Raw genomic sequence first — 119,562 nt, forward strand, 5'->3', positions numbered from 1 at the left:
CACCGTCATTAGTTAATGTTACGTTGAAAGGCATCAAACTAAATGAAAGTTCATTGTTACTGTCACGTAACATGAATATTAAAAATGTGGAGTTGGGGTCTATACAAATGTCTGCAGAAAGTTTACAGAACTTTATTACTGTACTGAAAAATCTGCAGTCGGTTAGAGTAAAGATGGACGGCATGACAGTAGAAGAACATAAACTGTTAAGAGAACATATTCGGGGACGAACTTCATCTTTTCATGTGATATCAGACAACTTCTTAAACAGCGAATACGGCAACGAGTACTACGACCATGACTACGAGTACTTCGACTACGACTACAACGACGACGACGACTACAGGGGGGCTATTGTGTTCCAAACAAAAAGATGACAGCTCTTGTTCAGTTGGCTAATGGGAGGCCCTTGGTTCTACTTAAATGTTGAAAGTTTGTGCCAAATAGTTTTGTTCACATGGCTGACAACATGATGTGGTTCTACTTAGATGTCAGCTCTTGCTCAGTTGGCTAAGTGGAGGCCCGTGGTTCTACTCAAATGTCAATTTGTGCCAAATTGTTTAATTCACTCGGCTGACAACATAATGTGGTCCTACTCAGATGTCAGTCTGTGCAAAATAGTTTAATTCACATGGCTGATAACATGTGGTTCTTGTGTAATTTCTGCTATTACTGAAAACAAATCTTGATAGAGTTCTAAAGAGATTAAGTATGAAAGCAATTTATGATAAATAATAATGTTTTGTTCTAGAACACTTTATTACATGATTTATATTGACAATATGTTCAATATAATGACTTTTCACCTGGTTCCTGACTTTATTGAAACAAGTTACCATGAAGAAAATTATTTTAAAACAGTGCATGACTAGTACCTTGTAAAGCCTTCTAGTTTCTGACTGAAATTTCTGGGTAAGGAAAGGAAAACAAATTTTGAAAATTTGGCGCGATTACAAAATGTGTACATTATACCTGTTGCTTTGTTTTTTCAAGAAAAATGGTCGTCTCAAAGGAACGTTCTACCAAGGTCGCTGTCAAATATTTAAGTGTGTGTGTGCGTGTGTGTGATGGTGCGTGTGTGTGTGTGTGTGTGTGTGTTTTAGAACTTTTGTTTTGTGAATTACACGCACACGTTTAGAAAACACAAATCAAATGAGACTTAAGTGTTAGAATCAGCTTTTATAATTAAATATTTTTTATTGAAATTGCTTTTATTTAATTAGATTATACTCGTATAATCGTTTTGTTGAAGAATTCAAAAATGATAATATATATCAGTCTTCAGTTTATTGTTAATTCTTGCAAAACAAACATGTATTATTTTTTACATAGACGATAAGCTTAGAAGGGTGAATAATGATTTGATTCTGTCAAAATGATGATAGTTTCACAATTTGTTGTATAATTTTGTATGATACATGATCATTTATTTTAGTTATAAAGATTTTTACAGGTTACATGACCTAGATAACGGCTCACATGCTGTATAGCAATTATCTTCTCGGCATTTTCCAACAAACTTCTGTTAAAGACCTTGGACACAATGATATTAGAATACACAGAACAGGAACTTATAATTAGGTAAATTTATAGACATGAAAGTAGGCAGTACATTATCTATGTACTTATTATTATGGATGTCGAAACCGAAAATACAAAATGTCTACCTCTGATTTGTTTATATTTGTACATCAGAGGGTATTTTAAATTGAATTGTATGATTGTCAGACAGTGTTTCAATCATAATGTTCTTATTTAGATGTAATAAGTTTAATTACATTTTATTATACAATTTCAAACATTATTCACTCTGTTTTTGTATAATAAAAATATCTAACACCACTAGTTCAACTACTTTCAGTCTGTTTTGAGTTTAAGGGTATATAATAATAAATACATAAAAACATGTAATATCCAAGGTGTGCCTTGCTACATAGCAAATGTTTTTTACACGACCATATAACCTGTCAAAATTTTTATAAGGAATCTTAATATAAAAAGAAGAAGAAAAAATGTACATAATATAAGTGTGCATCAATATTATGCTTAGCCATGTTGATCTTGTCAGATTTGATGTTGTTGTTGTTGTTTTTTTTTTTTTTTTTTTTTTTTTTGTTTTTTTTTTTTTTTTTTGGGGGGGGGGGGTTGTTCTTTATTTAAGTATATACAGATGTTTATAGTTTTCATGTGTTTCATACCATTTTGGTGTTCAAGTGACTGTATATCTTATTGTCAAACTTAGTATGTTTATATGCATATGTTCTGGGAACTGAAAACAGAAAATGACATGTATATAACATACCTATGTATATGTAGTAAAGACATTTACATACATTCAGTTAACACAGTAATGATACATCCAGAATGGGATATTGTTACTATGACATCGAAATCGGTGTCATTTTATAATTAATGTTTTTATATATTTATTTATGTTATAAAGTATGTGTTTGAATTGATGCACAGTTTAATATCTTATATGCTACTGTTGTTGTATATAGTTTTAATTTTCTTATTTCTAGTTGAGATAGTACAAAACAGAACGCTTTTTATTGCGATGCTTATTATTTGTTACAAAAATAACGCTAAATTAACAATGTATATACTATCTATGTAAGACGTAATATAACAGCTGTAACACTTGGTCATTAACGCTTACTTATGCTTTATTTACTGACACGTTTTGTGTTTAAAATATTTTACATAAATAAAACAATTGTATTCTAACAGCAATGTAATATCTTTGTATACATACTTATTCTTATTTCTATCATTGCTTAGATAGACATTTCAAGCAAACTAAGTTATAAAGATGTTATGTTTGTAGCAGATGCCAAGTGTTTCAATAAATTTTGACCATTTAGCCCTTGTTGTTTAATTTACCTTAAATGTCAATGCTAAGAGCTTAGATATTTTGTGTGGTATTATCTCATTAATTTCTATTCATTGTTCTGAATAACATTGGGTTTCATTTGAGCGATGTACTATTGTTACTTTTTCTTTTTTGTATACATGTATATTCCTTTCCAATCAGGAATTTGTATAATTTTGTTTCGTATGTAGAAAGTTATAAGAGATATTAAATTTAAACTTAATGCATGTATATATTAATAAATGACTCATAATTGTGAAGTTCTATGCCATGAACCATAACTCTGTACATTTAAGATTTATTGCACATTTAACATTTGTAATTTTTATGGCCTGAGCAAAACTTAAAAGTAGATAAACATTAATATTTCCTTGAGGAACAGTGCAGTGTTGAAGATCCTTTAGACTCATTACTTTCTAAATCATATGTTTGGAGTTATTGCCCTTCATATTTTGTCCATATTTTAGTCAGGAGATTATTTTCTTAAAGCAATGAAGATAAGAATCTTATTAAGTAAAACGAAGTGTATAAGGAAGTGTTTTTGCTTATGGAAAAATAACGGTGTGTTCGTTAAAATAAAATTTGTCAAACTAGCAAAGGTCTGACAGATTGACCACTTGACAACGTCGCCACCCTATTTTATTATTGGCCATTGTAATGCTGTTCATATCTTATTTTTTTGACCGGACATAACTCATACACAATTGGAGATATTGACATGAACCGTCTTATGTAGATATATCTTATTGAGGATAATGCAGTATACAACATGCATAACTGAGATGCATAATTTTTATTTATTTCCCTTTGTAATAGTCCATACAAGTAAAGTTGTGAAGAGCATACTATTGAGTGGATCTGATCATTGATGTATGTAAATAAAACTTCAAAATATCCTTCTGACATAATACAAAGTAAACCAGTTTCTCTGCTACTTCAAATGTATTTGAAGTAGCAGAGAAACTGGTTTACTTTGTAAAGATATTTGAAGTATTGATGTTGTCATAAAAAATGTTATTATTAAAGGATAACATGTATGCTGCGTTAATTTAAGAAACGTTGTTTTATGTTTTCAAAAGTTGATAAAATGATGGTTAATGATCAATTTGATAATTGCAACATCATCTATTTCTTGTAATTTCATGAGCATATAAAAATATTATGTACATTTATAAAAACTAAAGTTATTTTTGTTTTTGAATTGAAAATAAATAAGAGAAATATAAACATCTTGTGTTCTTCTTTATTTTATATTGACATCTACCTTACATTGACCTCAACAGGGTCATGATCAATAGGTCTAAGATAGAAAATTTTCTATTTATCTGCAGCATTCCTTAGAGCTTTTAAGAAGGTGGTTGCTAGGACCATCTTTCTTTGTCCCTTACATTTTTTCTTTAACTCTTACCACACTGAATATGGCTTTGTCAAATTTTCAATCTGGACAAAACCATTAATCTTTGTTTAGGAAAATCTTTAAACAAAATTTCTGTACTGACTGAATAGCCAACAATATTCCATGAGCAGATGGCCCATATATCCTGGCTAAGCTCGTTTTAATTTGGTCGCACGGGTAAATTCAATTGCAACCAACAAGCTAAGGGTAAAAAAGACAGTATTAAATGGTAAAAACAACAAAGCCGGGTAATTTTTACAATTTTAATCAAGAGATAGAAGAAGCAAGATGGTAACAATAAGTTTATAAAGAAATGACAACAGACACAATTTACAAATATTAGGTGCAAGGGTGTCACCTTTATATCATGATCACTTTGTGAATAAAACTGATATTACTTCAGTGTCAATAAAACAGATATAATACCATCCAGTATGTGGATAACATTTGGTATTACGCTATTAAGTGAGTGGATAACACTAATATTGTACACATCTAAAGCTAAGCTTACAGAACTAACTGCTCCACCTTATTAAAAAATTAATATAACTTAATTCTGATTAAATTAAAATCATTTCAAATGTCTTCCCATACATTCAATCACAATTTCCTGAATTTATAGCAAACGTGAACTTATGAGAAAGTTCAACATAATTTAAGGGTCAATGTCATATTTAAATATTTCAAAATGAGGCTATTGTTTAGATATTGACCATGACCCCTTTTCAAAAAGCTCTTGTTTGTCTTTGTCCTGTTTACTGTTTTATAAACCTAAAATGCATGATCCCTTATCTGTCTAATTCTAGGTATAAGATTAATTGATTACAATAGTAATTTTTTCACAAAAGAGGACGTGACAATGTTTGTGGCTAAATCTATTGATATTCAAATTAAAGGTCAGAGTAGGAATCTATCAATCCTGTTTTGCAATCAAACAAAAAATACGCAAAAAACAATTGTTCTCCTGATCAATACAGTATAGCAATTGGTTTATAAACATAGTCAAAGGTGTACTTTACTTGATAACTAGAAGGGTTTTTGTCACAAAAACATATGTCTCCCAAAACTATGTTTAGTCACTATTGCAAAGTTACATTGAAATCCCACCAGTAGTTTGACCTGTGAAGGCCGGACAAGATTTTCCTACTTTCAGGGAGACATAATTATGCTTAGTTGTGAAGGGAGGGGGATAACTGTAGACAAAATTTTGACTACAAAGCTTTGTTCTTATCCAACTCAAATTTACTAAAGAAATAACTAGTATCAGACCTACGATAATGTACATTTCTAGATGAGAAATTAATTTTTCATGAAGAGCTTGAAAAATTATTTTACCAGTTAGGTAATGTATTTGCAAGTACTGTAAAATAATCATCATTTCAGGGGCACTATGTTTTGAAGTTTCTATATCAGTAAATTCACGAATTTAAGATCCAATAGTTTTTCATTTCATCATGGGCTGTAACATTATTTTTGCATAAAATTATTTGCATTTTAAACTATCATCAAATTTTAAAATTAACGAAAATGACCTTTTTTGACAAAAAAAGTACAGAATTGTATGCCCACAAAATTACTTGAATTTGATCGCATGTTACTATGAGTTTTGTCTTACTGGATATACTGGACACATGCTTATCAATAAGAAAAGCAATAATTTACAAATCTTCAATAATAATAATCTAGTTGAATTAATATGTACAATTAAGCATTCATAATTATATACAATGTATATACAATAATGGAATATCTAAATCCAATATTCTACGTAAAATAATTAAATTGTATATTCCACGTAATGAATCTAAATTTTATAGTCCTCTTCAAATATTTAAATTCTATATTCCACTCATAAGATACTGTTACAACAGCATTTAGCTTTGCAAGCAGGCCGTTCGAACTCGCTATAAATAATAAGATAAAACATATAACAATAATATATTGATTTAAAGCAACTGATCTAAAACTGAATGATTTATTAGAAAATTTTGTAGTGATTTCAAATTGCCATACCAGATGTCATGTCAGGCATAAAATGAAATTGTCTGATCACTGAAGTATTAATAAAGGTTTATGACCTATGAAAGAATGACCCTGAAAGCTCCATGTGCAATATCTTGATTGTAAGGTAAGACTAGAATAATTCACTAAACACAGAAATGTATATATACACAAATTCATTTTCTACGTCAACCCTTATATTTCTTCTCTCTGTAGAAACATGTTAGACAAAGTTTACACAAAGTTTATAAAACATTTTCACAGCTATTTGATTGGTCAGAAACCTGCATAGATTGTATACTGACCAACGAACATCCTGACATTTGAGACTGAGCTCAGAAAACAAGTTTTAAGGCTTCGAAGCCAGGTCCCATGTTCATAAAGGATTGATAGATTGAGCATCAAGATCAAAATTTATATTTCAAAACTTCTTTAAAAAATTTACTTATATTCATGTATTTTCTAAAATTTAAATATGTTCTTTTTAGAAAGGACATTAAATTAACAAAAGTTTTAAGTCCATAAATACACAAAGTTACATCTTGAACAGTACTTATTTGTCTTACTGTATGTACAGAGTATAGAAAAATGGAACATACTTTAATGCATGTGTAAAAAAATTTGACAGACACGTGTTAACAGTGTAAACTACTCAATGATTTTTTTTTGGTTCGGTTTAAAGTCGCAACAACACATAAAAGGTCATATGGCGACTTTCCAGCTTTACTCGTGGAGGAAGACCTTAGGTGCCCCTCTCTATATCATTTCAGGCACAAACAGGCACCTGAATAGAATCACCAACATTCCATATGCTAGCTGGATAGATTCCTAGCATGCATTATCTGAAGATGCGGCTCAAACCTATAGCAGTGAGAGGTAAGTGGTTTTAAGTCAATAATCTGAATTTATGACTTGTGTAAATATTTAACTGACATGTGAATTAAAGATCCTGTATGTTTTGTGATTGATATTGTTACTGTGTGTACCACACTTGCAAAAAAATATATATGTATATAATTATGCAAATAAAGCAATTTTCAAACATCGAAGAATATGTTAAATGTTTACTGCAAATATTTGTGCATATTATATTTAATCAATAAATTATATTTACATTCAGTTCTTATTGGAAAATTTGACTTTGATTTTATAGACAATTAATTTCTAATTACCTCCCTTAATTAACATGAAATGTTAAATTCGGTAATATCTTTATAAATAATGCTTATTGGAACTTAAAAAATTGACAAATCTTAATTTGAGCATCATATTTATGAAATAAAACCATGAAAAAAAAAATGTGTTACAGGATCTTTAATAGCTATACATCAAATAGAAAAAGAGTAGAAGAGAAAAACATACAAAATTTTGACAATAAATTGAAAATTTTCTAAATTTACAATATATTAAATTAGAATATTTATAGTGTCATAAGACTAAATAATTTTGTTACATTCAACAATATCACCACTCTTATGCAGTTTAAAATTGTACAAGAAAAATGTGAATGCATTTGTTAATGCATCATGATGCCCCCTCCCCAGGGAATAGTGGGGAGTTATATATTTGGATTTTTAATCTATTGGAAGGTTAATCCCATAAAGGGACATTCATTAGTAAAATGCCCACTTAATGCCCACAATACTACCAGTTGGACATATCTCTCGCTGTTTTGGTACCAAAATTAAAACTCTAACATTAACTAAGCAGTGCTGTGACAGATGGAAGGTAAAACATGGCTCGTTTCCATCCCTTTGGTATTCAATCCCAGAGTAGCAAGGTGCTGATATTACAATAAATTGGTGCATTACCTTTAAACATTAGAACACATTTTACATCTTTCAGACTTACATAAAGTTACCTATACATTATCTGTAAGTCAAATAGCAAACTTAAAAAATAACAATGTTTTTAAGGATCGTAAAAAGGTGATATCTGGATGCATATAAACTTTCAGTATAATCTATTTTCAAGACAGGAGTGATCAATACAATAAAAGACTGGTCATTTGGATATAAGTATAACTTTATGTTTGAGCACACAATTTCTTACATTAATAACAAAATGATATTATTCTTGTCCCTTTGAAAGTTAATAAAGTTCTTTTCATTCATGTCCATTCTTTTTCACCATACTTCATTTTACTATTCATAAAACAATTTTGGAAATAAATGCACATATCATATCACATATTGGTCATAAATTTTGGTGATTTAATATTTTTACATCAGTTTCATAGTATAGTAAATATTGTCTATATGTACATCATAATACTGCTCTATAAACATAATAAATAAATTTCTTGTTATTTTTGTCCTTTCTGCTCCACCATACTTTATAATACCACAGTACGATAATTTAGAAATATATACACATATCCCTCATTGTTTATTACAAGGAAAATTTATGTCTATGATATAAGTGACTGGAAAATTTATGTCAATCACACAGAGGTGACTGGAAAATTTATGTCAACAACACATAAATGACTGGAAAGTTTCTGTCAATCTCATATAATATGACTGGAAAATGTATGTCAATCACACATAAAAGACCGGAAAATTTATGTCAGTCAAACACGTGATGGTGACAGTTTATGTCAATCATACTCGTGACTGCTTTCTCGTAGTTTTGGTCCTGTACTTTCGTCGCGGTTACCTTGATTCACCTTCTTTAATGTGTCCAAAGATGCCGATTTTCCGATTATTCTGAAAGTTACCAAACAAATCAAGATAATTACATGTTTTTGTTTTGTTTTGGGTTTTACGTCACATCGACACAGTATAGGTCATATCACGACGTTCCAGCTTTACTGGTGGAGGAAGACCTCAGGTGCCCTTCCGTGCATTATTTCAGGCACGAACGGGCACCTGAGTAGAACCACCGACGTTCCGTAAGCTAGCTGGATAGCTTCCTCACATGAAAGAATCCAAAGTCCCTGTCGGGATTCGAACCCACAGCGGTGAAGGGCAAGTGGTTTGAATAATTACATGTATAGTCATCATCATGTCCAGTTATCATTAAGTTAAGATGCATTATCATGGATAATTCCAGGGTTTGTATTTCAATCTCAAATCAATATCTAAGCTATTTATATACAACACTAAGTACATGTATCTTAGATGGATTTGTCCATCTTTTTATCTGTCTGTAGTGAACAATAACATGAACTATAAACTTAAGTATCTATTTAAGCAATGTACGCATCACATCCAGTAAGTCAAAAATAGAATACAATTGAGCTATCACTGAAGGTGATTGATAACCCAACCAGCAACTTTGACTTTTTGAAAAATAATGGGTCTGAAAAAAAACTTTAACTATAGTAAATGAAGTATCAACTGTGTACAAAGAATTATATTTCAATTAATTGCAATCCAAAACAGGATCTTCATAAAAAAACTTGCTATAAATCAAGTTTAATTACAATATCTCATTCCTTACTCTAGTTACTGTCAAGAAACCATTTTTCTATTTCTAGTAACAGTGACCTTGACCCCAGGGGGTCCAAATGCAATACTAACTTGACTCTTCATATAAGTTTAATATACACCAAGTTTGATTACAATATCTCATTCCTAACTCTAGTTATTGTCTGGAAACCATTTTTCTATTTTTAGTAACAGTGACCTTGACCTTGGCCACAGGGGTCATAATTGCAATACAAACCAAGGTCTCTACATAAGGATGCTATATACCAAATTTGATTACAATAACTCATTCCAAACTCTAGTTATCGTCTAGAAACCAGGATGTGAACCGACTTACGGACAAACTGACCAACCAACAATCTGACCCCTATGTACCCCCCTAAACTTTGTTTGTGGGGATATAATTAGTATAAAATACTTGATATTTACACTTCATCCATCTCCATTTCCTCGTCTTCCTCCGTCGGGACCCGCAGGTACGGATTGTCAGCCGCAGGTTTAAACTTGTAACCCGTTATTATGAAAAACATGATTGTTGCCAGCTCCCGGAATAATTCGTTCAACCATTCATATTGGAATGGCACGGTCATCTATAATGAGATATAAAACAATTTTGATTATAAAAAAATGAAACCCTCTTGAATCAGAGCTACTGATAAGCAAGTCTATGAATAATTTGACTTTAACAGTTCAAGTTTATTACTTTATTATCTATTGTTTTTTATCATTTTAAGTACTAAAGTTGATCTATGCAAGAATTTAATATTTTAACACCTTTTTGACCTTAGTAGAACTCTCTTTTAGAATGGCTCTAATCTTTGCTCAAACATATCAAAACTTTTTATCAGTTACAGTCAAACCTGAGTTAAAGACCATCTCTGAATAAACAAAGTAACCCTCAAATAAGGACCACTTGTCTAAAAGGACCATTTTGATCTCCTTTAAGTGTTGCCTTGGTGGTGGTTTTGGTAGTTTATACTCCGGATTACGACAGTAAGGCACATTGAATTCACCAGAGCACAGTTCAACCACCACATTGATCCTGGGCAGACTGTCAAGAAGTTTACCAGTACTAGTTGCCTTCAGTTTCGCAAGGAAATGAAACTTCTGTACATGCCAGTCAAATGACTGTAAAAAGCTTTTCAAGATCAATCACAACGAAAGTGACCTGCGCTGACTGAGAATCGAACCTGGGTCGCCTGATTCACAGTCCAACGCTCTACCTATTGAGCCAACTGGACAGACATGTTGCCTTTGTTCACAGGCTTGACTAAATATCATTCTTACACTTGATACACATAAAACTTACACATAAAATCATAATAAAATTATACAAGTGCAAAGAAAACACCTACCTTTAATAAATACACAATAATTCTTGTGAAATATATATAACACACAATCTGAAATACACAAATTTCAATATCAATAGTAAAGTGTGCCTTTAGCATATAATTACATTTCAGGCTTCTTTTTTTGTGTTGTTGTTCTTGTTGTTTTTCTATTTTATTATTTGATTTTTCTTAAGTTACTACATCAAACTACCTATCAAATAGGGGTCATCTGCTGGTCATAACCAATCACCATACCAAGTTTGAAGTTCCTAGGCCTAAGGGTTCTTTTGTTATTGATCAGAAAACGTTTTTACCCAAGAGGTCCATGTGACCTTTACCTTTGACCCCTTGACCCCAAAATCAATAGGGGTCATCTACTGATCATGACCAATCACCATACCAAGTTTGAAGTTCCTAGGCCTTAAAGTTCTTTAGTAATTGATTGGAAACTGTTTTTGCTTACAAGGTCAATGTGACCTTGACCTTTGACCCCTTGACCCCAAAATCGATAGGGCTCATCTACTGATCATGACAAATCACCCTACCAAGTTTGAAGTTCCTAGGCCTTAAAGTTCTTTAGTTATTGATTGGAAACTGTTTTTGCTTACAAGGTCAATGTGACCTTGACCTTTGACCCCTTGACATCAAAATCAATAGGGGTCATCCACTGATCATGACCAATCACCATACCAAGTTTGAAGTTCCTAGGCCTTAAGGTTCTTTAGTTATTGATCGGAAACCGTTTTTGCTTACAAGGTCAATGTGACCTTGACCTTTGACCCCTTGACCCAAAAATCAATAGGGGTCATCTACTGGTCATGACCAATCACCGTACCAAGTTTGAAGTTCCTAGGCCTAAGGGTTCTTTATTTATCACTCGGAAACCATTTGGTCTACGGACCGACGGACCGACAAGTGCAAAGCAATATACCCCCTTTTCTTTGAAATTGGGGCAAAACAAAGGGAAATAAATGCAAGAAAACTCAAGATATTTATTTTGTGTAATAAAATGTACATGTAAAATAGATGTTAAAAATTCTTAACATTTAAACTAAACTCATTAATTTAGACAAGTAGAACACACTTGGAAAAATATAAACATTACTTACCATTATATAAAACTGTCTAAATAATTTCAATTTGGTGAGACTAAATTCTTCTTTGCCATCGGCTCTTGATGCCTCTTGCAAATGCCTAATTGACCTATAAATAGAAATCATTTATATATTTATAACTGTTATTCAGATACAAAACTTTCATTTATCATTTCAATCCATCATTTTTACAATCACTCTTTAAAGCCCTAACGTAACATGTTATTTTAAGTCTGTTAGTGCACTGTAGATAGTATATGCTCACAGGAAAGCAGTTGCATAGTGGTAAGAGTGTCTCACTTGCATACAAATTATCAAAGATTCGAGCCCTGAATGAATTATAGTCCTGCTTCCACAAAGGAAACTAGCACTGGTATAACTTTACGCTGTAGTCTACATGAACACGATTGCCTTAAATTTTGACTCAACAGTGTAGATATTAAACTGCTCTAGGGACTTTTGAGCCTTTCATACGCTGAAGCTATCCAGTTTGCTAGAAAAAATTTGATTATTGTACTGATGTGACTGATTATAAATAATGTTCTTAAGGACATCTAAGATCTTCCCTTATATGTAAAGCATGAAAACTGCCAAATTATTACCAAGGTGCAAGTTAAAAATATTAGCTGAAAACCCGGAATTTAGTATTATTTCAATTGGTTTTATACTGAAAAAGACAGCTTTCAAGAGTGGAGAAAAAAGTGAATTTCAGGAAAAAACCTGAAAACTTGCCCCAAAAGGATCTTGTCAGTAATGTGTAACATATTTCTCCTCCCCCTTTCAACAAACATATATCCCTAGTATTTCTGTACCTACCAGACAACTGGAAACAGTATAGCTCCACAACATAACAAATCTAGTATATCTGTACCTACCAGACAACTGGAAACAGTATAGCTCGACAACATAACAAATCTAGTATATCTGTACCTACCAGACAACTGGAAATAGTATAGCTCGACAACATAACAAATCTAGTATATCTGTACCTACCAGACAACTGGAAACAGTATAGCTCCACAACATAACAAATCTAGTATATCTGTACCTACCAGACAACTGGAAACAGTATAGCTCCACAACATAACAAATCTAGTATATCTGTACCTACCAGACAACTGGAAACAGTATAGCTCCACAACATAACAAATCTAGTATATCTGTACCTACCAGACAACTGGAAACAGTATAGCTCCACAACATAACAAATCTAGTATATCTGTACCTACCAGACAACTGGAAACAGTATAGCTCCACAACATAACAAATCTAGTATTTCTGTACCTACCAGACAACTGGAAATAGTATAGCTCCACAACATAACAAATCTAGTATATCTGTACCTACCAGACAACTGGAAACAGTATAGCTCCACAACATAACAAATCTAGTATTTCTGTACCTACCAGACAACTGGAAACAGTATAGCTCCACAACATAACAAATCTAGTATTTCTGTACCTACCAGACAACTGGAAATTGTATAGCTCCACAACATAACAAATCTAGTATTTCTGTACCTACCAGACAACTGGAAACAGTATAGCTCCACAACATAACAAATCTAGTATATCTGTACCTACCAGACAACTGGAAACAGTATAGCTCCACAACATAACAAATGTAGTATTTCTGTACCTACCAGACAACTGGAAACAGTATAGCTCCACAACATAACAAATGTAGTATTTCTGTACCTACCAGACAACTGGAAACAGTATAGCTCCACAACATAACAAATGTAGTATTTCTGTACGTACCAGACAACTGGAAACAGTATAGAGCTCCACAACATAACAAATTCTAGTATATCTGTACCTACCAGACAACTGGAAACAGTATAGCTCCACAACATAACAAATCTAGTATTTCTGTACGTACCAGACAACTGGAAACAGTATAGCTCCACAACATAACAAATCTAGTATATCTGTACCTACCAGACAACTGGAAACAGTATAGCTCAACACATAACAAATCTAGTATATCTGTACCTACCAGACAACTGGAAATAGTATAGCTCCACAACATAACAAATCTAGTATTTCTGTACCTGCCAGACAACTGGAAACAGTATAGCTCCACAACATAACAAATCTAGTATTTCTGTACCTGCCAGACAACTGGAAACAGTATAGCTCCACAACATAACAAATCTAGTATTTTCTGTACCTGCCAGACAACTGGAAAACAGTATAGCTCCACAAACATACAAACAATCTAGTATATCTGTACCTGCCAGACAACTGGAAACTTAGTATATGCTACACAACATGGAAACAGCTCCACACATAACAAAATCTAGTATTGCTGTACCTGCCAGACAACTGGAAACAGTATAGCTCCACAACATAACAAATCTAGTATATGGCTGTACCTACCAGACAACTGGAAAACAGTATAGCTCCACAACAATAACAAATCTAGTATTTCTGTACCTACCAGACAACTGGAAACAGTATAGCTCCACAAACATAACAAATCTAGTATATCTGTAACTACCAGACAACTGGAAACAGTATAGCTCCACAAACATAACAAAATCTAGTATTTCTGTACCTGCCAGACAACTGGAAACAGTAATAGCTTCAACAACCATACACAATCTAGTTATATCTGTACCTACGGCATACAACTGGAAACAGTATAGCTCCACAACATAACAAATCTAGTATTTCTGTACCTACCAGACAACTGGAAACAGTATAGCTGCCACAACATAACAAACTACTAGTATATTTGTACCCCCCCCCCCTGCGCAGGACAACTGAAACAGTATAGCTCCACAAATAAACAAATCTAGTATTTCTGTACCTGCCAGACAACTGGCTCCACAACAATAACAAAACAGTAATAGAAACAGTATAGCTCCACAACATAAACAAATCTAGTATTATCTGTACCTGCCAGACAACTGGAAACAGTATAGCTCCACAACATAACAAATCTAGTATTGCTGCTCACCTGCCAGACAACTGGAAACAGTATAGCTCCACAACATAACAAATCTAGTATATCTGTTACCTACCAGACAACTGGAAACAGTATAGCTCCCACAAAACATAACAAATCTAAGTATTTCTGTACCTAACCAGACAACTGGAAACAGTATAGCCTCCACAACATAACAAATCTAGTATATCTGTACCTACCAGACAACTGGAAACAGTATTAGCTCCACAACATAACAAAATCTAGTATTTCTGTACGTACCAGACAACTGGAAACAGTATATAGCTCCACAACCATAACAAAATCTAGTATATCTGTACCTACCAGAACAACTGGAAACAGTATAGCTCCACAACATAACAAATCTAGTATATCTGTACCTACCAGACAACTGGAAATAGTATAGCTCCCACAACATAACAAATTCTAGTATATCTTGTACCTACCAGACAACTGGAAACAGTATAGCCTCCACAACATAAAAACTAGTATTTCTTACCTGCCAGACAACTGAAACAGTTTAGCTCCACAACATAACAAATCTAGTATTTCTGTTACCTGCCAGACAACTGGAAAAAGTAGTATAGCTCCACAACATAACAAATCTAGTATTGATCTGTAACACCAGACAACTGGAAACAGTATAGCTCCACAACATAAACAAATCTAGTATTGCTGTACCTGCCAGACAACTGGAAACAGTATAGCTCCACAACATAACAAATCTAGTATTGCTGTACCTACCAGACAACTGGAAACAGTATAGCTCCACAACATAACAATCTAGTATTATCTGTAGCGCTACCTTAGACAAACTGGAAACAGTAAGCTCCACAACATAACAAATCTAGTATTTTGTACCTACCAGGGACAAATGAAACTGTCACCAATACAAGTTTAGTACAATCTGCTCCAACAACAGTATTAGCGCTTCAAATAAAAAATCTATAGTATAAAAATCTCCTTTTCCATGTTGGTATAACTGTGAAAAATTCCCCTTTTTCCCCCTTTCCTTCACAATAATTTCCCGGTTATTTTTCTAAAATTTTGAATAAAAAAATTTTTTCAATAAATCAAGGGAAAAAAAGCCATTTAAATAAAAAAATTAATAAAATTTATATACCCTTTCCCTTTCTAAAAGGGATAAAGAGGTAAGAAACATTTTTAAAAAAAATTTACCTTTTTAGGGGGAAAAAACAATAAGGAAAAGTTCTTTTTCTTATCTGACAGTACAAAATTTTTTAAAGAATGCCCAAACCCGGGACCAAAAAGAAAAGATTTTTAAAAAAACAAAGGGTCCCCTGGGCCCCGAAAAAAAAATAAATTAACCAATCAAAGATTTTTTAAAAAAACAAGTCTCCTCAAATTCTTTTAAAAAAATTCAAAAACCAAAATGGAAATTTAGGGGTAATAGCCCCAACTAGGGATGGTACTGATTTTACTTCTGGGAAAAATTTTTATTTTAATTCCAAACCAGCAAGTTTTTTAACCTGTGAAAGCCCCAAAAAGATATTTCTTTTTTAATAGCTTTTGTCCGCCATTTTTGTGCAGCAAAGCGGAAACTTATGGCCCAAATTTGGGACAAAACTAGGGATGGACTTGATCCCCTCGTTAAGGTTTTCACTGGGAATCCCCCCCAAAAATTTTGAGGATGAAGGGAAAACAAAATTAATGGATTAAAACGGATTGACCAAAAAAAAGGAGGACGGGGAAAAACTAACCCAAACAAACCCTTTTGGGGGAAAAAAAAGTAAACTCAGAAAATTTTTGGGCCTGTAAACCCCAAAATTATAAAAAACACAAAAGGAAAAAAAAGTTTAAAAAATTTCATTTTCAAACCCACATCGGTTTTTGGGGAAAACCCAAATTTTTCCAAAAAAAATTTAAAACAGAGTGCCCGCAAAACCCTTTATACGGAAATTTAGTGCAATTGCTCCCCTAAATTTTTTGAATTTTTTTAAATAAAAACAAACACAGAGTAAAAAGCCCCATTTTGGTTTTCTTTAAAAAGAGATTTTTGAGCTGGCCCCCATTTTTTCAAACCCACCAAAATTTTAGACTTTAGGCAACATAGACTTTTCAGTTTTAACCAAAAGTAACCTTTAAAAGATGAACAATAAATACAAAATTTCCCGGGTAGGCAATGTGAAGCAGTTAAATTGGGCCCCCCCAAATCTTCAAAGAAAAAACCGCCTTTTGGGAAAAAAATTTGGTTTGTTTAAACTGGAAAAAAAAACAACCACCAATTTTCGTAAAAATTTTTTTAAAATTCAATTTTGGTTTAAAAAAAAATCTGTCATAAGTTTGGGGTTTCAGATTAAAATACCCCCTCCCAAGGGGATCCCCCTAACAAACTTGGGTGTTTCCCCGGAAATTAAAAATGGGTTTTATCAATAAACTCTTTACTAAATTAAAACGTATAATTTAAACCCAAAGGGGGAAATGCGTCTTTTCCCAAGCAAAATTAATTTTCCCCCCTTTAAAAGACGTCAGTTTAAAAACAGTTTTTATTAAATTTTAAAAACGCTAAAAAAACATTGTTTAAAAGGCCCCCCGCGACTCAATACTGGAACCCCCATTCCAGAGAAAAATTTCCCCACGGGAAAAAGCCAGGGTGCTTTTGCAGAAAAAATGTTTTTTCATTTATGATTATTGAAAAGAAAATTTTTTTACCCAAAACTAAAAAAGGGTTTTGGTCATATTTTTAAAATAATCAGAAAAACCCGTTTTAAATGTTTGTTTTTTTTTTTTGTTGGGGTTTTTCCCGGTACCAAACCCGTTTAAAGGGTTTTTTACTTTGGGAGAATTCGTCCACCATTTAGTAAGAACACCAACCTTCCCTAAGCAACCCGGATAATTTCATAACATAAAAAAATCCAATCCCTTGTGGGATTAAAACTCAAAACAGTGATGGGGCAAGTGTTTTAAGTCAATTACCACTTAGCTACTTATTGGTTGAGGAAGACCAATGGTGCGTGTCTGTCCATTATTTCATAAACAAACACAGTTATCATACAAACATGTCAATTTTGTATTTGTTTTTTTTTTTATAATTTAGAAGGCAACATTGTAAATAAGGTGTTAAAATCTGTATATGTCTTAATATGTACCTTCTGTAAACAAAGTTATTATTATTGTTATCATTATTAATATTATTATTATTATATATAATAATGTTATCATCCTTTTTATTATTATTATCATTATCATCATCATCATCATTATTATTATCATCATCATTATAATTATTATTGTCATGATGACTATTATTATCATCATCATCATCATCATTATAATTATTATCATGATGATCATTATTATCATCATCATCATTATAATTATTATCATGATGATCATTATTCCCATCATCATCATTATAATTATTATCATGATGATCATTATTATCATCATTATAATTATTATCATGATGATCATTATTATTATCATCATCATTATTATTATTATCATCACCATCATCTCCTTATTATCATCATCATTATAATTATTATCATGATGATCATTATTATTATCATCATCATCATTATTATTATCATTATCATCATCATTATTATCATCATCATCATTATTATCATTATCATCATCATTATTATCATTATCATCATCATTATTATCATCATCAACATTATAATTATTATCATGATGATCATTATTATTATCATCATCATTATTACAGGCCTAGACATTAACTTTTGAATCAGGTTGTCCTGTCGGGCAAGTAGTTTTTAAAACTACTTGCCCGTGACCTAAGACTTACTTGTCCTGACCTAAAAATGGTAAAAATGTATAAATCAGAAAAACAAACAAGCTCATAAATATTTTTTGTATTTAGTAGTTTTTCTAAAACATCGGTTCATCTGTTTATTCAATGTGAATATACTACGGTCATGTACATTTGTTGATATAGGAAACGGAAGGAAAAATATGAGCATGCGCCGCGGTAAGGAAATTCCCCGTTCAATCATCAAGTCAACAGCCGTAAACGAGTCTTCGTTTACTAAGTTCATAATGTTGTTATATTAGATTAAACAATAAATCATTTTTAATGCAAAAACTTTATTTAACAATTATATTTAAAGATCAATATGATTATCTACATATTTTCAATGATATCTTTACATGCAAACATCAAAATTTAAACAACAGCATAACCCGGGAATTACCTTGTACAAAATTAGATATAGTCTATTATTAGAACAGAGAATTACCTTACCGCGGCGCATGCTAATATTTTTGCTTCCGTTTCCGATATCAACAAATGTACATGACCGTAGTATATTCACATTATTGATAATAATTCATGGTGTATTTTTGTTTTAAAGATGTTTATAAATGAAAAGATGTTATTTCTATTCATTTTGTACATGCATTTTGTCAATGATGCTTTTTATTTTCACTTGCCCTGTCGGACAAGTGCTTTTCAAAATAACTTGCCCGGACCAAACTTTTAGTTGTCCCGGGCAGTCGGACAACCGTTAATGTCGAGCCCTGTATTATTATTATTATCATCATCATTATAATTATTATCATGATGATCATTATTATCATCATCATCATTTTTATTACCATTGTCATTATTATCATTATTATTATCATCATCATCATCATCATTATCATCATAATCATTATTATCATTATTATGTATAAAGTATGATACTCACAGCATGGAACAAGCATGATAAACTCTTCACAAACACCACGACCAACATCAGATAGTGCATCTTATAAACGGTATCATCAGATTTACACAACACTGTGTTCCACACTATTGCCATGACAACATAGAATAAACTGAGAGCAAAGTAAAGTGTCGGTAACGGCATCACACTGGCAGACAGATAGTTACCGTTCTCGTTCACCTCTACAATGTCAATCTGAAATTATAGAAACAGTATCATAAATAGAGGATATTGAATAAGTGTAGGTTAAATACTAAATTTATTGAACGAGTTGAATAACATAATATTACGTGAGCCTCTGGCGAGCATTATATTATTTTATTCAACTAGTTCAATAAATTAAGTATTGAATCTACACAAATGCAATATTCTATTTATCACATATTCAAAATTAGAACCATTTACAGATAAAAAGAGTAATCTTTCATTGACTCTTAACGTAACGCTAACAATGCACGCTTTAACGCTATGTTTATATATAGCGCAAATGACGTCACGTCAAAGCGCCACAGTTTATGGGATAAAGTATCTAATGTCAATCTGAATGTATAGAAACATGATGCTACAGAGTCCTAAATTTAATCTATAATTAAAGATAGAAACATGATATGAGAGTCAATAAATGGTTAAATACCACCAAGTGCACATGGAATATTCAACTATACTCAAGTTGAAGTGAAATTTCATGAATTTGGAAAATTTGACCTTGAATATCACTCATTTATAGTATCAATGTAATTTTTGTAAATTTGTTTACTGTTTATTGGGTTCTATTTTAGAGTTTTTCACAAAGACTTATATGAACATTCATTCCCAAACAAAAATCTATCCATAAAGGATCATGAAATTATTATTTCAAATCTATGAATTTCTGGAGCATATACGAGCCGTGTCACGTTTGCGACCAGCATGGATCCATCCAGCCTGCGCATCTGCGCAATCTGATCAGGACCCATGCTGTTCGCTATCAGAGTTTCTCCACTTGTAAAGGGGTTGGTAAAACGAACAGCATGGATCCTGATAAGACTGCGCGGATGTGCAGGCTGGTCTGGATCCATGCTGGTCGCAAACACACTATGTTGGTTTTGTCGTGACACGGCTCAAATATTTATAGTACTTACTGAATAAGAGACTGTATTTTCACTGTTTTTGGTCTCACAGTTGTGAAAGTTCAGGGTGTACATGCCTTCCTGTGCTTCGTCTGTCACAGCCAGCAGAAACTGTAGTAGGTATAGGAAAATACTAGAAATGTGTCTTAACGCCATGAATGCCCCCGCATGCAGCCAAAATGTCAAATGTTATAATATTTATTTCCAGTTTGTTTGCACAAACCAGTTTTTCATTCTAAGTTCAAAGCCCTGAAACTATTCTATATTTAACATAAATCATTTTTATACAAACTATTCAGTGTTAACCTTTTGCATATTGCATATTTGTAGCCGAGATAATGATTAGGAATTGTGAATTTTTAAATCTTTTCCAAGTTCAAGGGGGATAACAGTGTTTCTGCCAGAGCGCGTTTTTGGCGCTATATTTTCCGCCATGACGCAATGAAATTTAGTTAGTGCGTATTTTGTGACGCAAGAATTTCACCGTCGCTGATTTCAACACGAGTCAGATATACAGACTATAAACCGTCAATTCAGTATAAAAATGTACGGAATGTTTACCGTGGGCTCCACTATAATTTTAATGAGAAATGAAATTTACCGGGTCCGTGGTCCGGCATTTAGCCAATTTCAACTAGTTAATAAACGCTTGCATTTATACGATACTGCATATATTGAAAGCGCCCAGACAAAATTATTTATTTTGTTGTCGTCATATTCCGCGAACGAATTAACTGTCTGCTGGAAAATGCGGCCTGCTCCAAAATAGCGGAGATTGACCAATTTCTTTACGAAAAATACACAAATTATTGTTGTCCATGACCAACAAGAAGTATCATATAAAAAAATGTTGACAATGACCCTTATTCCCCGAAAGAAAAACAATCCATTATAAATGGTGTAATTTTGTTGATGATATAATATTATACAAGTGAATAAATTGACAAAAAAAATTAAAATAACTATTTAAACACAAAAACAAGTATTTAACAATATTTTTATTCACATATAGTTGGACTACATGATGGTACATAAATGTTCTCTGGCAAGAAGTAAAGTGCCTTAGAAAATAAAACTTATAAAGTGTTACCTGTTGTTTTTTACATTTTTGTTAAATTTATTGGCATGACCCTTATGAATTTGAAATGACCCCTAAAATATCATACAGGGGGTCATAAAAGACCCTCAGAAAATCAGAGCTGGCAGAAACACTGGAATAACTGTCAAAAAACATCTGACCATGACCAAATTAGAACTTTACTTGTATTTTCTAGTAAAATACCAGCACATGCAATGTCAACCAGACATACATTCCTATAAAAGTTAGAGCAGAAACAGTTCAAGAAGGATAACTCTGTCAAAATCACCAGACGAAAACCAAATTCAAACTCGCCTTGTATGTTCTGGTTAAATACTTGCACATGCAATTTTAACCTTATACTTCAACAAAAGTAAGATTGCGGAAACTGAAAATTTCAAGTTTTTTCCAACATTCAAGAGAGATAAACTTTGTCCAACATCATCGATCCATGACCAAATTCAAACTTATTCCTGAGATATATCTATTTATGTCAAATTTGAGTTGCATGTGCACAACTGTTTGGAAGATAATGAACGGAAACTAAAAAAAAAAATTTTCAAAGTTCAAGATGAATAACTCTTGTCAGAAATCATCAAACCATGACCAAATTTGAACTTGACCTGCGTATTACTATGATATATCCATATGTTAAATATGAGTTGATTACTATGACAACTGTCAGGAAGATAATGAACAGAAACTGAAAATTTCCTTTTTTCAAAGTTAAAGGGGCATATAATTATATCTCTGACAAAAATCATTGAACCATGACCAAATTCAAACTTGGCCTGCGCATTCCTGACATATCGATATATGAAATTTGAGTTGAATGTGTACAACTGTTGGGGAGATTATGAACGGAAACTAAAAATTTCTTTTTTTTCAAACTTCAAGAGGAATAACTCCGAAATCAACAAAACATGACGAAATTTGAACTTGACCAGTGTATTACTATGATATATCCATATCTTAAATATGAGTTGAACATGTACAACTGTTGGGGAGAAAATGGACAAACACTGAAAATTTCCTTTATCTCAAAGTAAGGGGGCATATCTCTGACAAAAAAATCATTGAACCATAACCAAAATACGAACTTGACCTGTGCATTTTCCTATGACATATCCATTATGTCAAATTTGCGTTGAATGTGTGCAACCATTACCAAGATAATGAACGGAAACTGATGATGATGGAATGACAGAACAGAGTAATACTATATGCCCCAGCCATTTTATGGTGGGGGGGCATAAAACATGTAAATTTTACATGGTTTTGTTTATTTTGTTTGGTTTTACAGTGTACCAACACAATTTTAGTCATATGTTGTCGAAACAGGGAAGATGATTTTACCTATCCTCAGATGTTACAAATTTATAGCATCAACAGGGGTCAAAACCACCTCACCTGCTGTAGCTAAGAGATGCATAGACTCCAGTTATTCAAACCCATTTAGTCTTCTTTGATGATCATGCTGGGATAAACAGTGGCTGCAATTCTTATGCCTCAACAATTTAAAGGCAACACCTCAGCCACAATGGTTTAAATAAATTTTAGAAAAGTGACTGCTGGACGGATGAACAAAGCAGCGAATATAATTATAGTCTCTCGCCAGGGAGCTTTAGCCAGTGCAGACCATGATCAGACAGATGCGCCAGCTAGTTTTGGTCTGCACTGGCTGCATGGGTAGATTCAGTTTGTGTCACCAGCAAGGGTAAGGTTAAAATTCCTAATTAATAACTTATGATTTTTTTTTTTTAATTGGGAACTTTTTAAAGTTGTCTGTTAGATAGCAGAAGGTTTTAGTATTCACTGTAAAGATATGGAGACTTACATAGAATGAATAGATTTCTTTATTCTGTCCCATTGGTAACTCATTGATGATTGGTGAAGGTACGGACGCTGGCTTCTTTGTCTTTGCTGGCACTGGTGTGGTCACCTTGGCAACAGTAGTGCTGTCTGATGCAGCAGTGGTTGTGTTATCTGTAAGAAGATAAAAATAATCTTATAGGATGCCAGATTAGAGAAGACATGTCAGGGGGACAGAGGCACACAATCAATTAACCCCTAACATGCTATATAATGCTTGAATAAGACTTGTCCAGCTCATCTGTGATATTTTGCTAGAAAATGTTATAATCTTTAAGTTTTCCAATGTTACATTTAATGATGTCACATTGTGTTTTGTCATTTTTTATCCAAGCTGCATTTTTTTAATATTTGCAGATATTTATTAAGAAATAATTCTAAGCTCTTTGCATTATAATTTTACACAAGAGATATGTTAACGTTTGTCTGCTTAAAATAACTACTTGGACAAAAATTCTAAGGTAAAAAGGGGCATAACTCCAAAAGTGGATTTCAAAATTATGCCCCCTTTGTCTAACACATGCACACTGACAATATTGTTTGAAAAATTAATGGGCACATTAAGGCCTTTGCATGACAACAACATCCACCACAATGACGCCACAGCGATCATTATGAATCATACCACATAAGCTTACAAGAAGACTTAATTAATTAAATTTGCTTTAATATAATGAATATGTATCATAATAAATAGTCTGTAAATAAATTACTATAATAATGCCCTTGTACAAAAAGAATTAAACAGAAAACAAATGTTGGTACAGATATTCACCATATAATTACTATAATAACTGACCCATTTTTATGAGTAATTCTTCTGTGCAAGAAATACATATACCATTTTTTTTTTGGAAGAAAACAAACAAACAAACAACAACAATTCAATATTCATAAATAATTAAATATAGTTAAAACTAGAATGTGTCTATTATTAGTCTATAGGACAGAGACGCGTCCATTTTCCACTGGTTTATCAGTCTACGGATGCAGAGTAAGACGGACGGACAAAGACAGTTTTGCATGCCCCCTGTCCCCCCCCACCCCCTAAAAGGGGACATAAACATACCTTTAACGTCTAACTGGTTTGCTTTTGGTACAGGTTCAGGATTCAGGACTTCCCTCCTTTCTCTCGCACCAGAAGTTCGGCCATTAAAGAGGTAGGTATCGCTTAGAGCAGAAGGTATGGATTTCTGCGCCTCTCTACGAGCCATATTGTGTGTTTTCCAGAAGGCTTCGATAGTCTGATTACTAATAATGATGTTCTGTAACTCCTTACCTCTCCTTTCAATCAACAACCTTCATTGCAGAATGAAAAAAAAAATCTTTATTTATTCAATATATTAATTTCATGCAGCATTAGATATGAATGAAATAAATATAACAATCATATTTGAGAAATAGAGTGTTAAGTTTTCTTAAAATCTCTATAATGCTGAACTATCATTTATTAACTGATAAGATATAGAGCTTGGCATGTTTAGATAAGGTTTCTAGGCAGCGTTTATTAGTAAAAAATCTTGACAAATGAGTAATAGAGTTATACACAACACAGAGGTTACTGAATTAGTGATGGTTCAATAATGAATATATTAAATGACTTGAAAAACAATTATATTGTGCTAGCCTCTGGCAAGAATATTATTCTATTGTTAAATAACTTTTGTAATAAAGCTTCAAAAATATAATATTCTATTTAAAGCATACAAAAAAAAAAAGAAATGTTTACAGTAAAACAATCTTTTTTTTTCACTGAGGCAGTCAGTGTATAGTACCATTTAAGCATGTCTTTACAATATGTTTGTTTAACACAAATAAGGCCACATTAAAATATGCATAGCGATGCAATACAATTTTTTCAGAGTCGCAAAAGGGGCATGGCTATATGAAACCCCACTACACTTATAATGATACTGTTAACAATGCATCTGAATGAAACTTTGATGCAACTACAAAGCTTTTGGCTAAACAATACAAAACAAGTGGTGTCCGTTAGACAGCAAGCTTGACTCTTCTTTGCTTTGACAGTAAGAAAAGGGGCATAACTCAATTAAAAAGGTAACTGGAGTAATGGGACCTGTGCCCATTATGCGAGTTTATCACAGAGAACAAGTGTGTGAAGTTTCAACCCATTCCCTTCAGAAGTTTTGCAGATACCAACTTGCGTGCCAAAAAAATTTAACCAACGTTTGACATCGACACCAAAGTGAGTGCAATCACTCTCCTTGACTTAATCTTTGAATAGTCAAGCTAATAAAAAAAACACATACTTATTGGTTTGAAAGTCCATTCTGAAGAAGATGATAGGCTGGTCATCATTGGTTCTCAAAATACAATCATCTTTATAGTCTTCCTGTAATATTAATAACATTCAACATAACCGGATCGACAAAACTTAATATTATGTATCAGCCATTTAACAATAATACTTATTACAAAAAAATGCCCAGTTTTGACTTTCCAGTTTTCGTACATAATAATTGTATAAATAGTGCCTGCTTTTAAATCAAACTGAGTGTGCAATATTTTCAATTTTGTTATTATGGGTGTTCTTTAAGAATACAATTTTTTTCTATTTTATCAAGGAAAAGTTCAGTGTTAGTTCAAACTTCACTAAAATGTCATGCTCAAATCTACTTTATAATACTGCATATTTGTAACACTGCTTTTCAGTGGATAATCATAATATAAACTATATACACCTCTATTCTTAATTTAATCTTTATATGTAATTGCATTTTTTTACTCAAATGTTTGCTTTATCATATATTCCTTATAAAAATTCTTGACAAATTATCTGGTTTTATATAAACAACCATATTTATAAGGTCATATAATCTGTAAAACATCTTTATACATACATGTATTAGGCCATATACATGCTTATTAGGCCATATAACATAGAGAAAAAAAAGTAAGACAATTTTTTCACAAGATTTCAAATTGTCAATGGGAACACTACAACTTCAATGGAGTAATTTGTTTAATCCTATCTAGCCTAGATTTTAACTCTTTAGTGTGCCTTTAGTTCTTTAATTAAACAAAACAAATCATTAAATTATAGAAATATTATTTCATCTTTACTTGCAATGATTTTTCTTCCTATTTGAGTCTGATTTTACAAGTCTGCTTTAAATCCTATTTTACAAGTGACCAAGTGTTAAATTTTAGCACTAATAACGTTAAAATAAGTTTACCATATATCCGCTAGAACCTGTGTTACTGCTTACATCTATTGTAAAACCAAACTGTAAAAGATAAAATAATAATGCCTTGATTAAGTCACAACATAAATACTTTATAAATCATTTTTTTCTGTTGGATTTATATTTGAAAGACTGAATTCTGCTTAAACATTAAAGCTGTATCCCTCTAGCACCAGTCTTCATTAAAGCTGCATGCCGGCAAGATAAGCAAACATTAAAGCTGCATGTCTGCAAGATGAGCAAACATTAAAGCTGCATGTCTGCAAGATGAGCAAACATTAAAGCTGCATGTCAGCAAGATGAGCAAACATTAAAGCTGCATGTCGGCAAGATGAGCAAACATTAAAGCTGCATGCCAGCAAGATAAGCAAACATTAAAGCTGCATGCCAGCAAGATGAGCAAACATTAAAGCTGCATATCGGCAAGAAAAGCAAACATTAAAGCTGCATGTCCGCAAGAAAAGCAAACATTAAAGCTGCATGCCGGCAAGATAAGCAAACATTAAAGCTGCATGTCGGCAAGATAAGCAAACATTAAAGCTGCATGTCTGCAAGATAAGCAAACATTAAAGCTGCATGTCGGCAAGATGAGCAAACATTAAAGCTGCATGTTGGCAAGATGAGCAAACATTAAAGCTGCATGTCGGCAAGATGAGCAAACATTAAAGCTGCATGCCGGCAAGATGAGCAAACATTAAAGCTGCATGTCGGCAAGATGAGCAAACATTAAAGCTGCATGCTGGCAAGGTGAGCAAACATTAAAGCTGCATGCCGGCAAGATAAGCAAACATTAAAGCTGCATGTCGGCAAGATGAGTAAACATTAAAGCTGCATGCCAGCAAGGTGAGCAAACATTAAAGCTGCATGCCGGCAAGATGAGCAAACATTAAAGCTGCATGTCGGCAAGATGAGCAAACATTAAAGCTGCATGTCGGCAAGGTGAGCAAACATTAAAGCTGCATATCGGCAAGAAAAGCAAACATTAAAGCTGCATGCCGGCAAGGTGAGCAAACATTAAAGCTGCATGTCGGCAAGATGAGCAAACATTAAAGCTGCATGCCGGCAAGGTGAGCAAACATTAAAGCTGCATGCCGGCAAGATGAGCAAACATTAAAGCTGCATGTCGGCAAGATGAGCAAACATTAAAGCTGCATGTCGGCAAGATGAGCAAACATTAAAGCTGCATGTCGGCAAGATGAGCAAACATTAAAGCTGCATATCAGCAAGAAAAGCAAACATTAAAGCTGCATGCCGCAAGGTGAGCAAAACATTAAAGCTGCATGCCGGCAAGGTGAGCAAACATTAAAGCTGCATGCCGGCAAGATGAGCAAACATTAAAGCTGCATGCCGGCAAGATGAGCAAACATTAAAGCTGCATGTCGGCAAGATAAGCAAACATTAAAGCTGCATGCCGGCAAGATGAGCAAACATTAAAGCTGCATGCCGGCAAGGTGAGCAAACATTAAAGCTGCATGTCGCCAAGATGAGCAAAAGTAAAGCTGCATGTCGGCAAGATGAGCAAACATTAAAGCTGTATGCAGGCAAGATGAGAGAACATTACAGCTGCATGTCGGCAAGGTGAGCAAACATTAAACTTGCATGTCGACAAGATGAGCAAACATTAAACTTGCATGTCGGCAAGATGAGCAAACATTAAACTTGCATGTCGGCAAGATGAGCAAACATTAAAGCTGCATGTCGGCAAGATGAGCAAACATTAAAGCTGCATGTGGGCAAGATGGCAAACATTAAAGCTGCATGTCAGCAAGCTGAGCAAACATTAAAGCTGCATGCGGGCAAGATGAGAAAAAATATTACTAAAAAATTAATCATAAAAAAATGTACTATTTTTTTTAAAAAAGTAAAATGATTCAAGTGTTATTTTACATGTTATGTGCGATTAATGACAAATTTTGCAGTATATATTAGTATAATTACCATATTTCTACTTCGTGACTAGGGCGTCTGTGGCCGAGTGTTTAAGGTAGTGACTCGTTGGCTTCAAACCACTTGCCCCCTCACCGCTGTGGGTTCGAATCCGCACAGGGACTTTGCTACCCAGCTAGCTTACGGATAATTTGTGGTTCTTCTCAGGTGCCCATTCGTGCCTGAAATAATGCACGGAAGGGCACCTGAGGTCTTCCACCAGTAAAGCTGGAATGTTGCCAAAAAACCTATACTGTGTTGGTGTGACATAAAACCCAATCAAACAAACAAACTTTGTGACCAAAGTAACTTTCAGTGTAAGAAATTAGGATTTGAATCGACTAGGCTGGTCGGACTACCAGATTGGAATATTCAATAGCCCAAAAGACATTTCACTAGCACGATTCATTTGTTCAAAACAGTTGTTTATATTGCCTCTGAAAATACAGTAGCCTGGTCGGGCTTATTACTGTGAAAAGATGGTAGCCCGAGGAGAAATTTAGTAGTCAGGGGCTATCGGACTACTGCTAATTTCGAACACTGAAAGTAGTTCATGCTAAATGTGCATATTTTGACCTCTTCTTGGTAATTTAAATGGATTGTAAGTGCCATTTGCAAACTGCCAATATGTAAATCTATTTCTTAAAATGTTCCCTTCACAACATTTTACTGCTAAGAACATTTTTAAAATTTTCATGAAAAAAAGCATTTTATAATCTTACGGCATGATACTTTAAAAAACGAATTATGAGAAATTATATTTAACGATCATACTGTTCTGTTGTTAACCCTCGCAGCGGCTTGTGGGAAGACAAAGTTTGTAACATTGACAGTAAGTGTCCCATGTTTCAAGAATCCAAAACTGCTTAGTGTATACTGCCTTCTGTCATCAGTCTATATGAAATATAAAAAAAAAGTCAAATTAAAACAAACATATAAGACAAATAATAAATAGGGAGAAGTAAATATTACAATGAGTACCAACTTACAGCTGTAAACATATATTTTTCTTTGCATTACAGTGACTTTTTTACTTTTATTCTGAAACATCACATGTCTAGATAGTGACCTGATACATAGAAATATCTTATCGAGTAAATCACTGCTGTATTATTTATGAAAGCAGAAAATTGTCACAAAAAAGGCACAAACCCTTCAGAACTGTTGTATGAGATACTAGCTTACACACAAGAAACTTAACCAATAAGTTCTAAGTTAAAAAGGGGCTTAATTACGCAAAAAACCAAATCAGAGTTATGGTACTTGTACTAATCATGTTAGATAATCAAAGAGAAGAAGCATCTGAAGTTTCAATCTATTCCCTTCAGTAGTTTTGGAGATATACGCAAAAACTTAACCAATAATTTCTATTATACGCAAAAACGTTACCAATACTTTCTAAGTCAAAAAAGGGGCATTAATATGCAAAAAGGGAAATCAGAGTTATGGGACTTGAGCTAATATTGTTAGATAAATATAGAGAAGAAGCCTGTGAGGTTTCAATCAACTCCCTTCTTTAGTTATGGAGATACCAGCTTACACGCAAAAACTTAACCAAGAATTTTTTAAGTCAACCAAGGGGCATAAATACACAAAAAAGCAAATAAGAGTTATGGGACTTATGAGTTATGACTATTCTCAGTGGTTGACTGTAAAGAAATTGACATTACACTGTAAAAAGGTAACTCTGACAGAGTTATGCCCAAGTTAGATAATCACAGAGAACAAGTGTGTGAAATTTCAATCCATTCCCTTCAGTAATTTTAGGGTACCAGCTCAAACATAAAAACTTAACCACAGGGATGCCAACAAATGGATGACTGCATTAGTTTAAGTATTCTGCAAATAGTCAACCTAAAACCAATCCGGTTAGTCCTATAATTAATAATAAATATGTCAGACGTCGCTTTGAGATATATTTGCTTCTGGGCAAAGCAACGTCATATCGAAATTGCTCAAAAACCCATAGCATGTTCCACCAGAAAATCGGGCGGAACGAAAAACAATTAAGACAGCGTGTATTTACATTAGTTTTGACCTATTTATGAACAAAACTAAAAAATAAATACCTTTTGTCAAAATAATGAAACTGTCACATCCGAAAAATCATGATTAAATCCTCTCATGTATTTAAATTCCTTTTACAGCCAATAAACAAATGGCGCCCACACAGTGTGCGAAATCTGATTGGCTAATTCAAATGCAAGCGTTTAACTGAGTCAGAACATTCTAACAGAATATTTTTTTAACGAAATAATTGCCCATGCACCGTCAGTGTGTTCGAACATATTTTTCTGTTCAAAAATTTGGAATCAATCTGTAAAGCACCTTGCTTAACCAGTATGGCTGATTGACAAAAATAGATTGTTTATATTTTATTTTAAATTGATAAGTACATTGTTTGAGAGTTTTTTTGTATGATTAAGTATGAAATTGAAAGAAAAGAAGATAAGCTTTTGAATAAAGCTTGAAAGGCAAGATAACATCTACATCTACATCATACTGCTTAACAATCAATTCTGATTATATATGACTAGCAGGCAATAGACATTTTTTAAATTTTTTTATGATGCTATGCGTTTTTGAGCAATGACTATTAGACGTCAGGCTTGACCGACATAAACTATAACAAGCCTGTAACGTCTTATATATTGGACTAGCAATCCAGTCAACTCGTCCCGTGGCCAACTTGTCACTTGGTCAACTTGTCACCTTTTTGATCAACTAGTCCCCTACTTTTGGTCATCTTGTCCTCAAAGTCTCAACTCGTCCCTCATACTTCTGATCAACTCGTCATGTTATAAATCAATGTCTATAAATAGTTCTTTTCTGCTTGTTATTTTATAGGAAAAATAAACAAAATATCTGCTTACGTCATCAAGAGGGCTTGTTAAATTTCAGAAAAATTATTTGTTAGGCCTAGATTTCAAGGTTCAAAAATAATTTTGCCTTTTTGGCTTTTGACCGATAATTTTGGGCGATAATTTTGACCAAACCCATTTTGTCGCTGACGCGTAACATTTCTTCATTTTACAATAACAAAAAAAAATCGTGAGTCTTCAACAAATGTGTTAATACCTTTATATCAAGATGGTGTTTTCGTCCTTGAACAAGACACAAACAAAGTAAAAAGATCAAATTTTTTCCCGATAACGAAATTTTCGTCGATTTGGCAGCCATGTTTGCTAAATAAATCCCAAAGTTATAAGAACACTATTGATTGGTTTAGCTGAAATCACTGCCTGTCAAGTAACCAATCAAAACGAAGGTTTTAGTTTGAGTTATTTCGGATACTCACGGTGTTTATCCATGCAAACGTCTAGCTAGCAGACAAAATCAAAAAGGCGAAAAATATAGACAGACAGACATTTACTCATCAATGTAACTTGTGTCCGTTTATAGTTTATTTTGGTGCATTTTAAGAAGATCCATATTTTAAAATCCTAACTCTAGAAGTGATCAGTGATTTTGATATAGAAACTTAAATATTCAAGTTTTAGGCCAAAATAAAAAATACCCACATAGCCAGTCTTCAATCACAACCACTTTTCAATCATCCCTAGAAATTCTTTACTTTTGACCTTATTTGTCATGTAACCAAACTGTAAGCACATCTTGTGTTTACCTTGACTATATTTATCACTGCAACAATGTCACTAATGGCACAGGAACTTGAAATTCTATCAAATAACCAATATTAATTATAATATCCAAATATACCCCCTATATACTATAAAAATAGGGGTATATTTTGCATATTATCGTTAATAGTGATAGAATTTCAAGTTCCTGTGCTTATGGTGATAAAAACAAAATACCAGTAATTTATAATTAGTTCAAAATATGTAAAATAAACATTTTCAACTAATCCTTAATTTACCCAGTTACAAATCGCATTAATTTTCTAAAAAATATTTGTGATACAGACTCAGTTTTTTGTCAGTCTGCAGAAATGGATATTAAGTTGGACAACTGTTTCACTTTCATTAGTCATAATGTATACTGCACTTCAAAAGCTATATAATCAGGTCTAGGATTTCATGATATTTATGGACTGTCCGTTAATTTATAGACAGTCTAGAAATTTAAAGATTTTTCAATCCATAAATTTACAGATATTCAATTGAAATTTGCTGTTTTTAGTTTTACAATAAAATCCGCAACTTTAGACAAGTTGTTTTATTGATTGTTTATATAAATTTACAGAGGTAATGGGGTGAGTTTCATCTTTGAATGATGATTTTGAAATTTTTGTAAAAAATGAAAATTGAAAGTCATCTAACTGTTCTGAATCTTAACATACTGCTACATTTAATCATATAATACCTAACCTTATTCATTTTAACCTGCGGTTTTAAATTTTAATGCAGCCTCTACTATTTTCTTACTAAATGTCTGTAAATTTACAGATAAGAAAATCTGTAAAATTATGGATCGTCCAAAAATTTACAGACTGTCCGTAAATATCATGAAATCCTAGACCTGATAGTGAAATGTTCATATTTTACCGCATAATTCTTAATTAAGGTAATACGTCAGTAAAGTAACAGTCACTTAACCAAGGAAAAACATTCTCTCCATGCTGTCACTTATACTCACTAAGATCAAAATATTTTCACAAGAACATGCTTTTTCTGTTATGCAAATTGAGATGTACATGCATCCATATACCCCAATTGTGAGAGCTTTACTACTGCAAATAGGTATCAAGATTGAAATTTTATGAAAAATAGCATTATAAATAGGTTAAAATTGTTAATTATCATTAATCTGAAGTTGAGTTTGTAAAAATTTCTTAAAGATTCATAACTGGTTATATTTTAACATTGTATGACATTTTTTATGAGGGACAGTATATATTTTGCTAACTGATTGAAAAGTGGCAGTGAAATTTTGAAGAACAGGAAAATGGATCAGTAATGGTTTGTCTTCGATACTTAATAATAATTCAGGTAAAATTTTAAAAAGTTTTGCATTTATTAGCTGAAATGATGATATTTACAGAAATGTAAGAGAAATTTCTTTTTTATAATTTCACTATCAGTAATTGTAGAAAAATCTGTTAGCTGATCGGAAAATGGCAGTACGGGGATATGTCTTGTTCAGGGAACATATTTTTTTATTTGGCCTTATAAGAAATATTTGGCAAAGAGTCAACTCGGCCCTATACCAACTCGGCACACTTTTGATATTGTGCTATTGATTGTAGTATCGGTTGGTCTTGCAGACAAGTATATCGGAATATTGGGTAAAATCATACAGCTGAGGACAGATTTTTAAGTCTACCAGTAGCCTAATTATTATCTTATATCTATATATTATCTATCTTCTGTTAATATCACACCCCTCGTGGGGATGTAGACAGGACTCTTAAATTGAGCTATCGTGCGACTTTGACAGAATGAAATGAAATCTAGTCCGGGCTACTGCAGTGCTAACATCCAAGCAGGGTCTTAGGCCCTTTGTGAAATTAGAAAATTCCTGTTTAAGTTTTTGCTTGCAAAACCATTCAAGAATTGGAAAACCTAGCTAAACGCTGTTCTCCGGTACTATCTGTACATAGTTCTGTGGACTTCACCAAATGGAGTGTAATATCGAACTCTATGATTTTGGCTTTTTTGAATTAAAAAAAATAATTTTTTTTACTTAGAAATTTTTTGGTTTAAGTTGTATGACGTACAATATTAAATCTTCAAAACTTCTGATCTATATAGTATATTCACTTTTTTTTGCATTATAAGTAAAGGTAATTTTCCAAGACCTCATATGCAGGGCTTTTTTTCACAGGTAAGGGAGTAGCCCTGCCCTGAATTTGGGGGTAAAATTACACGGTATATTTGCAAATGGGGAAGAAAAAACTTGATGTAAATAAACTGCATGATTTTAAATAATTTTTCTTATGGGAAACAGCCCTATAATGGCCCCTGCTATAGAAGGAAAAAAGCCCTGATATGGTAACTATGGCTTGAATTTGGAATGAAATATGTCTTTTTTGTGGATTAAATTAAAATTGTGTTAAAATTGTCAAAATCCAAGAGTCATATATATGTGAAATATTAAAAGTAAAATCTTCCTCTTTGTTTATTCCTTCATTATATAGTATAGGCTCTTGTTTTACTATCAAGCATTGACAATAGTCGAGCACCCAGTCTTGCAAGCAGTTCTTCAGTCTTGTTTTATATCAATGAATTTACATGTTTCAGGTGACCTTGTTTTAGTGGAATGAGTTCTAGTAAATCAGTATCGAAGATGAAGAGGTACATTGAGGAGGACAGGCCACGTAGATTGAGGACATATGTAAAGAAACATCACATACAGTTGTGTGACGTAACTTTGAACAAGGGAAGAAATCTCCTACATTACTGCTGTAAATATGGATCTGGTGCAACAATGAAGTGAGCATTTTTTTTTCATTTTTTAAGTACTCATCTAAATGAATTTCTAGGTGAAGAAAATGAAATCTTTGACAAAAAGTTGTTGAAGGTTGTTTTTTAGCTCAGTTATTTGTAGAAAAGGATCAAGAGTTATTGTACTCACCTAGTGTCAGTGTTGCCTGCATTATGGTATCTCTAAAACTACTGAAGGGAATTAATTGGGGTTTTTTCTGTGATTAATTAACATGATTGGTGCAGGTTGCATAACTCTTAGTAACCATTTTAAAGAGTTATGTCCCTTCACTATTTTAAGTACTGAGAGTCTTGTTGAAAGCTCATGTTATATTTACATACTTGAAGAACTCAGAAAATTCCTGGTTAAAGTTTTTCCTTAATATGGTTATATTCTAGGTGGTTCATTTTATAAATTAAACAAATGAGTTTTGTTTGATACCTAATTAGCCTAGAATTTGTCTTGAAAATGAAATATTTTAAAAAATTGTTGAACACTTTCCTTTAAAATTAAAACATTGAATTGTGCAAATCTAATAATTATGGTTGTTTTTTCTAAGACACCTGTATGAAAGCTGCTTCAAAGTACAAGTGTGTATATCAAAAATCTATAAGGGATTTATTATATACTTTTCAATAAAATATTGATGAAATAAAATGCATATTTTCATTTTCTTTATCTTCACTGTAAAAATTTATTTTTCACTGCAGTGAAACATATTTTCCCTATTTTCACTGGTGTCTTGTTGAACTATTTTCTTTTTCATTCAGCCTATACACAAAGGGGAAGTCTTTGAATTTATAATGCCAAATAAGAAAAAAATGTGTATAATAAACAGAAAATTCAAGTTATTTTCTATAAATACAGGATTTATTTTTTTCTATAAATACAGGATTTATTTTCATCTAGTGGTATGAAATTTATAATCTTTCACTCGTGGCTACCGCCACTCATGAAATATTTATTTTAATCTCACTTGTTGAAATTAAAATCTATGATTTATTATAGAAAAAACTTGAATATTCTATATATATTTTTCAGGTACCTGATATCCGAGGGTGTGTATTGTATAGTACAGGATAGCAGCATGAACACACCTCTCCACCTGGCACTTGACCGAGCTCTACGTCTCGAAGAGGAAGGAGAATCGGCACTTACTACGCAATGTAAGTACATGAAGAATTATCATTTATACATGTTGCTGGCAGGAGATACATGAGAATATAGACTTAATGAGAGAAATATGAGGGGTGGTGCTAATTGTTTTTGATGACATGTTAATAAGAAAATTCAGAAATTTAAAAATGTTTTCAAAGAAGCTTTTTGGAAACAGGCGCCTGTGAAGTAAAAAAAGGTTATGTCAGGCAATAAATAGCTTTGCAAATGCTGCTCAATAAAAAGTAATTCATGATGCTAATTGTTTTTGATGACAAGTTAATAAGAAAATCCAGTAAATTAAAAATGTTTTCAAAGACGCTTTTGCAAAACATGCGCCAATGGAGTAATAAAAGGTTATGTCAGGCCATAAATAGCTTTGCAAACACTGCTCAATAAAAAGTAATTCATAAAGTCATCATCATTGCATTGTAATTCTTCTATTTTTTGATGTATTGACATTTGGATTGAGGAATATGCTATAAAATAACAAAACACAATAATAAATTTTATGCAAACACGTAGGTAACTGTCTATGATGTATGAAAACATTGTTATTTATGCACGCTTCAATTCTACACAGTAGATAAAGCCTGTTGAATTTGAGAAATTTATTTGCATTATTATAAACTGTATAAGCCAGTCAACTGCGTGATACATAGACTCCAAAGAAAGGTACAGTGATCTGAAGTAACAAGTGTTTGTAATAGCAAGAAATGGTACACAAAATTTTTAAAACCCTTTCATGACCATTTTTGCCAGTAAATTTTTTTACCCGTAAATGCTAAATTTTGTGTAATGTATTGCCCTTTTTAACTTGGAAATCAATTGTTTAATTTTAATTAGAAAAATATAAATGTTTATTTTTTTTTTAATATAACCGAAACCAACATTTTAATGGGTTTTTTTTTCCCCTTTTTTATGAAGGCCATTCTTTGATTGTGACCAGGGGAGAGAACTAGAACATTACTTTTTCTTAAGTCTAAATAGATTACTTGCCACTGGTTAATTTTGCACACACAAAAAGACTTGGTGATATATTCATTTCCAGGATGATAGATCAAAATAACACCATGTGACCTCACATAAGGCTATAAAGTAAAAAAGTTTTACGCAAGTTAAGTAAAAGAAAATAAAGGAGGCAACAGTAATTTAAGAGTCTGGTTTGTCAATCATCGCAGAGTAAGAAGTACCAGCAAATAGTGTTTTTGCAAGAATGAATGGTCTGACAGATGAGTGAAATTTATTTCAGGTTATACAGAGATGATACTTCCATTGATTGAACGATTCCCTGGTTCCCTGGACATGAGGAATAAAGCTGGAGAAACTTGTAGAAGTCTGCTTCACACATTAGTACAGAAGAGGGAATCAGCTAAAGGAAATGAGGTGCATACAGCTTTTACACATTCAGAATTTTTTGTTGTCCGAGTATATGGTTTCCCTCCCATTTATCACATATCACTTTGTTCTAGTATACAGTTTTGCCTTCATTGTCTTATCATTTTTTGGGGATGTTTGAAATATTTATATATTATATGGACTATTACATAAGGCCTTGAGTATTATTTCGGCATGATTTGGTCAATGTCACTGACATTTTTAAATAAATTTTCCTACTTTTCCTCATTAATGCATTGTTACATTCTTCGTATTGTCAAATTTCATGAATTTTTCCCATTGTAAAAAAAATCCTGCTTCATTTTTTGTATGTTTTATAGACCAGGTGAGACAAGTTTTCTATTTTTATATACAAAGAAGATATTTTTGTGTCGCCTTGAAAAAGGCGACATATAGGGGTTACTTTTGTCGGCAGTGTAGTTGTCGTCGTCGTTGTCGATGTCGGCGTCCCCTTAATCTTGTCCAGAGCATAAGTCAGTCATTATAAGTCCGATTGACTTCAAACTTGGTATGCATGCTTCTTATAATGACCCGAAGTGCAGTGCACAAGAACCGCAACTCTGCACCTCTTATTTATTGAGTTATTGCCCTTTGTTAATTTTCATACTTTATATTTGTCCAGGCCATTTCTCCTAAATTATAAAAGCTATGGACTTGAAACTTCATAGGATGATAGATCTCATTAAAAAGAAGTGCAGTGCACAAGAACTGGTACTCTGCATTTCTTATTTTTTGAGTTATTGCCCTTTGTTAATTTTCATACTTTATTTTTGTCCAGGCCATTTCTCCTAAAGTATAAAATCTATGGACATGAAACTTCATAGGATAATAGATCTCATTAAGAAGAAGTGCAGTGCTCAAGAACTGGTACTCTGCATTTCTTATTTTTTGAGTTATTGCCCTTTGTTAATTTTCATACTTTATTTTTGTCCAGGCCATTTCTCATAAATTATAAAAGCTTTAGACTTGAAACTTCATAGGATGATAGATCTTATTGATAAGAAGTGCAGTGCACAGAAACTGATACTCTGCATTTCTTATTTTGTAAATTATTGCCCTTTGTTGATTTTCAATTTTCATTTTTGTCCTGGCCATTTCTCCTAAACTATATTGTTCACAAGGCGACACATCCGACTCACGGAGTTCTAGTTTATATTTAAATACATACAGAGGAGATAAGTTTTGTATGTTTTAAAAAAAGAGGAGAACAGTGTTGTATGTTTATCTAATAAAAGGAGACAAGTCATGTATGTTTATCTAGTAAAGGGAGACAAGTTTTGAATGTTTAATGTACAGGTAGACAAAAGTTTTGTTGTGTTTTATGTTCAGGTAGATAAGTTTTGAATGTTTGAAAGACAGAGGAGACAAGTTATGTATTGTTCATATACAGGGGAAATATTTTTTATATTTAAAAATTACAGGGGAGTTTTTTTGTTTTTTCAAAAGGGGTTTTCGTTTCTTGGGGCCGTGTTTAAATTTTACTTTAAAGACAAAATTTGAGTTTAAAATAAAATTTCTTTTAATTAAAAGGAAGCTTTTTGTTGGTTTTCAGGGAAAATTGGGGCAAAGAAATTAACCATGAGGGGGAACTTGCGATGTGCCAGGGAAGAAAAAACAACTTTAACATTAGGTTTTTCTTTTAAAAAACCATAGCACCTTTCAGATTTATAATATTTAAATACATCTTACTGACTCATGTCTACCAATGCCCTTTTTCAAATAAAAGCCCTGGGTTTCAAAAGTAAAGTTGCCGGCCTCCTGGGGTTTATAGATGTCCAACCCCAAAGAAAAAAAACAAAAAACTTTTTTTTCAGAAAAAGAATAAACATGATATTTAGATGAAGAACCCAATATCAACGGAATTTAAAGTTTTCATCCAAATAAAAGCCGCCTGAAGGTCAAAAAATGTTTAACCGCCGCCCGAGGGAGAAGGAGGTAAATCTAACTTTTATTTTCCCATGTGGCATATAATCAAACCCATTAAAAAATCTTCTTTTAAAAAACTTTTTAAAATTAAGTTAAGAATACTAAAATTTTCTTTGGTTGTTAAATTTTGTTATAAAAGGGGGAAATTTGGCCCGCCCCCCTGGTCATTATTTTCCTTTTTATGCATTATTTAAAATTAAAAATTTTTTTGAATCAAAAGAGCTAGGCTAAGAAATTTAGATCAAAGGTTTAATTAGGTTTGTTACCCAAGTTTGGGTTCAAAAAAAGCCCTGGGGCAATTGCGCCCGGGTTTTGGCGCAAAGAGCCATAGGTTTTAGCAAACTCAGGAAAACTTTTAAAAAAACCAATTAGCCAGAAAATGAAGATTTTAAGGTAGAGCAAATTTTATGAGGTCACAAAGGTTGGTTCAAAAAAGAAATGGCCGGTTCAAAATTGGGAGGGAGATCCCTTTGGTTTTTTATTGTGGTGTATAAGGCAAGAAAATTTAAATCATTTTTTTGAAAAAACCCTAGTAGAGTATTAGAATATTTTTGGATGAAACATCATTCTAAATTAGGTTGGCTTTTAAAGTTGTTAAATAAAAAGGGCCCTGAGATAAAAAATGGCCCGGCCCCGGGGTTTTGTTTTTACTATTGTGTATGTAAAAACTTTAAAAAAATCTTTTTTAAAAGCCCCATGGTAGAGTTAATGTTTACATTTTAAATCCTTTGGGTGTCCCCTTGTTATAAAATTGTTTATTTTTTACCAGTGCTGGTCATATAATTCAACCTATCAAAAAATCTTCAAATCAATTCGTGGTATTGTAGAATTTATTTATTTTATTACAGTTATAGTTAATACTAAAATATTTGCATTTGTTGTGTAGATTATGATGTATAAAGGTATAATTGTAAGCCCTTGCCAGTCTGTCTGATCAGGCTCTATGCTATTGACAACTTTTAAATTTTCATCCCTATAATTAATAATGGATACTTCCAAAATTGGAAGCTAGTCGAGTCCATTTAGAGAATTCAGTAGGTCAAAGGTTAATCTGGACGTCTTTCGTTTTACAGATTTTATGAGTTACGAAACAGAAAATGAAACTTACAATGACTGGGCAGATAGAATACGGGAGGAATTTTATGCGCGCAAACGAGCCCAAAGTCAGCAATATCAAAGGACCGAGACTGGCAGGAAAAACTCTAAACGTAAACATTCCGACAGTGGTCAGCCAGAAGATGAGGAGTTGAAAAACGCTAGAGCCAAAATGAGAAAGAAATATGAGGAGAATCGACAAAAGGATAAAGAGATGGATGTTTTGAAGAAGAGAATGAAATATGAGCAACGTTACAGGAAATTGCTGGATTGTGATTCTATACACATGTTAGGATTTGATGATATTCCATGGCCGTGTACTAAAGGTCAGGAAAATGATATGACAGTTTTGTTCGAGGGAATGGATAGAACAGAAGTAGGATATAAGAAGTATTTACGTGATCAGCAAATCAGATGGCATCCGGATAAGTTCATGCAAAGATTTGGGCAGTATTTAGACAGTGCTGATAAAGATAGAATTGTACAACGGGTTACAGTTTTATCTCAGAATTTGAACAAATTGGTTACTTAATAAAATAGTCACAGCATTTGTTTTACTTATCTGTGATAACTTTTGATACCATATTCTGTTAACGTTTTTGTTTAAGTATAGACAGATATTCTACTTATTTAACGACTATGGTTTATGTATATTTAGATTTTAATGTCATCAGTTAAAGATCAAACTGTGGCTGGTATGTTGTCCCTTCTGTCTGTCTTCCAACTCACAGATTTTTATAGCACCGTTACTTACCACCTATAGTGAAGCCAAAACATGTTTATTCTATTTATGTATTTACAAAGTGACTGTGTGGCAATTATCAATATTTTCTAATTTCAAATTTTAACATAGTATACCTTTTTAAAATTCGACACATAAAAGTATTGTTCATATACATTTGTAATTCAAAGTTCTAAATAGATGACTTTAAATTAAAAAACTATTAAATCTTTGGGAAACTCGTCAAACAAATATGAAAGAAAACCATCAGTATTGTGTTTGAAGTTAAAATATCTCATAAAATTGTGAATGAATTAAATGTATCATTATCCTAATTTAAAAAATATTGTTGTTAAAAATTTCAAAATTCAAGGCCCAAGTTGCAAAAACACAAAGGTAATTTATTCTTGTTTAGATTGATAAACATCCTTGGTGTTGTATTAAATGTCAGGTTGTAAATTCATACAATAGCTTGTTTAATTTTGTATCTACAAATGGATTTTAGAAAATGATTAGGTTATTCTTATAATAATTAATATTAACAAACATTAATTAAAGCTGCATGCTTTCAAGAAAATCAACTTTAAGAAAAAAATGCACTAAGATTTTTAAGAAAAGTGAAAATATTAACAATTCAAGTAATGATTTACATGTTATATGCAATGAATGATTGATTTTTCAGTATAAATCACCTTCTTTTTTAATTTTCTATTTTACCAAAAAGTTTAAAGGCTAAAGGTGTGTTCTTATTTCACTATCAAGTACTGAAAATGGTCAAGCATGTCTACAGTGAAAAGGATTACCTTTAAATCCAAGTTTTCAAAATCTCCAATAGGGCTGGATATTTCCAGATGTATTTGCAGGTCTCTGTCACAAAATTTAGAAAATATTCATAGGAACAGGTATACGGTTAACAAAAGAGCAAAATACTGAGTGTTTTTTAAATGTTTATTTTCATGATAAATTTTTCACAGAAAAAAGATAAACATGTACATAAGATACATATAAAAGGAGATATGAGCAAATTTCAATTTTAAACACAGTTTAAATACAGCTCAACTCTTCATTCATGCTAAATTTTTTATTTTTTGATGACAATTTAGAAAATTGTTTGATAAGTAGAAGAAATATTTGTATAATGTGTCTAAATAAGATGATTGAAGTTTTACGTTGCTTCAACACATGCCATCAGTGCAGACCAAGGTCCGTCGGTACATTATGTGACATCTTATTATGGGCTGCACTGTTCCCAGTATTCAGTCTGTACTGATTTTTTTAGATTTTCCCTGAAAATAACTAATGCTTTTGTCAAGACTGAAAGATGAATGAAAGTCCTTTTTTAAGATATAAAGCATAGTATGGGTAAATGAAAAAATAAATTAAATTTTTGACTATTGACATACACATTAGCTTGTCTATGCTTGTTTGTGCTATAGATATAAATTTAAGTTGGTATGTATTTACTGCGATGTAAATAGGTGTGGTCTGGCTAGAACTTGTTACTGTTAACTGGTCAATATTAACATTTTGATGGTGTAATCCCTTATAATAACAATACTCAGAAAGTCAAGTCCATTATTTAGCAAATAACGTTGTAAGGGGTGTAACAAAAGAAACAACAAAAATGAATTGGCTAGGCATTAACAAATCTGTCTAAAAATACCTCTTGTTTGCAAAATAGATATTCCTTAAAACAGGAATATTTTAAAGGTTGATTTGGTGTAGTAACTGTTATATGACATATTCTTGTATTATCTAATATGACAATCTAATGACAATCTATATGTAATATTGCATGTACTACATTTTATACATGTATCCCCCCCAAAAAAACACACCTAAGAAAAAATTTTGAGATGCATTCCCTTAGGCATTGATAGATAGTAAACTTTGAATTATTATGGGTGTGAGGTTTGGGGCAGAGAGACATACTGTTATCCAAGTATATTAATGTTTTGTATGAAAGAAACCTGAATAGATTTTGAACTTTAGAGAATAAATTTAGGATAAAAAGGGCATTATAAAGTAATAGTATTGATTGATAAAAAACACACCTAAATAATGGGTGTGAGGGAAGGGGATAGCAGAATGATGTTTGATACTGATGAAATAACAAACTGTCATATTTTGAAACAGATGGAGTGAATGCTATTTAAGAAATTGCATAGGTTTAGTTATTTTAGGATACAGGGCAATTACAAGTTAAATCAGGATATTAATGTTTTGTAGAAAAAAACCCTGAAAAATTTTTAAATTTTCAGAGAATAAATTTAGCAAAAAAAAGGGCATTATAAAGTAATTTTTGGTTGAAAAAAAACCCCGAAAAATTGGGGGAGGGGGAAGGGATGCAGAAATATTTTTGATACTGTTTAAATATTCAACGCATAGGTTTTAAAAATTTAGTTATTTTAGGATACAGGGCATTACAAGTTAAACAGCTAGGGAATAATGCTGTCATTGTATGACAAGATATGATTTACTTCATTATGTTTATGTTGATGTTTGACTGACATGTGATTAACATTCATAAAGTGTTTATAAAGTGTTTATACAGAAGTGTAGAGAAAATCTTAATGAGAGCACCTGCCAGTGTTGAGGATAGTTAAAATGTAAAATAAAATGCTGAATATATAGAGGATATTTGTTTGTTTTTGCATGTAAGATTGAAATATAATTTCACTGAGTGAACACCAGATGCAATATTTTCACAAGTGGCGTAGCCACGAGTGAAAATATAATAGCTGGTGTTCACGAATGAAATATATTTCAATCTTATATGTAAAACAAATAAATTTTCTTTTTATTTTATGCTTTTTCAGTGATTTTAAGTAATTTTTTACTGATTTTGCCGTGTAATGTCGCGCATTCACATTTGTGACGTCATTATATCATGACGTCACATCATCAGTTTTGAAATCTAGTTCCGTTGAATTTCTCTAATTTTGTTAAATTTCTAACATGATCTATGATGACATTGAATTTCTTTTCCTAAAGAGGAAAAATTTACGTATGACGGCATTTATTTCTGCCTGTTATTCCATTTAGTTATGATTTTCTGTTCATCCGCATTCAGATATAGTCCGGCTACAGTGAAAATTATATTTTATAAATTTCACTAGTGGTTTATCAGAATATAATCATCTGATATATTACAATAAAACACTGGAAAGCATGAAATAAATAGTTTTAACTTATATAAACGTTATATGTAATTTGTCTAGATTATTTAGTTTTATTTTAGACTTTAAAAAAATGTGAATTAGCCTATCTAAAAATATTTGAGATATATGGTTATGTATGTTTAAGTTATTTAAAAAAATAGTTTATACAGAAAGGTTTTGTTTTAAAATTTTAATCAGTAGGCCTTTTTTATCAAAATTTATTATTTACTAGAGCCTATTATTTTACATTGTATTCAAAAAGCAGTTATTTGGTAAGGTTGTTTTTACTGTGGGAAGTTATCCTGCTTGCTTATTAAAGGTTAGTTGCACTCCTTAGGTGTCCTATCAATATCAGGTGACCCCACTTAATACCATGTGTCCCAGCTTAATATTAGGTGATCCACTTAATATCAGGTACCCCACTTAATATTACATACCCCACTTAATATCTAAATCAATCAATCATACCCAACTCTCAACCTCACTTAACTCCCACAAATACAGTAACATTAATGAATCAGATTCATATCCATTCAAAGAAAGTTTATAGCTTTTTGCCTGGATCACAGTTTTTTGTGTATTCTTGGACATAATATATATTATGTTCCATGTGTAACAATTGTAATTCATGAATGAAGTCATTTCTAAAAATCATAAAAAATATGCAATTCACTATTATAACATAGCTTAACATAATGTATACTGGAAAAACAATTTTACGGACACTGTCATGTGTATTGATACATGCACATGTATATAAATTTATAATACTTCCTTTTGTAAGATCGCTGTTCATTGGGTAACTGTAATTTTCATATAAACTATAAATATGCACAGTTGTAAAAATATTTTTTATAGTAATTTTATGTTGTCTTCAAAAAAGGGAAGTGTGCTGTATTATAAATTAGTTATAAAGAATCTTGATAGGTTATATGACAAAATAAACGGTTGTTTGTAATATAACCTGAGCCGCTATGTACAACCATTTGTTTATATTATGAGCCATATAACATGCCAAAATCATTATGACCAATAAAAGTTATATACATTTACTAAATCTTGACTGTAAGGCGCTTGAAATGTTGATATAAATATAGATACTATATTTTGGGCATTTAGGTACGTTTCTTGAAACAGAAATTGACATAATCTGGGAATGGCTCCCCACGCATTTGCTATGCAATCGCCACACATCTTGGCAACTTGATTAGAAAAATAATGAAGAAGTCGGGGCCTCTAATGTCAGTAAGTTATGATTCCGTACATGTTCTTCGGAAACTAACTTTTGGTAACCTATTGAGTCATAGACGCTTGCACAGTTTTCATCAATTGTCTGCACGTGATCGGACATGATCGTATCCCGCCAACCGTACGCGGCTTTTGTCGAATTTGCCCGAAGACTTCCGAACTGCCTGTAACTTTTGTGACCGCCCATTGTCAACTTAGCTATATACCGCATGACGTACTGATAACGAGGCATTTTTGTAAAATCGTGCAGTTTTTCTGCAAGAATTAAAGGATTTTCTGCTAATTTTTCATAGATTAATATTTTTGCACGATCAGGATATGTGTTATGCAGAAATATTGTGGAATTAATATCATCTGCTACTCGGTGACAAAAATGTTCGGACAAATTCCCTATCCGATCCCATGAAATGTTCCGAATTTTTATTTGAGACGAAAGGGACCCCCGTGGATCTCGAATAAGATGGATGGTTTGTAAACGCGGATTATAAATCCATTACAGATTCCATTCCCGCATTTCAAAATTTATAGTCTTTGCAAATTTGATAGACTTAAAATCCCAAATTTTTGGCTTTTTTGGTTACAAGTAATTTTTCTAAAGGGGAAATCCGACCATTTTCCCCCTTGGGATGCCCCTTCCATTTCGTTGCGGGGGAATTGTTTTTTTGTCTGATAGGGAAAAGATGCATGTTTTTTTTATTTAGAATCGTTTGTTATATATGAAAGCTGAATAAATGTTAATTCTATGAAATTGGGGGAAAACCCAAAGGGAGAGATGAAATTTATGACAAAAAAAAATCCATTACAGATTTTATTCGGTTTGAAGCCACTAAAGAATACCCGCGATTAATTTTTAAAAATTGATAAAATGCCCAAAAGAGAAAATTTAAAAAAAAAATAATTTTTTTTGGCGTAAATCCTACCTCATAGTTCCCCTTAAAGGGAAGTTTTCGGAAAAGGGTTTTACTGCCCGCACAACCAGTAAAGGGGTGGTTCGAAAAACCCAATTGCTCCGGAAATGCTGCATTATGTCTGCTGTTAATGTAGACCCACTGCGCATGTACGAAACTATAGCAATAATGTGAGCACGTGACGCTGTAGGCGTGTCTTGCGCATGCTCTGTGTCATTGCTTATTTTAAGCAATGCTGAACGCACGTGCTCGGCAGAAGTTTGGTTAAAGATGCTGATGAATTTTATACTTCGTCCCACAGTATCTGACATAGAAAAAAAAGAATATAAATTAATTGAGAAGATAAGGAAAATCAAAAACTAATACATGTAATATATAAAAACAAATAATATACAAGACGACATTCGTTGTTTGTTTTTTTATGTTTGTTTTTTTTTTTTTTTTTTTTTTTTTTTTTTTTTTTTTTTTTTTTTTTGTGACCAACACTTTGGTAAAACCACATCCTGCGGGGACAGATAAGATTATAAAATGCCCTTAACCAATTAAATGCCATACCAATTCCGCCGCATGGACACGCCATAAAAAGGAACAGACATTTTTAAATATATATATATATTTTTGCTTAAAAATCAAAAACAGAATTTGAAATAAATTAATGGGCTGATCATTTAAATTTGCTATCTTAATACAGTATGTTACAATGTACTTTCATAATTGATTTGAAATGTTCAGCAAATTTAATATTAGTCCACGCAACTTTCGTTCTGTATTAAATGACTTCATATTTGGCAAGCCACTTGTTTTAAGTCAAAGAGCACCATTTTAAACAGTATAATATAAGTATGATAATTATTTTAATTACATTTCCGTGTTGGGACATGGTTCGGTCACACGACAACACTTTTCGCTGACAGGTTTTCTAATTTAATTTAAAACACTTAGCATTTTTGTGGGGCAAATGGACATATTTTATACAAGCGTGATGAATTAATTATAGATCATGTTTACATGTTTGATGAACACAAACCACTATGACTCCGTTTCGTTATTGCTTCGAGAAAATATTGCTATATTTTCGCCCGTGTTTTGTGTCAAATATAATTGTATGAGCGTTGATAGGACCTAGATTAAAAGAATGTTACACTAACGCTGTACTTCAAATCACTTGCTTCTCACCGCTCTGGCTAGACACCCGTCATGGACTTTGGATTTTTTTTATGTGAAGAAGCTTTCTAGCTAGTTTACAGAAGGTACTGGTTCTACTCGCTTGCGCCAGAAATAATGTATGAAGGGACACCAGAGGTCTTCTGTACAGTTTTGGTGTGATTTAAAATGAAAAAAAAATAGGCACGACTACCTCATTGAAAGAAGTACTGTCAAATAAGCACTTTAAATATTAATTAGATGCGCAAACTTCACAAATTTCACCAATCGCAACTTTTCGGCCCTTTCCGCCAGTCTTCGGATAAGGACCTCGAATATACAGAACAAAAATGACACGTACGTGACTTCAAAATAGAGGCTACTAAAACTACCTCACATAACACTATTTTAGTCGAATAATGCATTTCGTGACCACAAAAAGCTTTATTTCGGTTTTTATGGACAGGGAATGATACCACATTTAGCTATTGACTGAATGAATAGTCATTGTACATGTAATAATTATATGAAAAGCCGATGTAATTAAGTACCTGCATAATCTGTAGAGGAGCTTGTATTGGCGACAAAACTGTAATATAGATGTAGATGTGTGTTAGTAGACTGGGGTTGTATCCGAATGTCGATGTAGAGCAGAAGGAGCAATAATATGCTAAAACAACAAGTGAAACTAAATGTCACCTTTCGAGCCTTCATGCCACACTTATCTGAAATAAAGGAGAAAAAAAACAATGTTCAAGTCTGAATGAATACTTCAGGCCAACGTAGACATTTCGCCATTGCATGCCACACTTATCTGAAAGTGATAATAATAAAAACAAGAGCCGGTTGGACCGGGTGATGCTCCCCGACTAGGTTTTGGACACAGAAAAGTATATATTCTGTAGTTTCAGAGTTATGTCCTAGACAAAGTTCAAAGTGTGATAATTCCAAACTTAGGCAAGGCAAAAATACTGTTCTTTGCACTGCATTTCTACTCAATGAGATCTATCGACCGACTTGCGCGCAACACGTCGTCTCAATATGGTGATCATTTCTGTGAAATACTTGTAAAATCCGACTTCAAATAACGAAGTTATGGGCCGGACACGAATTCGGGACGTACGTACGGACGAACGGACAACCCGGCGACTTTATGCTCCCCCGAAATTTTTCACCGTTGTTTGGAAATATTGGTTGATAAAAATGTGACAGTTTGCCAATTCATGTAACAATTAAAGTTAATGTCACATTTCAAACAATCATGTTACAATTATCTGAAATATAAGATAGAAGAAAAACCATGTATGAAAAACTGAATGACGGTTCATGTCACCTTAATGAAAATATATGTAGACGATACGTGACATTTCACCCATTCATGTCACAAATATCTGAAATACATATGACAACATACGAGACCTACGACATTGCATGTCACAGTTATTTGAAATACGTGTAAAACGATAAAAATACTTATAAATGTAATCTTCCAAGCTTTCACACGCAATAAGTAAAAGTAAAAAGGTTCAAGATTCTAGTAGTATTTGACATATCATGCGCGATTAATGACTGATTTTTCAGTATTAATAATTATATTTTTACTGCGTTAATAACGCAAGTTTCTACTACGTTACTAACGCAGAAAAGGCTATTTATGCATATTTTGACTATGTTTTGGTAATTAACGTGGTTTGTAAATTGCTTCCTTTTGGTTAATCACAATATTGCACATTCAAATACATTTGCAAAATTGTTCAGGAAAATTAGCATGAATCTAGAGGCGTGCTGCTTTAAAGTAACAAAGGGCTGTATCAATTGTCTCGGATGATTACCTCGGCACGAGACAGATTATAACGTCATTTTAATTGTGTTCGACAATAGTGATAAATCTGTTTTTCCTAAAATTGAAGATAAAAATCCCCAACATCTTTTTGATGTTCAATGATTTTATATTATTCTTAACGTTTTAAATCAATTGCGGTTGAACGTGTTTACCTAATTATAATTCATCAATAAGTAACGTTACGTCTTTCATGCGCGTGATTTATTACGTTAATTAAAAAGAAAACAACGGTGGTAAATGCAAATGTAGAGTTGCTTTTTTTTAAATTTAAATATAAAAGTTCAGATTTTGAACTGAAAATATCGAATAATTCTGAATATCATTTTGTCGGAAATCCTCGTCTCCAAGCGTTATATAATTTCTTGATTATTTTTTTTAATTCATAGGTTTATAGCGTGTTTCCGTCGTTCAAGCGTTTCTTTTCTCCTCCACATTTTTAAACAGTCTCACAACGATTGATTTACTCGTGTAGATTAGTCCTAAAGCAATCATTTGGAGACTTCAAAAAAATCTTTGTTTAATACCAGTATGAAATTGATCTGCTTTTTTTCAAGATTCTTTTATTTTTATATTAAAAATAATATCGGTCACCGTTGGCTGATACTGGTTACTTAAAATAAAATTTAAATCGATAAACCGGACATTTTAATAATCGAAGTGCACCGGACAGTTTATTTAATCGGATTGCACTGAACAGTTTGTTAAATCAAAGTGCACCGGGCAGTTTGTTAAATCGAAATGCACCGGGCAGTTTGTTCAATCGAATTAAGTGCATCAGACAATTTGTTAAATCGAATTAAGTACACCGGACAATTTGTTAAATCGAAGTACAACGGACAATTTGTTAAATCGAATTACAACAGACAGTTTGATAAATCGAAGTACACCGGACAATTTGTTAAATCGAAGTACAACGGACAGTTTGTTAAATCGAAGTACACCGGACAATTTGTTAAATTGAAGTTCACTGGACAATTTGTTAAATCGAAGTACACCGGACAATTTGTTAAATCGAAGTACAACGGACAGTTTGTTAAATCGAAGAACACCGGACAGTTTGTTAAATCGAAGTGCACTGGGCATTAAGTATTTCTATAACTTATTCAAAGGGATGTCTCTTATATGTAGAATATTGAAATTTTGTTTACATCTTAAAAGAAATCATGCTTAATTTCCTCTTTTCATTCTGTTTTCTTATCAAATTCATGTACATATAATAGAACTAAAGTACTTTTTGCTAAGACTATATCTACAGAAATTATCATAGCAATGAAAGAATAACATATTTTACAGTTTATAAAGCAGCATGCCTTCAGATTCAATGCTAGTTTTCATGAAAATTTATAAATGTATTATTTAAGAGTAAAGTACTTTCAACTGAACAAGGAAAGTTATTTACACATTTTTCAAATGGCACTTTCAGTCCACGTAAATTATCAAATTAATGTCAAAATATACAAAAAGCCTTACTGCGAATTATTACGTAGTAGGAATATGTAGATATATACTGTAAAAATCATTCGAGCATTGCAACCAACATGTAAATACTTGAATTGTAAATATTTTTACTTTTCGTACATTTTTCTTAAGGTTGATTTTCTCAGGCTCATCTGGAGGCATGCAGCTTTAAGATTTGAGTAATAAACATCGCCTGTTGGACTATATCATTCAAATAAATTACAATAAGATTAGTTGACATGTATGTATAAATGCCTCATCATCACCCTGATATGTGTCAACTGTCCAGATATAAATTTGTCCCTTGTTTGTCCTATAACAGGTTTATGAACAATATACGTCAACATTTCAAATACAGACGACATAAATGCCTAAAACGAGAATTACGTCATCCAGGAATGTCTCAAAATAGGTATGCATGCGTTAACTGGCTGCATTGTTATTATATATGATTGCAATAAATAAAAGCCGTTTTACAAAAACAGCACAACATTAAACACTATTTCTTCTTCTTCAAAAAAATAATAATAAAAATAAAATAAATAAATATTTTAAAAAAGAATCAGTGAAATTTAAACATATCAAGTACTCAAAATGACAGTGCATTTATGTTCGTATAAAAAAGAATACGAGATTGATATGCTTTCTTGTTTTGTCATTATGATGAATATCTGAAATTTTGACACCGGTAGCATAGTTTACATTTGTAGATAATTAATAAAATATATACTTTGATTCTATTATCCAGTCGCTAAATATATGCATTGGTCATTTTGTATCAATGTCCGTCCGCATAAAAGTACACATTATAAGGTAGTGTGGCACAGTAAGTTTTCCTTGTAAAATATATATATATAAATTCCTAAATAAAACCGCAAGACTTACACATGTATGGCCATATCGTATTGATGCACTTAAATATGTCGGAATTTATCATATATTTTACAGATTTGCTTTTGATCGTCCGTCCGTCCATCAGGAATGGATTGTCTCGCGTTTTACTAAAAAAAAAACATTACTTCTAGAGCTATGAAACCTTCTTCATACAGTTGTCAGCATGTGTTGATGAGAACTTGCGCAGCTAAGTTTTTCTGACGTACAGTATCACAGTTTTGTTTCACATTTATTGAAAATTAGCGGAGTAGTTGCCCCCGATTTAGCAAAAATGTAGCACTTTTGTCACGTTCAGCTCGTAGAGAATAACAACTTTGTTTATACGCTGACAATACAGCGAAATGTTGATGCTAGGGGCCAGGACGCGTGTCTAATTCTGTTCCGTTCGTAAAAAAAAAAGAATGCTGATTTGAAAGGAAAATAAAGAGTTTTTAGGGGAATATATTTTATTATTAACAATAAAAGAAAGGAAAAACTGGATCAAGTATAGTTAACGCACATATCTTGTAAAGAAATAATATATATAAAAACTTAACATGCTATTTTAATAAATTGAATTTTTAAACCCATGGTAATAAACAATGGAGCAATTCTGAGTTATGAATTTTGATTCTGATCGTGAGCCATCAAACTCTGTGAGCATGGCCTGGGCCTGGTCAGAATGCATATGGACGTGCAGACACTGATGGTCAAGTACAGGGCTAAATCAGCAGGTTACGTAATAATGCATATGGGTAGCCTATATTTCTACCGTAAATTTACCATACACGTATTTTCTTAAGTAAGTTTTTTTTCTTTATTTAATCATCACTTAATACAAGCATAAAATTAAATTTATGATAATCAAATTATACAGTGAGTAAGACACTTAGACCCATTGACTTCTCGAACCCTTAGAATATGAAGATAACTTGATCCATTGACTCTTACACCACATTTTACATGATTTTTCGACCCCTAGTGGATAATTATGCATACCATATCATGATAGAGAAAATATGAAATAAACTATGTGCTGCAAACAGCAAAGATAATTATATATATAAAAATACCTGTACTCAAACATTTATCCTTCGGTATATCCATTTTTTTTTCAACAATATCAATCAAATTGACAAGACATATATTTTTTCATAATTGAAATAGATCTTCGCCATAAACAATGGATATGCCCAACATGTTATGTATTATGATGAAAGGCTATGTTTAAATGATTTGTTTTCTTGTTCGACCATCCACTTCACTTTCCGACGATGGTTATATTTACAAAATGTCAGTTTTGTTTCAGTTATTTAAATGAAAAATATTTCCCAATTTTTTGGAGATCTGCATCATTAAGTCGTTCTTTACCGAAGTACGACGGAAAACACCGAACAGTTGTCATTGATGAATACGCCGAACTCGGCTCTGTCAGATTGCACGGGATGTGTCACGTGCCATAAACCGTCCCAACGCTTTTAACCCTTTTTTAGCCTCGTAGCTTTTTTAGTCATAGCCATTCGCCATTATTCATAATCTTAACCGAAATTTGACCAAAAGCTTTTAACCTTTTTTTAGCCTCGTAGCTTGTTTAGTCACTTTGTTTGGCTGTTAAAGTGGTCTTCAAAAACTTAAGTTTTGTATATTAGCAAGTTAACAAAAGACAGACAGTAAGCTTATTCTAATACGAAACATTAAGACAAAAATAATGCTATGTTGCTATTTTAAACATCGACCGTGCCGTGTTTCTTTAATCAGTGTCATTGAATGCTCATAAAAGAGAGTGGAAATGTCACACAAGGGTTTGTCACAAATACTGGGATCCAAGGACGCCGGCATGTATATTTTTGCGAACACTTATTAAAACAATGAGGACTTCTTCCTGCGTTTCTTTTTTTTGTGACACAAAAATATATCAACTCTACATGTACATATTTATTTATTTATTTTGTTTATTTTATTTTTTATTTTTATTTTGCCAAAGTAAGATAATTGATTTTTTTTCAAATCTACGAAAAACACAATCTTTGAATCTGCTTATTCGTATAATGTCAACTCGAAAAAATAATTAAATATAGTTTCCGCTTTTTGACATACAACAAAAAAAAAGTCGCCATGCATACTGAATTCCGTTTTTCGGTTTTTGAATTTTAATAGTTTTGTTTTTCGGTCTTTCGTAAAAGCATGCATTTTAAAGCTTTTTTTAGTGACGGATAATAAAATTTGGCCACGTTTACTTATTTATATGTCATTCGTGTATGTAAGTACTAATTTTCACCTGTTTGTTTTTGTATGTTTGTTTTTGTAATGAATGCTATACATGTCACGGCGACATTTTCCCGACTTTATATAGCAACTTTCGGTCCTTTCCGAATTTTTACTTTTACAGTAAAAATTTGGTCAAGTTCAAGTTCAAATAGCCATTATTCATAATCTTAACCGAAATTTGACAAAAAGTTAAAGTAGCGACCGAAACAGCAACAGGACAATTATGGAGGGCGTTTGGTGCCAAAATTCCAGTCATGTAAAGTGTTCCTTTTGAAAACTACTTTTGAAAATGTGAACGTGCATGCCTAGCATCTTTGACTGTATCCATATACTGCAAATAATATGCCTCTTAATCCAATCTTATAATCGAAGGTTCCAGCTTTTAAATAAATTTAAATCAATTGTGATGTTTGTTATACTTAAATAATAATGTATACTAGTAACACATTCCACAAATGAGACCAGCCCGCTGTTCACACCTTGATATGACTAGGAATCCCTAAAGTGGTCGTAAAAGAGGGATTTAACTGTACACAGAGACTGCCAAATGAATGAACTTGCCCGAAATCTTAGTGCTCAAAAAGAGTTAATATGAACTTTTGTATGAATGAATCGGGAATATAATCAATTAAGGTACTGTTGTGAAAGGTTGTTTTTCATTTTGGCATAATATGCTTGTAAACATAAAAATTTACGGCGAGAAAATGACAGGCTAATTATACCAAATGACGGATAACCTTTAAACTTGTACATACACTAGATATCACGAAAACACGTAGCGAACATCTTTAAACACCTAGCGAACATTTTTAAAACCAATTTTCAGAGTTGTCGTTCTTATCTTATTTAAACACGAAAATTCAAGGAGAGTTGTCGTTTGTATCTCACTTTAAAACAAAATTTAATAGTGATGAGTTGTCGTACTTGTATTTCAAGCGGAGTTATTTTTTGCACCTCATTTCAATATAAAAGTGGATTTGTGGTTCGTACCTCACTTAAACATAAAAATTCAAGTAGATTTGTCGTTCGTACCTCACTTAAACATAAAAATTCAAGCAGAATTATCGTTCGTACCTCACTTAAACATAAAAATTCGAGTTTATTTGTCGTTCGTACCACACTTAAACATAAAAATTCAAGTAGATTTATCGTTCGTACCTCACTAAAACATAAAAATTCAAGTAGATTTATCGTTTGTACCTCACTTAAACATAAAAATTCAGGTAGATTTATCGTGCGTACCTCATTTAAACATAACAATTCAAGTATTTTGTCGTTCGTACCTCACTTAAACATAAAAATTCAAGAAGGTTTGTCGTTTGTACCTTACTTAAACATAAAGATTCAAATAGATCTGTCGTTCGCACCTCACTTAAATATAGTTCAAGTAAATTTGTCGTTCGTACCTCACTTAAACATGAAGATTCAAGTAGATTTGACAATACCACCTCACTTAAACATAAAAATTCAGTAGATTTGTCGTTCGTTCCTCACTTAAACATGAAGATTCAAGTAGATGTAAAGTTCGTACGTCACTTAAACATGAAGATTCAAGTAGATTTATCATTCGTACGTCACCTAATTATGAAAATTCAAGTAGATTTGTCGTTCGTACCTCACTTAAACATGAAGATTCAAGTAGATTTATCGTTCGTACGTCACTTAAACATGAAAATTCAAGTAGATTTGTCGTTCGTACGTCACTTAAACATGAAGATTCAAGTAGATTTATCGTTCGTACGTCACTTGAACATAAAATTTCAAGTAGTTTTGTCGTTCGTACGTCACTTAAACATAAAATTTCAAGTAGATTTGTCGTTCGCACCTCACTTTAGCATAAAAATTCAAGTAGATTTGTCGTTCGTACCTCACTTAAACATGAAGATTCAAGTAGATGTGTCGTTCGCACCTCACTTAAACATAAAAATTCAAGTAGATCTATCGTTCGCACGTCACTTAAACATAAAAACTTAAGAAGAATTATCGTTCGTACGTCACTTAAACATAAAAATGCAGGTAGATTTATCGTTCGTACGTCACTTAAACATAAAAATTCAAGTAGATTTATCGCTCGTACGTCACTTAAACATAAACATTCATGTAGATTTATCGTTCGTACCTCATTTCAAATTGCATGGGCATCAAAAAGCAATATCTATGCATACGCATACTGTTTCTTTATACTTTTTCATAGAAATACTACGAAAACAATTTGTGCACATTTTCTCCCATTTTCTTGAAAAATACTACAACAGTTGTTATAAAATCCTTAGTCTTCTTTCCCAACCAGTTATTTTTATTTTTATTTATTATTCTTTTTTATTTCCTGTCCGTCCGTAGACTGACGAAACAGAGGAATGTTGGGGAATAAGTGTCCTATGGTCACATTAAATTTCTATTTAAAAGTTAAAATCTAATTATTCTTTTCTCTAGAAACGTGCACTTTAAATATTAATACATGTATAGAAATAAAAAAGAATCAAGAAAAGGTTAAACGTGATCAGGATGTAAAGCAACATATTCAGGATACAAAGTGATACATTTAAAGTAAAGTAACCATTTTTTTTACGTTGCAAGAAAAAAAAAACAAGACTAAATTTGGGACAAGACAGCGATTGGTGAATAAGAAAAGTCTTTTATGGTCTAATCAGTATTGTAAACAATGCGAATACAGCATTTTACAGCTATGGCCAGTATGGGGCTTTAAATAAGGTATTTTATAGCATCATTATGCTTATATAATCAGCTGTATATATTTACATAAGTTGACATATTAAGCGTCTCTTGCACCTGATATGACACACTAAACTAGAATAAAGCATGCATGTGCACCAATTTCTCACCACAAAATTACAACAACAACAACAGCAATTAGAGCTAATATTACATTTAGAGAATCGACTTCCGTTTTTGAACGAAAATAAGTATTTTTTTTAAAAATAATATAAGTAAATATAAAAAATAATGTAAGTAAATAACCTGTTTAAAACTCCCGCTATAAACTATATATAGTTGTATAAAATCCAAGTTAACAAATCACTGTCTGTATAGGAGCACGTACAATCCAATTAATCCACCAAGTAAACAATCGAATATTCTATAAAAACAGGATCGTTACTTCAAAACAGTAATAATGCTTGTAGAGTAAATAAAAATCCACTCTTAACGTGTATGCTAACGTTATAAAGTAAGACGTTAAATAACGACGTTATTGTACGTATACACAGTGTATCCGTCAACAAACTGTCAAATAACGCTCTACAATACACGACGGTGAATAATAATACGTCTGTACAACGTTATGCATAGACAATGTCCATCAGTATCCCAAAATTGGACAACTGCCCACAAACTGTTTCAAAAAGTCGTGAGGCAAAAAGCTGACTTTACGAGAATGCGGTAAGGAAAAAGATTCGGCTTAACGAGAAAGTGGTAATGAAATTTAACTGACTTAACAAAATTCAGATGTGGTAAAGACTCTAGTATCGCTTGTAGGATATACGTCTTGAGTCATCCGTAATTTAATGTTGTAAATTAATTCTAAATTAATCATTCCTATTTTAATTTAATTTTCAATCGATTTATTAGCAGGCATACTGTATGTGGTAGGGAAAATGCTGACTTCTCAAGAATACGTTAGGATAATTGCTGACTAGTGGGAAAAACTGAAAGAACGCGAATTAATATATTTAGTGGCTCAACGAAAAAATGATTGACGTTGACGACGTAAGAAAAAGGAAACTCAACAAGAATGTGGTAAGAACAAGAGCAGACTAAACAGAAAATATGCAGGAATAAAATAGACTCAATGAAAACGTAAAGGAAAACAAGAGGGCCATTGTGGCCCTTATATCGCATACCTGATTATTAAGGATCTAAATGTATTGAATGAAAACCAGATATGCCATAAACTTAAACCGATATAATAATATTAATATCTGCACCGGAAATAGTTCAAATGTTAATAAGCCTTAAGTTTTTTCATATATGCCTATTTATGTGCCGTGACCTATTTTTTGACCTCAGATGACCCATATTCAAACTTAAACTAGAACTCACTTACCAATTTTCAGGATAATTACAACCCTGTCACAACTCCATAAATTCAAATATTACAAATTTATAATATAAAAGACTGTCCATCCCCATTCTTTGTTTAAAATATTATTGAAATCATAAAATTTACAGCAGCGGTGTATATGAATTATATAAAATTCGTAATTATCCAATGAAAATTGATGTTACAATCGACTAGTGTCATAAATCATCCTTGACACATACTACTGATTAATTAATATTTAATTGATATAAATAGACAAAAAATATGGAGGAAAAAATGTCCCACATGTTGAACATGAAACAACTAAGTGTTAAGCGGAAAAAAACTTGCCTACGGTACTTGTAAATAGGGACATATTCAACCACATTAAATGTGATACATTATTGTCAAAATTTCTCAGATTTTCTGTTTTATATGGATGTATGTAAATTATTATCATAAACTATCTCAATTTGACTTTTATTTGAAAAGTATCATAAAATCTTCATTGACTTTTACCAATAGTGGTAATGTTTTAGGACCATTTGATTTTTTTATGGTATGAAATTTTCTCATAAATTTTGAAAGTTACTCATGTATTTGAATACATTTGTGTACCATAAAAATTTACCAATCTTTTAATAAAAAAGACGTTCATTTCAAGACTAGTCAATTAATTATACCACTTAGTTTGTAAAAATGTACTTACTGTGCTTAGAATAAGATTTTTTTTGTTATTTAAAGGGACTTTCATACGTAACTGAGGTTTTATGAAATAACAGGACTGATATTTTTACCCCAAGAGCTGTGCTCCATTTGGTGTTATTTTTGCTTATAGCTCAAACAAGGTTTGCGTGAGAAAAAAAAAATGATTATACATTCTGAGCGTATTCATTTTATTTTATTTATTTATTTATTTATTTATTTATTCTTTTTCCATATTTTTTCTGTTTTAAGTGCCAATTAAGGAGTCTCTATGTTTGATTTCGAATTTCATGTTCTTATACTTTTAGGCCTTGGTGAGGAGTTTCTTTTAAAGGTATTGCAACATCAAAGAACAAATAGCCAGAGACTGGAACGACAGGTAGGCGTGACTAAATGCTGTTGCAATAGTTCTGTCATACAAAGGTGACATGACCTAATAGTACCTTATACCTAATATTGTCTCACACTGTTGGCCTTCAATTGTCTTATAATGCTGGCCTAATTTTGTTCTGATACTGTTGCCCTAATCTTGTTTTACATTGTTAACCTACTCTTGTAATATACTGTTGGCCTATTCTTTTCTTATATTGTTGGCCTAATCTTGTATTTACTGTAGGCCTACTTTTGTATTTTACTGTTGACCTAATATTGTATTATACTGTTGCCCTAATCTTATCTTATACTGTTGACCTAACCATGTCTTATACTGTTTGCCTACTATTGTATTATACTGTTTGCCTACTCTTGTATTTTACTGTTTGCCTTATCTTGTATTATACTGTTGACCTAATCTTGTCTTATACTGTTGGCCTAATCTTGTATTATACTGTTGACCTAATCTTGTCTTATACGGTTGGCATAATCTTGTATTATACTGTTGACCTAATCTTGTATTATACTGTTGGCCTAATCTTGTATTATACTGTTGGCCTAATCTTGTATTATACTGTTGGCCTAATCTTGTATTATACTGTTGGCCTAATCTTGTATTATACTGTTGGCCTAATCTTGTCTTATACTGTTGACCTAATCTTGTCTTATACTGTTGGCCTAATCTTGTCTTATACTGTTGGCCTAATCTTGTATCATACTGTTGGCCTAATCTTGCATTAAACTGTTGGCAAAGCTTGTCTTATACTGTCTTTTACATAACTGAAGGTTCAAATTCACTAGTACATAAGCACAAGAATTTAACCTGAAACCCAATGACCCAAAATTCCATCCAAAGTTAGAGGACTATCTAAGGTTTCCAAGTACCAAATACGAAGGACATGGGTCATCCATCAGGGAGTCTTATGAGTACAACTGTCAATCTTCTAAACAGTTGCATAATTATCTTCCTTGCATGAAAGTAATTCAAAATTCCTGATAAGATTTAAACCAACAGATGTGAGGGGCAAGTGAATCGAGGTCTGTTATCTCACCACTCGGTCCCCTACCATATACATGCATATTTTTGAGAAAACAAAACTACAAACACATATTTCAATTTGATCAAAATTCATTCATGGAAAATAAATAAATACAAAGATGTTTCATAACAACATCACACATGTCTACATCAATACATGTATACAATAACAAAAAAAGAAAAAAGAATTGTATAAGACATTTGAGTAATATGGTATTTTTTCTATTATGATTGTACAAAAAGAAATGTGGAAAAAATATAGAAAAAGTATAATAAGTGATAGGAAAAGTATAAAAGTATCACAAAAAATCACTGCATAAAATAATAACAAGAATTGTCTGTAGGACAGCATTTCCAACTAATCTCAGTACTTTATAGTTGAGAAAGAATGAGTCTCAAGGACAAAGAACTTTTTCTGAGCTCAATCTTGAATTTCAAGATTTTCATTGGTCAGTGTACATTCTGTGCTGACCAATCAAATACAATGTATCTAAGATCTGCCAGTTTCTGACCAATCAAATATCTGTATCAAATGCTCACATTTGTTTTGATTTTTTTTAAATTCTCCCCCCACCCCCCTCACACCAAAATGTCATATTTTTAACTTATTTTAGCCAAAATTTACATCAACTGCTAAGTTCATTATAACATTACCCTGTGCTCCAAACAAAAGAAAGATACTAGCGTTAGTTTGTCAGAAAAACGTCAACAATTAGAAAACATTTATAACAAAAACTAAAAAACTTACAGTGAAATAATCTAAATCAACTATGATGCATATATAATATACAAATTACAACAATAGTAAAAGGTGAAAGTAAATGTTCTATTATGCTTAACATGTATACAAATATGTGTATATATAATCAGCAGATAAATAGTTCCTGTATATAATATGTATGAACACAAAGGAAAAATAGTTCCTATATATAATGTATATTACAAAAATTACAAATACTGTAATGATTTATTGCTTTCATGATTTTTTTCTTCAAAATCTGTTAAATTATGTGCCATTCTTCATACAACAACCCAAATCCTACTAAGTTTTTATGATGCAAACTTGCCCTCCTTTGAATTTGGAACAGTTCATTTGAAGATTTTGGGATTATAATAACAAAATATAAGAACAGTTCATTCAAAAATCATCTGGGAGTATGCATCAATCATCGGAAACAAAAGATATAAAAATTATGAAAATATTTGATATATAACTTAATATAGGAATAAAAATGTTATATATCATAATAGCTTAAAAATGAAGACTGGGGATATTTTTCATGTACAGTGAAACACATACCCAGCAACCCTATGTAAAAAATGTCCTTTTTTACTCCCAAAGAACTGATATCAATATAACCTCTCCAAAGCAATACCTCTCAGGCAACAACCAAAATATTTGACTGCTGAAGGGGTGTTGCTTTGCACAGGTTGTACTCTAACAGGTTGTTGAGTTACTTCTATCTAATCATATCAATAACATCGGGAATATGTGTTCAATTCTAGTCAATTGTATTGCCGGATTTGATTGTGTAACATTATATTACCACAAGTCCACAGTCTGGTGAGCGTTGGAAACATGTAAACATAAATGTATGAATGAAATACACAGGAGTTGTTTATCGCTTTTTTGTTTATATATTGTTCACTTTTTTGTTCATATATTGTTCTTTTTTTTGTTTATATACTGTTCACTTTTTCTTTATAATTACATGTATATTGTTTGCTTTCTTTATTTATGTATTGTTCGCTTTTTTTGTTTATGAGTTGTTCACATACAAGCATCTTGAGGAATGAATATTGGGAATTTCAGAAAAATTGATCCACATTTCATCCAGGATTAAATGCCTTTTTGTCAGAAAGCTTGTATGTATAATATTGAAATGTTTTATTCTTCACAGTACAACAGTATATCCACTGGCATTTTCTCCTGTATTATTATCAGCCAAATATCAATTTAATCTCATAGCATTTTTTTCTCATTTGAAATAAATTATCACACATCTTTACAGCCAATCAGAACTGTCCGTTTACCAAATCAACCAATCAAATGACAGATTTAGGAGACTGTGCACGCCCACCATCCTTGGTCCTCCTCCTCATGGGGAAGTAATTCCGGATCGGGTTCCTCGAACTCACATGGGAAATACAATCTGGAATACAGGAAAAAGAGTAAAAGGGTTATTTTGTATTGACCCTCGTTTATGCCATAAACAATTACTCTCAAGCTAAATATTCTGGTCTGTACCAGCAGCCAGTGAAAAATGCTTCTAAGCAAGTTAAAGGCCCACTATGCCTCAGAAATGCTTTAACTTTGATATATACGGTATATGTATATCAAGTCCCTTTGACCTTTAGCATGCTGTCAACAGATTTTACCCATGCAACCATACTGTCTGATCATGGTCTGCACTGTTTGCTATTTATTCGCTGTACATACCATAGTTTGAGATTTTCTTAAATAGGATAAATGATTATGTCCATAGGTACTGAAAGATGGAAAAGTCTGTTTAAGATATTTAGCATTTGTAAGAGTTCATTACTATTTCTTTAGGCAGGAAAAACTCATTACAATAATTTAGTAGGGTCGGCACTCGTGGACTGTGGTTAAAGTCAACATACATGTACAAATGTACATCATTTCTGTTTGATGTTCTTGTCTTCAAAAGTTTTTATATGTACAGTATGGTATACATGATTATTCTCATTTTCAATTTTTTTCTTCTAAATTTGTCGAAATTTTTGACTACTGTAAAATATTATTTTTTTTTCAATATACATTGTAATTATATTTCATCATTCAAAACTATTAAGAACAAAAACGTCGTGCCCACTACAAGGTAGATTATGATTTATAAATGTCAGAAGTAATTACGTTAACAGCGGAGACATTTGAATTATGACTGCACATAAATGGTAAAAATTGCTAATGATGATAAATGCATGCATAAAATTGTTGTTATGAATTATAAAAATCTATTACTATGGAAACAGAATTAAATAAAATGCATGACATTATGTAACACTTCATATTTACAATTAATGAAATGAGATTTTTTCCCAAAAAAATGGTGTGGTTTTTTTTTGTGATGAGGTATTTACAAAAATAACGGTGAATCTTACAACATCTTATTGTTTCTACAGGGTTATGATTCAAAATACGATGATGAGTAGCCCATAATACACAAGACTGTATGGCACAGCATTTTCCAAATCACTAAGCATGAGAGTTTATTGTCAAACGCAACATCTTCAAATTATTTTAACTTAACATCAGTAGCAATAAAGTCAAAAACAGACTTTTTTTTTCTTGTTTGGATTTGACATCACAATAATAAAGTATAGGTCATATGGTGACTTTCCATCTTTACTGGTGGAGGAAGACCTTAGGTGCACCACTGGGCATTATTTCTGGCAGGAAAAGGCACCCGAGTAGAAACACTGACTTTCTGTAACCTAGTTGGACAACTTCCTCACACGAAAGAATCCAAGTTTTTGTCAAACATACTAATTTAACTTCATAGATTTAAAGCTTCCAGTTTTGGATCATTCCATTACATTATTTTTTGGGATATCATGATAAAAGATAATTGAGCCGTGTCATGACAAAACCAACATAGTGGGTTTGCGACCAGAATGGATCCAGACCAGCCTGCACATCTGCGCAGTCTGATCAGGATCCATGCTGTTCGCTATCAGTTTCTTTACTTGTAATAGGGTCTGTAAGCGAACAGCATGGATCCTGATCAGACTGCGCAGGCTGGTCTGGATCCATGCTGGTCGCAAACCCACTATGTTGGTTTTGTCGTGACACGGCTCATATAAAGTTAGTCAGTCAACAGTATGAGCCTGGTCAGACTGCATAGATATGCAGACTTGATTTTGCAATAAAACTCACTAACTTCATATTTATAACTTTTTTTTTTTTTTAGTACAAATTCATTTTCATCCTGTTAAAACCTCCATTTATTTACCTAGCTGTATTTAAGACAATGATTTAGCTTTCTCTTTAGAAATTAATTATAAAAAAACTATTTACATTTTAATGTATTTTATTAGCGTACCATCAATTTAAATTCATCATAATTTTCATATTAAAGGGACGAAAAAAAATTTATGAAGTCCCAAGTTGTTTGAATTTAATTGTATAAACCCTATTAATCTTAATTATTAAAAACTGTTTTTTTTTCTTTCTTTCTGTTCTTTTTATGTCTTTTTTCCCCATATTTTTTATAATTTTTTTGAGTCATAAATTTTTTTTTTCATAAAATTTATTTTTGTCAATACTTATGATGTTTGGATGATGTTTAAGGGTTTAGGGTTGTAGAAGGGGAACGGGGGTATAGTGTAAGTCATGGCCACGTGACGTTCACCTGTGATTGTGACCTGTTACAAAATTTGATTGTGACTTGTAACAAAACTTGATTGTTACTTTTAACAAAACCTGATTGTGGCCTCTAACAAAAGTTGATTGTGACCTGTAACAAAACCTGATTGTGACCTTCATGAAACCTGACTTTTACCAGTCACAAAACTTTACTGTGACCTCTACAATTGATTGTTACCTGTAACAAAACTTGATTGTGACATTAACAAAACTTGATTGTGACATGTCGCAAAACATGATTGTGACCTGTAACAAAACCCAATTGTGACTTGTAACAAAACCCAATTGTGACTTGTAACAAAATCTGATTGTGACCTGTAACAAAACTTAATTGTCACCTGTAACAAAACCTGATTGTGAACTTCATGAAACCTGACTTTGACCAGTCACAAGACTTTATTGTGACCTGCAACAATTGATGGTGACCTGTAACTTAAACTTGATTGTGATATGTCATGAAACTTGATTGTGACTTGTTGCAAAATCCCAGTAACTACAAAATTAATGGACTTTTTAAAATTCAAAGCAAGGCAAATCTTTCACACAAATTTCGCAGGATAATGATTAATAAATCATTAAATTCAGTGAAAAATTTAAACAGCTTTTTCCTTTCCTCATCATAAAGTCATTGTCTAATTGATTAAAAAGCCACATTACAAGCATATTCAATTAGCCATCGTACATTTACAATAACATAGGACATCAGTTATCAATTTTCATACTGGTTTTCAGATAACAAAAGAAATTTATCAATTACTAGCCCCATTAAATACATTATTTTCGGATGACGCACATGAAAACCCCCCATGATTGATCCCCTATTAAAGCAGAACGCCTACATAAAAATGTTTAAATAATTAGATTGTTTATTATATTTTTAAATCTATTGCAAAACTAATAAGAAATGAATAAAGAAATGTTTTAAAGTGATATTAATTAATTACTAAAGTAAATAAAAGACTGAAAAGATAAATTGTATTAAAGCTGCATGCCGCCAGATGAGCCAAAATATTTCAAGAAAATTAATCCTGAGAAAAATGTTCTAAGATTTTGAGTAAGTAAAATCATTAAAGATTTAAGTAACAATTATTATGATATATGTAATTAATGACTGATTTTGCAATATTTTATCATATGATCCTCCTATGTGTGTCTAAGGCAGTAAGGGTTATTTTAGCAAATTTTGATCTTTTTTGGTTACTTACGTGGATTGTAAGTGCCGTATCCATGTGTTAATCATTTTCTTTATTTACTTCACAATATTTCACTTTACTTCACAATATTTCTCACCTTACTTCACAATATAATAGTTTTTTTAATTATCTTCAAAATTTTCATGGAAATTAGCCTAAATCTGGATACAACCATCCATGACACTTCTACAGGTTTTTTTATAAATGCAAAATACAACTAAAACTATAATTCAGACCATTGAGATATGGAAATATGTTGGGCAGACTGAAACAAGGTTGGATAAGACAGAGATTTTGCATATTCTGATACACAGAAGATAATTTCTTCTTACATTGCCTTGCTTATCTTTGAGTCAAGACAAAACCATTAATCAACCTTAGGAAAATTTTCTAAATAAATACTGACTGACTTAATAGCAAACAGTGCAGACCATGATCTGAGTGCACAGATGTGCTGTCCAATCATGGTCTGCACTGGTCGAATGGGTAGAAGGTAAATTACCTCATTTGCATACCTGACAATGTTTTATGTTTTTCTATGTTTGTTTGTTTGTTTTTGTTTGTTTTTTTTTTTTTTTGGGGGGGGGGGGGGGGGAGTTTACGTCACATCGACACAGAATAAAAATGAGTATAGGTCATATCACGACGTTTCAGCTTTACTGGTGGAGGGGTCGGTCTATTTACCCCAAGACACCACAGGACTACCCCAAGACTACCCAAAGACACCCCAAGACTACCTGAAGACACCCAAAGACACCCAAAGATACCCAAAAACTAAAAAAGACTACCCCAAGACTATCCCAAGACACCTAAAGACTACCGCAAGACATCCCAAGAATCTTCTTAATGGAAATTAACTTATAAATTGGAAAAGTTTTTTAAATATACGACCCTGTAGGAGATAATCTCAGGGGAGTAACTAGGTACAACCGATATCAAGGGAGATAATTCTTCGCATAGTTACCTCCCATGAACAATGTAAAATAAGATCGTTATTTCATATCAGTTAAACAAAGTGTCTTGGGGTAGTCTTTGGGTAGTCTTTTGGTGTCTTGGGGTAGTCTTGGGGTGTCTTGGGGTAAATAGACTGACCGCTGATGGAGGAAGACCTCAGGTGCCCTTATGTGCATTATTTCAGGCACGAACAGGCACTTGAGTAGAACCACCGACATTCTGTAAGATAGCTGGATAGCTTCCTCACATGAAAGAATCCAAAGTCCCTGTCGGGATTCGAACCCACAGCGGTGAGGGGCAAGTAGTTTGAAGTCAACGACCTAAACCACTCAGCCACGGATGCCCCTTTTTCTATATGTAAAACATTTTCTAAATTTTCTATAAAATTAGCATTAGATGTCCTGCTTAAAATGATAGAAGAGCATAACTTGCTGTATAAAGCTGTGCTATTACAGCCATAAGCAATTTTGATCAAAAACTCTTTAGATAACAAGGGGCATTATTAAAATAATACAGCATTCAGAATAATGCCCCTTGCCTTATAACGCTACCTTGTCATGATAAGCAAGTATTCAAAATTTAGTTTTTGAATAACTGCCTACATGAAATTTTTTGCACAATTACAACAACAGAGATGCAACGATCATAGTTTGACTTCTTTGTAACAGACAAGCTTATAATGGGGGAACTAAGTGGCTGGCCTATACATATAGTTATCTGGTCTAGATCAATATTCTTTACTACATCTTTCGAATTATACAAACAAGTTTGCATAAGAGACTGACGTAAATTGTTTTTACCTGACGGTGGTGATGAAATATTTGCCGGAGGTTGCTACAAGCGAGATAGAGGCGTCGTTTTCTCTAACGCCGGTACCGTAACTATCCGGAGAAAACTGGTAGTTCACTGTCTCCACTCCAAATATCGGTGTTTCTAAAAATAGAATAAAAACAAGGAAACGTGAATGATAATTTATAGATGAATACATTTCTAAAATTTAATGAAAATAAATGGGCAAATAAGCAATTTGGAAGAACATTCATTAATTTTCAATGATAACATCTTTCATAGAAAATAGAGAAAAATTTATGAATAAATATAATAATAAATAATTAAAGCTGCATGCCTCCAGATGAGCCAAAATATTTCAAGAAAATCAACTTTGAAGGAAGTGTTCTAAGATTCTAAGAAAAGTAAAAAGATTCAAGTAATTATAATTATACATTTTATGTACTATTATTGATTGATTTTGCGGTATTTATCACCCTATTTCTACTGTGTGACTTATGCAGTAAGGACTATTTTTTCATATTTTGACCTGATTTTGGTAATTTATATGTATTGTAAGTGCCCCTTGCAGTGTGTAAATTACTTTCTTTGTTCACTTTACAATAATTTACTTTTAAATACATTTTCATACTTTTCATGAAAATGGAGGCATGCTGCTTTAATAATTCTAAGGCTACATTTTCTGTGAAAGAAAAAAAACAACATGTTTCTGGTGAACCTGTATACATGTATATGAAAATAAAAACATTTATCAGAGTTGATTTAAGTGCCAAGCCTCCTTTTTAGGCAAATAAGCTTTTTTGTGTGACCTGATAAAAACTTTATTTGGAGATAGTACTTACAACAGGTGTAATTATATTCTGTTAAACTTACTTGTTAATTGAAGCCAGGTGATGACTCTCTGCATAGTCTTTGAGAAAGTTTCACAGTTTTTGCCCCATTGTCCATGCCGTGATGGGATAAACAGTCTCGTTGTCAGGTTCAGTGCAGAATAGGTACACTCTGTACTTTTAGAATCCTATAAATAGAACATAAAATATCAATTATACCCATGCATATTCAATATCACAACTAATATGAAACATAAGTTTTGAAAAATATTTCAATTTTCGAGTGCATTGTCATAAAATTACTGCAGGTTCAATGGGCCTCCACTATGAATAACAAAGCATCATTCTGAACATTATTGAAAATGTATTAACTATATTTAGTGGAGAAGAAATTTACTTGATGATATCATCATCATACTCGTTCATGATGTCATGAATACCAGGTTCACCTTTTTAGGACCGTGCACAATGTTACAATTTCTAACATTCTATTATATTTCAATTAAATTTAATATAAAGTAGCCATCCTCATAATTTAAACTTCCTCAGTGGATCTGAACCTAAGAAATACTTTTTCTATAACCTACCTGTATAAAGAAAAGTCGCAAAACACGTGCAAACTGTGTGTCTTGTCCGGCCGCCTCACCGTGACCAGATATATCATGATGTACCTTCGCCTCTCCTTTGTTTGTTCGGTCACTAAATATTTCAACAGTCTGCATGTTGACCACTCTTATACCCTGATAAACAAAAATAAGAAAATATTTGGTCATCAATTTTGTCCACCACCAGTGACGGAACTGAAAATATTTTTGCAGGATACATTTTTATACCATTTGATGCAAGTCTCTATAGATCATTTGCTCAACTTTTTTTTTTATAAAAGAAATGTATTGGATTATCAATTTTGTCTAGTGTCTAAAATCCATGATGGGACCAGATATGTTTTTGGACATTTTTATACCATTTGATGTAAATCTGTAAGTTTGTTGTGTGAAAAATTTCAGGTCATTTGCACATCCTGCTTTTTCCAATAAATCCTTTTTATTGTGAAAAAATAACCAAAGATGAAAAGTGTTGAATTGTTTTTCATTCAAATCAAACTAAGAAGCTCATAAATATAGATTTTCAATTTAACTCTGAATATTTTTTTTATTATTATTATCAGTCTTTTTCAAGTTTTTTTAACTGTTTTAAGTGCCCTAGTTGACCAGGCTCTATACTGTTGATAGCTCAATTTTCATATTTTGTTATTGAAATCCCTTAAAATTCAAATGGACAGTTCCAAAACCAACACTGATACTAAAAAAATGGAAAATCCATTACACACATTAAAATCATTTTAAGGGTTAACAAAGTGACAACAACAACAACTAAATTGTAGACAGACTTCGTAACAAACACTTACCTTCTGTGTTTTAAGCCAGTTTTTGGCTCTCTGTACCACCTGTGTGAACGGACAGAACCTGATTTTACTGACTAGCTCCCAATTGTTGATACATACTGGAATCTCATCGTGGTATCCTAGTAGGAAAAAATAAACACAAATTATTACACAAAATATATAAAGATTTAAATTATTACACAAAATCTTTTTTTCACAGTCTTAACCCGACTTGGAAATATTCCGTTTTTTTGTTTATTTTTGATGGGTTTCATGTGACAATACAATGACATTGTAAAGATTATTTTGCGACAGCTTTACTTCAGTGGCACCAGTATAGACCCACTTAACTTCTGTGTGCTTACTGGATAGAATGAAGGAATCCAAAGTTCCTGGTTGCGCCATTTAGGCGGACAAATATTTGAGAAGTAAAGGGACCTAATCTGACAGCACAATTTACAGACAGGCCAGTTTCTAGACCAATGATATCATTATCGTCATTTGTTTAAAGATATACTATACTAAAATTTGATATTAGAAAATATTGATAACTGCTACTTAGTCACTTCATAAATGGAAATAAAATTGTTTTGGCTTCACACAAAGTTGCTATGTTATGTTTAAAATTCTACACACTATAGGTGGTCACAATTAATATAAAAATATATAGTGTAATTAAAAAAAACAGACATTTTCTTTTTAAAGAAAGGGGACCAACTTTTCATATCTCGTAATAGGGAACTCAGATTCACAGTGTTGGAGCACCACACTATATGCCATGTTCCGGTACATTCCAGATAGGATCCTGAATACTCAAAATGCTAAAATCTTGCCTTTTCACCCGTTAAAATGCATTTTTAAAAGACAGATCATTCATCTCCTCCCGATTAAAATACAATCATGAATGAAAAATGTAAAAACCACTGTCAAAAGAGATATTTTCTACTTAGTGAACATGATTTCTGTCAAGTGTCTAGAGGTATTGCTCTAACGCTGCACTGAGTTTAAACCCTAGTTTATAGATACTCGCATAGTCAGCTTACCTAGGGTTTCAAATGCCGGCTTTCCAGCCACATAGTATAATCTTATTGCATATATGTAGATCCTGTCTTCTTTACCGCAGTCGGCCCAACACATTTTCTCGGTATCTAAACATTTGCTTCCTTGATCATCATATTTCACTTTTACAGTTTCCACATTCAATATAGAACCTGAAAAGAATTTGATAATTTAGCAAAAACAAAACAAAACATGGTCTATGGCAACTGAAGAAATTCATACATGGGATTTTTCCATAATTTTCTATATTCCACAAAATGAAATGCTGAAGTTGTGATTTAAGCTTGCAAAATTTAATGAAAGTTATATTTGTATGCCTATTCTTATGGAAAAATAATGCTGTCAGTTTTTGTTCAGATTTTCTCTACGAATTTTACAGATGAGAAGGGATATAATAAGGAGAATCACATGAACATGCTACTCTTGACGGATTGTGCCACACTTGTGAATTGCGTTAAGCTGCATTTACACTTGCCCTACAGGCTAGTGGGAGTTTAAAATTGCACAATCAGCGCAAACCATACAACCCATGGAAATACTGGTTTGGTCATAATCTACAGCAAAGTTTTAAGTTACCTGGAATTGGTTTCTTCTTTAGAAATTTGTTCAATTGTAACATCATATCATTCATGCCGCAGTAAGAAGGTACGCCTCCTCCTACCCTGAACCTTGATGGACGGAACATTGACAGGACAGCCTCTGCATTAGATTCATCGACAGGTTCTGGCAGTGTTGTCAGGTAACCAATTTCCTGCACAGGTTCGCTGCTATCTAACCGAGGTGCCAGCCATAACCTAATGTACAATTGTAACATAAAATATACATCATGTTAAAAACTGAAAAAGTCCTGAACGAGAATCTAACACTGATCCCTACATACAAATGGCAAACACTGTAAAAAGTCAATAAAAAGCTAGTTTAACACAAAGAAAGACCCTTACAGCTAAAAATAGCTGTGTATATCATCATCTTCATTAAATAGGTCTGATAACTACAAATGTAGTCTGTACCCAGAAAACTATTTATATCTTAATTTTGATTGTTGTCTTAACATACTGTTAAAACTATTGACCAGCATCTGCTGTCTCTCATATCAATATTTCAGTATAAAAGGCTTAGTATAGGAGTATTGTCATCTGGAATGTGTATTTGACTCAACTGGATTTTATTAAAACAGGATCTCTCGAGGCGGTACCATGCAGAGTGTGAGTAAGTTCTAGTAAATGATTAAAATCCAAGTGTGCCAAATACAAGTGATAGATCAAGAAACTCCTATAATAACCCTTGTATTATTATTATATACCTTGTCGAATTTAAACTTTATATTCAACCATGACATCATTATAAAGCTAACGACTTCATTCCACATGACATTTGAGTGAGACACAATTGAATTTCTCAGTCAGGTTGTATTTGTGCATGTCATACATTAAATGTAGAAAAATATGAACAGGTATACAATAAGTATGATTATTCAAACACAATCTCAGCAACAGACAACTGATTCTATGTCAATGACCTTAATTAACTTCTTACACCTTTTGATGTCATTATATAAATGTACATACCTTAGTCCCCGCAGATATTTATTCACACCATAGGTGCTTTCATGATGAACCACCTGGTCAAGATCTACCACATCTCTATCTGCCATTTTCTTGATTATAGATTCCAACTTCATTGCTTTAAATGCAGGATTACCCTTGAGCCATTGGTTGGCCTGCTCCAACACTGTGCTGCAATAATATATTGTATAAAATTAACATATGAAACACTGCTTAACTAATGAAATATATATGTGGTACCATTTTCATCTCTATAAATATTAAATAACATATCCCCATCTGAATTTGTCTAATCTACTAGCCCTTTTGATCTTGGACATGCATAAAATTTATGTTAATAACAAAAAATTCAATATTTAATTGTAAAATTGTAGCAGTCAACAGAAACATATACATGTAGCAATGACATGTACATTCTTGCATATCAGACTGGTGCTTCCATTAATCCAAGCTAGAAATTTTATTTGGCAAGGGGTGGTGTGTTTGTCAGACGAGTCACATGCTCCAAAGTGGCATCATTTGGCACATGTCATAATAAAACTGCATTCTTTGATAACATGACATCATTGGCTCACTGTTATAACTAAAGATCTTAATTTATACCCTATTGTTAGAAAATAGTTCAGGATAAAAAATAATGACATTTATTTCTATGAAAAATTATTTGATTGAGGTAAACCATTTAAGATATGGTAGAAAATGCAAGGTAAAATATCTGCCATTTGTTTGTGCTTCAGATCAGAATATCTGTCCTTAAGGCAGGTATCCTGAAGACAGATATTCTGATCTGAACCACAACATTTTGAGTTATTAATCTATCTTTGATACTGAAGGCTACCCATACTTGTTCACTTAAGCGTAGAAACAAGTTAACATCTTTTGAGTTATAATAGGAGTTACCCCTTTACTGCAGTCAAGCCATTATTATACAGGATCTATATCACTGAAATGTGTAAGTGTTATCCATGAATAAAAAGCTATTTCTTTGAATATCAAAGCTTAATTTTCTTTACCTAAATTCAGCATACATAGGGGTGTCATTATTAGATTCTGCAGACTCTAACAATAACGGCAGGAAGTCAACAAAAGTCATTGGTGGAGGGATATCTTCAACGGGTGGACCGTCATCCTGTGGTGTGTACGCAGGGTTGTCTGTGCCTTCCACGCCGGCTGTGCCTGATGCCTGTGCTTCTCCTGTATTGGACTCCGGCTCAAACTCTGGTTTTTCATTGTTTTCACCGATTTGTTGCAATTCCACAGACTGACCCTCCTGCGACATGATTTGAACAGATTTTGATCTGAAATGAAAAATGCACAATTTCAGAAATAAACAAGGTCAACAAATATCATACAGTAACACAATGTAAAATGAAACATGTCAAGGTTTCCTCCTATATTTCCTGGGGTTAAAATTGAATGGTGCAGGCTATGTTTATTCTATTTTATGCTTTATCTTATAAATTCAGTTTTATATAGATCTACATGTATTTATAGGTAGAATCACAATTTATAGAAATGCATCACACCACTTCTAGAAATATATGGAATATAAGAAATAAAAATTTGAAACAAACTATTTCCCATACAGTTATAATCTATATACTATTACAAGATATGCAATAAAAAATATAAATACTACATAAACCCTACCTTCTTCCTATACAAATTCCTGCTTCAAGTTAAAATAAAATAAACAACGCAATTACTCTTGTCCACTTCTTTCGTTCGGACACGCTAAATATTAATCAACACGTGATTACAAGACATGTCATGCTCTGATAAATCGAATTCTTGTTTGTTTACACTGTTGCTATGGGAGACAATTTAAGTCTTATTTGTATACGAATGCAAACTAGTTAATATCCGAAAATATAACTAAAGTAATAATCAAAGACTCAATGGTTAAAGATTTGAAGATATTTCTTCCTTATCAAGAGTTCCATAATCAATTCACCTGCATTTACCTGAAAATCAATTAACTCTCTCACTAATTTGGCGGGAAATTACGACGAAAATACAAATCGACTTTGAACGAATTTTGAAACACGGAACAAATGAGATTTTGCTAAAACAGAGCAGAAAAAAGCCTGAATATAAAATCTAAAGAATGAGTTTTAGATTTTATTCATTTGTATTCAATTTGTTTAGTTTTTCAAACCTAAAAGAAATGGGGGAAAAAATAAACAGATGACAGCGATATCAGTTGACAAATATTCGCAAAAATTTTAGTTTGCGCATGCGTACTTAGAATGCTTGGTGTTGTCAAGCATGGAGAATTTTACTGTAAATTTTCGTTATTTCTTGCATTTTCCCTCTTTTCTTGCATTGTCATTTAACTGAATAAAAGTGACAAGTTTTGTAGCTGTTAATTGAACAATTTTCTGTATTTCAGATTAAAGAACAAATTGGCAAAGGAGCCCAAGCCACTGTTTACCTTGTGGAGAGGCAGCAGGATAAACAGAAATTTGTCCTCAAAAAGGTTAATATCAAACGATTTTTGTTAACTTTCCTATCAAGCTTTGTCTCAAAGGGGGTTCAGTGTTCCCACATGCTTTGTAATAGCGGGACATCTGAAAAATTTGCGGGGGGGGGGGGAGGCGATCAGACTATTCTCTCCCCTACCAGTACCAAACACAGACAGTGCTTTCTCACTAACCAGATAGAAAAATCCGTAAATGTTACTAAAAATAGCGGTGTTGGAAAATCTTATCTCACATGGGCTTATCTCACACTCAACGTGCAGCACTTCTAAAAACGTATTCATACACATACGCGATTCACTCCTATTTTAACAAAAATGAAACGTCAAAAGTTCAAAATGTATTAAAAATATGTGAGCCAATATATTAAATTGTCCACGGAATCAACATATAGATTGATATTAACTTTCACACTGCAATGAGTCCTACTCAACCTAGGTCCGCCCTTTCCAATATCGATTTGTTACTAAAAATAGCACACTTTAAAATATCGCAAAATTCTTCGTAAAATCGGATATTATGACACTTTTCATGTAGAACATCCATGTTTTCTGTTATGATAACGATGCTTCTTGATGTCGAATCTCATTTTGATATATTTTAATTGAATATTCGGCCATTAACATAACCGAATAAGTAGAAAAATCTTTTCAAACGGTAAACGCTTTTTGGCAACCATTTAAATATGGACTGAATTGCTTATAAACAATTATATTATGATACTCTGCAACTTTAATATTGATGTGTTTTATCATGATAACCTTGCTTTTTTATGAGGGATCTCATATGAATTTGTTTTCATTGAATTTTTAACAAATTTTGATAAACTTGATCAGTAGACTTTTTTGCGGCCTAAGCCCCGCCCCGCTTTTCAAAACAAGGGCGTAGCAAGTAGATCTAGTTTCTGTGTCCAGGTGAGTGAGAAAAATAATCAATCATTAGGTTAGATAGAGGATAGGGGAAATCCCAACCCTCGGGCAATTGGTTCCATCGGGAACTCGCCAAGGCTCGTTCCCGATAGCACCGATCACCCTCGGGTTGGGATTTCCCTATCCTCTATCTAACCCAATGATAGATTCTATTACTCCCAAGCCGTTTCCTACCCTGACAGATGTTTTAACAAAGGTGTTTATTGTTGTTGTTTTTTAACATGATTGGGAGTTTTGGAAACAGATGCTTGCGGGTCATATCCTGTCCCCCCACATGATACGGCCCTGTAAACACTCTATTAAAAATATTTGATACTTAGAATAATTTAAACACGAATGGGACATCTGTTATATACCTTATTCTCATCGATTCGTGCTTTCTCATTGATTCGTGACCTAAATTATTGTCTGGTATAGATACTTCTGCAAGAACATACACCATCCGAAAACTACACAAGTTTTATTACACACTCGATTTGACAATTCTATCCAATCAAAATGCGTTATTGAACAGGTGTAAATGTGCTTAACCTACAATCAGCTGATGACCTAAATACTTTAAAATATTTGATATTGATGTTTTAATTTATCAAACACACTTACAATTAAGCCAAAAAAATATTCATTATGCTGTAAGAATTTAATTAAGACTGTGAAACATATATTGATCAGATCGGACTGAAAATAACCATGCGAACATTTAGTGGTGTGAGCACCCATATTTTGATGACGTCACAGGGTGAATCGGATTTCACGAATCGATGGGTAAGCATCCAGCTGAGCAAGACAGTCATGGTTGACATGTTCAGATGCTTTAATCTTTGAGCGGTTGTTTTTAGAAGTAATTTAAAGTTTTTGAACTTTTAGATAATTAATTTATTTAACAAATGCACTAAATGAACTGTATGTATGTCTGATATTTGTTGTGCAAGTGCAATTTTTCCAAATAAGAGTCACGAATCGACGAGAGAAAAGCATAACTATAAAACTGATTTTCAAACAATTTTTATGTCTATGAAACAAACAACGTATACAATCAAGTCTCAATAAAGTAAAGATAATGCACTGGCTCCAAAATTTTAACACTCCAACCAACACCTTAGCCTAGCATATTTTTGCGCTTTTGTTTTGCTTTTTGAGCTGGGACCCAACACTATAATTCTCTCATGACTAAACTTGCATCAAAATCATCACTTTTGGGTGATCCAATATGACCGCCAAATTTATATTGTACATTATATAGACTTACAAAAAACTTGAGAAACAACACATTGTGCATATTGGTTATAGTTTTATTACAAATAAAATGTCTTGACAGTGATTTGTTTCCCTTTGTTTTACGAATAAAGGCTATTTCCCTAGTCCAAAATATATATTTTCCCCTAAAAATGCTAATATTTTACCTTCCTTTGATCCTTCTTCACTTGAACCACTTAACAGCAGCTGACTTTTATTAGCTAGAAGACAGAAAGTGGTCCCTATAAATAGCCTCTGCTATGAACCATGCAAGTTAAATTGAATTTAAATTTTCAGTTGTTAGAAAACTTTTCTGATTTATTGTGCTACATTTTCCCCTTCATAAAGCCACAGGTTGTTTTGAAAATTGAAAAAAAATCACTGTTTTAAAACAAGCACTTGCAGACAGTTAACATGCAGGAAATGATGATAAAATGCTCGAGTAGTGGAAAGCAAGTACACTGGTTACTCTTCAAAAACTAAGGAGGGATTGAAAAGGAAAAGAATCTGTTAAAACTGTAAATTTTAAAAAAATCATTAAATGATTGAAATATAATCACAAAATAGTCTAAAATCATTTATAATACAAATGTATATAAAACTTTTTAAAAGGACTAGATCAGAAATCAAATTCCATTAACCATATTTCAATCAAGATTTTGATTTTGTCTTTTTACATCAGTTATAAATAACATTTCAGGAAGCTTAAGTATGGTGTCTGTTACAATTATGTTATTATATTTTTAGGTGGAATGTTTTGATGAGAGTGAAGCAAACAAAGCTTTTAAGGAGGTAAGTTGTTAAATAAATCAACTCAGTTTATGGTAACATAGATCATGTTAAGATTCTTTAAAGAATCCCAAAATATTCGTTCATATTATGAGACAGCTAAAAGTCATCGAAGGAACCAAATTTAAATTTTTTGAACTAAGGTGGTAAGTAAGAAACAAAAAGAAGAAAAAGAAAGTCTAATTTAAACCATTTTAGAGTGCATGGTCTGGACTGAGTACATGTTTTGAAATTTTCCCTTAATTGATGAGTGGTATTGTCCAGATTGAAAGATGGTCAAGTCTTTTGAAGTTATTAAACATAGCACAGATATTTGAAATAGATAACATCTACATCTCTGAAATTAGTTAGGGTTAAATTGATTCTTTAAGTGTTCTGTCATTAAGCCTGTATGAAATAAATAAAAAATAATTTCCAAGGTTATCACAAATTTTACTTTCATGTTTAATTTTCAGGCATCAGTTCTTCGTGATCTGCAACATGTGTATGTGTCAGGGTACAAAGAGTTTTTTGTCCTGTGGGAAAAGCAGGTAAGAACTAAACACTGTTTTTAGTTTGACTATTTCTTACCTCGGCCTCGGTGTTGGTATAAGAATTTAGTTGAAAGTTTTACAAGCAACTTCTTGAGCAACATCATATCTTCATGCCCGTAATTAGGGACGACTGTCCTAAGCCCTTTACACCATGTATGATAATGCTCCTGAGTGAGCCCAGTTCAGTATTAGCAGAACTCTTGACATGTGGATTTTAACTGATTAACAGTCAACATGTGGATTTTAACTGATTAACAGTTCTTTGTATACAAAGAGAAGATACTTTGTTAAAGTTTTTCATGCATCAACAAATCATCTTTTAGAACTACTGAAGGTATTCACTTGTAACCTTATACATGTCTACTGGATCATATAAACTGGAGGTCACTATCCAAGACATGGTCCATTTAGACTTTGGAAACTTCAAAAATTCTTGCATGCAAGATTAATCTTCAAAAGTACTGGAAATATTCTCTTGTAACTTAATTATCCAGAAACATTATAAATTTGAAGTCACTATTCAAGACCCATAACTCTTTGCATGGAGTATGACAAATTGTAGTGATCATTTTGTGATTTTGTTTTGTCTTAGATTTTGATGAAGTCAGTTAACAAATATAGCATGTAGATTGTATGTATATATATGTATAATTTCAGGATTCCTCTGTTTACATCTGTATTTTGATGGACTATTTCCCAAAAGGAACTCTCCTAACAGTGCTGTCTAAATATAGAGAGAAGAAGGAAGTTATTGATGAAGAGGTAGAAAATATTTCCTTGGTTACTTTTTTCTTGCTGTAACTAATTATTACATGAGCGTGGTGTGGGGTGTTTTTAGCTCGATTTTTTAAAAAATACAGAGCTCTTTTGTACTCAACCAGGTGTTGGCATTGCTGTCACACTTTTTGCATGCAATATCATATCTCCAAAACTACTGAAGGGAATGGGTTGAAGCTTCAAACCCTTATTTGAAAGCATAATAATAAGTCATTTTCAAAGGCTCAAACTCTTTTTATGGACTTTGGTAAAATTATGGCCCTTTTTGAATTTAGAGCATTTTATATTATCCAATCTCTTGTTTTACTATCAAGCACTGAGAATAATTATTCACAGTCTTACTGACAACTGCCCTACTGATAGCTCTCGTTGCGTATGAACATTAGGCCAGTGTTTCTTTGGAACACACTGTGATAAGATAAAGAAGTAAAGATATTGATAGTCATGATGGGTGCTTTACAAAACTAAAAAAAATGTATGACCACCAAGATATTTGGCGAGTGGTCATAAGCGGCAAAGAAACAAAAAATTTTTGCATAAGTGCAATAACTGATCAACAGCTATTAAATCTAGGAGGATTTATTCTGTTATTGCATTAAGGTATTTATATTTGTGCTCTCATATTTCAGCAAATTAAGCAATGGCTGGGACAGGTACTAGAAGCTTTGATGTATGCCCACAAGAAGAAAATTCTCCACAGGTAAGTGCTGTATTGTTTGACTTATAATCTTTACAATTCTTGATAAACAACTGGAAAAAATCTTTTACCCTCAGCGTAGAGCCAGGCCAGACAGCACATTGACACTATTGAAATTTAATAGGAGATAACCCATTGCTGCATTTAGGTGACAATATATGTGCATTTAGACCAGGACCTATCATATTGTTGATCAACTTGCTGATATTTTGAATTCAAAATCTTCTTAATATATAAATGGACTGCTCCAAAGTCAAAGGTCATTTCAATTCATTCAAATTTAGCCAGGCACCTTTTTGTTGAATCATTTAAACATGTATATGACCTGAGAAAAAAAACAACAAATTATTTGAATGAGTTATAGTGCTAATTTTCTTTTGAGTAATGGTTTTCTAGAATAAAAGAAAGTATTTAATAAAGACTACACTGTATATCTATATCATGTATATATAAAAAGAATTTCTTACCTACCCTGCTCTTTTGGTTCAGGTACTAGAAACAGAATTATTGATTTCATTGTTAATTTTACAATCTTTTAATATAAAATATAGGCACTGTACATTTAAAACATTTTTGTGCCTTTTAACAGGGATATTCGCCCCAGTAATATATACGTACAAGCTGATGACACTCTTGCACTTGGGGATTTTGGTGTTGATACAATAATGGGCGATGCTATAACATGTACCCGTGCTAATGCAGGTATTTTAATTTGACCTTTAACCCTTTTTTGGTACCATTTTATACCAACATAAGCATTCTGAGCTTTGCGTTGTATAAATCGAAGGGCTTACATGCAGAATAGAAAGATGCAAAATTCTAAAAGATCTTCCAATATTTAAATATTAGATGCTAATATGCATTACCTGTAAAGTTAGGTAGTACCCTAGATGTACATGTATCTTGCTAGTCTAGATGAAAAACCTACATTTCTTCGCCATGTACATGTTGCTTATATTTATACACATATTGTTTAAAGGGGGGAAGTAATTATTTTGAATCTCTTACATACATTCATGCCATAATTTTTGGACAGCTTTCCGGGACACTTTTCATCGCGGCAATAATGGATGTGTAGGCAGTTGTGGAAAAGGGGGGGGTGTCAATCGTATAACGCTATTAAATTAGGACGACTTTCTCCTGAATTTTAATGATAAACAGTTAACTTACTAGTTTTATAAGTTGTCTTTTAGGTCAACATATTTATCATTTTAAAAGTATTTCTTTATTTAATTTATTATTCCCTAAAAGCAAGTAAGTTGTAAGTTATAAACCCGGTGAATGGGCGCGGCCATGTTGTTCATCCGTTATATCTTAAAGTCGTGATAATTACTACATGTCACGTAATGCAATTCTTACAGTAATAAAAACAAACACAGCAAGGTGATTTATTTGACACCTTTAATTTTTTTATTTGATAGATATATTTACATTGTTTGTAATAAGTAGACTTTCGGCAAGTTAGCTATTGATCTAAAAATTAATGATTATCGGGGATTAACGATAATTGTTTAGGGCCGTAAACAATTAATTAACCCGACCATTAAACGCTGCCGAATTCAACAGAGAATGTTAATTGCCGATGCATGAAGAATCTATTGCTGAGGGGAATCGACAGTCGATAATTGGGGGGCTGTATATTGTAAACTTGTAAGTGTCAACGTTCCTGTGTATTATGTGTACCAGGTCAGATTATGTTTTACGATCTAGAGGTGAAATGTGCGAGATTTGATTTAAAAAAATCTATGAAAATTTTGCAAAATATCATGATTTTTTTTTCCGGGATCAAATCGATGCCCGGGACATCTCCGGGACAGACATCCGACTTCCGGGACAATCCCGGGCATCCGGGACGTTATGGCATGTATGCTTAATATATTCTTTTCATGGGCAAATTAATATTTATTCATAAAAAATAATTTATATACATATATATCATATATGTATTTTCGTTTGGTAGGAAATGATTGTTGTAACTATTGTTATGGGGAAAGTTATGATTATTCATTTATATTGTAAGGGGGACATTATATTTGTATCTTTTTTTAGGGAGAAATTCATATATCATGTTGAGGGGAAAGTTTCATTTTCTAGGGTGTAAATTTTTAAGGGGAAATAATAAGTCCTGTATTTTGATAAGGGGAAGCTATATTTATTCAAAATCTATTTTTGGGGAGATATCATTTTTCATATTCTTTTGTTTACTTGGAAATGGCTTTTCCTAAATGAAATGATTATTCATAAGGAAATTATTAGTAATATTCAAGTAATAGTTAAGGGGAAATAATTACAACTCTTTTAAGAATTGACAACAAGATTATGGAACCAATATGATTTTATTGTTGATAAATTTTATGAAAATATTTCATAACTTATAGCTTTGTACCCTTTAAGGGAAATTTTGGCTAATGATTACAACATAACATTTTGAAATACCTGACCAGACAGTGTACTTATCATAATCTGTTTATGGATAAGCATATCATTTATAGCAATTGCATAAGTGAATGTTTTCGGGATCAGTATATTTATAGAATTGAGGAATTTTTTTTACCATTATGTTTAATTAAAGTAAGAATAAGAAATTTTTTGAAATTCTGAACTTCTGCCATTGTATTTTTAAATAAGCTGCAAATTTAACGTAACAAAAATTTCAATATTTATATACTAGGCAAAAAGCCTTTTGGTGCCACTGGTTACAAGGATAGATTTAAATGTAGGTATAGTTGCATGTTGTAAGAGCACAGTTATTGCCCCTTGTTTGACTCACATGATGGTATTGTAAAGACAGTTATTGCCCATTGTTTAGCTCAAATGGGATTGTTAAGGCAGTTATTGCCCCTTATTTGGTTCACACAGTGTCATTGTTAAGACAGGTATTGCCCCTTATTTGGCTCACATGGTGTTGTTGAGACAGTGATTGCCCCTTATTTGGCTCACATGATGTTGTTAAGACAGTTATTGCCCCTTGTTTTGGCTCACATGGTGTTGTTAAGACAGTAACTGCCCCTTGTTTGGCTCACATGGTGTCATTGTTAAGATAGGTATTGCCCCTTATTTGGCTCACATGGTGTTGTTAAGACAGATACCCCTTGTTTGGCTCACATGATGTCATTGTAAATGTTAAGACAGTTATTGCCCCTTGTTTGGCTCATTTGGTGGCATAACATGGACAGTTATTGCCTCTTGTTTTGCTCTCAATTATGGTAGAAATGTATAACCTGTTTTGCCCATTATTTTGCTTTTGACCTTGATGGCATTTAAAAACAATTAGTTCCCCTTACTTTGCTCTCAATCCTGATGGTGTTGTATTTACAGTTATTGCCCCTTGTTTTGCTGGCAAGATTGCATTGTATAGACAGTTATTTCCCCTTGTTTCCCTCTCAATCATGATGGCATTGTATTAACAGTAACTGTTACTGCCCTTTATTTTGCTGACATTGTGAACTTGTTTAGACAGTTATTGCTCCTTGATTTGATGTAATCAAGTAAAAAAACTAGCCCATTGTATTAAGTTTAAAAGATGAAGATGTTTTTCAATTAAGAAACAAAACCATCACATCATCCTGATTCTTCGTTCTTGAGTGTAAGGATCAATTTTAAACGGTCAAAGTTTAGGAATATATTCCTTGAAAATACTCGGGCGCTTCATTTGATGACAACTTGTTTTACATCATGTGAAAAAAAATGTGTAACATGCACACTCAATAATCATTTATGATTTAATAGTATCAAATTAATACCACCTTATATTCGCCTTGTGTTATTGTGCATAAATATATATACATTTTTCACTAAATATCAAAATAATGGCATTAATTTTATTTTTCAGGTAAATGAGTTGTCCCCCTTTAACAAAAAACCCATATTTATTTTATCCCCTGATATGAATGCAATATTAATGAAAATGTTGAATGATAGTAATTAGTGACTAAATTATGATATTGCTGTTATAAGTCCTGTATTTCAAGTTTGAATGAATTATTGCCTTTTGTTTTCATGTTATTACATGTACGTTATATTTTATTCCAGGCATTGTCAATGTTTTGTAACTGATACATGTTTATTACTCAAGGTCTCGGCCTTGGCTTAGTGGTTAAGGTATCCAACCTAGAATAATGTGCTATTCAATACTGTGGGTTCGATCTCAAAAAGCATTTTGGATTTATTCATATGTCAAATCAATCCAGCTTGCACACAGATGGCCTGGGGGTCTACACTGAAGCCCTTTTGTGTCTGATATACATTCATTTTAAACAGAATTTACTTTTACTTTTGATATTGTAGGAAAGTGTAAGCTTATAGACACACTTTTTAATTAATTTCTGGAACCATTCAATATTAAACAATAAGTGAAAAAAAATTCTTACCCAAGGAAACAATGGCTGGCCCTTGATGGGGTTTGAACCTAAATGGCTGTCAATCATAAGAGTACTAGTCTGATGCATTAACCACTCAGCCACTATTCGATAAAATACATTGTCATACATACAGGGGACCACGTAGGTCTTCCTTCATCTGTTTATTTAGAAATTTTCATGAATCACCTTGGTCATGTCATTTTGCCGTTCCAAATTACAAAGCATTTTTATACTGATTGCAAATTGACAAAAAAAAAATAATGCATTTTTTCTTCAATAATATTTTACCTTTTGAAAATATAAATAGAAACACTTTTCAGAAATGGAAGTACTATCCAAGTGCTGACTTGAATTTGTTAGAATTTGTAGGTTGTGATTAAACATGTTATTTTCAGGTCATGTATTTTGCTGCTCAAAGTAAAGAAATAATAAAAATTTTAACATTTAGGAACATACTGTTTCCTTAATGGTAGAAATCACTTATCATAAATGAGGAAATATTTTTCTGACAAAAATTGATGATTATACAGGATTCGTCGTCACGAGTAGTTTTGAATTTCAGGCATAAAGGGAGAATATTTGAGAAAACCGAGGTTCAATTATGGTAACTCGCTCGTATAAAAACAAAAACTTATATTTCTCATTTATTATTTTTACCAGTAGAATAACTGGCTGAAAGTGCGCCATTAACATTAATTAAACTTCATGTAGAAAATTAATCATTCATCAATTTAGGTAATATTACATGTTTTATCAATTTCAGGTGAATTGTATTATCAAATGAAAATAGTCAATTTTGGTGAATTTTCACTTTAACCCATAAACTGCTGTAACTGAAATTTTCCCCTACTTTGAATTTGGAACAGTTCAATAGAACTTCAAACAGTCCAATAGAATTTTGAACAGTCCAGTAGAATTTGAAACAGTCCAATAGAACTTTGAACAGTCCAATATAATTTTGAACAGTTTAACAGAATTTGGAACAGTCCAATAGATCTTTGAACAGTTCATTGCAATTTTGAACAGTCCAACTTAATTTGGAACAGTCCAATAGAACCTTGAACAGTCCAATAGAATTTGGATAGTCCAATAGAACTTTGAACAGTTCAATAGAATTTGGAACAGTCCAATAGAACTTTGAAACAGTCCAATAGAACTTTGGAACATTTAAATAGAATTTTGAACAGTTTAATAGAATTTGGAACAGTCCAATAGAATTTGGAACAGTCTAATAGAATATGAAGGGATTTCAGTATCAAATTACAAAATTTGAGTCACCAACAGTATAGAGCCTGATCAGACTGCACAGGTGTGTATGCTGGCCTGGCTCTCTACTGATTAGGGTGGTCAATTTTACTTTCAGCAAGTTAAGGGTTAGTCTATTTTTGTGGATAATTGTTGAAATTATTTCTTTTTTTTCTACTTTCTAATTGTAACCTGACATACTGACTGGGGTGTTTTTAGATTTTTTTTCAATAGACATATGAATAGTATTTAATAGATTATAAGCCAATAATGGTTTTTAGCTCGACTATTCGAAGAATATGAGAGCTATTGTAGTCGCCCCGGCGTCGGCGTCGGCGTCAGCGTCCGCGTCGGCGTCTGCGTTGGTTAAAGTTTTTTGTAAAGTCAAATATCTCAATAATTACTTGAGATATTCAATTGAAACTTACAATACTTATCTATAGTAACAAGGTACATCAGATTGACAAGTTGGATAACTCTGCCTACAATATTGACAGAATTATGCCCCTTTTTAACTTAGAAATTTTGGTTAAATTTTTTTGTAAAGTCAAATATCTCAATAATTACTTGAGATATTTAATTGAAACTTACAATACTTATTTATAGTAACAAGGTTCATCAGATTGACAAGTGAGATAACTCTGTCTACAATATTGACAGAATTATGCCCCTTTTTAACGTAGAAATTTTGGTTAAAGTTTTTTGTAAAGTCAAATATCTCAATTATTGCTTGAGATATTCAATTGAAACTTACAATACTTATTTATAGTAACAAGGTACATCAGATTGACAAGTTGGATAACTCTGCCTACAATATTGACAGAATTATGCCCCTTTGGAACTTAGAAATTTTGGTTAAAGTTCTTTTGTAAAGTCAAATATCTCAATTATTGCTTGAGATATTCAATTGAAATTTAAAATACTTTTTTATAGTAACAATGTACATCAGTTTGCAAAATTGCATAACTCTGCCTGCAAAATTTGAATAATTATTTGCCCCTTTGAAACTTAGAAATTTTGGTTAAAGGTTAAAGGTCTTCAAAGATATTTACTTGAAACTTTACACATGCACTTAGGGTCATAATTGGAGGGTCATAATTGTATGTCACTGACCAAGTTCCATAACTCTATCTTGCATTAAGGCTGATTCATATCCCCTTTTCTACTTAGTCTCTTGGTTAATGTTAACATGCAAGTTTTACATATCTCAATAACTATTAAAGATATTTATTTAAAACTTCACATATGCATTTAGGGTCATAATTGTAGGTCACTGACAAAGATCCATAATTCTATCTTGCATTTAGGCTGATTTTTCTCCCCTTTTTCAACTTAGAAATTCATGGTAAAGTTTTGCTTTTGTAAGCTGTTATCTCAATTACTACTGAAGGGTTTGTGCCTTTTTTGGGACAATTTTATGCATTCATAATAATAAAGCAGTGATTTACTTGATAAAACATCTTAATTAGAATCCCTTTGTACCTTTTCTGTCAAATTTTTGTATTCATAGGTAATTAGTATTATTATACTCAATAAAACAACCTTGTGACATTACTTTCCGAATAGTCAAGCCAATACTGTATAATTAGACTCTCTCTAAGGCCTATAACATGAATTTATTAAAAAAAAATTAGACCTTTTGTGATCTTAAAAAATTTAACATTATAAAGGCTCTTTTACTATCAAGCACTTAGAATAGTCGAGCGTGCTGTCCTACTGACAGCTCTTGTTATATTATCTAAATACATGTAGTTTGTTTTTTAATTAAGGACAAAGGATATTATATTTTTTTTTACTAAATTTACTAGTAGATATTTATTTCCAGTTAGGAATCTGCTGTTAGTGTAATAGATTATGATTCAACTTGCCTTGGGTCATTTGGCTCTTACTGCTGTAGATTCAGTCTGTTGGCATATGATAAATAGATAAGATTTGGACAGTTTTGGCATCAACCTTCATGCTAGTTTGAGCTGTATGGAAGAGCTGCTGGAGGCTTTAAATTTTGTCCATAAGTAAAACCTATGACCTTGACAGTGTTGCTCTCACCTGAAAATATTACAGTTTTACCTAAAGATTTCATTGATTATGAAGACAAGGTTTGTTCCCCCCTGACCCTTCTTGTAACCAACAACGAAAAACCAACAAAGAAACAAAAACACAAAAAATCAACAAAGAAACAAAAACACAAAAAACAAAACTTTCTAATATTTTTAGACTTGTTTGTGTAGAAAGCATGAATGCATCTCTCATTCCTAATTTTGCATCATATAATGTTATATGTACTTATTGCATACTGCTTGTTGAGAAGATATACTATAAAATAACAGTATGAGAAGATTATTTACCAAGTAATACTGACATATAGATATAAGTGTGTCATTAAAGTTTGTGAATATATAGCCTGTAATGTTAAAAATTCTTGACCAAATAATACTGACATATAGATATAAGTGTGTCATTAAAGTTTGTGAATATATAGCCTGTAATGTTAAAAATAATATGTTTCTAACGTTATAATAATTATAATATAATGTAAAATTGTGAATATAGTTGCTAACTGCATTTGCTTTTAATATATTTAATAACAACTGTTTTAAGCAAATGTGGCCTTAATCATAATAAGAATTCTCTGGTAAAACCAAATTAGGTTTTCTAAGCTCACCTGTCACAAAGTGACAGGGTGAGCTTTTGTGATTGCTTTTCGCCCGGCGTCCGTCAGTCCGTAAACTTTTGCTTAAAATGACATCTCCTCATAAACCACTGAGCCAATTTCATCCAAACTTCACAGGAATGTTCCTTTGGTGGTCACCTTTAAATATTCTTCAAAGAATTTAATTCCATGCAGACCTCTGGTTGCCATGGCAACCGAAAGAAAAATCTTTAAATATCTTCTTTTAAACAACCCTAAGAGATAGAGCTTAGATATTTGGCATGTAACATCTTCTAGTGAGTGTCTACCAAGTTTGTTCAAATAAAAGCCCTGGGGTCAAAATTGGCCCCGCCCCAGGGGGTCATTGATTTTCCCTATATGCATATAGTAAAAACTTAAAAAATCTTCTTTTAAAGAACCCAAAGAGATAGAGCTAAGATATTTGACATGAAACATCTTCTAGTGAGTGTCTACCAAGTTTGTTCAAATAAAAGCCCTGGGGTCAAAATTGGCCCCGCCCCAGGGGGTCATAGATTTTCCCTATATGCATATAGTAAAAACTTAAAAAATCTTCTTTTAAAGAACCCAAAGAGCTAGAGCTAAGATATTTGGCATGAATCATCTACTAGTGAGTGTCTACCAAGTTTGTTTAAATAAAAGCCCTGGGGTCAAAATTGGCCCCGCCCCAGGGGGTCATTGATTTTCCCTATATGCATATAGTAAAAATTTAAACAATCTTCTTTTAAAGAACCCAAAGAGCTAGAGCTAAGATATTTAGCATGAAACATGTTCTAATGGGTGTCTACCAAATTTGTTTAAATAAAAGCCCTGGGGTCAAAATTGGCCCCGCCCCGGGGGTCAAAATTGGCCCCGCCCCGGGGGTCATTGATTTTCGTTATATATGTATGGCAAAAACTTAAAAATCTTCTTTGAAAAAACCCAGATAGCTAGAGTTTAGATATTAAGCATGAAACATCTTCTAATCAGTGTCTACAAAGTTTGTTCAAATAAAAGCCTCAGGGTCAAAATTGGCCCTGGCCCGGGGGTCATTGATTTTCCTTTTTTGTGTATAGCAAAAACTTAAAAATCTTCTTTAAAAAAAACCCAAATAGCTAGAGTTTAGATATTAGGCATGAAACATCTTTTAGTAAATATCTACAAAGTTTGTTCAAATAAAAGCCCGGGGGTCAAAACTGGCCCTGCCCCAGGGGTGTCATTGTTTTTAACTATATGTGTATAGTAAAAACTTAAAAAATCGTCTTTTAAAAAACCCAATGAGCTAGAACTTAGATGTTTAGCATGAAACATCTTCTTATGGGTGTCTACCAAGTCTGTTCAAATAAACAAATACAAGCCCTTGGGTAAAAATTGAAAAATTGGCCGGGGGGGGGGGGGGGGTGTGGGGTGGTGGCTATATACAGGTGAGCGACCTCAGGGCCATCATGGCCCTCTTGTTATTAATTTCTGGCCTTATATTTAGTGTTGTTATGGATTTTAATAAGGTTTTCTGAAGGAAATTATTAAATAAGTGTATGCCAGTGGATGGCTGGTTATGCATTACTTGAATCAAACCTGATTTTGTGACATTTTTATTAGCTTGACTATTCAATAAGAATAAGTAGAGCTATTGTAGTCACCCTAGCGTCGGCATCGGCATAACCACTTATGTTAAAGCTTGTGTAATAGTTTAAATATTTTCAAAGTCCATTGACATATGGCTTTGAAACTTTGCACACTTGTTCACCATCATTACCCCAACCTGTAGACAGGAGGAGGTAACTCTATCTTTAACCCTTTTTCGACTTAGAATTTACATTAAGGTTTTTGTAATACCTCAAATATTTTCAAAATTCATTGACATAAGGCTTTGAAACAAAGTTGAAATTTTATACTCTTCTTTGAGAGCATAATAGGACTCTCTCCAAGGCCTATAACTGTTATATGGATTTAAAGAAAAATTTTGCCTTTTTCTTTACTTAGAAAATTTTACCTTTTAATCAAGGCTTTTTTTGTGTCTCCTTGAAAAGGCGACATATAAGGATTACTTTTGTCGGCGGTTTCGTTGTTGGCGTCGTTGTCGGCGTCCCCTAAAGCTTGTCCAGAGCATAACTCAGTCACTATAAGTCTGATTGACTTCAAATTTGGTATGCATGCTTCTTTCAATAACCGGAAGTGCAGTGCACAAGAATTAGTACTCTGCACTTCTTAATTTTTGAGTTATTGCCCTTTGTTAATTTTCATACTTTAATGTTGTCCGGGCCATTTCTCTTCAACTATAAAAGCTATGGACTTGAAACTTCAAAGGATGATAGATCTCATGAAGAAGTGCAGTGCACAAGAACCGGTAGTCTGCATTTCTTATTTTTTGAGTTATTGCCCATTGTTAATTTTCATACTTTATTTTTGTCCTGCCCATTTCTCGGAAAGTATAAAAGCTATGGACTTGAAACTTCATAGGATGTTATATCTCATTAAGAAAAGTGCAGTGCACAAGAACCAGTACTCTGCATTTCTTATTTTTTGAGTTATTGACCTTTGTTAATTTTCATACTTTATTTTTGTCCAGGCCATTATAAATTATAAAAGCTATGGACTTGAAACTTCACAGGATGATATATCTTATTGATAAGAAGTGCAGTGCAAAGAAACTGCTGCTGTGCACTTCTTATTTTTTTAGTTATTGCCCTTTGTTAATTTTCTTGTCCTGGCCATTTCTTCTAAACTATATTGTTCACAAGGCGACACATCCGACTCGCGGAGTTCTAGTTTTACTATCAAGCGCTAAGAATAGTCAAGCGTTGCTGTCCTACCGACAGCTATTGTTTTACATCCTGTCATTTGTTAATTTTATTAAACATTTTTGGCATTATGGACTAAATAGGAATGTATAACAAAAACAATAGCCTGTTTATTGATGTCTCCAGAATATACAATATTTTCAAATCAGAGAAATATTAATGAACAGTTTATTGAGATTAAAGTACTCCATGTATAGCAAAATGTTCATAGTAGGAGTAACCCTGAGTTGTCTAAAAAATAATATGAGGACCACTTTCAATTACATGTAATCATTCTATTGATTCATATGGAAGTAAAATATGAGGATCAAGATATAAAGTAAATGTTTCATTGGTTAGACTACCTTGATCAATGATTTATGTTGGGCTTTGATTATCTTCACTATTGGGTGCTTCAGCTTCTTGTGCCTGCAAAATCCAAGTTGAACCCAAGCCACCAGGTCATGCTTCTCTGATCAGTTGCCAGTTATATCAAAACTTTATGTAATTCACTATCAGACTTTATTATTTCATGTTTTTATGACTGTTGACTGGTATTACACTATGAATAACCAAAATTTACAAATGCAGTATATGATAGAAATTAAGGTCTAGCAATATAATTTTTATCAATCAGAAAGATTCAACATCAGATTATTTCATTCTCGTGCTTGATTTTACAGCTTCAATGAATTACATGGCCCCGGAATGTGTAAGCCATGGATACAGTGAGACCTGTGATATATGGTCACTAGGCTGTGTCCTGTTTGAACTGGTCACAGCGTGGCTTTACAACTCGGACGAAGCTATAGCTAAGCTGCAGCAAGTAAGGAACGATCCAGGAGTGCTTGATGAAGTCTTTGAAGACATTTCAAAGGTGAGTGATAATGGAGAAGATAGAAAACATATCTATTGTCTATTGGGAATGACTGGAACAAATGATAAAGTTGCTAATAGATATGTTAGTTCAGACTAAGATTAACATTACTGCACAATATATTAGATATTGTTATATTTTATTGGCAATATTATATCACAATATATTTTCAGATATCGCAATATATTGAAGCTGTAGACTTTTGATAAAAACAATAATATTCTACTAAAGATAAAAGTGTATTCAACAATGACTTTTTTAAAACCTTTTAAAATCTTTGATTAGATTTTCCATTAAAAAAGATAAATAGTTTTATCCTGATTGCAAGATGGACAAGTCTGTTTAAGATATTTAGCATTGAGAGGATTGACTCTTTGATAGCTAATGATAACAATGACTTTTATGCCTTTATGCCACCAATATATAACCAGGCAAGCTTGCACACCCAAACAGTTTGTTGTCACTACATAACTGTTGCCACTACATTACTGTTGCCACTACATTAATGTTGCCACTACATTACTGTTGCCACTATATTACCGTTGCCACTATATTCCTGTTGCCACTACATTACTGTTGCCATTGCATTACTCTTGCCATTACATTATTGTTGCCACTACATTACTGTTGCCTCTACATTATTGTTGCCACTGCATTTTTGTTGCCAGTACATTACTGTTGCCACTGCATTATTGTTGATACTGCATTACTGTTGCCATTGCATTACTGTTGCCACTACAATATGGTTGCCACTACATTATTGTTCCCACTACAATATGATTGCCACTACATTATTGTTGCCATTACATTACTGCTTCGACTATATTACTGTTACCATTACATTACTGTTGCCACTACATTAGTGTTGCCACTACATGTACTGGTATATTACTGCTGCCACTATATTACTGTCACCATTACATTACTGTTAAAACTACATTACTGTTTCATTTTAATTCTTCATACAAAAATACCCCCATCTCATAATGGACAGTTCTAAATTCACAGTAGGCCAAGTATATGTGGAAACCAAAAATGACTGCCTCAAATTCAAAATGAATCATTTCAGAAATTTTTAAATGACAGCTCTGGGTTATGTAAGTCCAAACCTACATCAAAAGATAAAAAAAAAAGAGGAAAAAAATCCAGTTTTGTCATGTCAAAAAACCTCTGTGGAGTCCCTTTAAATATGAACATGTTGTTTTGTTGTTCTTTTCAGCATTACTCAGATGCTCTGATCTCGTTATTGGCATGTATGTTAAAAGTGAATCATACTCAAAGATCTACACTGGGGTATGTATTAAAAATCTATGGTTTCCTTTTTTACTCGTACAAATATACGCCTTTTCATTGGATCAGACTAATGAAAATCTTGAGCTCAAAATTTGTAGGTACAATGTAACATGCATATAGCATTGAACTTTCTATAGGAATGGTTACTTGCTTCACTCAAAATGAAAGGAAAGACAGATAATTGTGGCAAGAGTATACTTTATTTGCTTTTGATTGTCTTTTTGAGAACATAATTATGTAGGTCAGTGGATTTTCCTTCATATAAAACCATTACTGATTGCTGGATTTGTAACTTATTAACATAGGATAATGAATATGCAAATTAAAATTTGTGTTCAGAAGCTTCATTCTCCTTAATTGTATGGAAAACTTAATAAAATGTTAAGTTTTCCAATAAGAAAAACTTATGTATAATAAATTTAATATAGAAAAAAATACCTTTACCTATGAATTTGATAATTTGCAGAAGTTTGTTAAACATGCCGTATGTGAGAAAATGTTTAGAAATGAGTGATTCATCACAGCTGGAGAAGAGAAAACGCCTGAAATCTGCGTCCACGGCCAAATCTGAAATAAGTAAGTAAAGACTGGAAATATCAAGGGTTCAGTATAGCATTGCATTGTCGTAAGTCGTTGAAAATAAGATCTCATACAGTTGAATTTTTTAAGGTCCCAGAAGTATACAGGTGGGGGTTTTCCTTCCTTTGTCATTTCTTCTCACGAGCCGTGTTTTATAGCACCTTCAGTCATAATTATATCTTAAATTTTTAGTGTTGATTACTTACGACAATGTTATGTAATGAATCTACTTTTTTATTATTTTTATGAACAGCATGATTTGCTCTTGATATTGCATGCCTGCTGGTTTGGTTCAGCTTCCTGGAATGGAATCACAAGTTTATATTTTGATTCTAACATGATGAAGCCAAAATGTCAATTTTTAACGAATTTTTGAAGTAATTTTTTGTTTCCATAAGTAACACATAATTTCTTATCTGAACTTCATAATGGTTGTGTAAAAATAGTCTGCGTACTGTAAAAAAATTGTTAGGAATTAAACTTCATAAATTAAAGTGATTTTAGCGAAAATAAATGTTTGCTAAGTATTAGATTTAACCAATTAAATAAAAAAAAACTGAAAGTAGAAATACAGAAAATCAAATATTTAACCTTGCCAATTATTCAGAAATGTTGATTTCGCAAAATTTTAGCCTTTGCGAAAATATTTAATTTTTCAATATATGTTTCATCAAAGGGAGATAAATTAGCAGTATATTATGAAGATGTCATAAGAGTTACTGTACTTTACTTTAGTCTATTGCACAGTGATATTTAAGAATTTTTGTAGAAAGTTTAAATCATATTTTTATCTACTATACATGTTACACATATATTATAGAAATATTGTAATTTGCACAGGTTTTGCATGCATTTTTGTGTGTATGTATTTTGCTTTAAGCTTGTTAACATTTAGTTTAAATTGTACATTTATAATAAGTTGCTGCTATTAATTGTACTGGAGTTTAGACAAACCAGTGTTGTGAGTTTAGACAAACCAGTGTTTTAACCTTTAACCTGCTGACTGTAAATCGACCATTTGGTGCAAAACAGTTGTAACTTGTAATTCATAATGAAGGAGTTACGTCCGTTTCACACTGAACCATCAGTATATAGGAAAATTGATTTTCTTCGATTTTTGGTGCCATCCATTTAAATATTAAAAGGATTTCAACATCACAATACAAAAAAAAATTAAAGCTGGCAACAGTATAGAGCCAGGTCAGACTGCACAGAAGTTATACAGGCTGGTCTGGCTCTATACTGGTGGCAAAGGCTGGTCACTTTATGTTCGAGCAGAGAAAAGGTTAAAGGGTATAAAGCTATATTGGGCTGTCGGTATTACAATTGGTAAAATATTACTGTGATTGTGTGTGCCATGATCAAAATCATACCAGTACTTAAGTATTTAAATCTAATGAAAAGGATGTTTGTTAATGATAAGGCCGATTTTGCAGATTGAAGTCATTGGTTGCCCTACTAAGAATAATATTGTTAGAAAATAGCCAAAAGCCTGAAAACATGATACTTGAAATTCTTAAATATATTTAATTTGAGCACTTAAAAAGGAAAAATATGCTAAAGATAAGAAAAAAATACACTCAGAATAAAATTGAATTTTTTTTATTTTTTTTTAAATATGTGATTTTTTAGCCTGATTTGTGATCCAAGTGTTACAAAGCTTTTCTAGTTCACAATAGAAATAATTCTTCAGAAACAAGGTATTTAAGACAATATAGCTTTATACCCTATGATTTCATTAAACAGTTTCATTATTTCATAGAGAGAAGCATGTTTTGAATTAATTATCTCGCTTGATAATATTTATTTATAGCAGTTAAAGAAGAAGTCAGTAGATGTAAGTTTCGAGAAGCTAACCTAGACAAAGTTATTTATATAATTACCCATGTATATAATATACATATTTACTTACATTCAACATTTTATCTTTTCTGTCACGTTTACTTACAGCTACATGTATTAATAATTAGTTTAGAGTTACCTTAATTCACTTTACTTGTTGTATTTAATCAGAACTTTATTCACTTAATTCTGTTACCATTAAATTTATATAATGGACCTTGCCCATGCAGTTTTAAAGCAGCATGCCTCCAGGTTCATATTTACTTTCATGAATTTTTTTTTAAATGTGTGAGTACAATTTTTTCAAGTGAGCAAACAAAGTAATCTAAATTTACCCCCAAAAAGCTAAGAATATGCAAAAATAGCCCTCAGCTAGAATATTGAAAAATAGCCCTTAGTTTGTTAGTCAGTCAGTAGAACTATAGTAATAAAAACTGGAAAATTATCATTAATTGCATAATAACACATGCAAACTATTTATAGAATTGTGAATATTTTTACTTTTCCTGCAAGGATGACTTCTTGAAATATTTTGACTCGTCTGGAGGCATGCAGCTTTAACTTTTGGAACTGTTCCATTGGTATTTTCAGGGCTTTACAAATAAAAAAAAATGCAATTTGAGTAGACAATATTATAGAGCCTGGTCAGTCTACACCCAGGTGTAGAGTGGGCTGGTTCATTATTACTTGGGGTTGACTGCAAAACTGCAGTAACTTATATTAAATTAAGAATTAAGAATGACTTACATTATTTTTGTGATTATGTATGTTGTATGCTGTACATCTTATTCACATTGAATTGAAATTAATATTCACAAGTTTCACAAATCGAGTCACAACTTTTAATACAATTTTTTATTTGGATAGCTCACCCCTTGTTTTAAAGTTTGTTTATTATCTTATTTAGTTTGAAAATATACAGTGTTATAATATTATTTCTTACATATACTTAGGTATGTTTGATTAATATTTCATTATTTCAAGATTATGTTTTAGTATTTCCATGTAGTAAAGCACCGGTTATTTGTAACTGACCACCCCCCCCCCCCCCATGGCAAATGACATGTTTTATATGTATCCTTCAGTACTGGCAAAACTTGAATTGTAAAAAATTTCAAGCTTGTTTTTGACAATGTAGCATTTCTCAAATTTAACTCACTTTGAATAATTAGCCCTTAACCTGCTGGTAGCAACATGTCCAGTGCAGACCAAGGCCAGTACATCTGTGGTGTATGATCAGACGGCAGGGGTGTCCCATCTGATCATGGTCTGCACTGTTTGCTATGCAGTCAGTATATATTTTAAATTCTTCCTAAATATTATGAATGGTTCTGTCCAGATTGAAAGATGGACAAGTCTATTTAAGATATTTAGTGGAGTAAGGGTTAATATTAAAGTGACTTAACCTCTTAGATAATTTAGTTTGCTATGGTGATGGGTTACAGCAGTTTAAATCATATCCATAGGCATTTTCTTTATGATAGAATGTTAGCATAGGAAATATTTCTATATTTATACTTTCCTTGTATCAAAACATTTTTTTAATTTTAATACATTTGTTTAAATAATAATTTCTATTTCTCAAATAAAAGGAATCTGGAAAGATAGAAAAAAATTACAAATAATTATATGACATAATCTATTCTTTTCTTTTCCAATTCTTCAGAGTAAATTTCTGATTCCAATTTGAAAAATGATTTTTTTAAAGTATTATACAAGTATATTAATTCGATTCATGCTAAATTACAATGAAAGTTAATATTAGATATTTTAGTTATTTAATTGTGTTTACACTCACGTGCGTACTGTGCGGGCTTTTTGGAATATAATTTTTACACAGATTACTTGAGCAGTACAAAGAATCTGTCAGAATATCCCACTGGTCAGAATATATCACACTGGTCAAAATATCACACTGGTCAGAATATATCACACTGGTCAAAATATCACACTGGTCAGAATATCACTCGTATATGACAGAAATTGATTTGTGTTTCTAGGGCCGGTACCGAAGGGTCAAGGAGTTTTAAAGGTGTTAGAGTACCTGGCTAACATGGTGGATTATGATGAATGTGTTAAAGAGGCACTAGAATACCTCCTCGAACTCTCCAAATCTGAGGGCGGTCTTAACCTAGATCCCAGGTATGTCAATTCTTTTCCTGAGTCATTGATTCTATTGAGGTATCTATGGCAAAAAGATTAATAATATCTGTCATATGTTGCGGTTCGGACCGGAATATCCGTCCCGAGGGGACCCGCCCATTGGGCGGTAACGAGGCTTGCCGAGTTACCGCCCATGGGCGGGTTCCCGAGGGACGGATATTCCGATTCGAACCGCAAACATATGTTAGATATTTTTTCTTGCATATTCTGTCATATTATTTCATATTTAAAATGGTTTACCTCAATATGATATATGTTCATGGAAATTAAAGTCATTTTACCATAACTATTTTCTTACAATAGCGTATGAACTTACAATTTAAATAACAACGGCGAACTGACGTCATCCTTAGCACATATTTCCCTTCTAAAACGACGTCATTTTAACGCCGTTCATTCATAAAGCGCGCAAAAATGACGTTGTTGTTTGGCACGCGACTCATCTGGCACCCCCCATGCCAGATGAAATTTCCGGCATGGGTAAAACTCACGGAAACGCCAGTCTGATATGCAAGAATATGTATGCCAAATTCAAATCATGGACATCTCAACTTTTTTGCATCAAATCCTTTCAGGGATTTAGGAATATTTTATTTATAAAAGGCTTTATACGGATCTTATGGAACTTATGGAACATAGGTGGTTCTGCTCCAGTGCTCATGCCTGAATTAATGCAGGAAGAGGCACCTAAGGTACTCTTCCAATTGTTCAGGTCGGAAAGTGGCAGTATGACTGTTACCAGTGTTGATGTGTAAGTTAATTAAGCACAAACAAACCCCCGACATACACGCTTTATGTCATTTCATTATTGGGCCACTAAAGTTTAATGGCCAAGGTTGCTGACATCATAAAAAACTATGTCTTTTGTGTCATTTCAAGTTATTTAATTTCATTTCCATGGCAAATTTATACCTTTATGTCAGACTATTATATTTGTATAAAAGGCAAAGTTGGCCTACATAAAAGGTCACCATGGTGTGGTGGTCAGCGTTTGTGTCCATGTCATCATACTACCCAACTATTTCATAATTTATCCTTTGAGGAATTGGTAGGAATCATAGAACACTTGTTTTTAACCATTGTGTTGTGTCAACTTGTAGGCAGGATTGCCTAACCCTGGCAAGGCTTTTGGAGAAAAATAGTAATAGTAGTAGTTTATTTTGAGAAAATCTGTTAAATTTCTGTTGCCTCTATGTGCTATTTAATGTGATGAAGATATAATCAATATGGCATTTCAGAGGGAAGAAATTGGTTGCTATGGCAATGAAGAACAACATGACTGATGCAGAGATACAGATCAGTGGTTGTAATGTACTAAACAGTCTTGTTATGTGTGGTATGTACAAATATTATTGTGTTGTTTTTTTAGTTTACAAAGCATAGCTTGAACATACTAAATTATTTTCAGAATATAAACTGCTTACCATGATGAAGAAAGTAAATGAAACAAAAAAACACCATTGATTTTTGGTAAATGTCATATCAGTGCCCTTAATTTACAGAAATCAAACTTTAACCTCTGTTTCTGTCTATTTATAGCAGTGTCATTCAAAAAACGACAGAATGGTAATGTTTGACTAATAGATTATAAACACTGAACTCCAATCTTAATCCTGTAATTTCAAATGTCTGACAATATTTAAAATAAACATAATAAAAACCAGGTTTTCAAATCTTTATTCAGTACCAGTTAGTTATAAGTTTTATGTGCAACTTTTCCATATCTGCCCTGGTGTCTTTGTACTACTGATTTTAAGTTGTGTGTAACTTCATAATTTATCATCTGTTGAAAGTATATAATTTATGAATGTCTTTGGGATCATAATGGTAGGTACTGTACAAGACCCATAACTATAGCATGGAACTGGACTGAATTATATCCCTTTCTTAAAGGCCCATTATGCCTCATAAACAAATAAATTTTTACTTCTTTAGAAAAGGCAAACATGAATTTTATAATGTTTAAATGGTGATTTTAGAGAAATGTAAAATGCTTGTTACCTGAAAAGGGTTGCAATAAATGTGAAATAATTTGTCATAAAAGTAGAAAAATGTTAACAAAATAGTATTTTTACTTCCAAACAAAATACAAATTCACTATAATTGTACTTAATGCCAAAAAGCAACAGATATAAAAGATGGTTCCGTAAATAGGGCAATGAGTAGCAGTTCAGATACTAGAAGGGAAATGATTTCTTAGGCATAATGGGCCTTTAAGTAAGAATATACCTGGTTTTGTATGCAGTTTATCATACTATCTCATTTAAAGTCCTGAAGGTATTTTCTGGTAAAACTCTTTACTGTTTCTGAGATCATAATTGTAGGACACTGTCTGTCCAAAAACCTTTAACTCTGTTTGTTAATTAAGATTTGGGCTGAATTATTCCCCCTTTGTGAACTTAGAGAAAAGGTGGGCATTTTGACAAAATCTATAAATTCTGCATTGAAAGCTACAAATAAAACTATCACAGAAATTAACATATTAATCCTTAAATTTTCATAATACACACTGTAATATGAAATATGTAATATGTGTAAGTATTGAAATACATGTAAATGTAATAATTTCACTGTAACTAGAGAGAAAAAAAACAAGATCCTTACAATGCACAATTCTTAGCACTTTACAAATTCTCTCAACATAATTGTTTTGTGTCTTCTAGAAAGTAAGAATTAATTCAATTAAAAAAAATGACTAATCAGGAAATCAATTGATATAAAAATTACAATTTAGTGGTTAAAATATTTCTAATAAAGATGTCTGATTTCAAAGTAAGTTGATATTTTAACTTTCAACTAAATATAGGCAGATTTTCAACTAATTGGGGCAAATTGAGTTTTAAACATATGATGTTAATTGACCAAATAGTTGTTGATTTCCAATCAGTATATAGAGGGAGCAAATGCAAAATTAAACTGGCATTATGCTCATTTTTTTCTGTCAAGTTCAATGATTAACATATTTCAAATGACTGGCTATTATTAAGAATTTAGCGTTACTGATACTTTACAGAAATTTTTGTTGGTCACTTGGATTTTAATATATTTTTCTTACAGTAACATATGAAATTGAACACAATCATGGCAAAATGTCAAGTTGTTTCTATAATTTTCCCTGTTGACTGACCATTTACACTTTGATGGGCATAATGTCACTTTAATTTGTGACAATTTTTCTGTGCAACTGTTGCAACAAATTTGAGTGATTGGCGAATTTCAAATTTCCAATTACGTGAAAAACAAAATACAAATACGCGTTTGTAGTGAAGTTAAAATCATCCATTTATTGTATTAATATATTATTTTATCAAACAGCTGAGGTGAATGATGTACTTTTCACACCGGAGGTTATAGCAGTGTTACCATTGTCCATGGAGGTGAGTTCTTGCATGCAAGTCATATATCTGGCTAGGGGATAAATCCCCTTATTTTCAACATTATTCTTCAATCCACCACTGTGGGTATCAAATCCCCCACTGTTTACTGATTTTTTTCAAAGAGCCAATCAAAGAGAAATTAAATTAATTTTACTAATTGTCAATATACACTACAGTTTATCAAGAAATTTGCCCTTTAGTCTTCCTGAATTTTAATATCAAATTTTCCCTGAAAATTGAAATAAGTCAGTTTGCAGTTTAATGCATTTCAGTGTCAAAATACAGGTACAAAAGTTGAGATACCAACATCATAGAGTGTGTATACTTGTCGCAATTTTGACAAAATTTATAAGTTTAATTCTACCCTAAATCTTGACCCATTCTGTTAAAATTGCAGTGAAATTTTTCTCAATGAATTACTTTTTCTGTCAAATGTTATAAGGATCTTACTCCAGCTGCTGGTACAGACTTGAATATCTAGCTCGAGGGTAACTGTTTACGGCAGTAATGAGGCTGTGCTGAGTTTCCGCTTTACAGTTACCTGTTACCTGAGAGCTAGATATTCATGTCTGTGACAACGATTGGTGTTTGATTCTTTTTCTTGCATATTATATAATAATCATAATCCAGAAAAAAAACCCACAAAAACAAATATTTTTGTTCAGCACTTTTTTCTTATAGAAGGGTATGAATTTATAACTTCATTCAATATGAAAAAATGACATAATTTTAAGAGTGCAATTCATTCATAAAAGGTGCATGGTTAAAGCATGCACCTTGTCGTACATGGGGGAAGGGTGTAAGACAGGGTTTTCTGGCATGTTGTTAACAAAAGATAATCCTACTATATCTGATATGCAAGAAAATATTTGTATATTATTTAATGTACATGTATGTGTATGTATGTGTAGGAATGTATAATATCATGTAGGATAATTCTAATTATAGAATCACAAAGATAATTTAGATGTACAGTATGCTGCAAGCTCTCTACTTATGGCCCTGGCTGCTAACAGTAAGTACTTTTATATATACTGTATAAAAACCTTGTTTGTTATTAAGGCTTTTATTAACCTTTTACCCGATTTAAGTGGGTTTTTTGGTCAACTTTTTTTCATTCCCCTGTCAGAAGCAATAATTGACCTTTCTTGATCAATTATGGCATGGAAGTGTAAATGATCGACTCGCATAATCTCAAATGGAAGCGACTTTTGTCGACTTCACTTTTACCTGTCTAAAAATTGCTATTTTCATACAAAACTAGCCTGTTAATGTTTATTATCATAACATCATTCCATGGAGACAATTGCAAAATAACCAGTAGGCAACAGGCCTTTTTAAATTTACGAAAATGAGCAAATATAATATTGATATTCTCAAATCAGGGGCATGTTTTATGTTTTGGGATAGAGTTTATGGCCGCTAAGATTTATTATCATTATTGACGTATGTTTACAGCTTTAGCAGGTGAGGTGATTGGACATCTAGGTGGTGTTCAGGACATACTGGTGGCTCTTAGAACACATCCGAACAATGCTAAACTGTGTAGTACCTGTCTTAGTGCATTATGGGGTCTGACAGTACATGGTAATTGTTTCCTTTTCTTGACATTTAATACCATATAATCTGATACTGGGGTCCTAAGAGATATTTCACTTTTTCGTTATCTTATTATCTCTCAAGAGAAGATTCAATTAAACCGATGTCTGCAATTTTCATATTACATTGATGTTTCTGTAGCATGAGAGGGATCACCACTTTTCTAGATTTTTCAAAACTTTCAGAATTTTTAGAAATTAAAAATGCTTCCTTTGTTAATTTTTTTCCAACTTATTATTTGTTATTATGATGTAATAAAAAAAATGACATAGAACTACAACTTAAAGTTTTGACTTTTATAATTTAATGAAGTGTTATTTTTTTATTTGGGGAAGTTGATCTAACAATTATGGTGGCCATGCAGTAGGTTCATCCATCCATCTGTTCACATTGGCTAAATGGTTAATGTCTGTTAGTTCTAAAAGCTTGCCTATCACAACTGTGGGTTCAAATCTAAATGAGAACATTACATATTTTTACCATTGAAGCTTGCAATGGTCCGAGAGTGGTTGTCCTGAGGGGTCAGTGTGAAGCTAGTCCTACATATTTCATGAAAACTGGAAATTGGCCACAACGAGTTGAAAATGAACAAATAATCAGAGTCATCACTTTATCAGTTATCTATTATGCTATATATAGAATTACCTTAAACAAACTGATACAAATGTTGTTGCAATTGTATAATAATAGTGTTATTAATATACATGTCTTACTGTAAATCATTCAATATAGGAGTTTTCCATTTTGTAATATAGGTAATAATGTTAAGATAGCTACAGAGGAGAAAGGTGTAAAGGAAGTGTGCAATGTTCTCAAGATTCATATGAACTCATCCGAGGTCGCCGAGGCAGCCTCAGCATCAATTCTAGCTCTTTCTTTAGATGGTATGTTAATTTTTAGCTCACCTGAGCTTGCTCAGGGTGAGCTTTTAGGATCGATGAATGTCCGTCGTCCGTCGTCCGTCGTCCGTCCGGCCGTCCACAATTGCTTGTGAACACTCTAGCGGTCGCATTTTTGCCTCAATCATCATCAAACTTGGTCAGGATGCTTATCTAGTTGAAAGCTCGGATGAGTTCGAACATGGGTCATCTCAGATGAAAAACTAGGTCACAAGAGCTAAAAATAGAAAAACCTTGTGAACACTCTAGAGGTCACATTTTTGACCCAATCTTCATCAAACTTGGTCAGGATGTTTGTCTAGGTGATAGCTCGGATGAGTTCGAACATGGGTCATCTCGGATGAAAAAGTAGGTCACAGGAGCTATAAATAGAAAACCTTGTGAACACTCTAGTGGTCACATTTTTGAACCAATCATCATCAAACTTGGTCAGAATGCTTGTCTAGTCAATTGCTTGGATGAGTTCGAACATGGGTCATCTCTGATGAAAAACTAGGTCACAGGAGCTAAAAATAGAAAAACCTTGTGACCACTCTAGTGGTCACATTTTTGACCCAATCATCATCAAACTTTGTCAGGATGCTTGTTTAGATAATAGCTCGGATGAGTTCGAATATGGGTCATCTCAGATGAAAAACTAGGTCACCGGAGCTATAAATAGAAAAACCTTGTTAACACTCTAGCGGTCACATTTTTGCATCAATCATCATCAAACTTGGTCAGGATGCTTATCTAGTTGATAGCTTGGATGAGTTCGAAACATGGGTCATCTCGGATGAAAAAGTAGGTCACCGGAGCTAAAAATAGAAAAACCTTGTTAACACTTTAGCGGTCACATTTTTGCATCAATCATCATCAAACTTGATCAAGATGCTTGTCTAGGTAATAACTCGGATGAGTTCGAACATGGGTCATCTCGGATGAAAAACTAGGTCACAGGAGCTAAAAATAGAAAAACCTTGTTAACACTCTAGTGGTCACAATTTTGACTCAATTGTCATCAAACTTGGTCAGGAAACTTGTCTAGGTCATTGCTGGGAATAAATCGAACATGGGACATCTCGGATGAAAAACTAGGTCACAGGAGCTAAAAATAGAAAAATCTTGTTAACACTCTAGTGGCTACTGTTGTGAGCCAAATATTCTGTTAATTGGTCTGAAAGTTTGTTTTGATGATTTCTAAGTCAAGATCGAACATGGGTCATCTTGGATGAAAAACTAGGTCACACCGCCCAAATATGGAAAAACCTTGTTAACATTCTAGTGGTCACATTTTCGACTCCATTATCATCAAACTTGGTCAGAATCTTGTCTAGGTAATTGCTTGGATGAGTTCGAAATCGCATGTGAAACTAGGTCACCGGAGCTAAAAATAGAAAAATCTTGTTAACACTCTAGTTGCTACTGTTTTGATCCAAGTATCCTGGAAATTGGTCTGAAAGTTTGTTTTGATGATTTCTAGGTCAAGTTTGAATATGTGTCACCTGGGTAAAAAACTAGGTCGCACTGCTCAAATATGGATAATCCTTGTTAACACTGTAGTGGTCACATTTTTGACTCACCTGTCATGAGACTTGGTCAGAATGCTTGTCTAGGTAATTGTTTGGATGAGTTTGATAATTCAGGTGAGCGATCTAGGGCCATCATGGCCCTCTTGTTTAAGTATTTTGTATGATGAAATGATAATGATAATACCTTGTCTTGTTTGCATTATTTAAGCGCGAGGTTTCGAGCAATAGTACACACCCAAAATAGGGGCAGCAATTGTACACACTCAGTTGTCATCATTGGTGTCTGGTAGTCATCATTGGCATCCAGTCACCATTGGCGTCTGGTCGTCATGATTGGCGTCTGGTCGTCATGATTGGCGTCTGGTCGTCATGATTGGCGTCTGGTCGTCATGATTGGCGTCTGGTCGTCATGATTGGCGTCTGGTCGTCATCATTGGCACACAGTTGAAGTTTTTGTGTGAACAAAATATTATGTGATATTGACATAAGCAGCATGTCATATTGACCAAGGAAAGAATTTTTAGCTCGACTATTTTAAAGAGTATGGGGAGATATTGTACTCACCCAGGGGTTGGCATCAATCTTTTTTAGCTCACCTGTCACAAAGTGACAGGGTGTGCTTTTGTGATCGCTTTACGTCTGGCGTCCATCCGGCATCCGTCCGTTCGTCGTCCGTTATCTTTTACTTTAAATGACATCTCCTCATAAACCACTAAGCCAATTTCATCCAAACTTCACAGGAATGTTCCTTTGGTGGTCACCTTTGAAAATTGTTCAAAGAATTTAATTCCATGCAGAACTCTTGTTGCCATGGCAACCAAAAGAAAAAACTTTAAATATCTTCTTCTAAAATACCTAATGAGCTAGAGCTTAGATATTAAGCATGAAACATCTTCTAGTGAGTGTCTAGCAATTTTGTTCAAATAAAAACCCTGGGGTCAAAATTGGCCCCGCCCCAGTGGGTCATTGATTTTCCCTATATGCATATAGTAAAAACTTTAAAAAATCTTCTTTTAAAGAACCCAAAATGCTAGAGCTAAAATATTTAGCATGAAACATCTTCTAATGAGTGTCTACCAAGTTTGTTCAAATAAAAGGCCTTGGGTCAAAATTGGCCCCGCCCCAGGGGGTCATTGATTTTCCCTATATATGCATATAGTAAAAACTTAAAAATCTTCTTTTAAAGAACCCAAAGAGTTAGAGCTAAGATATTTGGTATGAAACATGTGCTTATGGATGTCTACAAAGTTTGTTCAAATAAAAGCCCTGGGGTTAAAAACTGGCCCCACCCCGGGGGTCATTCATTTTCCTTATATGTGTATAGCAAAAACTTTAAAAAATCTTCTTTGAAAAAACTCAAAGAGCTAGAGTTTAAATATTAAGCATGAAGCATCTTCTAGTGAGCTTCTACAAAGTTTGTTCAAATAAAAGCCCTTGGGTCAAAATTGGCCCCGCCCCGGGGGACATTGATTTTCCTTATATGTGTATAGCAAAAACTTAAAAATCTTCTTTGAAAAACTCGAATAGCTAGAGTTTAGATATTAAGCATGAAACATTTTCTAGTAAGTGTCTACAAAGATTGTTCAAATAAAAGCCCTGGGGTCAAAACTGGCTCCAGGGGTGTCATTGTTTTTAACTATATGTGTAAAGAAAAAACTTAAAAAATCTTCTTTTAAAAAACCCAACGAGCGAGACCTTAGATGTGTAGCATGAAACATCTTCTAATGGGTGTCTACTAAGTTTGTTCAAATAAAAGCCGGGGGGTTTAAACTGGCCCCGCTCTGGGGGCCTATATACAGGTGAGCGACTTCAGGGCCATCATGGCCCTCTTGTTTAATTTTTGCTTGCAAATCTTCAAAACTACTGAAGGGACCCGATTGAAAGTTCACATTCTTATTTGAGATTATTACAGGTCACTGTCTGAGGCCCATAACTCAAACATGGATTGTGACAGAATTTTGGCCCTTTTTGAAGTTAGAAAATCCTATATTATTTATCTGGTGTCATAGTGATGATGTTAAGTAGTGGTTGTGTTGATGATGATTACAATGATGATGATGACTATAATGATGATGATGATTATAATGATGATGATAAGTAGTGCTGGTGATGATGATGATGATCATCATCATCATTACAACAACAACAATGATGATGATTTTAATGATGATATTTGAAAATGATAACAATCTAATGTAGATAACATTTTTACCAAAACTTTTCAATGTTTAATAATTGTTTCTTTCTTGTTTCAGAGGAGAATCTAGAAATAATTTGTGATTTAGACGGGGTGGGTCTGCTGATAGAGACAATCAAAACACACGGGAAGAATTCCAAGGTCGTTAAAAATGCTTGCCTTGCACTGGCTAGTTTGGTAGAAATAGATGGTATGATTTTGTTGTTACATTTCTTTTTTTTTGTATCATTTATTGTTTTATACTTACTGTTGGGTAGGGGATAGCGTTTCTGCTTTTCAAACCAAGGGATAGTGTTTCCTCATAACGCATGTGCACAAGTAGGTTCAAGGAACAGAGACTTCAAAGTAAGTAAGCTATAAGCTTTCATCATAATTTAGCTGAAATGGATAAGCTAAGACAGTACCGGTTAGAAATCAAAAATATTTTTTTCAACTTGTCATAAGTATCAACCTTTGGCCTTAATGCTGGACACCTATATATATCGCTTCTATAATGTAAGTCACAAGCTCATTGAAATCTTTCTCCAGTCTACGTGCTATCGACTTCACATAATGCCTGACATGGTGAAAATTTATTAATTTCTATGGCATAATGTGCCTTAAACAGGTGCATTTCATCTAATTTCATGAAAAATAATCTTTTTGTTCATCTATTGTAAAGGTCTCAATAAAAGCAATCGACCCATATTTGGTGACTTTCTGGGTTCATGTGTTTGACTACTGGTACATTTCCCATATGAATTTTCATATGTGTGACCTTTGCAGTTACAATGAGGGAAACTTGTGGTGTTGCAGTGATGTATGCCATTACATCACCTTAGTGCAGTAACTGGTTAACTCCCATTAAATTATATAAGGAGTTAACCCATTACTGCACCAAGTTGACAATTTAAATGTTTTTATTAACTACATGTAATTTATTATATATAACTACAGAGGAGTCAGCCTATAGAGTGTTAACCAATGAGGGGCCAGGGAACACCCACATTGCTGGTATACCTATAATTATGAAGACTTATGAACTACACAAGGACAATGCGGAGGTCGTGGAAAGTGTTGTAACATTATTAATGGAATTAGCAGAGTATGGTATGTCCATTTTACTGTAATTATATAGATTTAGAAATAATTTTCTGTATACAAGGAATGGTTATGGCTTGCCTATATGCCATCAATACTAAAGAGGTTTTTTGTCTGCCTACTGAGTTATTTTTTTAAATATTTCTGAATTTTGAAGCTTAGGAGATTGTAGTCAAGAGGCTTACCATGGGGCTTTGTCTGAATACCAGAATGAGGCTATTGTCTAAATACCATGATTGGGCTTCTGTCTGAATACCACAATTGGGTTTTTGTCTGAATACCAGAATGGGGCTTTTGTCTGAATACCACAATGGGGCTTTTGTCTGAATACCACAATGGGGCTATTGTCTGAATACCACAATGGGGCTACTGTCTGAATACCCTGTTGATGCTTTTTTTTTGGAAAATTACCAGAAAACCACAAATGGGCTTTTGTCTGAATACTGCAATAGGTTTTTTGTCTGAATATCACAATGGGGCTATTGTCTTAATACCACAGTGAGGCTTTTGTCTGAATACCATGGCAAGGCTCTTTTCTGAAAACCACGAGTGGGGCTTTTGTCAACCCATTGTGGAGCTGTTTGTCGTTTTATATAAAGAATGGGATTTTGGTCAATGGGCTCTTGTCTGAATACCATTTAGAGTTTTTATAGACTGCACGTCTTGTATACTTTTCTTTCATATTTCTTATTCTTTCTCCTTTTCCAATTCTTATTACAGTGTATTTCTCTCTAATTCACTATTCTATTAGTGGTTTCATTGTTCATTCTGTGTTTCTTTTGTTCAATCTTTCTGACTTTCTTTATACCTTTCATTCTTTAATTCTTTTATTATTTTGCTATTTCTTTCTATCTTTTTGTTTTTGTTTTGCTGTTCCTTTTTTTTCTTATTACTTTTCTATTCTTACATTTTTCTTTCTATCATTTCCTTAATTATGTCATCTTAATCTGTTGCCTGTACATATAACTCTATCTTTTCGTTCCCAGTTGATATCTGCACAGATTTAAAAAGTTATAACGTGTTTGAACAAATCAAAGAGGTTACGAAAAAGTTTAGATTAAATAAGGTGAGATTTGAGCAATGTTGGTTTTTTTCTTTGTATTTTGGAAAAGGTACAATATGATGATAGCTTAAACAATGAGTATATAGTGCATGGTTGCTCCGGATGACTAGCGGTCTAGCAAAGTTACGTAAATGTAACTGATATCCAATCTTTAGCCCCTATCTTCTTTTAAATGGATTTAAATTCTGATGAGAACACTGACAGAAGCATCTGTGCTAGTGGGGCATCCGTGGCCGAGTGGTTAAGGTCATTGACTTCGAACCACTTGCCCCTCACCGCTGTGGGTTCGAATCTGGACAGGGACTTGGATTCTTTAATGTGCGGAAGCTATCCAGCTAGCTTACGGAACGTCGGTGGTTCTACTCAGGTGCCCGTTCGTGCCTGAAATAATGCACGGAGGGGCACCTGAGGTCTTCCTCACACAGTAAAGCTGGAATGTTACGATATGACCTATACTGTGTCGATGTGACCTTAAACCCAATCAAACAAACAAACAAATCAGTGCTAGCTGTAAAATATTTGATGTTTTTCTTCTTTTTTTTCCCATGGGTTTTCCGTCACACCAACACAGTATAGGTCATGGGGCATTTCCAGGAAGATCTCGGGTGCCCCTCTGTGCATTATTTCAGAACTGAGCAGGCACCTGGGTGGAACCACCAACAGTTCATCACTTAGATTGAAAGCTTCCTCAAATAAGAGGGACCTGGTTGTTTATTAGGGCGGCAAGGGGGGTAGAGTACGGACAGGGGAGCTGTCTTCTTGATTTAACCACTTAGCAGTATATTCTCTATGTTTAAGTTATTTTGTAGTATATTCTCTATGTTTGAGTTATTTTGTATACATAAAAAGCAGTTGGTAGAGGTTTTATGTAAAGTGTTGAATGTTTTACTGTATGGTAATGGTAAGTGTGTTTGACAGGTGAAAAGAAAATATGTACTGCAAAGTTAACCACCAACACTCAAGTAGATTATCAGCTCTATAGCAACAGAAGTGGAAATACAAATACATGTAACACAAGAAAAAATTATGACAATAACAACAAAATCTTCGTCATTTATTATACCCCCACAAACGAAGTTTAGGGGGGGTATATAGGAGTCAGCTTGTCGGTCCGTCGGTCGGTCCACATCATGGTTTCCAGACGATAACTAGAGTTTGGAATGAGGTATTGTAATCAAACTTGGTATATAGCAACCTTATGTGGAAACTCCGGTTGGTATTGCATTTGGACCCCCTGGGGTCAAGGTTACCGTTACTAAAAATAGAAAAATGGTTGCCGGACAATAACTAGAGTTAGGAATGAGATATTGTTATCAAACTTGGCCTATAGCAAGCTTATATAAAGACCTGGGTTGGAATTGCATTTGGGCCCCCTGGGGTCAAGGTCAAGGTCACCGTTACTAAAAATAGAAAAATGGTTTCTAAAAATAGAAAAATGGTTTGCGGACAATAACTAGAGTTAGGAATGAGATATTGTTATCAAACTTGGCCTATAGCAAGCTTATATAAAGACCTGGGTTGGTATTGCATTTGGGCCCCCTGGGGTCAAGGTCAAGGTCACCGTTACTAAAAATAGAAAAATGGTTTCCGGACAATAACTTGACTTAGGAATGAGATACTGTAATCAAACTTGGTGAATAGCAAGCTTATATGAAGACCTGGGTTGGTATTGCATTTGGACCCCCTGGGGTCAAGGTCATCGTTACTTAAAATAGAAAAATGGTTTCCGGACAATAACTAAGAGTTAGGAATGAGATATTGTTATCAAACTTGGCCTATAGCAAGCTTATATAAAGACCTGGGTTGGTATTGCATTTGGGCCCCCTGTGGTTAAGGTTAAGGTCACCGTTACTAAAAATAGAAATATGGTTTCCGGACAATAACTAGAGTTAGGAATAAGATATTGTTATGAAACTTGGCGTATAACAAGCTTATATGAAGACCTTGGTTGGTATTGCTTTTTTGCTCCCTGGGGTTAAGGTCAAGGTCACCGTTACGCAAAAATAGAAAAATAGTTTTTGGACAATAACTAGAGTTAGGAATGAGATATTGTAATCTAATTTGGTGTATAGGAAGTTTAAATGAAGACCTGGGTTGGTATTGCATTTCGACCCCCTAGGGTCAAGGTCACCGTTAAAGTGTTACTAAAAATAGAAAAAATTGTTTCCGGACAATAACTAGAGTTAGGAATGAGATATTGTAATCAAACTTGGTGTATAGCAAGCTTATTTCGAGACCGCAGTTGCGATTACAATTAATTGAAATATTTCTTTGTACACAGTTGATAGTTTGCGTTCAAATTTTTTCTTCAGACTACTTTTTTTCCAAAAAGTCAAAAATGCTGGTGGGGGTATTAATCACCTTCAGTGATAGGTCTAGTTTTATTTAAAGTATAGCATCTGTTCAGTTGCTTATAATGTAGTGTTTTATTCAGAATTCAGGAAATTCATGAATTCAAGCAACATAGGGAACCAGTCTTGAATAGTATATCTGCTATTGGTTAATTTCAAATTTTGTATTTGAAATTAACCAATCAGATGTCAAGAAATTGTGACTAGTTCTATGCATTCCCTTTAATCTTAAAACAAGGACACTTTTTGATACATTTGAATTAGTAATTGTTATTTCTTTAAGGATTTGATAATCTACTTGAATTCTTGAGTAAGAATAGAATAGAATTGTAATGTTCCTTTCATTATTTTAGCAAGCGTTACAGAATAAAGAACATGGACTTTTCATTGTGATCACTAACTTGGGTTATAGAGCTTAAGATCCAATCAGCAATAGCATTCTTAAGTCAGTCTGCAACTCTGCATTATTTTAGTATTTAGAAATCTTGAAATACCTTGTATGTAACAGTTGACTATTCCAAAATGGAAGCAGGACAAACTATTATACAAACTTAGCAGGGAAAGGCAGCTTCATAAATTGTCTTCTGCTCAATTCAGTATTTTGATCTTGATTTACCTGTTATTGATAATGGGAAATTCTAAAATGGAAGCAGGGCAAGTCCACTTTACAAAATTAATAGTAAAGAAAGTAATGGCAAAAAAAAAGAGTCCATGTTCTTTATGTAGTTATTGTTATGTGTTTGAAAATGTTTAATCCTATGTTAATTAATATTTCTGTTACAACTATTAGATGATGTGAGGTCGGAAATGAACCATCTAAAAATTGGACCGGAATTACTCTCGGAAATATTTAAACGTTTCAAAGAGAATGTGGTAAGGCTGTAAATGGTGTGGCGTGAAAAATATCTTAATTTGTTTATATAGTTTTATATAACCCATTCCCATATAACCTGCTCTATTTAGCCTAATTTTCATTTTATTATTAGCTATACTCATATACCTCATATTTTATTAAAATGCATTATAAAGACTTGACCAGTTATATGGCTCAGAACTTTGCTTATATGACCCAATCTGCGCTATAGGAGACAAGGCCATATAAACTGTCTGAAGTCTTCTATAATATTAGTTTTAAGGATTTTTGACAAGCAGCCAATGAACTTGCTTCAAATTTGAAAATTTTGTCCATTTTAAATGACAGTAAAAGGTTATGAAAAAACGTTAAATGTTTTTCATGAATATCATCAACATCACCACTTACATGTGCATGAAAGATAGGTTATTTTACAGACTTCAAAGAGAAATCTTGTCAGTCTTAGCACCATTAAATTCAACTTAACATGATCATTATAAGATCCTTTAAATGCTATAACTTGAAACAAAGGTCACCTTTAACTTTGGTCAAGGTCAAAGTACATGTAATTTGATATCAAGGTGACAGTCCTTTAGTCAAGGTCACATTGATTTCATATAAAGGTCAAAGTTATTTGGCAAAGGTCACAGTATTTTGATACAAAGGTCAAAATTATTTGGTCAAGGTCACAGTGTTTTGATATAAAGGTCAAAGTTATTTGGTCAAGGTCAATGTTTTGATACAAAGGTCAAAATTATTTGGTCAAGGTCACAGTGATTTGATATAAAGGTTAAAATTATTTGGTCAAGGTCACAGTGATTTCATATAAAGGTCAAAGTTATTTGGTCAAGGTCACAGTGATTTGATATAAAGGTCAAAGTTATTTGGTCAAGGTCACAGTGATCTTTCTAATTAAGTTTAATTAAAGTCACATTTTTGTTTTGATGTCATGATGATGTTTGGAATTTAAGTCATGTTATTTGCGTTAATGTATTGGAAGTACAGAAATGACAGTTTTTCATGTCTTTATGTAACTGAAATTCATTCACTGTTTTCTTCATTTTTCTTCATTATCTGCACAACTAATCATTTTTTCTGGTTAAAATATGTACTTATTGTAATATGACAATGCTTATTTCTTAGACAGATTTTATTTGCTAGTCTTCAAAACCATCTTCGCTTTCAAACCATTTTGCATTCTACCTTCCTATATCTTTCGAAAATTTTGATTATTACACTATAATGTGTTTCAAACAATATGATATGACTTATATCTCTACCTATAATATATATTTTAGTATCTCAAAATTAAAGATCTCAAAAAAACTTGTATTAAATGAACTTAGCCAAAATATTCATAAACATAATCACTAGTATATAATCTTATTTTAGCATTTTAGAAAATTCTTTATCATATCATATACATGTAGGGATAAAGTGTAAGATGCATGATCATAGGAAATATATGTGTTTTATGATTTTATAAAACCACGGTTTTATATTACAGTAATGTAAATCCGTGGTAAAACTTAACTATAGAATAATGAAAATTAAAGAAGAAAATATTTTAAAACTTTTTTTCTGGATTGACTGATATTTAAGAAAAAAAAGTTTTTTATTTCCTTTTTAATGTTGCATAAATTAAAGCTGCTATTTGACATATTAGTAAATCAGAGCTTAGCATAGTAGAATTATGTTTTTGGATCTCCAAGCGCTAATTCTATCGGTTTAAAGCATGCCCTCGAAAATACGAGAAACAGGGATAAATGTACCATAATAATAAGTGTTAATGTTATTTCCTATGTAATTTGTAGGATATCATGGGACCCTGTGAGAAAGCTTTGGAGAGGTTACAGGATGTGAAACAGATCCCGGTACCCAAAACACCAAGCCCGGAACCAGTTCTACAGGAAGTGGCCGGACAGGCATAATTTACCTAACATTTTAACTTATGACTTTTGATTTTAAAGAAAAATTGTTTTTGAGTTTTTAAATAAGTAAGTTAAGAATAACTGGACTGAATTATGAAGGCTATTTTTATATTGCAAATTCTTTGTATAAAAGGAGATTATTTTTTAAATATAAAAACCAGGTGTTGTAACAGATGTATTTTTCTGGTATTTTATATGGATATTTGAATATGAAATTCTTGTTTTGCTTCACTAGGTAAATTCAATAGTTTCTTATAAAATTATTTACATTATACTCGCATCAAGTGGTCTACAAATAATAATGTAGACCTATTGTGGGAGAGTTTTAAGTACTATTCACGCATTGTTGATTTGGGTGATTGAAAATTCAAGATTGAAACTGAAGTTTAATATGACATTAAAAAACAAAATACAGAATCTTTCTGAAAGACCACCTTAAATTACAGACCATATAGAGAAAACCAGTATTAAATGGTGTCCTTTGTTCAATCTTTCTTAAGAGACCACCTTTCAATAAATAAGCCATTTTTTCCACATTTCATTTACATACATATACAGGTCCTTCTAGACAAGTTAAACTAAATATTTTGCTTTATTTGAGAACTATGTAAATCATTATTGATGAGAAAGTAGATAATAAACAGTCTATTTATAGTTGTATTAGGCATAAAATGTCTTAAAATGTAGCATGTATATAAGATACATTAAGCCCAAATATTTCTTTTACTTTAGATGATTCAATGTTCATGAATACAAATTATACATCCATAGCATTTGGTATATGTAATCTGTATCATGTAGATGCATATTTTTGAAATTTGAATCAATCATGGTCTTTCAGGTGCATAGTAATATCTGTTATTTCTTTCATAAATATAGTGTAAGGCATTGATCGGGAAAGAATATCAAGATTTCCTGGCTGGTATTCTTGTTGTAATGATTACAAAACCAAAAACAAATTACTGATTTATAGTTTTTTATGTTGCCGTTTGATTTAAAGTGAGAAAATAATACTTGCAAGTTTTATTTGTTTTTGTTTTTCGGGGGTTTTTTTTGGTTGTTTTTTTCTTAAACAATCCTACTTTTAATTATTGTCTTATAAGCGTGCCAAATATTGTATCATAAAATGGAGTTGTAGGCAGTCAGCTCCTTTTTCAAATTGGAAAAAATTTGTTTGTCCACAAGTAATAAACTTGTATTGAGCATTATTGTTGCACTATAAGTAACTACAAAATAATGGTAAACATGGAAATTTGATTTAAATAAGGTTTGAATGTTCATTTAACCAACATCCTTTGTAGGTAAGGTATTGTAAATTTTAGTTAGGGGTTTTCATTTTGTGATTATTTTTTTTATCATTTTATGAAAGATATACATTTACACATGTATTATATTGCCTGTGATATATTTTATACATTAATGTTTTATTTGTTAGATTTATTTGTTGCAGTATATATATTATAGAATGCAACAGATTTGTTTTTATTTTGTACAGAAAATTTTCTTTTGTTACAGTAGCATTTAATTGTAAACATGTACATATATGTTATATCGTGTTCGATTAATATTAATTCACTGTGTTTTTGCACAATAAAACATAAAAAAAAGTTTTTGTTTGTTAATTAATATTGATAATGTGATAATTTAGGAGATCAATGCTCCTTGTTCACTAAGAACAATGGGTCAGGATCAGATTAGCCTGATTTTATTTTCTTTTGCTTTATGAAGCTAAAATGTATCATATAAGGCTTAAATTAATGGTAACATAAAATGATTTGCAAAGAAACAACATGATTTTGGATAAAGGAAAAAATAACAATACAAACACAAAATAATCTGATCAAAATAAGAATCAATTTTAAATAGGATCAGATCAACAATTGGCTCAACTGTGAAATGCTTATGTCAAATAAAGTAATAATAAACATATTCTATAATTTTATAAACATGCTATTTTCATAATTAACATTAAATATTAAATCTATGAGGTATAACAATAGAAAATAATTATATGAGTCTTCCATTTTGATCTGAATTATTCTGATTCATAGTGAACATAGGATCAGTACACTGTTGATTACAGTTGAATTTAAGATTCAAAGCATACAGAACCAATATTTTGAAATATTTACTGTGTTGGTGGATTTAAGTTGAACTCTATATACAAGGCATAGAGAACCAGTATTCTGGAAATAATTGCAATTTGACCTGAAATAATTAGTCATTATAATGTCCATTTTTTTGTTGTGTTTTAAGTCACACCAACCCAGTATAGGTCATAATTATGGCAACTTTCCAGCTTTACTGGTAGAGCAAATCCTCTGGTGCCCTTCCAAGCATTATTTTAGGCACAAACAGCTAGCTACCTTAGTAGAACCTACGACATTCGGTAAACTAACTGGATAGCTTCTTCACATGAAAGAATCCAAAGTCCTCGTCGGAGATTCGAACCCACAGCAGAGAGGGGCAAGTGGTTTGAAGTCAACAATGTTAACCATTCCACAATGGACGCTCCATCATATCCACTACAGACTATTACCTTAAAGCAGTGGTGATTTCTGAAGTATTGTCCAATAACTGACATTCACAATAGCATCAATACAAGTTATTTACTTTACACTAAACTGACTTCAAATAACAAACTGAGTGCATTTATTTTTCAATTTTAATCACAATATTATACAAAATAGGTATATTCGATTTTGAGTGCATTATTGCATTCAACTTCAATTTTAATATGCTAATTACATGTATATGTTTGTGTGCCTGTTGGACTAACATAAACCCTGTCAAGGTCATATGACAACTCGACAGTTTTACTGATAGAGGAAGACCTCAGGTAGTACAACCACTGATATTCTGTAAGCTAACTGGCTAGCTTCTTCACATGGAATAATTCCAAGGAGGAAATTGGGAGGAAATAACTTTACACATTTTGATTTGCACAAACAAACTATATCAGTAAAAGAAACTACAAAAAGTCCTACACAAAGTATATTTATTTAGCAATCATGATCTTCAATGTGAAACAATGTATTTATAGTATTTGCCCCTAAAAATGCTTAATGAACTAATTCAACTAACTACAAAACTAGTTGTTTCAAAAATACACTTTTTCAAAATATGGTAAGTTTTCACAATGGTTAATGTAATGCAGAAAAAGAAAAAAAATATTTTCATCTGGATTTTTTTTTTATCCTTCAACCCTGTAAGACACATACCACAAATTAAAAAAAACAATTACTAGATTACGTAATAGTTAACATTATTAAAACAATTAACATAGATTCTGTTTAAAAATACAAAGATGACGTGTCCCATACTATTTTCAAATAAACTGCTTAAATGTACTGAAAAGCATCTAAATACATGTCGCGAAATCCATTTCACTTAAATTTTGTCACAAATATCTTTTCCCAACATATCTTTCCCAACTTGTGTAACGCGCAAATTAACTTTAAAGCAGCATGCCTCCAGATTTAAGCGTTTCTGAAATGAAACTTTAGAATTCTTCTAATAATGAAGAATGTTAGACAGGTGCACAAAGGATTTAAGCTACATGTACCATAAAAACACAGAAATCAAATAAAATTTGGGGGAACAATCCTTATTCTGTATGTGATACATTAAAATTATATTTAAAATTTATTCCCATGTCGATACATAATACATATACTGGTTGGGGACCACCAAAACCGGACAACAACCAAACCCGGACGGGCCCAAAAATGCTTAATTTAGTATTTTCTTTGTTCAGTGGTTGTCAGTCACTTTTTTATCAACAATAAGTGCATGTTTATTTTAAAATTAAGTAAATAAATTTATTTCAACCTCTGTAAATGGTAATATTTTAATGTCTATTTCAAGAATGTCGACGTTGAAATTTGGGGGTCAAGAAAGCAATGCCTGACCTCATATATCAGCTATAATCATTTGCAGAGCAGTGTTAGCGATTTTCCCTAACTTTACTGAGTACCTGGGACTCGGTGCTAATAGATCTGTTACGTCCCAATTCAAATGGAACGAGTCCTCAATTACAAAAATGTCAATGTTTGCATAACTTCATAATACAATCAAATTTGTGACTGTTGATGTTCGCGGATACCATTGATAGGTTGGCCCAAAACGAGGCCGAGCACTTGCTCCTAGTCTACGTTTGGGATATAAATCTGCATTGCTAATGAGAAAGGAACAAATGAAAATGAGGTGAAAGTCAAGTTCTTATAATACAATTTATTTAAAGTGAATAGAAAATCATTTTCAAGCAGAGCAAGGAATTGACCAATTATCGGGGAAAAAGTGTTTCGTCCCAGGGACTCAACAGCCCTTTTTTTCTTTCCTCCCTGGCAATTTTAGCGAGTAAATTGATATGTTTACTCAGTAAACGCGAACACTGGCAGAGTAAATAATAGAATATCCAAAACTTCAGCATTTGTTGCTGACATATTGTATATCATGTTAAAAATCAAAACACCCAAGCTTTTATCTGAATTAAATCACGTCATGTACATATCTGTCGGACACATGGTACTGTAGTGTAGACAATTTAGGTTATTTTGATACTCTCCTTGTCGAGCCTCAGATATAAGTGTCAATAAAATCAGA

The 119,562-nt window shown here is 32.6% G+C and overlaps 5 protein-coding genes and 1 long non-coding RNA gene across 11 annotated transcripts; 2 read left to right on the plus strand and 4 right to left on the minus strand.

Moving 5' to 3' along the window:
* Positions 1-4,517: 4,517 nt before the first annotated feature.
* On the minus strand, positions 4,518-32,199 carry LOC132749461 (protein GPR107-like). Its single transcript, XM_060739207.1, has 19 exons — positions 32,047-32,199; positions 29,743-29,862; positions 27,034-27,084; positions 26,107-26,189; positions 24,906-25,135; positions 23,802-23,950; positions 20,899-20,997; positions 19,760-19,972; positions 15,762-15,772; positions 15,342-15,471; positions 14,510-14,763; positions 14,010-14,075; positions 13,653-13,718; positions 13,299-13,364; positions 12,945-13,010; positions 12,144-12,237; positions 11,056-11,103; positions 10,130-10,290; positions 4,518-8,977 (listed from the first exon to the last, which is right to left on the minus strand). Exons 1-19 carry the CDS (start codon positions 32,146-32,148, stop codon positions 8,869-8,871), a joined length of 2,118 nt encoding a protein of 705 aa, XP_060595190.1. The 5' UTR covers positions 32,149-32,199; the 3' UTR covers positions 4,518-8,868.
* Positions 32,200-33,489: 1,290 nt separating this feature from the next.
* Positions 33,490-41,819, plus strand: LOC132749462 (NF-kappa-B inhibitor-like protein 1). The gene is made up of 5 exons (XM_060739208.1): positions 33,490-33,920; positions 35,172-35,363; positions 36,397-36,569; positions 37,763-37,945; positions 40,908-41,819. The coding sequence occupies exons 2-5, from the start codon at positions 35,191-35,193 to the stop codon at positions 41,459-41,461; spliced, it is 1,083 nt and encodes a 360-aa protein (XP_060595191.1). The 5' UTR covers positions 33,490-33,920; positions 35,172-35,190; the 3' UTR covers positions 41,462-41,819.
* Positions 41,820-44,999: 3,180 nt separating this feature from the next.
* Positions 45,000-46,537, minus strand: LOC132749463 (carbohydrate sulfotransferase 1-like; the record flags this gene model as incomplete). The annotated part of the gene is made up of 1 exon (XM_060739209.1): positions 45,000-46,537. A coding segment is annotated over one exon (519 nt), but the record flags the coding sequence as incomplete, so codon positions are not given.
* A 539-nt stretch (positions 46,538-47,076) lies between these two features.
* Positions 47,077-57,933, minus strand: LOC132749464 (uncharacterized). The gene is made up of 3 exons (XR_009628420.1): positions 57,532-57,933; positions 48,662-48,835; positions 47,077-47,271 (listed from the first exon to the last, which is right to left on the minus strand). It is a non-coding gene; the product is annotated as an uncharacterized LOC132749464 (long non-coding RNA).
* Positions 57,934-61,785: 3,852 nt separating this feature from the next.
* On the minus strand, positions 61,786-74,918 carry LOC132749465 (uncharacterized). 2 transcript variants are annotated; one of them, XM_060739212.1, is made up of 10 exons: positions 74,833-74,918; positions 73,882-74,166; positions 72,872-73,039; positions 71,880-72,097; positions 71,288-71,455; positions 70,269-70,384; positions 69,448-69,600; positions 68,904-69,048; positions 68,042-68,174; positions 61,786-62,860 (listed from the first exon to the last, which is right to left on the minus strand). In XM_060739212.1, exons 2-10 carry the CDS (start codon positions 74,145-74,147, stop codon positions 62,767-62,769), a joined length of 1,461 nt encoding a protein of 486 aa, XP_060595195.1. In that variant the 5' UTR covers positions 74,148-74,166; positions 74,833-74,918; the 3' UTR covers positions 61,786-62,766. The 2 variants fall into 2 exon arrangements, with proteins under 2 accessions (XP_060595195.1, XP_060595194.1); XM_060739211.1 differs by lacking the exon at positions 74,833-74,918 and adding an exon at positions 74,519-74,719.
* A 124-nt stretch (positions 74,919-75,042) lies between these two features.
* Positions 75,043-115,117, plus strand: LOC132749466 (serine/threonine kinase-like domain-containing protein STKLD1). Of its 5 annotated transcripts, none has more exons than XM_060739215.1 (22): positions 75,043-75,151; positions 75,261-75,347; positions 78,261-78,305; positions 78,758-78,832; positions 79,493-79,597; positions 80,242-80,312; positions 80,899-81,011; positions 82,981-83,025; positions 92,026-92,219; positions 93,439-93,512; positions 93,979-94,088; positions 95,905-95,928; positions 97,934-98,075; positions 99,335-99,432; positions 101,412-101,473; positions 102,422-102,488; positions 102,932-103,060; positions 103,828-103,956; positions 107,738-107,869; positions 108,616-108,768; positions 109,746-109,825; positions 114,841-115,117. In XM_060739215.1, exons 1-22 carry the CDS (start codon positions 75,137-75,139, stop codon positions 114,955-114,957), a joined length of 2,067 nt encoding a protein of 688 aa, XP_060595198.1. In that variant the 5' UTR covers positions 75,043-75,136; the 3' UTR covers positions 114,958-115,117. The 5 variants fall into 5 exon arrangements, with proteins under 5 accessions (XP_060595198.1, XP_060595196.1, XP_060595197.1 ...); XM_060739213.1 differs by lacking the exon at positions 109,746-109,825 and adding an exon at positions 112,964-113,046; XM_060739214.1 differs by lacking the exons at positions 82,981-83,025; positions 109,746-109,825 and adding exons at positions 85,233-85,274; positions 112,964-113,046.
* The last annotated feature ends 4,445 nt before the right edge of the window (positions 115,118-119,562 follow it).

This window comes from Ruditapes philippinarum, unplaced genomic scaffold, assembly GCF_026571515.1.
Source record: "Ruditapes philippinarum isolate M1 unplaced genomic scaffold, ASM2657151v2 ctg671_1_1_1_1, whole genome shotgun sequence".
Classification (NCBI taxonomy): domain Eukaryota; kingdom Metazoa; phylum Mollusca; class Bivalvia; order Venerida; family Veneridae; genus Ruditapes; species Ruditapes philippinarum.

What these genes read in the sequence shown, in the direction of transcription:
- LOC132749461 (XM_060739207.1), bottom strand. Translation starts at nt 32,148, where the DNA reads ATGGCTGCCAAATCGACGAAAATTTCGTTATCGGGAAAAAATTTGATC. An exon ending in ATGGACTTTCAAACCAATAA is followed by an intron (nt 25,136 to 26,106) that starts GTATGTGTTTTT and finishes TCTGCAATGAAG; the next exon opens with GTTGTTGATTGAAAGGAGAG. An exon ending in ATACTGTTTCCAGTTGTCTG is followed by an intron (nt 13,011 to 13,298) that starts GTAGGTACAGAT and finishes TACTGTTTCCAG; the next exon opens with TTGTCTGGTAGGTACAGATA.
- LOC132749462 (XM_060739208.1), top strand. Translation starts at nt 35,191, where the DNA reads ATGAGTTCTAGTAAATCAGTATCGAAGATGAAGAGGTACATTGAGGAG. An exon ending in GGATCTGGTGCAACAATGAA is followed by an intron (nt 35,364 to 36,396) that starts GTGAGCATTTTT and finishes TATATTTTTCAG; the next exon opens with GTACCTGATATCCGAGGGTG. An exon ending in CATGTTGCTGGCAGGAGATA is followed by an intron (nt 36,570 to 37,762) that starts CATGAGAATATA and finishes AATTTATTTCAG; the next exon opens with GTTATACAGAGATGATACTT.
- LOC132749465 (XM_060739212.1), bottom strand. Translation starts at nt 74,147, where the DNA reads ATGTCGCAGGAGGGTCAGTCTGTGGAATTGCAACAAATCGGTGAAAAC. An exon ending in ACTGGCTTAAAACACAGAAG is followed by an intron (nt 69,601 to 70,268) that starts GTAAGTGTTTGT and finishes TTTGTTTATCAG; the next exon opens with GGTATAAGAGTGGTCAACAT. An exon ending in TATTTCATCACCACCGTCAG is followed by an intron (nt 62,861 to 68,041) that starts GTAAAAACAATT and finishes CCTGTATTCCAG; the next exon opens with ATTGTATTTCCCATGTGAGT.
- LOC132749466 (XM_060739213.1), top strand. An exon ending in AGAAATTTGTCCTCAAAAAG is followed by an intron (nt 75,348 to 78,260) that starts GTTAATATCAAA and finishes TTATATTTTTAG; the next exon opens with GTGGAATGTTTTGATGAGAG. An exon ending in ATGGGGTCTGACAGTACATG is followed by an intron (nt 103,061 to 103,827) that starts GTAATTGTTTCC and finishes TTTGTAATATAG; the next exon opens with GTAATAATGTTAAGATAGCT.